General features: G+C 41.8%; 1 protein-coding gene across 2 annotated transcripts; it reads right to left on the bottom strand.

The window, feature by feature from the left end:
• Positions 1 to 26,955: 26,955 nt before the first annotated feature.
• On the bottom strand, positions 26,956 to 127,801 carry IGF1 (insulin like growth factor 1). 2 transcript variants are annotated; one of them, XM_075856679.1, is made up of 4 exons: positions 127,483 to 127,801; positions 123,383 to 123,539; positions 33,625 to 33,806; positions 26,956 to 32,608 (listed from the first exon to the last, which is right to left on the bottom strand). In XM_075856679.1, the coding sequence occupies exons 1-4, from the start codon at positions 127,543 to 127,545 to the stop codon at positions 32,549 to 32,551; spliced, it is 462 nt and encodes a 153-aa protein (XP_075712794.1). In that variant the 5' UTR covers positions 127,546 to 127,801; the 3' UTR covers positions 26,956 to 32,548. The 2 variants fall into 2 exon arrangements, with proteins under 2 accessions (XP_075712794.1, XP_075712795.1); XM_075856680.1 differs by lacking the exon at positions 127,483 to 127,801 and adding an exon at positions 125,167 to 125,255.
• Positions 127,802 to 144,179: the final 16,378 nt, after the last annotated feature.

The raw sequence follows: 144,179 nt of genomic DNA, 5'->3' as shown, positions 1-144,179 counted from the left end.
GGCTAAATAGGTTTAATTCTTTCAATCTTTCCTCATAACTTAAATTCTCCATGCCCCTTATTAGCTTCGTTGCTCTTCTTTGTATTTTTTCCAACTCCAGGGCATCCTTTCTATGAACTGGAGCCCAGAACTGAACTGCATATTCTAGATGAGGCCTCACTAATGCTTTGTAAAGTGGCATTATTACATCCCTGTCCCGCGAGTCCATGCCTCTTTTAATACACGACAATATCCTGCTGGCCTTTGAAGCAGCTGATTGACACTGCATGCTGTTATTGAGTTTATGATTTACAAGTACACCCAGATCCTTCTCAACAAGTGAATCCGCCAGTGTAGCGCCCCCTAGGACATATGATGCATGCAGGTTGTTGGTACCAAGATGCATAACTTTACATTTATCTACATTAAACTTCATTTGCCAAGTGGACGCCCAAACACTTAGTTTGTTTAAATCTGCCTGTAATTCATGAACATCTTCCATAGTCTGAACTATATTACATAGCTTGGTGTCATCTGCAAAAATAGAAATAGTGCTATTAATCCCTTCCTCTATATCATTAATAAATAAGTTGAATAATAGTGGTCCCAGCACTGAACCCTGGGGTACACCACTTATAACCGGGGACCATTCAGAGAAGGAATCATTGACCACAACCCTCTGGATACGGTCCTTGAGCCAATTCTCAATCCAATTACAAACTATATTTTCTAAACCTATAGTCCTTAATTTACCCATTAGGCGTCTATGGGGGACAGTGTCAAATGCCTTTGCAAAGTCCAAAAACACTAAATCCACAGCGGCCCCTCTGTCTAGACTTCTGCTCACCTCTTCATAAAAACAGATTAGGTTAGTTTGACAACTTCTGTCCTTAGTAAAACCGTGCTGGCTGTCACTTATAATGCTATTTATTGTCACATAATCCTGTATATAGTCCCTCAATAGCCCCTCAAACATTTTCCCCACGATGGATGTTAAGCTTACTGGTCTATAATTACCCGGGGAAGACCTAGAGCCCTTTTTGAAAATAGGCACCACATTTGCCCTGCGCCAGTCCCTCGGCACTATACCTGTCACTAGAGATTCTCTGAATATTATGAAAAGGGGGACAGAAATAACTGAACTAAGCTCTTTAAGAATTCTAGGGTGTAACCCATCTGGTCCCGGAGCCTTGTGCACATTTATTTTATTTAATTTAGCTTGGACCATCTCTACATTCATCCAATTCAGTATATCAACTGATATATTAACAGCACTGGCACCGGCTACATCAGCTGCTCTTTCTTCTGTTGTATATACAGAGCTAAAGAACCCATTTAGTAACTCTGCCTTCTCTTGATCCCCTGTGATCAACTCCCCATTACCATTATCTAGGGGTCCTACATGTTCAGACCTTGGCTTTTTTGCATTTATATGCTTGAAGAATTTTTTAGGATTTGTTTTACTATCCTTGGCCACCTGCCTTTCATTTTGTATTTTTGCTAATTTTATTACATTTTTACAGATTTTATTAAGCTCTTTATATTTTACAAAGGCTACAGCTGTACCCTCAGATTTGTATTTTTTAAATGCCCTTTTTTTGTCATGTATTGCCCCTTTCACAGAAGGTGTAAGCCATGTGGGGTTTAATTTGAGTCGTTTATACTTATTACCTGTAGGAATAAATTTTGCACTATAATAACTCAAAGTAGATTTGAAAATCTCCCATTTATCATTTGTTCCATTATTTGACATTAGTTCTTCCCAGTCTATATCCTGAATTGCAGCCCTCATCCTGGGGAAATTGGCTTTCTTAAAATTAAATGTTTTTGCCCTCCCAGCCTGCGTTTGTTTTTTACAGTATAGGTAAAATGTAACTATATTATGATCACTGTTACCGAGGTTTTCACGAACATTGACATTCCCAACAAGATCTGCATTATTAGAAATGACCAGATCCAACAGAGCTTCACCTCTAGTCGGGTCTTCCACAAACTGGCCCATAAAATTTTCCTGCAACAGGTTGAGGAAATGTCTCCCCTTTGCAGTTGAAGCCGAACCATGACACCAATTAATATCCCGGAAATTAAAATCTCCCATTATCACTACAGTACCCGCCTGTGCAGCCCGCTCCATCTGTTTATATATCTGACCTTCCATCTCCTCAGTTATATTGGGGGGTCTATAGATTACACCAAAAGTAATTTTTTCAGTGTTTACCTCCCTTTCTAGTTCCACCCACAAGGTTTCAACCTCCTCACAGTCTTCACCCACTATTGTCTCTTTCACACTCGCCTTCATATCACTTCTCACATACAGACATACACCACCACCTTTCCTATTTGTCCTGTCTTTACGAAAAAGTGTAAAACCCTGTAGATTTACAGCCCAGTCATGTGAAGAGTCCAGCCATGTTTCAGCAACACCAACTATATCTATATTTTCTTCCAGTATCAAGGCCTCCAGCTCCCCCATTTTGCTTGCTAGACTTCTGGCATTTGTGAACATACACTTTAACTTGCCTGTCAGTTTTTCACTTTTATTATCAGAAATGTGATTTGACATTAATCGGTCCTTTTTATTTACACTGATGTTTTGTAACGAAAGGATCTCCTTATCTTGTTGTCTAGTCCTCTCCCCACATTCTGTTTCTCCCCCCACCAATATAGTCTGACCCCTCTCTAACCTGGCTACCCCTTTTTTTTCTACATTGACCTCCCTCCTCAGCCCTAGTTTAAATACTCCGCCACCCCAGCTAGAATTCTCTCCCCCAGCACAGCGGACCCCCTTCCATTTAGGTGCAAATCATCTGCAGAATACAGTTTGTACCCCAATGAAAAGTCAGCCCAGTGCTCTAGGAACCCAAATCCTTCTCCTCTACACCAAGACTTCAGCCATGCATTTAACTCCCTAAGCTCCCGCTGTCTTTCCTGTGATGCGCATGGCACAGGCAGTATTCCTGAGAATACAACCTTGGAGGTCCTTCCCTTCAGCTTGTAGCCTAGTTCTTTAAAATTATTCTTAAGGCTCCTCCACCTACCATTTATTCTGTCGTTGGTACCGACATGGACCACGACAGCTGGATCATCACCAGCCCCTCCCAGCAATTTGTCCACCCGTTCCACCACATGCCGAACCCTGGCACCAGGGAGACAGCAAACCATTCGGTTGAGGCGGTCTTGGCGACAAATTATTCTATCCGTCTTCCTGATTATAGAATCCCCTACAACTATCAATTGTCTTGGCTTGCCTGCATTACCATCCCGCCGACTACTAGCTGGGCTGTTCTCCCGGCTGTTAGGGAGATCAGTATCCACTAGGGCTGCCTTTTCTGAGACTGACACCCTCGCATCATCACCCAACCTGGCAATTTTGCTTGGAATGCCAGAAACCGGATCGGCCTTCCTTGTCTTTGACCCCTTTCTACTGCCCCTAACTACATTAACCCAGCTACTTACCTGATCCTGCTCACCCATGTCTTCACCCTCCAGTTCTAACCCACTAACTGCATGCTCTGTGAGCAGCAAGCTCCGCTCAAAATTGTCTATCCTCCTCAGTGTTGCATTCTGCTCCTCCAGATCTCTAATACGAGCTTCCAGGTGAACAACATGCTCACATTCCTGTGCTTTAAACTGTTGGAGTCGTGTTATGCCACCTGTCACGTTTGCTAATATACACCACGTCTGGTGTCTGCAAGTTCATCTGTGTCGAGCCTCCATTACTGTCTGGACTATTAAAGGTACTCTTATACTAGGACTGTTGTTTGGCCAGCTGCTACTCCGCTATGGCGGTGCGGCCTAGTGGGTCCACATACCCACTGATCGTGACAGACTGCAGGTAACACTACTACATTATCTGTTCTCAGAGAGTTCACTGTGTCCTATCTGTGGTGTTACATAGGACTGCAGATAAAAATTACTACATTATCTGTAATCAGAGCGTTATTACCTTGTGTTATCTGTGGTGTTACATAGGGCTGCAGGTAACATCTACTGCATTATCTGTACTCAGAAAGTTATTACTGTGTTAGGCTACATTCACACGAGCGTGACAGATTTACGCTCATAAAAAACATGCGTAAATCTGTCCGTGTGCGCTTTTGCATCAGTGTATTTTGAGTGTGGCATGTATTTTTCACGCACTTGCAAGCTCTTCTTTTATTTTTTTCAATGTAATTGATGGGTGAAACACGGACAGAACACGAATGTGCGTCCGTGTGCTGCCTGTGGTTTTAATGCATCCATTGACTTCAATGGGTGACTCGGTGCATGAAAACGCACCAATATAGGACATTCAGTGAGCTTCACACAACGGACACTTGCTGCGTGAAATCTCACGCATGTCTGAATAGCCCCATTGAAAGCAATGGGTCCATGTGCTGTGCGTTGTAGATAATCACACTTGTCTGAATGAGCCCTTATCTGTGGTGTTACATAGGACTGCAGGTAACATTTACCACATTATCTGTAATCAGAGAGTTATCACTGTGTTATCTGTGGTATTACATAGGACTGCAGGTGACATCTACTACATTATCTGCACTGTCTATATATGGGTATGTTTGTGAATGTGTCTTTGTGCTTGTATATATGTGCCTTCTCTGTACTTGAATATGTTCCTGTCAGTGTATTTATGTGCATGTGTGTGTGTGTGTGTGTGCGTGTGTGTGTGTGCGTGTGTGTGCGTGTGTGTGCATGTGTGTGCGTGTGTGTGCGTGTGTGTGTGTGTGTGTGTGTGTGTGTGTGTGTCCGTATATACAGTATGTGTATGTATGTCTATATTTTACCTTTATGTATATATATTCCTGTATGTGTGTATGTATTTGCCTATTTGTCTAAATATGTCCCTCTATGTATGTACAGTATATATGTTCCAGTATGTGTGTGTTTATATATGTGTTTAATTTTTGGTTTGTGGAGGGCAGAAATAGAGAATCCCGCACAGGGCACAAACCAACCTAAGACCGGCCATGCCTGCAGTCCTATGTAATACCACAGAACACACACAGTGATAACTCTCTGAATACAGATCATGTAGAAGATGTTACCGACAGTCCTATGTAACACCACAGATAACACACAGTGATAACTCTCTGATTACATATCATGTAGTGGATGTTATCTGAAGTCCTATGTAACACCACAGATAACACACAGGGATACTCTCTGACTATAGATAATTTAGTAGATGTTACCTGCAGTCCTTTGTGATACTACAGATAAAACACAGTGATAACTCTCTGATTACATATAATGTAGTCAGTGTTATCTTCAGTCCTATGTAACACCACTGATAACACACAGTGATAACTCTCTGAGTACAGATAATGTAGTAGATGTTACCTGCAGGCCTATGTAACAGCACAGATAACACACAGTGATAGCACTCTGAGTACAGATAATGCAGTAGATGTCACTTGCTGTCCTATGTAGTACCACTTATACCACACAGTGGTAACTCTCTTAGTATAGATAATGTAGTAGATGTTACCTGTAGTCCTATGTAATACCACCATTAACACACAGTGATAACTTTCTGAGTACAGATAATGTAGTAGATGTTACCTGCACAGTGGCGGATTATCATAAGAGCTGTTCGGGCGGCCACCCGGGGTCCAAGGCTCCCAGGAGGCCCATGGTCGTTCCATAACATTTATGGGCCGGGCGGCACGGGCCCCCTTATGCCCTGTGGCATCATTAGCACCAGACGGGGCACCGGTGCTAGCGACAGGCACATTCACTTCTGAATACTATAGGCTGCAGACCACATTAGGTCTGCAGCCTATAAGGTACTAAGAAGATCCCCTGCACAGGCCGGCATGATAATGTCACTGCAACACGCTGGTCTGCGCAAGCATCCCACCCCCAAGGCTGTGCAGCGCTCCGTCTGTTGCGGGAACGGGGCATGATAAGTACAATATATTGTTTTGGGGGGGCCTATGTGGCAATATACAGGGGGGATTGTTGTGTAGCACTATATACAAGAGGGGGAGCTGTGTGGCACTATATACAAGAGAGTGTGGGCTGTGTGGTACTATATACAAGGAGAGGGATGTGTGGCACTATATACAAAGGGGGTTGTGTGGTACTATATGCAAGGGAGGCTGAATGGCACTATTTACAAGAGGGGGGGGGCTGTGAGGCACTATATACAAAGTGGGTCTGTGTGGCATTGTATACAAGGGGGGCTGTGTAACAGTATATACAAGGGGGGCTTTGTGGCACTACATACATGGAGGGCTTTGTGGCACTATATACAAGGGGACTGTGTGGCACTATTTACAAGAGGGGCTGTGTGGTGCTATCTACAGGGGGCTGTGTGTGGCACTATCTACAGGAGGCTGTGTGTGGCGCTGTTTACAGGGGGTCTGTGTGGCGCTATCTACAGGGGGTCATTGTGGTGCTATCCACAGGGGTCTGTGTGGCGCTATCTACAGAGGGTCTATGTGGCGGTCTCTACAGGAGGGGCTGTGTGGCACTATCTATAAGGTAGGGCTGTGTGTGATGCTGTCTACAGGGGTGGTGTATGTGGGGCTATCTATAGGGGGGTGTGTGATGCTATCTACAGGGGCTGTGTATGGTGCTATCTACAGGGGCTGTGTGACTCTATCTACAGGGACTGTGTGTGATGCTATCTACAGGGGTTGTGTGTAGCGCTATATACAGGGGGGCATTTGATCCTATCTACAGGGGTGTGTGTAAGATGCTATCTACAGGGGCTCTGTGTGTGTCGCTATTTGCAAGAGGGGCTGTGTGTGGCGCCATCTACACGGGGCTATGTGTGGCGCTATCTAAAAGGGGGGGCTGTGTGTGGCACTATTTACAAGAGGGGCTGTGTGTGGCGATATCTACAAGGGGGCTGTGTGTGGCACTATCTACAAGGGGGCTGTGTGTGGCACTATCTACAGGGGGTGTGTGTGTGGTGCTATCTACATGGGGGCTGTGTATGTAGCTATCTACAGGATCAAGAATAAATATTGGGATGCACTTCTCAATTTGTTGGTGTGGTGCTAGTAGGGTAGGGACGAGGATCCGACAATAATACAAAAGAGATCAAGATGCAAACTATATTTAAGTTTTATTGCAACAAAATGGTGGTATTGTAGTAGTAAGCGACTTGATAGGACGTTTCGGCCGATCCACGGCCTTTGTCACTGTCGCTGAAATAATGAAAAAGTAGGTACTTTTTACAAAGTGCCAATAAAATACATAAAAGTGGCATGAACAACTGTAAAATAACAATAAAATAAAATATATAGATGAACAATCTATATTTGTATCACAACAGTATGGGGGACTGTCATCTAAGGTATTCTCGACAGAACCATGTAAAGAAGAAGTATCTAGTCATGATAGAAAATGGTAGTAGACCATCAAAAGAAATATATATCACAAAATTACAAAAACAAAACAACAAAGTAACAAAGACATTTTTAGATATAATAGTTGTATGTGAAAATAAAAAAATTGGAGGCTGAGTGACTGGAACAGAAATAATGTGTCAAGAAAAATTACAACAATATTCAAATATACTTGACATGGAGCAATCACATAGTATCTGATGGTCATATTGGAAGCTGGATGGCTAGAGAAGCTGGATGGCTAGATTTGGAGTGACATTATATATTGGTAAGATGAAGAAAGGAAAGAGTCCTCACTGTAGACCATACCACAAAATACCGGTAAGAAATTAAGTGAAAGAAGCAAAGAGATGGAACAGAAAGAACAAACAATAGACTGAGAATAGAGAACAAAAGTAAGTAAGAGGGAGTACATAAATTGCTGTATCTGATTGTAGATGTCACTAGTATGGGATGTCCGCCGGATCTGCCCTGTGTGTCTATGATGTGTTGCTAACGTCTGTGTTTATATCTGACGCACCGGAAGTACTACGATGTCAAGGGGCGGAAGTGACATCAGCGGTGCAGCGATAACCGTCTGACAGCTGGTACAGAAGTAAAGTGAAGTAGATTAGGTAAGTATGATCTAAGTGTGTATGTATGTGTTAGTTATTACTTCTGAATGTTATAGGATACAAGTGAGAAAAAAATGAAAAAGATATAGGACTTGATAGGACGTTTCGGCTGACCCACGACAAGGTCCAAGGTAAGGAGAACCACCTGGTCGTCAACCTCTCCTCTCATTCCCTTACGCCAACAGAACTGTCAGTCTTACAGAAAGGCCTGTCTTTCTGCCCCACCGCCCCCTGTAATACGTTCATTCTCCAACAGGAATTGAACTATTTCTTTAGATCATTGCGACTCAAGACACATTTTGTGTTAACTGATCCATCTATTTCTCAACAACCTAGAGACGTGTGCTCAGAAATCTCTGTTTTAAATTTGGGTCTACGTATCAAAAGCAATTTTGCTCCCCCTAAAACCTACCATGCAACAGAATCGGTGATTGAACTCGTACAAAGAGACATTGATGTTGTCCTACACGACTATAACTTGGGCTACTATCCCCAACAAAAAAATGTGTCCACTATAGAAAGGACATTGTTAAAGGGGTTGTCCCAAGTTGATAAATGGAGCTATAAAGCTCCCCCATGTAAAAATAAGAAGAATTCTAATTACCTGTCCGTCGTCCAGCGATGTCGTTTTCATATCGTTGATTGAAGTTGCGGTCGGTCCCTCTTTGTATCCTGCTCGTTGCCTAGGTTCCCGGCCGCGCATGCGTAATTACATCCTCTGCGCCCTGAGCAGAGGATGTAATTTGCTCGTGAACGCGCATCTCGGCGCATGCGCAGAAGATGCAGTGGAAGGCACCCGTCGCAAGGAGAAGTCTGCGCTCCGCTAAAGGTAAGTGTGTATATGTTTGTGTGTATATATATGGGTGTTTGTGTATATGTGTGTGTTTGTGTATATGTGTGTGTTTGTGTATATGTGTTTGTGTATATGTGTGTGTTTGTGTATATATGTGTGTGTTTGTGTATGTGTGTTTGTGTATGTTTGTGTGTATATGTTTGTGTGTTTGTGTATATATGGGTGTTTGTGTACATGTGTTTGTGTGTGTTTGTGTATATGTTTGTGTGTGTGTGTGTGTGTGTTTGTAATATATGGGTGTGTGTTTATATGTGTTTGTGTATATGTTTGTGTGTGGTTGTTTGTGTGTGTGTGTGTAGGTGAGTATAAGTATCGGTATTGTTCACATTGATAACTTTTTTTTAATGTTTTTGCAGATTTTGATGTACCAATTGGACTACGTCTTCGATTCGTTGGACTACTGCGTAGATCTACGTTTTTTGAAAATTTTAATAAAATGGTTAACGAGGGTTTTGTTGGGGATTTCTTATTTCAATAAAAAAAAATTGTCTTTGTGTTTTTTTTTCAAACTTTATTAGTGCCTACATAATGGTAGTTGGCTGATTGACAGCGTCCATTATAAAGGCGGTACTTAGTGTTAGCCGGTGCAGAGGCTAACACTAACCACCCATTATTACCCCGGTACCCACCACCACCAGGGGTGCCGGGAAGAGCTTGGTACGATCCAGTACCCGACCATCTGTTGTGAAGGGCCAAAAACAGTGGACCTTCCAACCCTTGTAATGCTAGGCTGCTGCTGCTGTGTTGTATCGGGCTGGTTATAAAAATGTGGGGGACCCCCACGTCGTTTTTTTTTTAAATTTAACAATAGACGTTGGGTCCCCCACATTTTTAATAACCAGCCATATACAAGGCCGCAGCAGTCTGGCATTACACGGGTGGGAGGGGCCACTGGTTTAGTACATTCCCAGGCTAATAACACTGTGTTGTTTGTGGCTGGTTATGATAAATTGGGTGGAACACCATGTCTTTTTAATAAAAATAATAAATAAATAATAAAAAAAAATGACGTGGGGTCCCCCCCATTTTTATAACCAGCCAGATACAACACAGCAGCAGCAGCCTAGCATTACAAGGATCGGAAGGTCCACTGTTTTTGGCCCTTCCCAGCCTCATAATACCAGCCTGCGGCCGCCCCAGAGCCCGACCATCACAACAGATGGTCGGGTACTGGATCGTACCCAGCTCTTCCCGGCACCCCTGGTGGTGGTGGGTACCGGGGTAATAATGGTGTTTAGTGTTAGCCTCTGTACCGGCTAACACTAAGCCTCCCCTTAGTAATGGACCTTGTCACTCAGACAGCGGCCATTACTAAAGTGATAGTAATAAAACTTGAAAATAAAACACAAAGATATAGATAAAATATTTTATTGAAATAAAGCAACCCCAACACAACCCTCATTAACCATTTTATTGATGAAAAAAAAAGCGTCAGCTAAGTAGTCCTCGAAACCGACGTAGTCCAAACACCAAACCTGTAAAAAAATCAAAAATATAAAAAAAAAATGAAATAAAACATGTCGTAGGCTTAGTTTCACTTTCATGTGTGATACTGACTGAAATACCATGTATAGAAGCCTGCGGCAAAGTTGGCTTAGATACAGGGCGCCAGCAGACAGTATCATACATGGCCATACAGACATTTATACAAACACACATACATACATACATACATGCAAACATACATGCACATATACACATACAAACATGACAACATACATACATACAAGCATACATACATACAAGCATACATACATGCAAACATACATACATGCAAACATACATACATGCATACAAGCAAACATGCATACAAGCAAACATACATACAAGCAAACATACATACATGCAAACATACATACATACATACATACATGCAAACATACATACAAGCAAACATACATACAAACAAACATACATACATGCAAACATACATACATGCAAACATACATACATGCAAACATACATGCATACATACATGCAAACATACATACATGCAAACATACATACAAGCAAACATACAAGCAAACATACATACATGCAAACATACATACATGCAAACATAAATACATGCAAACATACATACATGCAAACATACATACATGCATACATACATGCAAACATACATACATGAAAACATACATACATGCAAACATACATACATGCAAACATACATGCACATATACACATACAAACATGACGACATACATACATAGATACATACATACAAGAAAACATACATACAAGCAAACATACATACATGCAAACATACATGCAAACATACATGCAAACATACATAAATGAAAACATACATGCATACATACATGAAAACATACATACATGCAAACATACATGCACATATACACATACATGCACATATACACATACAAACATGACAACATACATACAAGCAAACATACATACATACAAGCAAACATACATACAAGCAAACATACATACATACAAGCAAACATACATACATACATGCAAACATACATGCACATATACACATACAAACATGACAACATACATACAAGAAAACATACATACATACATACATGCACATATACACATACATGGCAACATACATACAAAAATAAACTCACCTAAGACGTTCCCACGAAGAGCTGAACGGTCCCGTCACTTTTCTTCTCCCATTCAGGGTATGTGCACACACACTAATTACGTCCGTAATTGACGGACGTATTTCGGCCGCAAGTACCGGACCGAACACAGTGGAGGGAGCCGGGCTCCTAGCATCATACTTATGTACGACGCTAGGAGTCCCTGCCTTGCTGCAGGACAACTGTCCCGTAGTATAATCATGTTTACAGTACGGGACAGTTGTCCTGCAGCGAGGCAGGGACTTCTAGCATCGTACATAAGTATGATGCTAGGAGCCCGGCTCCTTGCACTGTGTTCGGTCCGGGACTTGCGGCCGAAATACGTCCGTCAATTACGGACGTAATTAGCGTGTGTGCACATACCCTTAGGTGAGTTTATTTTTTTAATATATTTTTAGTTGTTCGCAGGGTGCTGATGCAGCACCGGTGCGGCGGATACAAACATTACATGTAGTGACAGGGGGGGGAGAAGTTGTTTGCCGAAACGGGGTGAATGTAGTGTAGTGTAGTGTAGTGTATCTACAATACACTACACTACACTACACTACACTACACTACACGGTAAGTTCGTCTCAATCGGGCTTACCATGCCCGCTTGAGACAAACATTCTCCCGATGTTGCTAGAACTACAGTATCTAGCAACATCGGGAGCGCGCAGACTGCAGAGCGGAGCGGCTTGATTGACATCAAGCCGCTCACGCCCATTTTTAGAAAAGATAACCAGCACTTGCTGAGTTATCAAGTGTAAAAAAAAGGCACTTAGGAAATGAATTTTTACACATTTTTAACAGCAAATGTTTTAAAATTCATTTCCTGCTTAGAATGTTTAAAAAAAAAATTTGAGTCAACTTGGGACAACCCCTTTAAGGGATTTACAACATGATCGTGAAATTATAATTAAACCAGTGGATAAGGGAGGGGCCATTGTAATACTTGACTATAATAACTATGTCTCTGAAGTCAATCGCCTGCTCTCTGATAGCAACACCTATCTTAAAATACCTAGAGACCCAATTTTAGATATACGTTCCAAAATAAACTCCATAATTGACCACTCATAACTCCTGTGTTTTATGTTTTACCGAAAATTCACAAATCCCTAATCAATCCTCCCGGTCGACCAATAGTAGCCTCCACTGATTCTATCTCATCTCCATTAGACATTTTTCTAGAAAAAATACTGACTCATTAAAAAAACCAAGTCATTTCTCTTAGACACTAGTCATTTTTTACAGGTTATCAAAAGTTTGCATCAGATTGAGCCCAACAGCCTCCTAATCACGTTGGATGTTAATAGCCTTTACACTTCCATTACACACCAAGATGGTCTAGCAGCCACAAGAAGTCTTCTCGACACAACCGACATGTCCACAAATTCCAAACTATTATGCCTGGAATTACTCGAATTAATCCTTAATGAGAACTATTTCTTATTCGGAGATGACTTCTATAAACAGATCAACGGCACTGCAATGGGTTCAAACATGGCTCCCCCATATGCCAATGCCTACATGGCAGCATTCGTATCCACTCACATTTATACCAATCCTAGATTTAGAGACAATGCAACATGCTGGTACCGTTACATAGTTGATATCATTTGCATATGGAAAGGAACCGAACAATCTGCAATAGATTTTGTTCATGAGATCAACACCGTACGTGAGGGTCTAAAATTCACATTGAATATGAATTCACAGGAGATCAGCTTTTTGGATACATTGGTTAAGAAAAGTAATATTGGTCATCTAGTGTTTGATTTATATACAAAACCTACAGACAGAAATGGCCTTCTTCATTTTCAGAGTAATCATCCATATAAAACTAAAACCTCACTTCCAAAATCTCAATATAAATGTATCTCTAGGATTGTAACAGATGAGACAACACGAAACATAAGACTACAAGAAATGACAGATAAACTTAAAGATAGAAGTTATCCCTTACGGATACTCCAACAGGAACTACATAATACGATACAAGAAGATCACATACCTCGTACTACTCGTAACAACACAAAACCAAATAGGATCCCGTTTATACATACGTACCACCCCTTGGTGCCAAAATTCCAACAAATCATCAAAAAACATTGGCACCACCTCAACATAGCTTGTCCAACTATTCAGGAATTTGCCTTGCCCATCATGATGTGTCTTAAACGCCCCACTATTTTTAGGGATAGATTGATTAGAGCTGACATTGGCAGCAACATAAAATTGCCAACACAAATTTTCTTACGACCTAGACGCAATGGAACTTTTCCATGCCTCCACTGCTCATGCTGCTCTAATGTCATCAAGGGTGATAGGTTTCAGCATCCCCATACAAACAAATCCTTTCCTATAAAAGGTTTTTATACATGTGGCACCAACTTCGTGGTATACCTTGTCAAATGCCCATGTGGATTAATATATGTGGGTGAGACCACACAACATATTAGGGATCGCATAACAAGCCACAAATCCACCATTCGTTGCAATAAAAACTGGTTTCCATTACCAGATAATTTCAGTAAGGCTAATCACAAACTTTCTCAATTTCAGTTCCAGATAATAGAACATGTTCCTAAACCACGTAGAGGTGGTAACAATATACATCTACTCAAGGAACGGGAATCCTACTGGATACACACAATCCAAACCCTAAGTCCTAGAGGACTCAATAGGGAATTTGATCTAATGAATTAATACGATAACCTATTATATCTTATGTAGTTCATATACTATACCAATGTCAGTTTTTTCATTTTGTCTGATTTACATATTCTAACTTTATATTTTATTTCCTGTTTTAGACACGCCAGAGAAAAAACACATCCACATGGACCAGGTAACAAGTACCATAAAACCGGCTGTTAAGTTTCATCTCTACTTACATTTCTATTTTTTCTTTTACTTCATCCTTTTATCTACTTCTTACTTTCTACTTACGATTTACGGCACTAATCGCCATGGCAACAGTTCAACATACATTCTTTTACACATACATATTCTCATTAGACACCTCCTGATCTTTTCACCTTTTACACACAACAATAGTTACACTGGCATTATTATCATTATTTCTCCCCCCCCCTTTTTTTCCTTCACTACATGAGTTCTGTTACCATGACCACCAATATTATTGCACAATTCCACGTCCAACAGCATCTCCATATCCACTTCAAGATCATCTTATAACGTATAGATATAATTCTTAACACATATATACATATCTAGATCATACGTATTTTATTAACTTCAGTACATTCCTATACCATCTGTCAAACAGCAACCCGCTGCGCCGCTTAGGTTATCTTCCCAATTCAACACTTTAGTATTAACTTAACATATATCCTTTTCACTTTATAATAGACATCCCATACATATTGGTTAATAACATCCAATATGCCATTAACATCGATTCTCATTTTCCATTACAGCAGTTCCGTTGCCATGACAACCTACACCGTTTCACTAGTCTCCATCAATATCTTTTTCATTTTTTTCTCACTTGTATCCTATAACATTCAGAAGTAATAACTAACACATACATACACACTTAGATCATACTTACCTAATCTACTTTACTTTAATTCTGTACCAGCTGTCAGACGGTTATCGCTGCACCGCTGACGTCACTTCCGCCCCTCAACATCGTAGTACTTCCGGTGCGTCAGATATAAACACAGACGTTAGCAACACATCATAGACACACAGGGCAGATCCGGCGGACATCCCATACTAGTGACATCTACAATCAGATACAGCAATTTATGTACTCCCTCTTACTTACTTTTGTTCTCTATTCTCTGTCTATTGTTTGTTCTTTCTGTTCCATCTCTTTGCTTCTTTCACTTAATTTCTTACCGGTATTTTGTGGTATGGTCTACAGTGAGGACTCTTTCCTCTCTTCACCTTACCAATATATAATGTCACTCCAAATCTAGCCATCCAGCTTACAATATGACCATCAGATACTATGTGATTGCTCCATGTCAAGTATATTTGAATATTGTTGTAATTTTTCTTGCCACATTATTTCTGTTCCAGTCACTCAGCCTCCAATTTTTTGATTTTCATATACAACTATTATATCTAAAAATTTATTTGTTACTTTGTTGTTTTGTTTTTGTAATTTTGTGATATATATTTCTTTTGATGGTCTACTACCATTTTCTATCATGATTAGATTATTCTTCTTTACATGGTTCTGTCGAGAATACCTTAGGTGACAGTCCCCCATACTGTTGTGATACAAATATAGATTGCACATCTATATATTTTACTTTCATATTATTTTATTTTATTGTTATTTTTCAGTTGTTCATGCCACTTTTATGTATTTTATTGCCACTTTGTAAAAGTACCTTCTTTTTCATTATTTCAGCGACAGTGACAAAGGCCGTGGGTCGACCGAAACGTCCTATCAAGTCGCTTACTACTACAATACCACCATTTTGTTGCAATAAAACTTAAATATAGTTTGCATCTTGATCTCTTTTGTATTTTTATGTGTGCTGGGGTTATATTTCTTTAGCTATCTACATGAGGCGCTGTGTGTAGCGCTATTTACAAGGTTGCTGTGTGTAGAGCTATCTCCAGGTGGCGCTGTGTGTGGTGCTATCAACAGGGGCTGTGTGTGGCGCTATCTATAGTGGGCTGTGTGTATGTAGTTCTTTACTTTACAGTGTTTGAAACAATTATATTCTGGGGCACAGTGTTTGGTACTATTTTATTCAGGGGCGCAGTGTATGGTGCTATTATATTTAGGGGCACAGTGTGTGGCACCATGATAGTTTTATCTTCGTTTATATGTGTGGAAATGTTGGAAAATGAGGAGCCAAAGACATCTGAGTGGCAAATTCTGCAGAAATGGGTGGGAGAAATTGTCATGATGTCTGGACCGGATGGAGAAGAAAGAGGAAATAAACTACTAGAATCTGAAAAGTCATCACCTGTGAGTCACTGGATTTATAGAGAATCTGTCACCTCTCCTGACAGGTTTATAGGAAATCCTTGTATTTCACAAAACGTCTTTGTGCAGTCCAGGACTGATAGACAAATGCTTGTTACCATTCCTCTTGTCAGGAGGATGTGTCCCTGCACAGTGTGATACTGTCAGCGATGGTTGGAGACTGTCAGTGTGTAGGGACACAGCCCTTTGACAAGGGGAATCGTAACACCCATTTGTTAATTCTTGCACAAAAATGTAGTGCAAACAATAGTTATGGCGCGGCAGGGCGGGGTGGAGAAGGGGGGCCCAAGTTTGGGTATCTGCCCAGGGCCTATGGTAATCCGCCACTGTTCCTGCAGTCCTATGTAACACCACAGATAACACACAGTGATAACTCTCTGATAACATATAATGTAGTGGGTATTTTCTGCAGTCCTATATAACACCACAGATAACACACAGTGATAACTCTCTGAGTACAGATAATGTAGTAGATGTTACCTGCAGTCCTATGTAACATCACAGATAACAAACAGTAATAACTCAATGAGTACAGATAATGTAGTAGATGTTACCTGCAGGCCTATGTAACAGCGTCCGTCACATGGATGCATGTATTTTAATTGGGTCCATTCACACGGCCGCTATTTCAACGGTCCGTGTGAAGTGTCTGTTGAAAAATAAAACATGTCCTATTTTCTTCCATATTCACGGATCCCTCCGTAGAATATGGGGATCCGTCAAAACGGGTCCCACACGGGTGAAACTTGGACGTGAAAAACATCAGCTTTTCACGTTTGAGTTTCCCCCCGTTCATGTGAATAAGCTCTTATACACATACAAACACAGAGACACACAGAGACATATATACACACACAGACAAATACACACACACACACACACACACACACACACACACACACACACACACACACACACACACACACACACACACACAGAGACAATATACATACACAGAGACATATAGAGGCACATACAGCAGACAGATTGAGCACTCACCATCTCCTTCCTTACAGGCTTCTTGCAGGACGAGCTATGGGCCGACCCTCCTCCTCTCCTCTTGCTTCTTCTGCTGTGTCTCCTCCGTGCAGGCCCTGAAGTCTGAGACACGTCAACTGTTCTTGGATTGGCTTCAGCTGCTCAATTGAGCAGTTATGTCCAATCCATGAACAGAGGGCATGTTTTAGAAGCTCTGGTGTGACCACCCCACCTGCCCCTGCACTGTGAGCGACCTGACTGCTGATCGTTCAGGTCACAAACGAAAATATTTTAGAAAAAAAAAACTATCCTGCAGCCGCCCCCCCGCTGGACGCCCTAGGCACTGCACCCCAGTAAGTAAAAAATCTACAAGAAGATTGTTGCAATAGTGGCAAATACGGGCCTGTTCACAGCTAGAACTGCAATCCTGGAGAACCGCTGTTCTAGGTGGTCCACAGCCCGTGATATGGGTGTTTTTAAGTGATCCCTCTTCCCTCCAGCCTCAGTCTCTCACGCTGTGTGAAGCAGCTTCATGCTTATAGGACAGCGTCAGAGGCTGTGAGGTAGCTCCACCTCAGGAGAATCGCTGGTGTTGACACCCATTTGTCAAGTATAGTATCATTTACATATTTAGAAATAAGCTCATAATTTTTCAAATAATAAACGTTTTGGGACACAATTTTCACTATCATTATCAATGTGACAGCACTAGATTAGCTAGGAGATAGGGCAGTACTAAACTAGTGATAGATCCTCTTTAAAGAGGCTCTGTCACCACATTATAAGTGGCCTATCTTGTACATAATATGATCGGCGCTGTAATGTAGATTACAGCAGTGTTACGTTTTAAATGATAGGTCACATCATAATCTCACGAGATTACGCTTGCCTTGCTGTAAATATCACACAGACGCTACAGAAGTGACAGGATTCTGAATAGACATCACGTCCTGGCTGGAGTTAATGCACAGGGTGGGCCATTTATATGGATACACCTAAATAAAATGGGAATGGTTGGTGATATTAACTTCCTGTTTGTGGCACATTAGTATATGGGAGGGGGGAAACTTTTCAAGCTGGGTGTTGACCATGGTGGTCATTTTGAAGTCGGCCATTTTGTATCCAACTTTAGTTTTTTCAATGGGAAGAGGGTCATGTGACACATCAAACTTATCGAGAATTTCACAAGAAAAACAATGGTGTGCTTGGTTTTAACGTTACTTTATTCTTTCATGAGTTATTTACAAGCTTCTCTTTGTTTACAGCCATTGACATGTCGCAGAGGTTAACACGTGAGGAGCGGATAGAAATTGTGTTGATGTCTGGTGAACGCAGTACCCGGGTCATTGCAGCAGATTTCAATGCAAGACACCCTACGAGACCACACATCTTCCATGCTACAGTTTGCAAACTGCTTGCCAAGTTTCGTGAAACTGGTTCAGTGTTGGATTTGCCCAAATGTGGACGCATTCAAACTGTCACTAATGAAGAAACATCAGTGGCTGTCCTAGCTTCATTTAGCAAGAGCCCACAGCGTAGCAGTCACCGCATGTCACTGTAGAATGGCATCCGTCGAACATCCCTTCGGCGGATATTAGCTACTCACAAATGGCACCCTTACAAACTCCAGCTGCTGCAGCATCTCAATGAGGATGACCCAGATCGGCGCACTGAATTTGCAGAATGGGCAAAACAAAAATTGGAACAGGACCCTCAGTTTACACTGATCATTTTGTTCAGTGATGAGGTAAACTTTTATGTGAATGGTGAAGTTAACAAACAAAACCACCGCTATTGGTCTGACATTAACCCACATTGGATAGATCCCTCCAAGACTGTTGGAACACAAAAATTGATGGTATGGTGTGGTATATGGGGTACAAAGATAGTGGGGCCATTCTTCATCAATGGAAACCTCAAGGCCACGGGATATCTGAAATTGCTACATGATGATGTGTTTCCCTCTTTATGCACTGAAGCTGGCACGTTCCCTGAGTTTTTCCAGCAAGATGGTGCACCACCACATTATGGGTGTCAGGTCCAAGCATTCCTAGATGAACAGTTTCCTGGAAAGTGGATTGGTCGTCGTGGGCCAGTTGAATGGCCCCCTAGGTCTCCCGATCTGACCCCCTTAGACTTTTATCTTTGGGGTCATCTGAAGGCAATTGTCTATGCTGTGAAGATACGAGATGTGCAGCAACTGAAACTACGGATACTGGAAGCATGTGCTAGCGTTTCTTCTGTGGTGTTGCTATCAGTGTGTAATGATGGGGGTAAGTAAACAGACAAGTGAGCCCTAATCTACCTGCCACTCAGTCCCTGCCTACTTGCAACGACCCGCCCTAGGCGACGGGGTACAACTGGGCGACGGTCCCTAAGCTCAATAAGTGCACGACAGACAAACAGACAAGGGTACACAGAAGCAAGGGAAAAGGGGCAGTTGCCCACGGCAACACCGTCAGCAACAAGAGTGGTGAACGAGCCGAGTCAAACCAGGAGTATACGAGGTACCAAACGCAGAGCAGGAGAGTAGTGAACAAGCCGAGTCAAACCAGGAGTGTACGAGGTACCAAACGCAGAGCAGGAGAGTAGTCAGTAAGCCAGGGTCAATATGAAGCAGGGTCAAATGGTACAAGAAGCTGCAGCAGGGCCAGGAAACAAAACGAGAAGAATCACAAGCAAGGAGGAACAGGAAAGGCAGGTATAAATAGACAGAGGGCGGGAGCTAGCTCCGTCTGGCCAGGCTGTGATAGGCTCTCCCACTCCTAAGCCTGCCATCCTAAGTGGTGGAAGATGGAGTCAGTCTCACAGACATAGAAGCAGGTGCAGACTGATTACCTATGGGCGTGGATACAGAAGCTGTGCCTGGCAGATCCTTAACACAGTGTGTGAAGAGTGGGAGAAGAGGGTTGCATTGACAATCCAACACAATGGGCAGCACTTTGAACACATTTTATAAGTGGTCAGAAATGTGTAAATAACTCATGAAAGAATAAAGTAACGTTAAAACCAAGCACACCATTGTTTTTCTTGTGAAATTCTCGATAAGTTTGATGTGTCACATGACCCTCTTCCCATTGAAAAAACGAAAGTTGGAGACAAAATGGCCCACTTCAAAATGGCCGCCATGGTCAACACCCAGCTTGAAAAGTTTCCCCCCTCCCATATACTAATGTGCCACAAACAGGAAGTTAATATCACCAACCATTCCCATTTTATTTAGGTGTATCCATATAAATGGCTCACCCTGTATATTCACTGTCAGGACACTTGCGTAACGTTATAGTGTGTTTATGTAGCTGCACATAGTGATGTAATAAGATCACTATATGCTGTGTAAATGAATGGGGAGAAGTGTATGACGCTGATAGGTCAGCGTCATACACTTCTCTCCACAACGCACACTTGGTCAAAAAGTAAAACACGCCCAGTTGTCCATTAAGAAACTCATTAGCATAAAGCTAAAATAGGTCATAACTCCGTCAAAAATGATCGCTTTTCTAAATAAAAAACACTGCTGTAATCTACATTACAGCACTGATCACATTATGTACAATATAGGGCACTTATAATGTGGTGACAGAGCCTCTTTAAATAACCAGATGTCCATTTAATCACCTCTCCAGGTTTGGTTCCAGCGCTGCCTGGTCTCTGGCTGTGACTATAAGGGTATGTGCACACACACTAATTACGTCCGTAATTGATGGACGTATTTCGGCCGCAAGTACCGGACCGAACACACTGCAGGGAGCCGGGCTCCTAGCATCATACTTATGTACGACGCTAGGAGTCCCTGCCTCGCTGCAGGACAACTGTCCCGTACTGTAATCATGTTTTCAGTATGGGACAGTTGTCCTGCAGTGAGGCAGGGACTTCTAGCATCGTACATAAGTATGATGCTAGGAGCCCGGCTCCCTGCACTGTGTTCGGTCCGGGACTTGCGGCCGAAATACGTCCGTCAATTACGGACGTAATTAGTGTGTGTGCACATACCCTAACCTGAATGCTATCAGCACATTTAGCATCATCTTTCTGTCTTGCAATGAGTAAAGAGATCAGTACAGGGCTGAAGTTAGAGGAAACTTTGCATGGTACTTTCAGTGATCAGGAAACTGGGAGAACCTGGGAGTCCAGATGATGTGGATTTTGGTTGACTGGATGAAGTGGGGGAGTGGGGTTAAAATCAAGTTGGCACATTGCTGTAGTTATATGTCTTCTCTGTACTTGGATAGAATCTGAAATGACTGAGATTTTATTTTCATATGCACTGCAGTTGAGTGCAGCCTATTACTGTATGTTTTTCTGTTATGTACCTCTGTAATATTTATGTAGAATTAGTAGCTGCAATATTTTCAGTGTAGTTTTTAGGGTACGAACACACACGGCGTAAACACTGCGGATTTTCCACAACAGATTAATTGGGTCAAATCTGCAGCGTATTACAGTAGCAGCAGTGTGCTGCTGCTACTCGTCCCCACACAGCCGAAAAAAGGAGATGAAAAAAAATGCAAATAAATTGACCTGCGGAGCGGTTTCTTCCGCCACAGCATTAACCTCAATTAATGCTGCGGAATCGCAGCTATTCTGTTGCGGGTTTTCCCCATTGAATTCAACAGGGTGCTTAAACCCGCAACAAAATAGTATGTGTTGCGACATTTGCGGCGGAATCATAGCGATTCCGCCGCAAAAATCGCAAGCAAGGAAAAAAAAAAAGTTATACTTACCCAGAAGTCCCCACTTCCTCTCCACTCTGGTCTCTTAGGATGACGTTTCACAGGCTGCAACGGTCACATGGCCTGCAACGTCATGCCAGGAGGCCAGGGGGTAAGTATGAACCCTGCGGTGTTCAGGGCAGATACGCTGCACAGCTTGATGCAACGTGTCCGCCCTGAACGCGCTGTGCGTGTTCGTACCCTTAAAGAGTAGTTGCAATATACACAATGATATACAATCCCCTAGAGAAAGCTTTCCTGTTAAAGAGGCTCTGTCACCAGATTTTGCAACCCCTATCTGCTATTGCAGCAGATAGGCGCTGCAATGTAGATTACAGTAACGTTTTTATTTTTAAAAAACGAGCATTTTTGGCCAAGTTATGACCATTTTTGTATTTATGCAAATGAGGCTTGCAAAAGTACAACTGGGTGTGTTGAAAAGTAAAAGTACAACTGGGCGTGTATTATGTGCCTACATCGGGGCGTGTTTACTACTTTTACTAGCTGAGCTTTCTGACGAGAAGTATCATCCACTTCTCTTCAGAACGCCCAGCTTCAGGCAGTGCAGACACAGCCGTGTTCTCGAGAGATCACGCTGTGACGTCACTTGCCCAGGTCCTGCATCGTGTCAGACGAGCGAGGACACATCGGCACCAGAGGCTACAGATGATTCTGCAGCAGCATCGGCGTTTGCAGGTAAATCGATGTAGCTACTTACCTGCAAACGCTGATGCTGCTGCAGAATCAACTGTAGCCTCTGGTGCCGATGTGGCCGACACGATGCAGGACCTGTGAGTGACGTCACAGATCTGCACTGCCAGAAGCTGGGCGTTCTGAAGAGAAGTGGATGATACTTCTCATCAGAACGCCCAGCTAGTAAAAGTAGTAAACACGCCCCGATGTACGCACATAATACACGCCCAGTTGTACTTTTACTTTTCAACATGCCCAGTTGTACTTTTGCAAGCCTCATTTGCATAAATACAAAAATGGCCATAACTTGGCCAAAAATGCTCGTTTTTTAAAAATAAAAACGTTACTGTAATCTACATTGCAGCGCCTATCTGCTGCAATAGCAGATAGGGGTTGCAAAATCTGGTGACTGAGCCTCTTTAAATAAGAATTAAAATGAAAACTGTTTCTTAATGTTACAACTTTAAAGAAGAGGCTGGACAGCAGCACGGAGGGCTTAAGGGGAAGCCTCCATGACTGCCATAGGAGGGAAGAGAACCAATAGGGGAAGAGGTAGTTGGGAGAGGGGAGGGGACGGAGGGAGTTATCTGTTCTTCCCGCTGTTTTCGGCATTGAGCCGGAAGCAGCGGGAGGAACAACAGGTAGCTAGCTGAGCTCAGAGAGAACGTGGTGAGAGAGCTTGCCGTTCATTTACCTCCCACTGCAGTAGTAGTATGTCTTCCCCGGCCGCATTGCTCGAGCAGCTGCAGGCTGCAGCAGTGTTCCATGATCCGGGCTGGCTGGAGGAAACAGTTGCAGCGCTAGCCCGGATCCCTCAGGCAGGCCCGTCGTGCTCTTTGTCGGCAGCCGGCAGAGAGGCGCCCCCTTCCCCCACCCTTTGCACGGACGTTAATGTCACCACAGCAGGGGGAGAGATAATCCCCGCGGCCCCTGCTACAATAAAGCAGGTGGCGCCGTCGGGAGCGGTGACTCAGGCCAGGTCACCACGCCGCTCCCGGCGGTCCCGTCCACCAGAGCGTCTGAGCCCAGACATGGCCCCGCGGGCTCAGCGTTGCAGGGGGAGCCCTTCTAAGGACGCTGCAGGCCAGGTTACTGGGATGGGCGCCTCTTCCCAGGGCCTGCGTCCTGGCAGGAATCCCCAGCCGCGACGGGGCTTGGCGGCTAACAGGGAGTCGCAGGCCGGGCTCCCGATCACACCCCCGCCTTCAACCGCAGTATGCAGTGTGCAATCCACGGCCGCCTCGCATGGTGACAGGCTTCCTCGAGATCGTCGGGGAGGACGACAAGATCAACGCCGACGTCGAGGCAACAAGTTCGGTCGGAGGTTTGGATCCCTACAGTCGGGCGGCAGGTGGCCGGCCCCTCGGTCAGCATGTCGGGGTCCCCATGTCGTAGATGTCGGTGTGAGAACCAGTCAGCACCAAGAGAAGATTTGGAAGATGGAGAGCTGGATGATACTAGAAATAATAGCAGCAGGCTGCAATGCGCCGAATTCTGCCAGTTCAATGGAAGTAGAAAAGCACAGTGCATTGCATGAAAAAATAATCCTAAAGGCGCCGATATACAATGAACAAAAAAAAAAATAAAATATTTATTTGTGCTCTGATTTTTGTTCATTACTTTAATCTAACATTGGACATATCCTACCTTCTTTAACTCTGTCGATTATACTGTACTACTATACAAATCCTTGCTTTACATTTAATGTATGGTCTTGGATGGAGGACTGAGGAAATTACTTCAGGCTTATTAACTACTGACATAGACACTGATACTCACATTATCCTTTTCCATGGGGTTGCGCGTGTTGCGTGAATGCTGGGTGTCCGTCTCTGTCTCCCTTCGTCTTGTCGCTGGCTCTGCGCCTGCGCTGTCTCCCTGGAGACGCGTCTTTGGAGGCGCGCAGGCGCGGTGCCTGTGTGACGACGGGGGATGGAGGTCCCGTGACATCGAGCACTTCCGCACATGCGCCGTAGACCTAGGAAGAGGACACACCGGATTACACTTACAAATAACAGTAAGGGCTACATATATGAGCGGGATACACAGTAAGTCACACCCCCTGAGGAAGCGACAAATGCGAAACGCGCGTTGGGGTGCCTCTATCACTAGGTGGATCATTTCACTTCCAAGTCCTCCATGGGTAAGCTCTCATTCAGTCACTCATTGGTTCTTGTCATGCGGATGTAGGCTCTCCTGCATATCGGGTCATTGCAGGTTATTTCATCTCCTGTCCGATATCTAGGATCCTGCACTAAGCAGGGTTAGACGCTACTCCACTGTGATCTTCTCATAGATGCTATCTTCTTCTATTTTTATATGCATGCATTTTTTGGTGGTAGGTTCATGCACAGGCTGTTGCAGTTACTCAGCATTGTCTGTATTGGCCAGCAGTGCGTTTTCCTCCCCTTACTCATCCACAGCTAATAGAACCTTTTTTCTACATAGTATTTCTAGCATACCCATGTTGAGGTGTTTTGGATCATTGATCCACTTGTTTACTCTCAGTTTTATTACCTCGTTGTGTTTTTATATATTTTGTATTTTGATGTATCAATAAAATCATATATTCTTTGTGTACTTTTGGCTCATGACTCCTTTTTCTCTTGTTTTCAATGATTCTGACCCATGTTGGGTCATGTGAATTAGAAGTGGAGTTATCCGAATGTTTCGGATTAAATTGCATTTAAATAATGTAAATAAATAAACGGCTGCTGTGGCCAATTTCATATCCAACCTCGGTTGTCACGTGTCGTTATTGGGAGATGGGCAGGAGAAAGGGGTGAACAGGTTCATTAGGTAAAACATGGCATGACTCTACTTAGGCCAGTCAAGAAGAGGCTGGACGGCAGCACGGAGGGCTTAAGGGGAAGCCTCCATGACTTCCATAGGAGGGAAGAGAACCAATAGGGGAAGAGGTAGTTGGGAGAGGGGAGGGGACGGAGGGAGTTATCTGTTCTTCCCGCTGTTTTCGGCATTGAGCCGGAAGCAGCGGGAGGAACAACAGGTAGCTAGCTGAGCTCCCACCCTCCCGCCCTTAAGTAGGGGTTGGCCTGGGGATCGGTGTGGTTATGATTTTGTTATTTGATTTATGTTGTATAATTTCATAACTTGTGTTTCTCATTTTCTTTTGAGCAGGTTCGGATGTCATGGCAGCTGGCGGGGGGAGTCCTTGAGGTTGGTCAGTACAAAATGGTGGGGGGGTCGCATCGGGGGTATGCGTCCCCAAAAACGGTAGATCATTTGAAGACTTCATAGGGTGTTACCCCTTTGAAGTGGTCTTCTGGTGGAAAGTATATCATTTGAAGACTTCATCGGGTGTTATCCCTTTGAAGTGGTCTTCTGGTGGTTGGAGCCATCTGCAGAGGTGAGCGGTGCTTCCGAGCTGGTTTACGGCTGGAGGTAAAGAGTTGGTGGTGGTTTGCAGATGGCTAATTTAAAGGAAAAAGATTCGGTTTTAAAATGGCTTCAAGGACTTCCCCTGCTCTGTTAAAGTATTAAAATATGTTTATGGTTAATTCTGATTCTGACCCATGTTGGGTCATGTGAATTAGAAGTGGAGTTATCCGAATGTTTCGGATTAAATTGCATTTAAATAATGTAAATAAATAAACGGCTGCTGTGGCCAATTTCATATCCAACCTCGGTTGTCACGTGTCGTTATTGGGAGATGGGCAGGAGAAAGGGGTGAACAGGTTCATTAGGTAAAACATGGCATGACTCTACTTAGGCCAGTCATGATCATTGTAGTGTAAGTATCACAGTAATGTTGATTGTTGAAATGTATCACTTATGTGCGTTATAAAATGTACGTTTTTGATCTCTGGTGGGTCTGACTGGCCCACCAGAGTACCAGAGGAGGCTTCTATTAGGCCTAGGTATGACACCATATTGGGCCCCAAATGTCCAGCAGAAGGAAACCCCATTTGTAGCCAGAGTCACAGATATCCTATTTGCCTTATTGATGTGTCCTGTGTCCATCGTGGCAGAGTTGGGACACCACCATACACATTAGATGGTCGGCCTGCCCGCTGAAATCAGAGGTTTCCGCCGACATTCACCTGATGTCTATAGCAAGCTTAAGTCTTGACCAGGCTGACATTTTTAAATAAACAAGATGAGGTTTGAACTTCTATAACATTATTCAGATTTGTAAGGACATTTGCAGCTATTAATGGTCGATGATATGAAGATGGTAAACCCCTTTATTGCCATCAAAACTTAAAACATTAACAATTTTCTTGGAAATCTCTTTTAATCCAGCCATAGCAATCACTATAGGATCACAATGTGTATTATACAAACTAAAATGCAGTAAAATTGTTGTCTAGTGGTCTGTCCAGACATTTAAGGGATTATACAAGACAACTGACAGAAGACTGATTGCATCTGTATTTTTCTCTTTACCAGTTTGCCACAAAATGACATAATATTCCAAAAATAGCTTTAAAGTGCAGGAAGATTGGTCAGCACTATATAAAAAAAATAAAAAATTACCAACAAAGGCAAAATGTCTGTTTGCACAGCTTTTGGTCTTATAATTAGACAATAAAGTCCACGTATCTGAAACATTCGGAACCTTGTAAAGCTTTGGCTCCAGCTGACACATTAGGATGACAATATTAAAATTTCAGATGGCACAAAATTCAAGATATATCGACATAAAAAAACCAATTCAATAAGTAATCTATTTACACAAAGATGATCAGTTCCTTTGTTTAAAAATATATATTTTATATGCTTTATTTTTATATTTTAGTCAAGTACTTCATTTTAAAAAAAACAATAGCACCACTTTACCACTCCTGGCCAAATAAGTAACTGGTAAAAGCAAATATGCTACATATCAGTGTATATTATGCATACATGTGCCATAAGAGATCATGTTATCTAGCATAAAATTGTATAAAAAGGTTTTTTTTCCCACGAGCCTTACCTGTGACTAACTTGTATGAAGCAGGACCTGTCACACAATGGTCTAATGTTTCCGAGAATGTGGAATGTCAATTAACCAGTTAAATTGACAACTTATGAATCTGATACTTTCGAGTATATTAGTGACATGTGGGTTCATCTTTTGCTGTCTTTATGTAGTTGACACCTCAACAAAGTATTAGGGCTTGTCCACATGTAACGGATTTGTTGCAGAAAATTTCTGCAGCAATTCCGCAGAAAGTAGCAGAAATTCCGCTGCAGAAAAACTGCACCATTTCCTGCGTTTTCGACTGCACAAAATGGTGCATATTTTGCGGCGTTCTTCTCAATGTTGGGAGATGGAGACGTCTCCTCTGAAAAACACAGCAATTCAGTCCACTTTCCGCAGCAGGAATTGACATGCTGCAGTCCGAAAAATACGCACCGCAGGTCAATTTCTGGTCGGAAATTTTACGCAGCATGTGGATGAGATTTGCTAAATCTCACCCACTTTGCTGCTACTGTATTCTGCTGCGTTTTTTCTGTCCTCAATTCTGGATGTAAATGACGCAGCAATTCGCTACGTATAGACAAGCCCTTAGGGTATATTCAGACGCAGTAGATTTGTTGCAGAAATTTCTGCAACTGAAAACCTGTTCCGTATATCTGAATAGGATTGTTACTGCAGCATGTGCATGGTTATCTGCAAACCCTATTCAGATGAATGGCACAGTTGCAGAGATCACTGTAACAAATCTGCCAGGTGTGAATTAACCCTTACATTAATCCATACGTTAAAAGGCACAAATCCCATTTTCCTAGTTACTAACACTTACAGAATCCATCATAAAAAAATCTCCTACTTATATGTCTAATAATGTGCATGCCTGCCGCAGTAACGATGAAAATAAAATTCCTAACTCCGTTCTTATTCTTTTCGCTAAAGGCCTATTTTTAATTTAGAAACTGGTTGTTTCCTAGACTTTAAATAATTTATGACCATTAAATGATGGTCATGTTTGAGTATCCTTCTAATCTCAAACAGTCGACACGAAAAGTAGCTACTGCTGCTGACGGATCTTCTTAGGCCAGGATCGCACACACAGTTTTGATGCAGTCTTTGGCTTGTTTTTTTTAGCCAAAGCCAGAAGTGGATCCACAAGGAAAGAAAGGTATAAAGAAAAGACTTATCTATCTCCTTTTTTGTGCTCATTCTTGCTAAAAAAAAAAAAACTGAGCCAAAATTTGCACCAAAAACGGCATCAAAACTGTGCGTGATCCTGACCTTATGGTTATGGCTCTATAATACTAGCTGCAGCTCATTAACACATTAACACCCAACAGGCATGATTAGCATATGACTATGGCTCTGTTTACATATGCGCTACAGTTTCCATGATTCTGTTCCTTTGATGGAACAGAATAACGGGAAAAACTGAAGCGCCAGATCCGTCACCCAACATAACTTATTGATTTGGGTTCCATTGGGTTTCCATCATTTTTTCCGTAATTTTGAAGGATAAAATAGCGCTGCATGCTGATCTATTTTGTCCACAAAAATTATGGAATCTGTGATGGAGAACCCTATTGGAATATGAAACTGTAGGAATATGGTACTGTAGAAACTGTATGCCGTCTTATAAACTTTGAACACACACGGCCTTGGCATGTGCATGAGGCCTAAGAATAACTGATCTATCAACAGCAGCTTATTAAAAATTTCCAATTAGCAACAGGAGATTTTTTGACAATGCACAGAGTAGAAATCAACTAAGAAAAACATGTAAATGCATAAAAAAATTGGCACAACAAATATATAGTATAAAACATATTACAAAGATCCTAGGTTTGCATTTGTTGACTCAAATCATGAGTTTATGGTGACTTTGACAAAACCAGTCCTTTCCTGCCAAATGTAAGTGGGGTGCAGAAATGTGCTCACTTTAAATTGTAATCATCAGAATGAAACAGGCAGACACTTTTTTTTTTTTACTAGCTTCAATTTTTTTTGCGAGTATGCGGATATGTAATAAAGTGGTCATACTAAAAAAGATTTTGTGGAAAACTGAAATTCAATTTTTGTTGGATTCACTTATTGGATTTACTAAATTATATTAAGATGATAAAATATTGCAAACATATTTATGGATGAAGCTTTTACATGGAATTTAGCCAAGTGTAATTGTATTAATCTCCCACATGCTCACATACTTTACTTAGCTCTTGTGTGGCAATCCCAGATATAAAGATGCTTTGAAAATAGAGAGGAATAAAATACCACGTATGGGCGTAGTGGTAGGGGGTAAAAAAGAAGCAGTGTTACCCATGCCCTCTGCCACATAAGAAGACACCAGTATTATAAATATCATATATGGGGTGCCCTGTTACAGACTTTACATTGGGGTCCAGAAGTTTTGAAGGGACTCCTCTGGACACTCAAAAAATTCACCCCTCCTTTTATTTATTACATACAAGGAATGGTATTTGTAGTGTTGGAATTGCTATTTCATACAGTGTTAGTTCAGTAATTCATAATTCTCATGTTCACTGAAAAGACTTGGAAAACACCCAATTGGTAGAGTCACCTGCTTAGGAATAGAAATTGAATATTCTATTCTACTGAACTACCTGTTACTGTAAAAAACAGACATATAGCTATCAATATACATGCACTTCTGTCCAAACAGAATAAATTAATGGGCATTTGAACATAGTGCTTCTCATATAAAATTACGGATGTAAACATTTTTTACATTACAAGGTTCCTTCTTGTAATTTCCATCATTGGGTCAACAGTAACTAGTGTGAGAAATGTCTTTTTTTTATGACTTGCCAGGATGTGTTTAAATGGTATGAATTTCATTTATGGTAGAATGATCAACTTTTAAAAATAGTTTTATACATGTAAGGAAAGCAGGCTTTTCCTTTCCCATAAATTGAATGAACCTCCTCCTCAAGTCACATATGGAATGAGGGTCATGATTTAATGAATTGACGTATATTGACTCAAGGGATCGGTCTTTCTTGACATCTGTTGTACAAATTAAACACAACAAAGCTGTTAAATGGTATACAGATTCTTTACTGGGAGATGACTGAAGCAATCATTTAAATCCTATGACAGGACCCTCTTGGAGAAGAACGCTTTCCATTTGGTATGAATTAGTGGCTATTAACACTTTTCATTTTGGATACTGAAAAATTACCTTTTAATCTGTGTATAGAATAGACAAGCATATTTTGTTACTGCAAGGAAAATGTTCCTATACATTGTGTGGTTTTGGAAGTACCACAGCCCTATAATCAAACTGTTCACATGGAAAAATCCTTTTCTATGAGAGGCTAAAAATATATAATAGACTTTTCAATAGATCAGCACAAAGGATCATTGTTTTCTAAATTAATCTGCGTAAACTGTTAAAATTAAAATATGTGTGCTACTCTCTTAGCAGTTGCCTGGAGATGACAAGGGTTAAACTAATATTTTGCCCCTAACTACCTTTTACTTTTTTAAAACACTTTAAAGGGAATATCTCATAGAGAGAATTATAATATTAGGATGTATGGATGTCATAGAGGAGGTCGCCTGCTGAGGACCTCCTTCTATTAGCTAGAGTGGATCTTCATTTATATGGCTAGCATTTACTGTAATACTATATTTTCCCCGCAGCAGCCACTGCAGAGGAAATGTAAGGTTGGCCACAGCTTCCCCTGGTGGTAACAGTTGATCCCCTGGGATTTTTTTTTTTTAACTCGGGGACATAACAAAAAGCTGATCATCAGGATGACTTTTTAAGGGACTGACTCACCAGCACAGCCTCATTAAGTAGGTAAAAAAAGGACTGCTGAAAGTGGGCAGTAGGTAGATAATTATTGAAGAAGAGGCATATTCAATAAAATGAGATTAAAGGACTCTTATATCTACTCACTCACCTCATAGTGATAAATAATTAGTATTTTTTTTTTCACATTTCTTTCTTTCAAGTTCAGTCTAAATAGAAGGTAAAACAGAATAATATTGTACTAACACTTAAATTAAGGCCCCGGTTTGTCCTCATGAGATGTGTTTGCTTTTACCAGTCAATATTTGTGGCCATTACACAACACTCACTACAACATACGGTAGCACCATTGTACTAATTTACATCTCTACATAGCAAATGATATATGTGCATTAGTGATAAACAGATATTGTATGGATTGAGCACAAATGTATACTGTTGGACAGTTAACTAGCTTGATACCTAGAGAGATCTGTGAGGTTTATGAGCCTGTTAAACTGTTGTATCATAACATATTCAGCAAAAGTGGATGAATCAAGCCATTGTGAAACGTAAAACCTGACCCACAATTAGCATATTTTGGGATGACGGTATTTGTGAACATAAGAATAGGGAGAAAAAACATTTACTGAAAAGCCAAACTGTGCAAATACAGAAGGGCAGGCAAACAATGTTATTGGACTCTGGATAATAAACAGCCCATAAAGAGAAGTGCAAATATAAGAAATAACTCTCTTAGACATGTCTGGGTCATTCTTCTAGCACCCATGGAACATTGGTTAAGTATAGTGCAATTGGATCCATCAGAAAGGCCATTTATTTCTGGACCTCTAGGGGACACAGGCTATGTGCAGGACATGTAAAACAGGTGAAAGATTACACAGTATTAGATTAGCTAAGTGAGTTGCCATGATTCTGTTTGGAAAATATAATATTGGAATGTGTATTTGCATTGTACAAAGGAAGAATGCCCATTGATTGAGAGAAGTGAAGTCTTTCCCTGTTTTATCTGATTTTGTTCCATTTCAGTGATGTATCCTGCAGATGGCACATTCATTCTTCAAGACTTTGAGTGACAATAGCATTATATCCTGAAGCTCCGACTCCCTGTGTTCCCTCTACTTGCGTTCTTCAGATGTACTTCCTGTTAACATATAGAAACACATTATTCATATGTATCACAAATAAGCTGCAAAAGCCATAAAACATTTAAATTCTAATTCTACTTAAAAGGGTATTCCCAACAAGGACATTTATGGCATATCCACAGGATATGCCATAAATGTCTAATAGATCGGGGTCCCAGCTCTGGTACCCGCACCTATATTAAGAGGTGGGGTTATCCGACCCCTATTTCGCCTGCTTTGACAGAAGCTTGCCACAGCTTCCAGACAGGGAATGGGGGGGGGGCTTCTCTCTTGCGTCTCTCTCCATTCTGTTCAACGGGAGTTGCAAAAACAGTCAAGCAAGAGTGGCCCTCTCTCTACTAGTCCTCGCCTCGAACCTGCGGCCAGCAGCCAACGCACCAGACAAAACGGGTGACCCCCGTTCTTGATATAGGTGCGGATCCCAGAGCGCTCCCCTGTGGATATGCCAAAAATATTTAAAGTTGGAAATGCCCCTTTAAAGGGTAAATCCAGTGAAACCGATCTTGTGATATGTCCTAGATACATGTGAGAGGATCACATTGGTGGTATCTGTCATCTTAGGTAACCATTGATTTCTAGAATGAGGGGGCTCTAAAAAACATAAAGCTTATTGGACACTAGTTAAAATGCTATAGTGGCATTATGTGGATTAAATCACCATTTACATCTATTTCCAAACAAATACACACATAACTATTACTATTGAAGCTAATTGAATATGAGTATTGATGTGCATGAGACAAGAATTGCTGAGCAGGACTGACTGTGTTAGGTGCACTATTCATACTTTCTTGAAGCCATGTTCTGAGAAGTGTGAATAGATAAGGAGGTATTTCACTATGCGTGCATTTACTAAAGGATAACTAAAGCAAAATACACAACAAGGGTAAGAAACCTGCTTAACCAGCCAGAATAACTCCAGATTAAGTATATAATTTCATTTAAAAACATTGATGCATGTCTTCTATTACGGCCCACTGCATCAAACAGACTTCTTGTAATGCTGGATTACCTTCTGGGCCTTTGGCATATCTGTGTGACGCTGGGCACGCACAGAACGCGCTGATTTCACAGGCTTGGCAGGTGCACAATACATCTCTAACCTCCTCAGATCACAGCTTTGGAAGCAGCACTCATCCACTATCCCTCTGTGATGTGAACGCCGACTGCTATAGCCATACCCTACTGGTTTACCTGAGGGGGAAATAAATGTAAAATTATAGAAGACATGACAATACTAGCTTCATTAATAAAATAATTTAGAGAGTTCATACATAAAAGGGCTGTCCACTTTGGACAATTAATTACAAAGAACAAAAAAAAAGTCTGATACTAAGCTGATTACAGGATCACAGGTACTCCAATGATTATCTTAGCTGTAACCTGTGGAGGAACCTGACAGCAAGTGTTCAGTTTGCCTACAGCACCACTACAGGGGAAATTAAGCATTGCACAGAGACACTATTTGTAGCGCTTCATGCTCTGGCTAATAAATGAGGTTTCTGAATGGGGGACCAATTTTTTGTTGTTAACTTTTAAAATGGGCTTCCTAAACCAGACAACACCTTTAAAATGTACACATTTTATTGGCTAACTTAATAGGTTGAAAGGTCAGGCTTTCGAAACACGTTCGATTTCTGTGTCAATAATGATATTAGAAATTGCACTGTATTCTGACATTTAATATTCCTGGCTGAATAGAATTGTAATAGAAATAAAATGAGGAAAAACTTATATGACCAACTTATCTTCAGTGGATCTGGAGTGGACAGTAAGGAGAAATAAAATTGCCCTTGCTTTTGCTCTGTTTCATGCGCTGGCAGTAATGCTTGGACTGTATTACACAGCCCCTGCAATTCTGTCTACTCTAGAACCAATGCAGAATTGGGACCCCACTATAAACCTATTCTATTAGTTGATAGAATTCCCCATGTTTGGCCAGCAGGCACTTCAACAGGATAAAGACTGCAGACATAGGGGAAGATTTATTAAGACTGTTGTTTTATACACTAGTCTTAATATAAAGAGCACTTAAATGGGTTTTCCACTTTCTGACAACTGATGACCTATCCACTGGATAGGTCATCAGTATATGATCGGTACGTGTCCGCTATCCGGACCCCGCACCAATCCGCCACTCCAGCTGCCTCCGGGCGCCAGACAATGTTGACTGAAACAGATCGCTCCTGTTAATGAATAGCGGCCGAGCTGAAGTGAGTAGTGAATAGGAGCAGAGCTCAGTTCTGCTGAACGGCCGCTATGCAGTGGTCGGAGCCATCTGCTTCCAGCTCCAACTACTGCATCCCGTTCCAAACATCCGGTGCACGGAGTCAGCCAGAGTTGTGGATCAGTGCGGGGTCCAGATGTCGGACACGTACCGATCATATACTGATGACCTATTCAGTGGATAGGTCATCAGTTTTCAGAAAGTGGACAACACTTTTAAGTAAAATGTTCCTTATTTATTAAGAGCTGCATCTCTGGCTGTCCACGTGCCAGAAAGTAAAATCCACACCAGCTATGAGCTAGATTTCTGGCATAAATTATAATGAGTTTGCTGGGCTGTGAGTGGCCACGCCCCTCCTGCTAAGCTTCACCCTCTTTTTTGAAAAGTGGTGGAGACGGTATAAAAATGCAAAAGTCGGTAACATTTTAGCACAAAAACTCAATTGTGACTTTTCTATGCCAAAAAACTGCCATAGAGTGCTTGATAAATTCCCCCCATAAACTTTACTAAAGCAATTCCATAATTCCATAATATAATGTTATTATTGTAATCAGTAGAGATTTCTAAATATACTAGAGGATAACTATTAATATGTTTCCTAAGAATAATCTTTGAAGCAATGGTAAACCTTCACCAGTAGTAAAGTCTTTCATTGGCTTATTTTAGCAGTAGTAATAATAGAAGTAGCAGAAGTAGCAGTACTAGTAAACATAATAATATATGTAAACCTTGAATAATACATGTTTAAATGTTGTATTTTTATTTGACATTTTTATCCTTATTACTTTCCATTTTATAAAGACCATCAGCTGTGGATTGTTCATGATAAATAATAAAACAAAACCTTTATGCTCCAGTTACTACAACATAAAGGGACATAACTATCAGCACTTCCGAGGACTTAAGTGACAAGACTAGCTGAATGTTTAATGTTTTTTCAACACTGCTAACTTTGCAGTACCATATAATATTTGTCACCTTTTTCTCTTTGCACTGTCTTATTAAAGCTTCACAAACAATGACACAGTCAGAGAAGCCATAGAGCTTTAGTGAGTAGACAGCATGTATGATAATTATTGATAGATTTACCACCCCACCCCCACTACTACATATCCCTTCAGAGGTCTAAATGAGAAATTAAAAATATATTGATTGAATTATGCAGAACGGTCCAAAGTTTCCAGGGTCCTGTATAATAACGGTGGAAAGTAGAATTAATTTAGAGTATGGGCAGAGAGGAGAAGACTGACAAAGACCTCAGTACGAGGTTGAAACAAAGCAGTCTTTTTTATTGTTTTTATACCATGTTGTCCAATAAATTGTTTTAAAATCCATCTGATGGGTCCGTGGTAATCACCGCACTAGCTACACAAGAGTGCCCGACACGAGGAGAATTTTTGTCCAGTTTTCCGAATTTGAATGACCACGCTGAAGAAACTCCAACATTGGAGCTATCTACCGTGGGTCTGCTCCAGAGGCTAGCACAGTTTACCGGAGACGAGCTATAAAGTTAAGTTGTGCTGACGATTCTGCACAACTAAACCAGGTGAATCTACCTTCACTCATCTGTATATCAAATATACCATCAGTACATACAGTATTACCTTAGAGCGCCGTCTCTATTTTTGTTTTTCTTCAAGCATTATTAGTAAAATAGGTTACTGTTTGAAAATCTGGGGTTTCGTAGGGTTTGTTTCTGAAAAGGTTACAAAAATTATTAAAACCTATCTCCTCAGGGTGCACCTGTTTGAAAATCTGGGGTTTCGTAGGGTTTGTTTCTGAAAAGGTTAGAAAAATTATTAAAACCTATCTCCTCAGGGTGCACATTTGGAGTAAGCTGAACAAACTTCGGGTTGCCATTACATGAAGGCTATTGCCCCCTGCAATGATCCTTTCTGTACCAGAATATGGGACCCTCTGCTCCAGTCTTCCATATTGCTGTTTCATCAGATCTCATCTCTTTTGCGCATGAGACGTTGACAATGGCCTGCAATCTGCCAATTGTGACTAATGCTTTTAACCCCATACATGGCTACATACATGACTAAGCGCCCCTTTCTTGACGTTGACTCCTAAGGCCCTGTTCAGATGGCAGGGGCGTAGCTAAAGGCTCATGGGCCCTGGTGCAAGAATTCAGCTTGGGCCCCCCTACCCCTCCCTACCACCACAAGAACCCTGCAGCGCCTATGCCCAGCCACCTTGCCCAACAGCCCCCACTGTATAATGCTCCCCATAGCTGCCCCCATACAGTATAATACCCCCGATAGCTGCCCCACACAGTATAATGCCCCCAATAGCTGCCCCACACAGTATAATGCCCGCATAGCAGACCCCATACAGTATAATGCCCCCATAAAGTATAATGCCCTCATAGCTGCCCAACACAGTATAATTCTTCTCCGGTCTGTGCTGTGAGTGACTCGGTGCAGGCAGGCGCGATGACGTCACTACATCGCACCTGCCTACTCTGAGCCGCTCATGGCTCACGGCACAGTGAATGATGGAGCAAGGAGCCGTCAGCTCCTTGCTCCAGCCCTGAATTAAACTGTATCTGAATCCTGACGAAGCAGATACAGTTGGAACAGGAACCTCGGTGGCTGCCCCCCCCGGAGGTCTTCACACGACTCCCCAGAGAGTCGCGACTCACAGTTTGTAATGAATTGTGCTCTCCTCTCAATACAATACAATACATCACATCGCATCACGGACCCCTTCTGCGACTCACCAGGTCTTGTTTCCTGAGGAGTCGGATGATCGGCTCCAACTTCCAGGGCATCCAGGCTCTATCTCACCATCCGCACTTCGTTGCGTTCTCTTCATGAATGGCCGGAACTAACTTCACGTGATGTCACATGGTACATTGAGTGTACCATGTGATCATGATGTCACGTGAGGGGCCCTCAGCCCAGCCAGTAAAGTATTAAAAAATCAATTGTACCGTTAGTGCCATGTGGCAACGGGGAGCCGCGACTGCTGCGACCCCTATAGCTACGCCACTGTCAGATGGAGTTTTTTGCAGGTAGAAAAAATCTGCCTCAAAATTCCTCCAGGAATTTTGAGGCAGATTTTGACCCTCCTATGTCTTTTTTACCTGAGGTTTTGCAGCATTTTCCTCCATTGATTACAATGGGAGGTTGGAGACGGAACATGCTGCTTTTTTTCCCCCGCGAGCACTAGAAGCCGCCCGGGAAAAAAAATGCCTCTGCATTCCATTGAAATCAATGGGGGGCAATTTCGGCCATTTTTAGAGTGGTCTCCAAGTCAAAATCAGTTAAAAAAAACTCTGTAAACAGGGCCTAAAGGGTTGTTTGCCGCTTTGCTGTTTCCAGCTGTCAGTTTGGAAAGTAGATACAACCGGAAAGAGCAGCATACAGCCACGACTACTCACACTTGTAAGTGACCCCAGTTAAAATCAATTCTTTGCTGACAATGCATGCAGCAGGAGTTTTTTTGTTGCTGCGTGGCACTACAGTATGTGATCACTACTATGGGTAATTGCTCCCTACCCAACTTTTAGTATGTTGCTATGAGGTATTCTAAAGCAGAATGTCTTCCATTGTGTCACTACAGAGTTGAGGGGGCCATCCTTCATGTAGGGACTACTGTGTTGACACACTGATATGTTACGAAAACCTGTGTGGGCAGAAATTGGTATGTGTCACCGCAGTGTGTGGTCTCCGAGAGCTGTCATCAACTGTGAGCTATCTGCTGGAGGCTCTGAATCAAGCTAGCCCTCTGACCTGCTAAGTGTTTAAAAAATGTATACAATCTGCATCAAGGAAACATTCTTCCAGTAGATGAACATAGTCCAGACAGATTCACAATCAGCATCTCCTCAAAATCCCAGACGAAACAGTAAGTTTATTACATCAGATCAGTAACAGGTCACGTTTAAAGGATATCCAAGCTAAAGATTACATGACTCACCAATTGGCCTGTTATTGTTTTTTGTTCAATGAACAGATGTTCAGCTAAAATACAGCTTTTAACCTAACAGTCACCTTCATAAAGAGCAGGGTATGGTCTATGTATTGAGCACTTTTTGATTAGTCATTATTTTACACCTATTTGTTTTTTGTCTACTCAAAAGAAGTTTACATCAGTTCTACTCTAAAGAGCCATGTCATTTGTATACTTATTCAAGCGCATCTCCAATTATCATACAGGTTTTACTAAAGTTAGCCAAATGCCTAAGTTATAATCACTGTTATCCAGTCCAGTGGTGCAATACCTTGCACAGCCATTACAAACATAATGTTGCGTGCAAGTACGAACGAGAAGGAGAACCAATGTACACCGCCGCAGCCCCTTCCAACAGCTGAACAGCGGGGGGTGCCCAGAGTCGGTCCCCCACCGATCTAATATTGAAGGCCTATACTAAGGATAGGCTTTCAATTTTAAAAATTCGGATAACCACTTTAAAATCACCTGCCTAATTTTGCGTAGATCCACCTCATGAAGCCAAAAAAGCTCTGACCCGTTCCAAAAAAAACTCTGATCCATTGAGGTATGGACTCCACAAGACCTCTAAAGGTGTCCTGCGGTATCTGGCACTAAGATGTTAGAAGCTAATCTCTGTTAGAGTGGCTTAAAGTTGTGCCCCATTGATGCTGAGTGGTGGAGAGCATGCAGCTGTCAATTAATTCATGAATTAGCATATAGGCAGACCAAACGAATGGGGCTGATTGTGTTGGGAAAGGAGGCATGTAGTGAAATAAAAAAAAGGATGCTGGAATCAGGGGGAAGGCAGGAATCCAGGTATGGCCACAATTTAAGACCTGTAAGTTGCGAGGTGGGTCTTCAATGGAACAGACTTGCTTTTCTAGCACATCCCACGGATGCTCGAGCAGATTGAGATCTGGGGAATTTGGAGGCCAAGGCAATAGTTCCTCGCACCCTTCCTGAACTATTCTTGCAGTGTAGCAGGGCTCATTATACTGTTGCAAGTGGCTACTTCCATTACGTAATAACACTGCCATGAAGAGGTGTACTGCAAAAATGTTTAGGTAGGTGGCATGTGTCAAAGTAACATCCACATCCACATGCATGCCAGGACCCAAGGATTCCAAGCAGATCATTGCCATGAGCATCACACTGCCTCTGCCGGCTTGCTTTCTTCCCATAGTGCATTCTGGAGCCATCTCTTCGCCAGGTAAGCAACGCACAAGCACCCAACTGTGTACATGTTGTGAACAAAATTATGATTCATCAGGCCACCTTTTTCCATTGCTCCATGACCCATTGTAGGCACTTTAAACAGTTTGCAGGGGTCAGCATAGGCACTCCCAATAGCAGCTGGCCCTGAAAGCAGTAAACTGGAATGCTCTGTGTTTTCTGATACCTTTCTATCATAGCCAGCAATAACTTTTTTTTAGCAATTTGTGCTACAGTAGCTCCTATGTGGGATCGGACAAGACGGGCTAGCCTTTGATCCTCACACTAATCATTGAGCCTCAGGTGTTGCCTATCCTATGTTTCATATTGTCCCCCTCCCTTGTGGGTGAGCCTCTTTTTCTCCTGGGAGCCTCTTGATGAGAAGAAGAACGAGTTTGTGAGTTTGAAGATCAGCATTTTGGCAGATCCCTGTATGTTACAGAGCTCCTCAAAAAGGTGGGGAGTGAGAGAGTTAATTGGCTTAACTAGGCTTTTGTGTTGCTGGGACTGCTGCTCCTTCGGTCATGGCTGCTGCAGCTGCTCCTGTTCAGGCTCCTAGGGTGCGTGGTGGCCATCCCTTCACTTAAGGCTGCCAGTTAGTTTAAGTCCTAGTCCAGTCGATGACTACATGAATGGGGCAGCAATACTTCCACAGTGTAGACAGCCCTTGAGGCCCCCTCCCCTGGTATAACAAGCGATCAGAGTAGCAGAAATGCTGTATCACAGCTTAGCTCTTCCCCCCTCTGCCTTGTCTGCCTCTAGGCTCATGTCCACACCCCTTCCCCCACAGTCAGACAATTGCTATGCAGGATTTTTTCCTTTCTGCACAGCCAGCTCATGTTATCTCCGCTAATAATGAGCCACCTACCATGCCTGATACTCATCCTAATTCACAGCAAGTTGTTCTCCCGCCAGTGCTTTCTATTGCCTCATAAGTGCCAAAGGTTGCCCCCCCCCGGTTTTTGATGCTCAAGACGTTCCCTCGGTCACATCCTTCAACAATGGCCACAGTTCCTATGGGTTTAATGGGCGGAGCTCAGGTCCTGTCACTATTCTTGTGTTTCCGAATGCTCGGGGAGATCCAGATAAATCCCTATCCTTGAGTGGATGATTGGTACTGCAGCTCCATGAGTCCTTTGTGAAGGGGGAGCCTCAGCGTTCGTTCAGGTCCCCAAGCAGATGTAGCGCTGGGTCGGTGAAAGTCACTCCTCCGGTGGTTCAAAAAGGTTCATCGCCTGTTGCTCCTGCTGTTTCTCCTTATGCTGGTGCATTGGGTTCGGGTGGGTCAGGGCAGGGTGAATTGTTAGGTGTTATTAAATTAGTTTTAGATATGTTGGGTCCTATAGTGACCCCATTCTCTGCTCCTCTTCCAGTTGCTGCGTGCTTCTATAAGGACACATTTTTTCTGAGGGGTTAGCCCTTTAAGGGTCCACTTAATTGAGAAAACCAAGCAAAAAAATTGGTATAATGCTTACACAGATATATGGTCCTTGGTATTGGTTAATCTGGCTTTAGTTGACAAGGAGAGGAGGGCTATTGGATCTGCCACAGCAGGTTCAGTGTTTGTCAAGCAACCAGGCCCCTCCTGGCAATTTTATGAAGTTCTAAGCACAAGTGCTTCATTTATGGTGGGGGGCATGCAGCATACCACTGCCCCTGTCACAGAAACCATCCCCAACAACGAGGGAACAATTGGAGATGAAAGATTAAGATGAACGTACTCGCAATGAAGCCGTGGCACGCCATGTATTCTAGGCTGGAAGATGCGGCAGTTATTAGATTTGGCTTTTATTTATTTTTTTCAAAAGGTTTACTTTGTGTTGTTCCCCGGTTTTTGCACATAACCTTAAGTCTGCTAGGCAAAACGCACAAGTGTTGAGCTACAAGATTGCTAAGGAGGTGGGTTTGAGGCAGATTGCAGGCCCTTTCTGTGACCGACTTTTGCCAATCTCCGTGTTTCAATGATGAGGTAGCTTTGAAGAAGGAGCCTGGAAAATTCGGACTCATTCATCATTTGTCCTATACTAAGGGCTTATCGGTGAATGACGACTTTCTAAGGATTAGGCTTCGGATTCTTGTTTCCTTCGGCTTTCAGATTATTGTCTGTTCATCCTGATTGCTTCCATCGGTTTAGTTGTGTTGTGGATTATTGCTGCTGTTACGACATGTGTCTGCCAGTAGGCTATTCCATTTCATGCCACTACTTTGAGATGATCAGCTCCTTCCTGGTGTGGGTAGTACATTATGAGACTGGCTCAGAAGCTGTGTTGCATTATTTAGATGATTTCCTGTTTGTTGGCCTGGTGGCTAGTGACCGCTGTCGTTTCCTGTTGGATAGGTTTTGTTTTATGATGCAGCATATTGAATTTCTCCTGTCTGAAGAAAAAACTAAAGGCTCCACCACTTCATTGTCCTTCCTAGACATTGATTTTGGATACTGTTGCTATGGTTTTTTGTTTGTCCCATGATAACTTGTCCTGGTTGGTGGACATGGTTGAAGGCTTTTGGAAAGGTGACGCTACAACAAATGGGGTGTAAAAAAATCTATGACAGCATCCACGTGGCTAAAAGTGTTTATAAATATAGTAACGCATACAGCGTTTCGACTCATGTAGAAGTCTTAGGCAAGCATACGTGTCATGCAGATTGTGCAAACATTTAAAAGACTCACATTTCGGGTTAACCAATTGATAAGTAAATTACTAACCTCTCCATTTTTGTGTCATTACTTTCAATAAATGAACTCACAAGATCCAATCTAACATAAAAAGTCAGTAGTAAAAAGCACATATATAGGAATTAAATATTTAATATTAAATCAGTGAAACGTACATCAAATGGAGTTGTACAGCGTCAGGGTGGAACCATAGGCCATTATTATTAACTGCGCATGCGTCGGCGTCTTAACACTACTACTGCTCCTGTGGCAGCACTTCAATTGATGAAACCTCACCCAAATATCAGATGAATACCCACGCACGCACCAACAATACATGTGGCACATGGAGTTAACGAGAACTAAGTTACCTCTGCGTAATCAAGTGGATGTTAGACACGTCTACCTAACAACACTCATGTCTTTATTCCAATTGGGGGGGGGGGATATATTCAAGGTAGATCGTAAGTATCAAAAGAGGTATACAACTATCCCCTCTCACCCTGAATGGCCATGTTGTGTAAATGATCAAAATACCACATCACATGTTTAAATGGCATGCTAGATCAATGAAGGAATACATATAGAGAGGGAAGGAGAAGGAAAAATCCTTTTAAAGAATAAGCATTCTTTAACCACGCACTAACCAGAAGGACATATGTTTATGGATGATTTCTCAAAAGGACTCCTATAAATTGCACTAGACTAATTGGGTAACAGTACAAAGCCTCTTTGTCAGACAATCTTATGATCTGGGTGTCTTACAGGTTCAGAGAAGTTACTGTGAACTGGGTTGCTATATAATCAACCCAATGTTCTCATTTCACCCGGCGCACCATGGGAAGAACCCTTATTTATAAAGGTCTCTTTTACATGTTTGCTTAGACACCTCCAAAATAGGCACCTCAATATGTGCAAAATAAAGTCTCTCCATTATAGCATACTCCTGCACCAAACTTTGGCATCCAACAGTTAAGTCCAAGCCAAAATATATTAAAAATACATACAGTAATACAACCCAAAAAGAGACAGTGCATATATTAATAAAGATTCATAGAGAATCATGTACATAATTTTGCAATTAGAGTACAGGTATTTTTATAACCAAAGCTTGGCAATACATACTGATCACAATATTAATAATCACACAAACAAGTTTATGTTAACATAGATTTAACTTCTTATGCCAGAGATAACTCGAATTCTCAAAATAACCCCAAATCATTTTAGTGATAGTTTCAAGGAATTTTCGATGTCTAGTCCAAGTAACCATGCAGTCGCTATCCATGTAACCCCTTCATATGTGTAATGTGTATCTAAAAGTACAGAAGAAAAATAAGTAAAACAATATCTAGGTCAATGTAATATTAATACACAATCTACTTATTATACACATAATCAGTACACCATTGAGAAATACTAGATAAAGGCATTTATACTGTATTTAACATTAAAACTGTAATTCTATTTTCTTTAATAAAATCTGCCTATCTCCACCCCTATGAAGATGGGGCTCTTGGTCAATCACTCTGAATAGCATTTGACTAATAGAGTGTTTAAAGGCAATAAATCCTATGGCTACCAGAAGTTCAATCACCCTTATACAAATTGTACTCTTATGTTTATTAATTTGTGTCTTGACTACTATAGTAGTCTCCCCAACACAGATCAACTCACAGGAATATGTATTATATACACTACATAACTGGAGGAACATGTAAACAAATATGGAATCAAACATTTCATTCCTGTATATGAATGTGTGAAATATGATACCTTAATCATATTTCCACACAGAACAACCTAGGCAAGGGAAGTTACCTTTTTTGGGGTATTAAGGTATGTCTGTAGAAGTCCATTAGAAGAACCAATGTAGTTTTTTACAAGATTATCATGCAAACTTTTACCTCATCTATTTGACATCATTGGCGGATTGATGAGAAAAGCAATTGTTCAGAAACCTTTTTTAATCAGTGACCTGTTCTTCCTAAGTTCTGGAGATTTGAAGAAAAAGGTTGCAGCTTCCGTGACACGGCGCCAGACCGGTAAGTAGTCAAATCGATGTATAGATTTTTCGATATCTTTATTGTTACTAATACACTACGCGTTTCAGGACTGGACAGGTCCCGCTCCTGAAACGCGTAGTGTATTAGTAACAATAAAGATATTAAAAAATCTATACATCGATTTGACTACTTACCGGTCTGGCGCCGTGTCCCGGAAGCTGCAACCTTTTTCTTCAAATCTCCAGTTCTCGTTTACCCCGGATATAGAGGCTTCTACCCGTGGGATAGCAGCGGGTGGCAGCCGACTCCACAAAAAGAGATCTTCTGCGTTATATATGCGAAGCAGTAGCGTTGTGCCTACAGGTGCACAACACAATTAGGTGAGTAAACCAACTTACCTTGCATTGCTTCAATTGTTTTCCATACAATATCACCTTAGAGGAGCGCCATTGTTTTCCTCCGACCCCTCTTTTTTCTCCTTCACATATCTTCCTGTTCTTCCTAAGGGCCTTCAAAATTCTAACACTTGGTGGTCCACAGATCAATACAAAAGGTATTCATGTGGTCCTCTTCAATTTATTCTTCCAGATCAATAGTTTCGCATTCCACAGTCTTGATATCATCTCCAGATTTATCCACTAAACTCACTGGGTAACCCCTTCTCTTAAATTTATCACACATAGTGTCATTTATTGCACAAAATAATTGTTGTTAAGGACGAACTCTAGCATCGTCAAGACAAACCATGTACGCCCTGGGGACATGTCCGCACTGGATAACATACACTCTGCTGCCACAATACCCCCGTTATCATCTTTTGACGTGTACAGAGATACGACATCAGAGGATGTCAAAATAATCTGTTCTAAAAAAATCCATGTCTGAGATTTTCACTAGAAAGTCAGAGGTATCTTAACATAACACCTAGAATTGATGGCATAAGTACCCGATTAAGAAAAATTGCTGCATTACCAAACAGAGAACCATGTCCAGATACTATTAGATGACTTGACGGGTCAATCATGCTTTTATGAATTTTCAGTCAAATATATAATATTGGTATGATAGGTACGGTCACTGTTAAGTAGTCAGCCAAATGTTTATCTATTTAGCCATCTATCCTAGCATCTTCCAACATTATCTTTGGTTATAAATTCAACCTATTAGTAGGACTGCCCTGTAATCTCTCATATACATCTGTATCAGTCAGCGGTCTCATAATTTCAGGAACGTATGTGTAAGCGTCTATCACAACAAGGGCAACCCCTTTGTTAGCGGACTTAATAGTAATGCCCTGGTTGTAGGACAATTCTGACAGTATACATCTTTCATCTATGGTCACGTTAGATTTAATGGTATATAGGGACTTCATTTTCTTTAACCCTTTAACTTCCTTTTGTGTGGGTACAATATAAGATTCAATGAAATGGTTATCATGTGTAGGTTGTAATTTACTCTTTCTATATAGCCCTGTACCCTTTATGGAGAAAGTTGTAGTTTCTACAGAATTAGATGCTCCCTGTATACCATTAAACTTTGTGGGCTCATCAGAAAAATAAGACTTGAGTCTCAACATGCAAACAAAGCATGTAAGTCGAATTCCATTTAAAACCATTCAGTATTGGTCACTGGGCAGAATGATAAAAAAATGTATCTGCATGTCAGTCAATATGCATAAATAAATGTTTACAACTAATTCCTCCTCTGAGGTTTCTTGTTTATATGTCTATATGTACTTTTGCCTGATGACGTTTATTTTGTCGGTATCGCCTATGTTTGCGGTCGTTCCTGGTTTTTCCATTTCTCATATGTTGTGCATCCCTCCTTTGTCTAAAAAAAGGTTTCCTAGAGGTACTTCTGATTCTGATGTGGTGAGTCTAAAAATATCACATGGTCTCCCCCTCAGTCGTTCACATGTCTGTTGTGGTCAATTTTTTCGTCCTGTTTCCATATTCATGTCCTGTTGAAAGACTCCACTGGTACTGCAATTAAAAACTCTCCCATGGTCCTTTAAATTCCTGAACCATTTAACGTGTTTTGTGTGCTCAATATCTTTACGAAAGGTCTCCAGATTTTGATCAGCTTTCTCTTTATATAGGACCCACTGTTCTGATTTTAGAGAAATAGTTAATTGGAGTTCCAAACCATTAATAACTTTGTTACAATTCACCATTTCCTGTTGTAAAAATTGTATATTATGCAGCATTATATCAAAAGAATATTTGTTGGAAATAGACCCACATTTTGTACAAAACAAATTATTATTGGGAAGTAGGTTCAGTCTGAGATGTGGTCTCAGCTGGGGACATGTCCGATGCTAGCTAAGATACATTGATGATGTATTTGTTGTGTAGCAGAGAACCCTTGAGGAATTGCAACTGTTTAAGGATAAACTTAATAGTAGATTCTCTGAATTACCATTTACACTAAGATGGTCCGATAGGCAGGTTCAAATTTTTGTTGCATTGATTTACCAAGAGGGTGAGATGTTAAAATCGAAATTATTTTTGAAGGAGATGTAAGACTTGACTCTATGTGTGATACATTTTAGAGAAGGGGTCACCCAGTTAGTTTAATGGATAAATATAGGGACAATATGAAGACTGTCGATCTCGACACTCTTTTGGTCGGGAAGAATAAATTAGGGAGGACCACGCAAATGCCTTTTGTATTGACCTATGGACCACTGGGTGGTAGGATTTTGCAGACCCTTCGGAAGAACTGGTCATAGATTAAAAATAGGTGGCTCAACAATACCTGATTTCATCAATCCGTCAATAATGTCAAACAGATGATGTAGATATTTGCGTGATAATCTTGTAAAGTCTGATATTGGTACATCTAAGGGACCTCTAACAGACATACCTTAATACCCCCAAAAAAGGTAACATATATTGCCTAGGTTGTTCCTGTTGTTGAAATATGATTACAGGTTCATTCTTCACACATCTGTATACAGGAAAGAAATGTTAGATTCTATATTTGTTTATGTGCTCCCCCTGTTATATAGTGTATATGATTACATGCTCCTGTTGGTTGATCTATGTAGGTAGGACTAGTATAGAAGTCAAGGCACAAATTGATAAACATAAGATTACAATTCGTAAAAAGGTGATTGAGTTTGCGGTAGTTAAAATTGTATTGACTTTAAATACTCTATTAGACAAATGCTTGTTAGGGAGATTGACAATGTGCCCCCTCTTCATAGGGTTGGAGATATGGAGACTTTATTAAAGAAAAAAGAATTACGGTGGATATTTTCACTTGACAGTCTTCAACCGAGTGGGTCTTAATATTGAATACAATATAAATGCCTTTATCTAGTATTTCTCAATGGTGTACTGATTTTGTGTATATTAGGTCAATAGTGTATTAATAATACATTGACCCAAATATTGTTTTTATTTATTTTTCTTTTGTTTTCTTAGATACACTTTTCACATATGCAGGTGTTACATGAATGCCTGGACCAGACAACGACCAGACAATAAAGGTGTTACATGAATGCCTGGACCAGACAATGAATATTCGTTGATACTATTGTGAAGGCTTCGTTCACATTTGTGCCAGGGTCCCGTTCCTACGTTCCGTCTGAGCTTTCCGTCGGAATGAGACCCTGACTGACACAAACGAAAACCAAAGATTTCCGTTTCCATCACTATTGATTTCAATGGTGACGGATCCGGTGCCAATGATTTTTGTCTGTCTCCGTTGTGCAAGGGTTCTGTAGTTTTGATGGAATCAATAGCGTAGTCGACATTGGTATTCATCCCGTCAAAACAACGGAAACCCTTGCACAACGGAGACAAACGGAAACCATTGGCACCGGATCCGTCACCATTGAAATCAATGGTGATGGAAACGGAAACCTGTGGTTTCCGTTTGTGTCTGTTAGGGCTCCGTTCCAACAGAAAGCTCCGACTGAATGGAGCCCTAGCACAGATGTGAACGAAGCCTAATATGATTTGGGTTTATTTTGAAAATTAGGGTTATCTCTAGCATAACAAATTATATAGTGCATCCTATGTTAAGATAAACTTCTTTGAGTGATGAGAAGGGGTAATGTATGATTATTAATATTGTGATCATACTGTACTGCCATGCTTTGGTTCTAAACATACGTACACTCTGATTGAAGAATTATATACATGATTCTCTATGACTATTAAGTAATATATGCACTGACTCTTTTTTGGGTTGTATTCTGAATAGTTTTTAGCTGGATTTAAACTGTGGGGGTGCCAAAGTTTGGTGCAATTTCCTTTTGTAATGGAGAGACTTTATTTCAGACATATTGAGGTGCTAATTTCTGAGGTGTCTAAGCGCACATTTGCGAGGCCTTTTCAAATAAGGGTTCTTCCCATTGTGCGCCAAAATAAGATGAATACATTGGGTTGTTTTTTTTAACGATGGGTGGAATCTCCTTTGTAAGACAACCAGATCGTAAGATTGTCCGACAAAGAGTCTATGTACTGTTACTCAATTAGTCTAATGCAATTTATAGGGGTCCTTTTGACAATCATCCCTAAATATATATCTTTGTGGTTATTGGATGTTTAGCCAATGCATATTGGTCTATAATTACTCAGTAAAGTTGAGTTCCCTTTATTTTAAATCTAATTCCCCCGTTTGGAATAAAGATATGAGTGGCATTGAAACTCGTCTAACGTCCCCTTGTTTACAAAGACGTAATATATATCCCGTTAACTCTAGTTGCTGATATGTAGACATATCAGCGCATGCACTACGTGCCATGTGTAAAGTTTGGTTGAGGAGGGATAATGCTAAGCGGTTGTTTTTCATGGGTTGGCCTAGGTTTCTTGGTTGCAGTGAAGGGAAATTTTAAAGGATATGGAAACCTTTGAATACTTTTTTTTTTTTTTACTTAAACAATGTATTATAGTGTTTAGTGAAACTTTGTAATTTAAGTGCAACTTTGTACTTTGTTTTTATTAACAATTTTTTTTACTTTTTGAGATGCATCTTCTATGTATCCTGGATGCATAGAAGCTGTATTTCCTCTGAAACCTGAATCCGTCAGGTCAGCGGGACTGACAGCTTCGGTGAAAGAGTTATGAACTTAGATGTGATCGACAGCAGCTTGAAAGTCACTTAGGGTTGTAGGTATTCATCTGACACTGGCATCAACCTCTCTGGTATCCTTAGATAATTACTCAAAGCAAAGTGAGCCGGACACTAAAGAGGTGTGTTTGGGAGGCTGATTATGAAGGTGTATAACTGGAGAGAAATTGTGTTCTAGAGGGCGAGAGCCTCGCAAGCACAGCATTATTTCCTAGACCAGGTCAGATTCCAGGGTAGAATGTGAGATCAACAGCCAAGAAATTTTCATTGGCAACAAAAATGCTTTGTATGACAAAATCACTTTTCTAGGAAACAGACTATATTTTTCAAGGTCTGAGATAAGATAATTAGATAGCAGTTTTGTTCTGCTTAGTTTGCATTTTATTTTCAAACTGTGAACAGGCTGTAGTGTCACTATATAGACTCAGCTCGTAATATAGAAGATATTATATTGGTAGGCATTTATTATCTTATACTTGTACAAATATATCACTTTTTTAAGCTTATCCACATACACACAATCATCCCCTTGTTGACAACTTAATCATATGCAGTATTTGGGTTTAAAAGTAGACAGAATCATTTTGAGAATGATTTATTGTATTAATGTCATAAAGACGTATCTTATGTGTCTTCTGTTGTCCAATCTGAACTTCGATGACTGAGATTGAAATTTGATATCCCAAAAAGAAGCAACTATGGACTAAAGGCCCTATTACATTGGCCAATTTTGGCCTGTGCAAAGAACGCGATCAACGAGACAGCTCGTTGATAGGCGCTCATTTGCTCCTGTCACACGGAGCTATGGATGTGGACGAGCGGTCGTTACTCCAATCGCTATTTACACAGGGAGATGTGCTGCCAACAACGATAATATTTCACTTTTTTTCATAAATGATACGATCAGCTGATCCCTGCCTAGTTTACACAGGGCAATTATTGGCAACGAGCATTCTATGAACGCTTGTCTGCCCGATAATTGCCCAGTGTAAAACCCCCTTTAGTCTATCCACTATTACATAAGTGGTAGAGATTGCCTGATACTATTAAATCCATGCTCGCTTTAGGATTACTATAATACTCATAATTTTACTATACACACTGAAGGCAAGAATATTAGGTCTACTGCTGTTCATTAAAGGTGTTCTCTGCTTTGGACAATCCCAACTTGAAAGAAGGGTTCCTCAACAATAAGTAGATCACAAAGTATCAACCTGCTGGGACCCCCCAGTGATCAGCTACAATCTGTGGGGAAATCTGGCAGTTAGTGTTCAATTTCCCTGCAGTGCCAACATAGGGGAAATGAATCATTAGACAGTGCTCAGTCAAATCAATGGATTGTCTGTTTAGTGCAGGGTAGGACAGGTCCTCCAGTACAAGAAATGCTCCTTGTAACCACTCTCCACTCTGGCCAAGAAATGAGGATCCAGAACATGGGACATCCCTCTATTAGCTCAAAATTCCCTAATAGGGTATATAAAAATGGATTCTGTAAAGTAGACAAGGTTGTTGTTCAGGTTGAAGCAGGATGCACCCAAAATTCACAGAAGTCTGACCCAGATTAACCAATAAGGCTGGGTTCACACGACCTATTTTCAGACGTAAACGAGGCGTATTATGCCTCGTTTTATGGCTGAAAATAGGGCTCCAATACGTCGGCAAACATCTGCCCATTCATTTGAATGGGTTTGCCGACGTACTGTGCCGACGACCTGTCATTTACGCGTCGTCGTTTGACAGCTGTCAAACGACGACGCGTAAATTGACTGCCTCGGCAAAGACGTGCAGGGCACGTCTTTGCAACGTAATTTGAGCCGTTCTTCATTGCATTCAATGAAGAGCAGCTCAAGATTACGGGCGTCAAAGACGCCTCGCATAATGCGAGGAGGAGCTTTTACGTCTGAAACGACGCAGCTGTTTTCTCCTGAATAGTCTGTCTTTTCAGACGTAAAAGACAGTTCTCGTGTGCACATACCCTAAGGCTACACACTGCGTCGTTTTTTGTTTTTTTTCAGGTGCTTCTTAAAGCCAAAAATGCTGTTCTGATTGCTGTAATAGGAAAATATGAATATCTTTACACACATATAATTTTGGTTTGTCGTGATTTTTTGTTTTGTTTCTGTGGTCAGTGTCATTTGTTTTAAATTGCAGCATGCTCTGGGTGTGGTGTTTTTCATGCCATTCTTTCCAAAGACTGCAATAGGATTTTCATAATAATCATTAAAAAAAACATAAAAATGTACAAAAGATATGAAAAAAAAAGCCATAAAAACACAATGTAATAAAACTGCTGCCATTTTGTAGGTGTTTTTTGATGTATGAACCCAGTCTAAGGCCGGATTCACACGAACCTGGGGAAACTCGGATTTGAACAATTGCCATTTTTCACGTCCGCGTTGCCCCGGTGCGGGTCCCGTTTTCACGGATCCCCATAGACTTGAGTCTATCGAGGGATCTTTGAAAACGGAACAAAATAGGACATATTACAGTTTTCAATAATTGAAAACTGAAAAAAAAATCTGTTGATCAAAAGTGTCTGTTATATCAACGAGAAGTGCTAGCTGTGTAACCTCTATATGGAAAACTGATAAATAAGGAGATGTGTGGTGAACTTGCTGATTGTGAGTTACTATAATATAAATGCTAGGTTCCTATATATAACTTCTATATAAAAAATTGAGAAAAAAGTTGGTGTTTTGTGACAAATCTGGTGATTGAAAGGGTCTCATATATCAACATTAATTATGTGATGAGCTTGCTACAAATAGTGACTGTGAGTTACTCTAACATAAAAGAAAAGCTCCCATTGTATAACTTCTATATGGAAAACTAAGAAAAAAACGGGAGCTTTATGGCAAACTTTCTATACCTGGTGATTGAAAGTATCCCTCATATTAATGAGAAGTGCTAGCTGGGTAACCCCTATATGGAAAACGGAGAAATAAGGAGATATGGGGTGAACTTGCTATAAACAGTGATTATGATTTAGTTGTTGTTTTATGAAGAATTAAGGGACACTTTATTAAAGTCTGTTCTATAAGTTATTAAAGCTGCGATCACAAAGGATCTGGAATAGATCTTAAAGTTTGTATTCCTGCTGCTAAAAGTTTATTAAGGTAACAGTATTGATTATTGTTGAGATCATAGTAATGCATAAAGGAAGAAGACGGAAGGATAGTGAATCATCTCCTGGGGTAAATAAAAAGTCAATAAGAGATTATTTAATTACTTGTGAAAAAGAAGAAACCACCAGAAAAGTAATATTATGATATGTAGAGTTCAAGAATATGTCTATGACCTCATGGGAATGATTTTAAATCTGTTTGCTGTAAGCTTTTATTAAGGATCAAACTTATACACAGAATTTTTGGTAAACGAAAAAATTCTGATCTTCTGAGAGATTTAATCATGAAGTTTTAGCTTGATGATGTCAAAGAAAGAGTGATGGTGGAAATAAGAGTTAGAAGGATCCTGCTGGATCCTTTTGGCTCAGTCAAATTATTTCAGAATATAGCGGCCTCTGCACTGGCAAAGAAACTAACATTTAGGCCAGTGACTGATACTCTGCAGAATGCGCAAATTCAATATAAATGGGGGTTGTGATTTACATTGATGGAAGAAAAATTATATTCAGCAAGTAGAGTGGAAGAAGCTGTACAGAGGGGATTCAAGTGGAGCAGTCGCCTAAAATGTCAAAACAATTGCATAAGATTTGGACAGTGAAGAAGTGAAATGGGGGTATGCCTGTTGGAATTATTTAAAAATATATCGTGTACATTTAGGTTTTCTGGCATAAAAGTAGAGTTGATAGTATAAGGGTAAACCTGGTGGAGGTGACCATGTAGCCAAATGATGCTTAAAGGGTACCTGTTGTTTCACCAAAAATCAAAAATAGCTTATAATATAATAGGTAGCATGTTACTTGTGTAATACAGGTGGTTTTTATCACTCCATGTTGTACTTTACACTGTCCCCGGCGCCCAATTTCTTTGTGCCGCTAAATGCAATTTGCTCAGAAACTGGGGTTGTGTCCAAAGTCAGGGAAGCTTGCCAGTAGTTTTCTAAATGGACTTACATTCCCTTACTACCCATAATGTATAGCACTTTCTCTGAAGCGTGCATTATGACTGTCCAATCGCAAGCTGTCTGGTCCAAAACTCCTCCTCTCTGTTATTACCTAGTGTTATTAGCAAGCTCTGTACTGTCCGGACTGTGCAGTGCAGAGTGTGAATGCTGGAGTTGGGGGCACGCATCAAGCTTGTTATTATACTTACCTTTCCTGTTTTCTTGCCCCAGCTTGTCTGTAACTAGAGACGGAAAGACCCCGACGAAGGGGAGTGGACTGCAAATAGCTCAGAAGTGAGACACCTAGTGGCAGTATGTTTAGAGTGATTTTTCACCTGGAAAACAACAGATTTTAAGAATATATTACACTTGTGATGGTGGCAACTGTGCCTATATAATTACCACAAGTTAGTTGAAACGACAGTGACCATTTATGTTTTATGAATTGTATCAGAAGAGAAGAAAAATTTGCATATAACTGAACTTAGGGGTTACATTTGGTTTTGTTGTTTGTTGTTATGTGAGTGTTTTCCCCCTATCTATCTCTACTACATCTCTTTCCCGCATTATGGGTTCTTACCACTTTCCAGGATTAGTGGGGTTAAGAAATTTTGTGAAAGGTTTTAACAGGAAATGTTAGAGAGTTTCAATTCTTCTTGTAAAAGAAAGAAAGCCTTTGTAAATTTGCTCCAAATGTATTATGTTTCCAAGACACACATTTCTCTAAGAATTGAATTCCTCAGTTTATGGATGGTACATATAAAATATTTTATTTCACCAGTGAGAGATGAGCGAATCGATTCTACATGAAACAAATTCATTATGCCATTTTACAGATCAAAAGAAGACAGAGTAGAAGAATCCCATGACCTCGGGCGGCGGCCCAGTGGGCATGACCATAATGCCTTGCAGGCAGCCCTCTAGCACGGCCAATCATGAAGTGTATAGGTGTGAGTCACCGATGGCTTAGTGGCTGACAGTCATATGAGTCACACCCACTATAAATAGTGCAACCAGAAAATGATTCTGCTTTGTAGGGAGAGAGAGGAGAGAGGGGACATCAGACAGACAGAGAATAGAGATAGTAGAACACATAATACAAATAAATATTGGTGGATTAGTGTCAGTGAGTGTGTTTCATAATGAGTATAAAAGATTAGTGAATACATAATTAGAATAGATTTACAATAATTTGATAGGGAGATAGGAGTCAGTCTGTATCAGTCCTTTAGTTAGGCAGGCACAGGCAGCCATTGCTGTGAGTGAGTGCCTCTAAAGCTAAACAATTCTTACATTCATTTGTGAATCACCAATCTTCATCACATGATTCACCAATCTTCTTCAATAATATTAATCCTGGTGATAATAGCGTGCCACTGCCTTATGACGTGACATCATTAAATGTTTTGCATTTATACAATGCCGTTATACATTAGTATGTGTCCAAGTGACAATTATTTTTCAAATAAATAGAGTAAAATGCCATGCCTTTTTCCCTTTCAGGGACAGTCAGGCACACTGTTACTTGAACAGGTAGTTGTGGCGGTGGAAGCGGTGGATAATACATGTATGTATATATATATATATATATATATATATATATATATATATATTTATTATTTTTTCTCTTAAAATAACACCAAACCTGTTGCTATTCCCAAATAAGGGATAATTTTTGGACCGCTTGTTAAAAAAGCCATTACTTCTTCCGATACCACCGTGCGTTTATAAGAACCGGCAGGCATCTGCCCCCAAAAAGGAAACATTTTTGGATCATTTTTAGATTTTAAAAGGAATAAAAAATGTGACAGTGTAGTGTGTTTTTTAAACAGGCAGTTTGTTACCCTCGGCTACTATCAGATATTCATCGGATAATACTATTACCCATAGCCATATATGTTGCTCTCATTTTGACATAACTAATACTGACTTGGCATTAAAGAGCTTGAAAAGGGTTGGATACAGTCCTATATGACCTCAGAATGTCATACACGACTTTCAGGGCAATCGGCTTACTTTCGAGTCACAACAAATTTATTAGCACGGAATCGAATCTGACGCCCAGTTTAATCAAATCGGACCCAAAATGAATTTTGGGAAATCCAGTCATCTCTACTGCCAGTGCATTGAGGATACATATGGGGTAATGACTCATTTAAAAATGTATTTTCTGATGCAAAAAATAACAAATTATACTGGGTAATATTTAATATTAGTAGGACAAATATGTGGGAGAGCTATACAGTATGTAGCGCTGGCTACAAAACCTATGGGCCTGCTCCAGCCACTGCCGGTCCCTGGCAGAATATCGCTATGGATTTTATTACAGATTTGCCTTCCTCTGATGGCTGCACCACTGTCTGGGTAGTTGTTGATCGTTACTCCAAAATGGCACATTTTATTCCTTTGACAGGCCTTCCCTCAGCTCCTCGCTTGGCAAGTCTTTTTATTTAACATGTGTTTCATCTGCACGGATTACCTCTCCACATTGTCTCTGACCGTGGTGTCCAGTTCACATCCAAATTCTGGAAAGCTCTGTGCAAACTCCTGGACATAAAACTGGACTTTTCGTCTGTGTATCGAAGACTATTTCCGCCATTTTGTATTGGCTCAACATGACGACTGGGAACATCTACTTCCGTGAGCCGAATTTTCATATAATTATCATACGAGTAAATCCACGGCTACTTCGCTTTTATTTATAGTTTACAGCCAACATCCTCGTGTGCCTCTCTCGGTGCCTGCTACCTCTGAAGTTCCTGCAGCTGCTTCCTATCAAAGTTTCCTTCAGATGTTGCAGAAAACCAAGCAAGCGATCTTGCAGGCGGTGGCTCGAATGAAGAAATGCGCTGATAGGAAGAGAAGGCGTCTACTCAATTCTCTCCTGGAGTTAAAGTCTGGTTATCCTCTATAAATATTCGTCTAAAAATTCATTCCTGCAAATTTGTTCCCAGGTTTCATGGTCCCTTTGAAATCTTACGACAAATCAACCCCGTGCATTACAAACTAAGTCTGCCTCCTACTCTCAAGATTTCCAACTACTTCCATGTTTCTCTCCTGAAAAATGTGGTCCTCAACCTGTAGAGTAAGTCCTCTAATGCTGCTTCTGCTCCCAGAGGTTCTTCAGATGTATTTGAAGTCAAGGAGATTCTGGACTACAAGATGGTTGGAGGGAAAACTTTCTACTTTGTGGACTGGAAGGGTTTTGGTCCTGAGGAGAGATCTTGGGAGCCTGAAGAGATCATTGATGCTCCTGCGCTCATCAAAAAATTCCTCTTACACTCTCGAACCTAACAAGAGGGGGCATAAGGTGAGGGGTACTATAGTATCGGCGGCCGCGGTCTCACTCCCCCCAGCACCCTCCAGCTTGTTTGTCTGCTTTGCCGTGTGTCTCCCTGCCCTGGGACGCCGACGCGCTCTGCGCTCTCCTCCACCCTCAGCCTATGCCCGTAGGGTGCGCGCTGGGTGTTTGTCCCAGCTCTTAAAGGGCTAGCGCACACACCAGTATTCTGCCCCCAGACTATCTGAGCACATTCTGGACATTTAAGGAACTTTGCCTACTTCCTCAGTGCCTGAGCAATGTTAGTTCTAACCCTATGTTAGGCTGCGAAGGTTCCGTATCTAGTTCCCTGAAACCTGTTTACGTGACTAACCAGTATCCATGTCCAGTACTGTATCCCGTGTCCAGGATCCATCTCAAGTCCAGTGTCCGTGACTACTCCAGTATCCATGTCCACTATCCGTCTCAAGTAAAGTGCCTGTGACGACTCCAATATCCATGTCCAGTGTCTGTGACAAGTCCGATAATCCAGCACAAGCCAGCTTCCAATTATTCAGCACAAGCCAGCATCCGATTATCCAGCACAAGCCAGCTTCCAATTATCCAGCACAAGCCAGCTTCCGATTATCCAGCACAAGCCAGCTTCCGGGTATCCAGCACAAGTCAGCTTCCGATTATCCAGCACAAGCCAGCTTCCAGCTATCCAGCAAAAGCCTACCTCCTGTAATCCAGCATCAGCCTACCATCCAGGTACCATCGACCAGTGACTGTCATAGACTTGTCTGGTCAGCAGCTACTCCGTTACACTTCCCCAGAGACGTTACACAGCACTGTCCAAAAGTTTTAGGCAGTTGTAGAAAAATGCTGCAAAGTAAGAATGTTTTAAAAAATAGAAGTGTTAATCATTTTTTTTTTATCAATTAACAAAATACAAAGTGAATAAACAGAAGAGAAATCTAAATTAAATCAATATTTGGTGTGACCACCCTTTGCCTTCAAAACAGCATCAATTCTTCTAGGTACACTTGCACAAAGGCATGAATTTTGTAGGATTATAGTCAGGTGTATGTTTAACCAATTATACCAAACAGGTGATAATGATCATCATTTTCATATGTAGGTTGAAACACATTCATTAACTTTAACAGAAACAGCTGTGTAGGAGGCTTAAAACTGGGTGAAGAACAGCCAAACTCTGCTACAAAGGTGGGTTGTGGAACACAGTTTGATGCTTACTTCCCTTCAAAATTGGAAGATGTCCATCATTGCCATCAACTCAGAACTGGCAGAAACCAGTGGGACCCAGGCAGGGGCGTAGCTAAAGGCTCATAGGCCCTGGTGCAAAAATTCAGCTTGGGCCCCCCCCCTTCCCCGCAACTTCTCTTTATGGCCGATGTCTGTGGCCCACCTGTAACTTACAGCTGCATCGCTGGGTTTCTTAAGTGAACCATTGATGCGGCATTAGCAGCCAGAGGCGTTGCAACGGTCAGAAAAGTTCATGGGCACCAAGTCAAAGACATATACTTTGTACCGCCCCCCATACCTCTAAATAATGCAGCTCCCAATAAGTGTCAAATACCAGTTCTACACAGTGAATAGTGAGCATAGTACAGTTACATCCAATGACTTACATGTGACGTCTTCTCTTTCCCTTCTCTTCTCGACTTCTTCCACGTTCCAGTCATGACTCGTTTTTGCGCACACACTTCCTATTCTGTTGCTACCCGCAGTGCTTCTACAGACTTAGGCTATGTTCACACTGGGCGGAAACACTGCGGCGCAGGGAATTCTGGACGAAAAACCGCACCAAATTGTGGTGCAGGTTTTCGGGCGGAAAGTCTGCTCCGGAAAATGAAATATAAAAAAAGTCATACTTTTACATAGCCATGGCGACGCGTCCCTCTGCTGTCCTGCATGCTGGCCGCCTGGGATAAAGTTTTATTCCATATGACCGGTGCAGCCTCTGATTGGCTGTAACGGTCACATGGGATGTCCCAGGAGGCCAGCCTGGATGAAGAAACACAGAATTCTGGATAAGTATGTTTGGTTTTTTTCGGAGTTGAATCGCTGCTTTTCCACCGCAAAAAAACTCCTGCTATTTGTTGCGGGTTTTACATCCCCATTAATTTCAATGGGGAAAACCCGTAAAAAAAAAATTCAATTGACATGCTGCGGATTAAAAATTGCACTGCAGGTCAATTTCTGAGCAGATTTTCCGCTCGTCATTTATGCAGCGTGTGGATGAGATGTGATTAAATCTCATCCACTTTGCTGCTACTGTATTATCCTGCGGATTTTTCAGTACAAAAGCGGCGATACCAAATAAGTATAGTTTCTTATGTTTCCCTACGTTTGCACAACAATAATAACTTTAAAAAAAAAAAAAAAAGATTTTGTTTTTGCATCGCCACATTCCAAAGGCCCTAACCTTTTTTATTTTTCCGCGTATCTAGCCATATGTGGTCTTGTTTTTTGCACGACAAAGTGTAGTTTGCATTGGTACTATTTTGCGGCACGTGGAACTTATTGATCAACTTTTATTCTATTGGGGGGAAATGGAAAGAAAAAGCAATTTTGCTGTTGTTTTTTTTAAGTGTTTTTGTATGACATTCACCTGGCGGTTTAATTAATGCGTTAACTTTATTGTTCGAGTTATGATCACAGCGATACCTTATATGTGTATTTTTTTTCACACTTTAAGGGGTTAAACTGCCGGAATTGTTCTCTACAATTTCGGCAGGAGCCAGGCTGTGTCTATTCTTGTAGGTACACTGGCAGTACCCACGAGATCCGAGAGACTAATATATCAGTCACAATGCGGGAACTAGCACCTACTTGTGACAGATATTGTTCATCGTTAAGGGGTTAAAGGGGTATTCTTATCTTAGGCATTTATGGAATATGCATAGGAGATATGCCATAAATGCCTAAAAAGTGCTGGTCTCACCTATGTGATCCTCACCTATCAGCATAACAGGGGTCCACTGCCGATATATTCTTCATACACTTCAATAGGGAGGTGGTTGCGCTTGCGTGCAGCCATATCTCCATTGAAGTATATGGAGATTACGGCGGGCAGGAATTGGCGGACAGGGGTCTGCTGATAGGTGAGGATCCCATAGCTGGTACTTATGGCATATACTGTAAATAGGAATACCTCTTTAAGTAAGTAATAAAATACTTGTTGAATACAATTGGTGAGGAGAACTACAACTCACAGCAGGTCCTGAAAGCCTACAGGTATCATGGCATGCTTGGAGTTATAGTTCCCCATGCAGCGGAAGGGCATAACATACAGTAGTTTCTTTGCAAAGTACTGGGGACACACTTTTTTCTCATAAGCCTGCTGCAGTGCTGCCTGGCTCTTACCTTTGAGTCTGACTATTTCTCTGCTCAGCTCTGTGAGCCGTGATACCGCCGGCACTCTGTCCCCCGAGGATGAATGTGGGTGGGTGGCTGGACATACCTACTTATGCAGAGCAGGTACAACAAGATATGATGGGATCGGGGGAGAGGGGGTTGAAAAGGTAAGTCCACCACGACTCATGAGGCACCTCCTGCTTCTATGACCAAAATAATCCCCCCTATGCAGTGCACAGTCTACATGCTGGCCGCTGTAGTACAGAGCCTAGTGCAGCCCAGCCAATCAGTATGACCCACACTAATTGGCTGGACTGCAGCAGGCTGCATAGTATAGCGTTCAGCAAGTGGGCTGTGCGCTGCTCAGGGAGGGGAAATGTGTCAGACTACAGGGCAGGGCCCGTCGCTGGGGATAAAGAGGTGGGCGGGCAGCAGCAGCCCACTACATACACCGGTATCCGGCATTTGCCAGATAGGCAGCCCGGCGCTGCAGTTAGTGTTAGTGTGGCAAGGGGGACTGCGGGCCCCCCTGACTTACGGGACAACTGCGACCGCTGCGACCCCTATAGCTATGCTACTGGACCCAGGTACGCCCATCTACCCTTTTGATAAAGTCTGGCCAGAAGTGGTCTTCATGGAAGAATTGCAGCAAAAAAGTGATACCTTTGAGGTGGAAACCATGCCTAGTGACTCAAATATGCATGAAAACATAGGAACTGGGGTGCAGAAAAATGGCAACAAGTGATCTGGACTGATGAGCCAAAATTTGAAATATTTGGCTTTAACAAAAGGCAGTTTTTTACAGAAGGGCTGTAAAGCGGTGCAAAAATTAGTGTCTGCAGGCAACAGTGAAGCATGGTGGAGGTTCCTTGATAGTTTGGGGCTGCATTTCAGCAAATGGAGTTGACCTGAAACATACAGGCAATTTCATTAAGAACTATCTTCAGCGTAAAGAAGAACAAGGAGCCCCCTTGAGCTCTGATCTCAACATCATCGAGACTGTCTGGGATTACATGAAGAAGGATTTTAAAAAGCCTAAATCCACAGAAGACCTGTGGTTAGTTCTCCAAGATGTTTGGAACAACATCCCTGCTGAACTCCTTTAAAAACTGTGTGCAAGTGTACCTAGAAGGATTGATGCGGTTTTGAAGGGTGGACGCACCAAATGTTGATTTGATTTAGATTTCTCTTATGTTCTTCACTTTGCATTTTGTTAATTGATAAAAAAAATACTATTACCACTCCAATTTTTGAAAGAATTCTTACTTTGCAGCATATTTCCACAACTGTCTAAAACGTTTGCACAGTACTGCATGTATAGTGAATACATATAATACTACATAAAAATGTTTTTATGTTTTCTTGAGAATATGTGATAAGTTGATGAAATTGAAACATGCATATCTAATATGGTGTAGTAATAAAAGCATACCGACACTTTGAGATGACTTTTGAGAATATGCTGTCATATATGTGTACATAAGGATTAACACTTCTGCCCGTTATATAACTTGTATTCTAACTCTATCTCTAATTCTCAGTTTTCTCTGAGCTAGTGGGTGAAGTCTAACTGCTATCATGTCTATTATACACAGCACACAGAGAAGAAGATAATCCTGCTCTCCTATCTCTGTCTATCACATATATATGGAAGCAGAAGCAGCATGGAGGAGATTGTACTGCAGTGGTGAACAGTGCAGCTGAGAATCCAGCACTGGTGTGACTTATAAATATTACTGTGAGCAGCTGCAGCACATCTGTCTTTGTGTTTCTCCTCTGTCTAACTCTTCTCCTGCTCTTGTCATCACACCTCCCCTCTCCACTGACTTCTTTGGGCATCTGTAACCTGATTCCTCATTGAGCTGAGCCCGTCTTGTCTAAGACAAGATGGAGAAAGCAGTAAATTCAGAGTGAGTGAACAGTTTAGGAGGCAGGGGGAGAGAGGAAAAGAGACTGATAAGTAGAAAAAGTGTCATTTTTCTCTAAGGCCCTGTTCACACTGAGTTTTTTTTGCAGGCAGGAAAAATCTACCAAGGAATTCCTTCAGGATTTTAGAGGCAGTTTTAAAACTGCCTGCGCTTTTTTCCGTGTTTTTCGCAGCGTTTTTCGCCCGCAATCATTGAAGCAAATGCAAGGATAGCGAGCAAAAAATGGCGCGAAAAATGTATGCCGCTGTTTTTTTCTGCTTTTGATTTCAATGGGATGTCAGAGTAGGAAACCACAGCAAAAAAGGGCATGCTGCTTTTTTTTCTGTAGAGCAGCTAAGAGCAGCCCGGGGAAAAAAAATACCTCTGCCTCCCATTGAAATCGATAATGGGCGTTTTTTGGCGATGATTTCGATGCTGTTTCCACTTCAAAATCAGCACTAAAAAACTTAGTGTGTATTGACACTTATAAATTAAAAATTAGCAATATTTGTTCAAAATGTAGTGCCTATTTAAGGTAGACTAATGCTAGATACTATAAATTTGTGAATAAATTAGACAGCTCTCTTGTAAGATTGATGAGAAAAAAAGAAAATCGGAATACGGTACATAAAATAAGCCCAGAGAATGTTAGAATATTCCCAAATCCTAAAAAAACACATAATATTTTTGTAGAATTTTATACAAAATTGTATAATAATATAAAATCTATTGATGGGGATGCGATTATGATTTTTTTTGGAATGATGTGTTATTGACTAGAATAAATAGTATAGAGAGATATTTGTTAGGAGAGGATATTAGTGAGGAAAAAGTGGAATGGACACTGAAAAGAATAAATACAGGCAAGGCACTAGGCCCGGATAGGTTGTCATTGGTTTGTTATTATAGATTTAAAGAAATATTTACTTCCTATTTGAGAAAACTGTACAATAATTTTTGGAGAGAAGAGAGCAATAGAAAATAAATTTTAGAACTATCTATTGTTGGGAAACCAGACTTTGTAAACATTGGTGAAGGGAGGCGGTGAGAATGTAATTATTGTATGGATTGGGGGTAAGGATTTCATGATGAGAGAGATGAGATACTTATTTTTATGTATAATGATTTTTTTTATTTCCTTTCTTTCCTGCTTTTTATTGTTGTTCTAAATGTATAATTTCAAAACAATAAATAAAGATTTGAGACAAAAATATTAGGTGGCAAATTGGGCAATTGCCCAAGGCCCCTGTTTCCTAGGGGGCCCCTGAGGACAGGGACCCTAGGAACATACCAAAACCTAGTATTATGTGGGCTGTATATGGCATTATTGCCTTGGCACTATATGGCGGTATAATGTCAGCTACAACTGCTTTGCTTGTTGTCCAGGTCAAAGAGGGATAAGTACATTTTGGCGTCTGAATAGAATTTTTAGAGTCTGGTCTAGGGTCTGAATTAAATTTCTGCGGTCTGACCTGTTGTCTGAATTCATTTTGGGGTCTCGTCTGGGGTCAACATTTTTTTTTGGGTCTGTTCTGAATTCATTTTGGGGTCTGGGGTCAAAATTCATTTTGAGGTCTTGTCTGAGGTCTGAATAATTTTTTAGGTCTGATTTGGGCTATGAAATAATTTAGGGGTGTAATCTGGGGTCTAAAATAATTTAGGGATTTGGTATGAAATTGTGGATTAATTTTAGGATCTCGTCTGGGGTATGGATTCATTTTAGGGTTGGTTCTGGGGTCTGGATTAATTTTGGAGTTTAGTCTGAGAGGTGAATTTTTTTTAGGGGTCTGATCTGGGATCTTGTCTGCACAGTATGTCAGGCCCATATGGCAACATAATATGTCTATGGGGCATATATAATGGCACAGTATGTATATGTATGGTGGCAAATGTGTGGAACAGTATATATCTGGAACGCAGTAGACTTATAATGATCAATTGTCAGGCCATGTTGGAGGTTGTACATTTTTTACTGAGATTTGGTCAGCAAGGATGCACTCATCTTAACTTTCGATTGCCCCCCACCATATAAAAGTTTGCTATGGGGCCCAGCAATTTCTAGTTATGCTCTGATTTGCAGCCTCATTTCTATCATTATGTGCTCTGGGAAAACAGTCTTAGGTTAATGAGAATACAGTGTATTATGGCTCTAATGTTTTAGTTGGATAAAGAACAGATTTCCTTTTGAAAACAAAGTTTATTCAATCTGAACAGTCAATGGCATTATTATAGATTGAAATTGTTAAATGCATTAAGTAAACCCAAAAGCATTCTAATGGAAATTGCAGAAGACTGCTTATTTTCACGATGGATTTTTGACAGCTCCTTCATTCTAATATAGTTATAATAAGATATTAACCACATGAGCATGTTACTTAAGCTGCTCCTACTGTCAAACAGGATTTGTGGAGGGTATTATAAAGAGCATTACTCTTCATAGACACAGTGATTAATGAAATTTTCCTTTACAGTTCCTGCAGTCATTAGTGAAATTTACTGCCAAAGAAGTCACACTGTGATTTCCTTTAACAAAGTTTGACAGATCGCTTTATCTATGAAAAGTAATGCCTACTTCATGTGGGAACTTCAGCAATGCTTGGCTCCTTGACTCATTATACACAAAAAATTTGGCCATGTCAAAAACATACTTCATAATCATATTTTCTGATTTAAAAGAAAATGTAACTTATTCCTCTATAGTAAAAAAATAACTACTTAGAATATCGAAAGTAAAACACGGTCCCAAAAAAGTACTAGCTCACAGTGTGACTTATGGATAGCTGGCATATACCCTGCCACTGTTTATTATTCTGTCGCATTCTCCTTCTGCCAGTATGTTGCTAATGGACAAAATTACTGTCTGAAAGAAGGTGTTAGCTTTAGCAAGAAAATGGTGTCAGATAAAAGCGGAATTTCTTTACTCTCAATAACTAGGTCCACGGGTGTAACAAGTACTCATGTCCAATTGTGTCTAATAGAAAAAAATAAATCAAACGGTGCCCACTTGGTTATGCCTACCCCTTTCCTCAGTGTCAGAGTGGCATGCCTTGGATGGGCCATTAGGGTGGCCCTATAGAGGAAAGAATTCTGAGGGCCTCCGTTTCTCTATAAAGAAGATGTATACATCCATTTTAATTACATCCTACATTTTCATGTGCACGCAGGACATATCATTAACAAATACTAATTAGTTATTTTAGAATCCACACATTTAAATTGTCCCTAGCTACAAGTTTTGCGCTCCAAACCAGCTCCAAATGAGGTTGTCTTATGCCTGATCTTTGGAGCCTATTATTGTTTCGGAACCTGAGTCCACAGGATGATCCTCTGGTACTCTACTGGGCCAGTGTGACCATGCCCACCCCCAGGAGATAGGGGTTCTTAGAAATGTTGCTATTATTATGTTATTAAACATGCATGTAAGGGCTTATTTAGACGAACATGATATACGTCCGTGCAATGAGCGTGATTTTCACGCGCCTCGCACGGACCTATGTTAGTCTATGGGGCCGTGCAGACTGTCCGTGAGTTTCACGCAGCGTCTGTCCGCTGCATAAAACTCACGACATGTCCTATATTTGTGCGTTGTTCGCGCACTTCCGTGTGACGAGCGTGATTCACGCAACAGCAGTTAAAAGTATGAATGAAAATAGAAAAGCACCACGTGCTTTTCTGTTTACAAACATACAAACAGAGTAGAAAAACAGGGAAACAAAGGTAGGATCCAGCGCTGAGAAGCGTTAAAATGGAAATCGATTTTCCAAGTTTAATGTTGTAGATTAAAAGGAAGTCCAGTGATATTTGGTCCTGGGTGTGTATGAAGTGGAGGGAAGGTGTCCTCTTAGGCCTACGCGTTTTGGACGACGCTGCGTCCTTAGACTTGCACTTCATACACACCCAGGACCAAATATCACTGGACTTCCTTTTAATCTACAACATTAAACTTGGAAAATCGATTTCCATTTTAACGCTTCTCAGCGCTGGATCCTACCTTTGTTTCCCTGTTCTCTACTTGCTATCCGTGTGCCGACACGAGGGTCCGGGCGCTATCAACGACACACCGGAGTGTGTCAGGTGAGCTGGAGGATCTCTCCACATGTTCCTTTTTTCATACAAACAGAGTGTCATAATGATGGCGGCTCCGCGAAAATCACGCAGCCACGCATCATACGGGGCTGACACACGGAGCTGTTAAGTACCTTTTCCGCGCGCAAAACGCACACGCTCGTGTAAATCCGGCCTAATAGTGAGTTTTTGTTTGTGGCAGCTTCTATTATCTATTGATTCTTGTATGTTTTTCTAATGCCCCATAGTTTTTCAATGCTCAACATACCTTTTACCTCCGCCTATCCTTTGCTTTTTCTGCATTCCCAGTATACTGTAGCAGTTACTCCATCATCCAGTAATTTTTTAGCATCCCCTAACAAATCCTTTGAGTGCGACAGTGGGCGCGACCGCGACCAGAGGGGTAAGAGGCCCACTGAGGCCCGTGCCATATCCCTCTTCAGGCTGCCACATCGGGTGCTCAGACTTTTGCCGATGCCTGATATGGCAGCCTGAGTTGGATTGGAGCAGGCCACCTACAGAGGAGAGAAGAAGGGTAAGTAAATAAGTATTTTTTTTATACAGTACTGTGCAAAAGTTTTAGGCAATTGTGAGAAAATATTGCACAGTAAGAATGCTTTAGTGTTAATAGTTTTTTTTTTTAATCAATTAGCAGAATGCAAACAGAAGAGAAATCTAGATCAAATCAGTATTTGGTGTGACCACCCTTTGCCTTCAAAACAGCATCAATCCTTCTATGTACTTGTACATAATTTTTGAAGGAACTTGGCAGGGAGGTTGTTCCAAACATCTTGGAGAACTAACCACAGATCTTCTGTGGATGTAGGCTTACTCAACTCCTTGTCTCTTCATGTAATCCCAGACAGACCCGATGATGTTGAGATTAGTGATTTTTGGGGCGAAATCATCACTTCCAGGGCTCTTTGTTCTTCTTTACACTGAAGATAGTTCTTAATGACATTGGCTGTATGTTTGGGATTGTTTTCCTGCTGCAGGATAAATTTTGAGCCAATCAAATGCCTCCCTGATAGTATTGCATGATGGATAAGTATCTGCCTGTATTTCTCAGGATTGAGGACACTATTAATCCTGACCAAATCCCCAACTCCATTTGCCGAAATGCAGCCCCAAGCTTGCAAGGAACCTCCACCATGCTTTACTGTTGACTGCAGACACTCATTATTGTACGGCTCTCCAGCCCTTCGACGAACAACTTGTCTTCTGTTACAGCCAAATGTTTCAAATTTTGACTCATTGTCCAGAGAACTTGCTGCCATTTTTCTGCACCCCAGTTACTATGTTTTTATGCATAGTTGAGTCGCTTGGCCTTGTTTCCGCATTGGAGATATAGCTTTTTGGCCGCAATTCTACAATTAAGATCACTTCTGACCAGACTTCCCCGAACAGTAGATGGGTGTACCTAGGTCCCACTGGTTTCAGTCAGTTTTCAGCTGATGGCACTGCTTGACATCTTTATATTTCGAAGAGAAGTAAGCATAAAGCGTCTTTGATATACTACACTAAGTTTCCTTGGCTGACCACTGCGTCTACGGTCCTCAACGTGCCCGTTTCTTTGTGCTTCTTTAAAAGAGCTTGAACAGCACATCTTGAAACCCCATTCTGCTTTGAAATCTTTGCCTGGGAGAAACCTAGCTGATGCAGTATAACTACCTTGTGTCTTGATGCTGTCATTAGTTTTGCCATGGTGGACCTGTGAAATAAAACTGTCTTCCACAACCTCACCTTTGTAGCAGAGTTTGGCTGTTCCTCACCCAGTTTTAAACCTCCTACACAGCTGTTTCTGTTAAAGTTAATGACTGTGTTTCAACCTACATATGACAATGATGATCATTATCACCTGTTTGGTATAATTGGTTTATCATACACCTGACTATAATCCTACAAAATCCATGACTTTGTGCAAGTGTAGCGCGAAGAATTGATGCTGTTTTGAAGATAAAGGGTGGTCACACCAAATATCGGTTTGATTTAGATTTCTCTGTTGTTCATTCACTTTGTATTTTCTTAATTGCTAAAAAAAACACTTCTATTTTTTAAAACATTCTTACTTTGCAGCATTTTTCCACAGCTGCCTAAAACTTTTGAACAGTACTGTATAACTCGCCCCCATATTTTACCTACTAATATAAAATATTGCCCAGTATAATATAAAACAATTCCCAGCATGCCCTGACAGCCCTTGACCAGAATAATAAGGCCTTTGGCTGTCAGTGCATGATGGGAAATGTAGTTTCACAACAACTGGAGTGCCAAAGGTTGCTGATCCCTGCTGTAGGGACTCTGCTCTTTTATAGTCAATGGCTGATGAACTCATATCATTAGAATGTAATATTTCCGACCCGTGTTAATCAATACACAAAATTTTGCTTTCCTAATAACACGTTATTGTAGAATACAAATAAAATAAAGTTACATTTTAGAAAATAACTTAAAAAAATCAGTTATATAAGGCTCTGTTCAAACTACGATCATGGCTTCCTTTTTGAATTGAGTCATGACTAGTATGACAAATCTGTTTTTAAATGGATCAAAACGAATCCTGATTAAAGGGGTTATCTGAGGTTTTTAAACTGGTAGATACTCACCGCCTGAAGTGACCCTGGCTCCCGCACTGAGGTCCTGTTCTCCACGGCTCTTGGCCTCAGCGGTGATGCTGCCATGAACGACACGTGACCGCTAAGGTCAGAAATTGGCTGCAGCGGCACATGACCGATGAACTGCATGTGACCACGGCAGGAGCTTCTGAGACTGGAGCTATGGAAAGTGGGGCTTAAGCGCTGGAGTGGTGGGCACTTCAGTGGGTGAGTATCTAACAGTTTATTATTTTATACCATCCCCTGAACTTTTAAATAGTCCTAGATAACTCCTGTCCATTGAAGTCAGTCAGGTTTCTGTTGAGGTTTCGGTGTTAAAAAATGGTGCTGCAGGCTATTATTAGAGGGAACACAGCGGTGGTGTAAATAGAGCCAAAGATTGAGAGACTATCACCTATTATCACCTATCCACAGGTTAAGTGATTAGTGTTTGTTCGCTGTGGGTCCCATCAATCAAGAGAACGGGGGTCCCCAAATCCCCTGAATTAACAGAGCGGCGGTCGAGCATGTGCGCTGCCGCTCCATTCATTCCCTCGGGATAGCCGAGTACAGTGCTAAAACCCAGTGATCAAACACTTATCACTTATCACCTATCCTGTGAATAGGTCATAAGTTGTTGTAGTGAGATAACTCCCTTAAGAATTGCCATAAATACTGAAAAGCAGCTTGATGATCACAGCCTTATATCAATAGAATTTTCTTCAGATAACATGTACCATGTGAGTGACAGATATGAATTCATATTTATTAACATTAACATATAAATTCACATTACTTTTCTATTAAGCAAAGCAAAAAAAAAAACATTTTGTCTATCACAGCAGAAAAAAAGATGAGTCACTACTGCCTGGAATCTGAGCCTCGACCCTTAGATTTTCTGCAGATGTTATGGACTGGTGCCAATGAACTATCTGTTGTGGAGAAGCTATACAATTTAATCATCGAGGATTATCTTAACAATTTATATTTCATTTTCAATATAAACTCAAAAGCTTTAGGAGGAATTGCCCTTTTGCATCTCTGGCAGCCATGTACCTTTAACTATAAACACAAGGTCATTTCTTCAACCCTCAAATTAGCTATCCTCCCAATTCTTGCTGTTGTCTGATATTCAAGTACATATTGGGAAGGGTCCAAAGAATGCACACTTGTAGATGTAAGCCCAGGCCCACAAAGCATGTGTGTTCTGTGAAGCCCTTTTAAAGTGCGTTTCCCTGCAATTAAATATTAGAGAACTTATCCCTGACTAAGACTGATCAGATTTTTTCCTTGTGTGGTTAAACTTTATTACTGGGATACGTCAAATGCTTGGCTCCTTTCACGTCGCTCAAATCCCTTCTATTTCTTATTATCTTTTGTTATTTTAAAAAGATCAAGTCTAAGCAACCCCTCCTAAGACCACTAATACAACAGGGAATACATGTTGGGGCTTCAGATCACTAACATATGATACAGCCAATCTGGTTTCCTTTTTACAAGATGCCAGCACCCAACACCACTTGTTTATGTAGACATGAAGAGCTTATTATCTAATGTATGCTGACAGCATGCAAATGTATTTGTTTTGTTATCAATCTCCATGACAAACATATTGGTATATTTTCCCTCTTGGCTGTGGAAGTCCTATATTAAACTGTAATTTACACAGATTTACTGTTATAAAGTAAGCTTCATATTTGACAGCTATATAAAAATGTGCATTGCTCAGCTATTGCTAAGCACCGATGGGAGTTGTGTTAGATCTCTAAGAAAGGTCAAACTTGTACACCAGGAGACAGAAAATTAGTAGTATTCGGGTACTAAAGGGTCACTCTGCCATTAGAAACGTATAAATATATTTGAACAACCAAAAAAACAAAAACGTGAGGAGTAATTTCTTTATTGAAAACTTTCAGGATTTCTGTGAGTTTTAATTTGTTGTTTTTTTTCTTGTTGCTAGGAAGATTGGTTTTCTATCCTGAATTATACTATAAGAGCAATACCACATCTGCCACCGGACACAAAGTCCAAGAGCAGAAATGGTCTTTATAAAACAAACGATGACATTTTATACAGAGGTGTAGTTAGGTTCTCCTGCACCTGGGGCAAAGATTCAGTTTAGCGCCCCCCAACTTCTTTCCTGACATCTCCTTCCAATGAGATGTAATTTTTTTTAATGTAACTCGAGCATAGAATCATTTATACATTTTACCAGAAATATAGTTATATAAGGTAGTTAACATAACAATAAAGTAAAAGAAAAAAATTAAAGAGGCCAGTGTGCCTGACTAAAACAGATTGTAGAACTGAGGCTAATGAGACTATATGGTGACATATTGAACAGCCTCATCTTGTACATACTGCCACACACCCTCTCTTGTAGATAGTACCACACAGCCCCTCTATATATTGCCACACGCCCCCTAGTAGATAGTGCCACACCCCCCTGTAGATATTGCCAAACACCTCCCTTGTAGATACTGGCACACAGTCCCCCCTTGTAGATAACGACACACAGCCCCCCTTGTAGATAGCAACACACAGCCCCCATACAAATAAAAAAAACTTGTGCTCAGCTAGCCCTGTTCCCACGACGAACAGAGCAGCTCCACAGCCTCCCCAGCAGCCTATGGGATGGGATCTTTGCATAGGCCGGGGTGATCCCTTGACGTCTTTGGTGCAGGCCTGTGCAGGGATCCTGTCTAAGCCTTAGTGAATGGCAGAGCAGGGAGTTGGCTCCTTGCTTCGCCAAAGTATTCATTTGTATCTGCATCTCAAGGACGCAGATACTATTGAATGTGGCAGTTGCTTGGGGCTGCAGATGCCCGGTTCAGGCAAAGCCACCAGGAATGATGGGGCCTGTGCCGCCTGGCCAAACACATGATGGGCCGTGTGGCATGGACACCCTCATGCCACGGGCACAGTATCAGCCGCTATGGCTGTTTAAGCGGTAGTTCTGCCACTTGGGCAGTTGTACCAGCGGCACCTGGTCAGTAGCGGCGCTGGGGCGCCCCCTTCCTTCCCTCCTAGTTGCACCCGGGGCACCCTGTTCCCCCCTAGATAAGCCCCGGTTTCTAAATCAATAATCCACTGTGGATATTCATAACTTTATTTCACATACACCATCACTATTGTAATATACTACAGTCTGGCTTTCCAATAACTTTAAATTCATTACTAATAATCAAAAGCTCTACGGCAAGTCTCATCTATTCCTCTCACCGAGCACCACCAGCCGCCCTTGTTAGACAGTCTTTTTATTGGTCTTACAAATTTTAACTATTAAGAATTACTTTTAAAACCGTTTCCATCTTTCATATTAATGGTCCCCCAGCGATTGGATGAGAATTCTGGGTACTAGGTCTACATGACTTTTCAGCCACTGACTTTTACCAATGAATGTTCCCCTTCACCCACAGCAAGGACAGCTCTTGAATATGGTGAGGAACTGACACACAAAGTACAGTTGTTTTATTATACAATGATTTAATGGCTTTCCCCATTTTCAACATTTTCATCAACAGAATATATCATAAAATGTCTCATAGGTGGCGGTAACACCTCTTAGACCAACACCTTTTGGGAAAATGAAGGTCCCCTGACCCTCCTTCTGCTAGGTGAGGTGACCGCCAGCCACCCCATCCAGAGAGAGAATGAATAGAGAGATAGCTGTGCGTGTGCTTTGTTAATTCAAACCTACGGGAGATACAGAATCAGCCAACTAATCACTCTCCTGATAGGTGGGAGTCTCAGAGGTGGGACCTCCACCTATCATCCATTTAAGGCATATCCTGAGGATGTCATAAATGTCTTGGATTGGACTGGAGAAGCCTCTTTGAATAGTATTACAAAAATACACACAATCCCTACTCATTAAAAAAAGAAAAGACAATAAATGAAGTAAGGCTGTGTTCACACGTCACGGTCAACTTGCCGTTTTTGCAAGATTTGCATGATTTTCAAAAAAATTGAGGCAAAAAACGTGATATGACCACAACGTGTAAACGTGGCCTAATTTTTCTCACGTATGAGACAACAAGCAACAGCTGCAGTATTGCAAACCAACTTTAAATTTTACACAAAGCCACCCATTCTTTTAGGCCACATTCAGTGTCCATGATTTGTGAATAATATCACATGCTCCTTATGTTTTTTTTGTGTGTGAAAACAACTGTTGTAATATTACTGGGTGTATTTTATACAATTGGCAATCCTTCATATCACATGGCTGATAGGACAAATTATTTCTACAGTAAAAATATTACAGTACATTGTATTGTAGCTGTCAGTCTGAGCTAATCGTATCTATAAAACAATGTTGGGCAATGTCTAGAAAGTATTATTTTCACGTGCACTGTGCCCATCTCTGGGCACAATTTGTCAGCAGTGGTTTGGCTAAGCTTGTCATGTCTATAGCATGTGTGGGGGTTTAGCATCAGGAGAGGTTGGTACAGCGGTTTCTTAGTAGCCAGAGACAGGGACACCGTGCATTAAAGTTCATAACAGGGCTTTGCCTGTGTTTTATTCTTGTCAAAGAAACAGCCTCTTGTACAACAAGGCAAAATACAAAATAAATCCTGCTCGTCTGAGCACTAACTAAACAAGATATTATCTAACTATACCAAATGCCTTCCTACCAGGCACTGGACACAAAGTAACACAGGTCTTTACTCACATAGAATACAGGCTACTCCAGACTTAGTAGTCTCCAGTCTGAGTCAGGGGTGAGACTCACACACACTGTCTGCACCTTTTTATATACAGGCTGCAGGTGCAGCTAATTGAGCAGCAGCCTTGTCCTACAAACAGAGATGGACTAGGGATTGGGGAACCCGCCCTGCTCTTCCCCAATCCAACTCCAGGCCCTTTTTCCGGCTTTTCCTTAAGCCGAGATTGGAAAGCTAGAGCTTTCTATTGCAAAAACTACTCATTCCCTGGAGCCTAGGATACATATGACAGGATTCTAGGGGAAATGTGCCTTCCCTCAATGACTTTACCTGTCACTGTCTCACATACCCTCTTCCTCTGTTTGAGCCCGTGGGATCGGACACATTTAGCTACAAGGCAGTGTGTCCTAGACAAAGCGTCAGCATTGCCCTGCAGTTTTCCTGCTCTGTGTTCCACAGTATTTTTGAAGTTCTGCAAAGTAAGAAACCACCGTGTAACTCTTGCATTTCTCTCTTTAGCTTGACACATCCACGTAAGAGGAGAGTGGTCTGTAACCAACCTAAACCGACGACCCAATAAATAATATCTCAGGGACTCAAGTGCCCACTTAATTGCCAAGCACTCCCGTTCAACTATGCTATAGTTTTCCTCAGCCGGGGTAAGCTGTCTGCTCAAATAGGTCACAGGATGTTCCTCACCACCCACCTCTTGTGACAGAACTGCTCCGAGCCCCACATCAGAAGCATCAGTTTGGACAACAAACTCCTTTTTGAAGTCAGGAGTGACTAAGACTGGTTGGTTACACAGGGCCAGTTTCAACTCTTGAAAGGCGCTTTCAGCCTTCGTGTCCCACTTGACCATGACAGACTTACTTCCCTTGGTAAGATCTGTCACGGGCGCTGCTGTGCTGGCAAAGTTTGGAATGAACCTGCGGTAATAACCTACAATTCCTAGAAAAGCTCTGACCTGCTTTTTGGTTTAGGGCTGGGGCCAGTTTTGGATAGCCTCAACTTTGTTGACCTGTGGCTTTATCACCCCTCTCCCAATTATGTACCCCAGATACCGTGCTTCCTCCAAGCCTAAGGAACATTTCTTTGGGTTTGCTGTTAACCCCGCGGCTCTGAGGGAGTTTAGTACTGCTTGTACTTTTGGTAAGTGGCTTTCCCAGTCATCACTAAATATTATAATGTCGTCCAGATATGCCGAAGCATACCGACGGGGTTTGAGGACTATGTCCATTAACCTTCGAAAGGTCGCTGGAGCCCCATGTAGCCCAAATGGTAAACAAGTATATTGAAACAGACCATCCGGGGTGATGAACGCAGTTTTCTCTTTAGCGCCCTCCGTGAGGGGTACTTGCCAATAGCCTTTGGTTAAATCAAGTGTTGAAAAATACCTTGAATGGCCCAGTCTCTCTATTAACTCGTCAACTCTTGGCATTGGTTATGCGTCAAACTTTGACATCTCATTTAACTTGCGGAAGTCGTTACAGAAACGTAATGACCCATCTGGTTTCGGAATCAATACAATGGGACTTGACCACTCACTTTTTGACTCTTCAATAATCCCAAGGTCTAGCATTTTCTTGACCTCCTCAGATATGGCTTGTCTACGAGCTTCAGGGACTCTGTAGGGTTTCAAGTGACCTGAGGCTCGGTCACAATGTTATGTTTTATTATACTAGTCTGTCCTGGCAGTTCTGAAAACACGTCTGTGTTTCTCTGCACAAACTCTTTTGTCTCCTGTTTCTGTGGCTTTGCGAGGGATTCTGACACATAGACATCTGGGTTAAGACTATAGGGGGTGCTTACTGCCACGAGGGTCTCTCTTTCTTTCCATGGCTTAATTAAGTTTACATGGTATAACTGCACTGTCTTCCTTTTACCTGGTTGGTAAACTTTATAATTTACATCCCCCACCTTTTCAATTATCTCATACGGCCCTTGCCATCTAGCAAGAAATTTGCTTTCTACGGTTGGCACTAAGACCAACACTCGATCACCAGAGTTAAAATTTCTAACTTTAGCAGTTCGATTATACACCCTGCTCTGAGCATCCTGAGCTTGCTCCAAGTGTTCCTTAACTATCAGCATGACCGCAGCGATTCAGTCTTGCATCAACGTGACATGCTCAATTACACTCCTATAAGGTGTGGACTCTTGCTCCCAGGTTTCCTTGGCTATGTCCAGGAGACCACGGGGTTGTCTGCCGTATACAAGTTCAAAAGGAGAAAACCCTGTGGATGATTGAGGAACTTCACGTACAGCGAACATCAAATAGGGCAGAAGACCCAATCCTTCCCATCCTTACTAACCACCTACCTCAACATGCCTTTTAATGTCTTATTGAATCTTTCGACAAGACCATCAGTTTGAGGGTGATATATAGAGGTACGCAGGTGTTTAATTTTCAGCAGTTTACATAATTCCTAGGTGATTTTGGACATAAAGGGAGTTCCCTGATCGGTAAGGATTTCCTTAGGTAAACCAGTACGGGAAAACATGTAAAACAACTCTCATGCAATGGCTTTTGAAGAGGAATTTCGCAAAGGGACTGCCTCAGGGTAGCGTGTGGCATAGTCCAACACCACTAGGATATATTGATGTCCTCTAGAGGATTTGACTAAAGGGCCGACCAGATCCATGGCAATTCTTTCAAAAGGGATCCCAATGATAGGCAAAGGCACCAGCGGACTCCTAAAATGTGGCATAGGAGCCGTTATCTGACACTCCGGGCAGGACTCGCAATACCTCTGAACTGCCGTTTATACCCCCGGCCAGAAGAATCGTTGTAAGATACGCTCTCTGGTCTTTTCGCAACCTAGATGTCCACTCAGCACGTGTTTATGAGCCAGGTCCAACACCGTTCTACGATACGGTTGGGGTATCACCAGCCGTTCAACAACCTCCCCACGTACGTTATCTATCCGATACAGCAAATCCTGGTTAACCGCCATGTGTGGAAACACCTTATCAGCCCCTGGATGTTGAGGCACTCCATTTAATACCTTAGTATTTTCCCTGGCTTTTACCAATGTGGGATCGCTAAGTTGAGCAGTCCCAAAATTGTTACGTGATACATTTAACTCTGGTATCTCAGAAATGTCCTCCTGCTCATCTGTTTCACCAGCAAAAACAGCCAGGGGAAATTTATCAGGCTCAGTGGTCAGGGGACAATTGGCAGCAATATGCCCAGGTCCATAACACCGCCAGCACTGTATGCGGCCCCGGTCCCCAACTTGAGACCCTGGTCTCGCCTTCAGTGTCTCTCTGGGATTTCTTCCCTCCGTCTGCTCCCCTTCTGAGCCACCTTCCTTAAAGACATTTCTCACCCCTCTAGTAAATGGAACAGTCTTACCAGGTGCTCCGCACGATTTGCTGTTCCTGGGGTTAGAACATCCTGGCGGTACTCCTTGGAGTAGATCCTGAGTAGCTCTGTACCTTTCAATCAGGTTCACCAGCTGTTCCGCATCTGTAGGATCTCCTTGACCAACCCAACGCTGAACTTTCGGTGGTAAGGAGCGGATGTATTTGTCAAGCACCACTCTCTCCACGATCTGCGCAGGGGTTGATTCCTCTGGCTGTAGCCATTTCCTTGCAAGATGGACAAGATCATACATTTGTGATCGGGCAGGTAGGTGTTCCACAAAAGTCCAGTTGTGCACCCGTCGAGCACGCACATTCATATTAACACCCAGACGGGCAAGGATCTCACCCTTCAGCTTGCAGTAATCCTTGGCATCCTGCTCATTGAGATCAAAGTACGCCTTTTGCGGCTCTCCGGTTAGAAAAGGTGCCACCACTGGTGCCCACTGATCTGAAGATAACTTCTCTCGTTCTGCCACTCGCTCAAACACCATGAGATAGGCCTCAACGTCGTCGGTGGGTGTCATCTTCTGCAGAGATGTCTGTACCGCTGCACGAGTGGTTTGGCGCAAACCATGAGGACCCACTGACCTCTCCACTGAGGCCTGAATTTGGTCTTGTAAATGGTGATTAATTTGCTGCTGTTCTTTTAAGGCCAGTCTGTGGGCTTCACCCAGCAGAATATGGGTTTCAGCCTGTGCACGCATGGCTTCCTCGTGCACCATTCGCTGAGTCGCGCTGGCTTCTTGCAAAGCTGTGCTTATCTTCCCCTGGTTGATATTAGCCTGAATCAGCTGTTTAAGTATTTCATCCATTTTAACAGTCTCTTTTTCTAGCCCTGTTGCCGCCTTCACCCAAGACATACACTTCCAAGCACTCTTGGGGAGAAAAAAAATTGTGTTGTTGCCCCTAGCTCAGCTTGGAGCAGCAAAAGTCCTTTTAAATAGGTGTATGTCTCTTTAAGACCGTGCCCGCATCGGCCACCATATGTGGGGGTTTAGCATCAGGAGAGGTTGGTACAGTGGTTTCTTAGTAGCCAGAGACAGGGACAGGGACACCGTGCATTAAAGTTCATAACAGGGCTTTACCTGTGTTTTATTCTTGTCAAAGAAACAGCCTCTTGTACAACAAGGCAAAATACAAAATAAATCCTGCTCGTCTGAGCACTAACTAAACAAGAGATTATCTAACTATACCAAGTGCCTTCCTACCAGGCACTGGAAACAAAGTAACACAGGTCTTTACTCACATAGAATACAGGCTACTCCAGACTTAGTAGTCTCCAGTCTGAGTCAGGGGTGAGACTCACACACACTGTGTCTGCACCTTTTTATATACAGGCTGCAGGTGCAGCTAATTGAGCAGCAGCCTTGTTCTACAAACAGAGATGGACTAGGGATTGGGGAACCCGCCCTGCTCTTCCCCAATCCAACTCCAGGCCCTTTTTCCGGCTTTTCCTTAAGCCGAGATTGGAAAGCTAGAGCTTTCTATTGCAAAAACTACTCATTCCCTGGAGCCTAGGATACATATGACAAGATTCTAGGGGAAATGTACCTTCACTCAATGACTTTACCTGTCACTGTCTCACACATGGTCTAATTTGATTTCAATGTATTATAAATATAATAAATCTGATACTGGGCTCAAACTTTATACTTGAATGCACTTCCTGCCATTGGGCCCTGTTAAACGTTTTATTTAAAAATTCCCTGATTCCAACATATCGCATGATTTGCAGAGAATCTGACATGTTAATCATATCAGCAAAACAAAATAATGTTTATTTATAAATCAGTATGACATTCCTCTTAGCTGGAACAGTCACTTTGGTTTAAAGGTCTGACTAATGGTAACAATTAGCTGCCACCTGCGCAACTCGCGATTGCCAATTGCATAGTTGGACAGAGGTTCCATCAATCACCTCCACTGGGATTCCAGCAGCACAGAAGAGTCTATGCGCAAAGACTTTGCAAGTAACATTCTGCATTATAATTGATCCAAAGTGACAATAGCCCGTGGGCTTGGCAAATTTTCCCTAAAAAGTTTTTAATTCTTGTGCTGTACCTATTGAATCACACAAAATAAAGGACCATTTAACCACAAAGCCCTGGTTCTCTGGCACTACTGTGTTGGTGGAATCCCAATAGAAGTAATGGGAGGAACCTTTGTGTAAGTTTGCATGCAGGGGCATAGCAATAGGGGGTGCATGCGTTGCATTGAATTGGGGCCCAGGAGCTTCAAATTACACCTCTGTTTGCATGGCCTCATGTTGTGCAGGGGATATCAAATTGTTACCATTATGGTATTAGTCAGAACTTTAAACCGAAGTGACTGTGACTTGGCAAATTTTCAAAAAGTTGCCTATTTGTGTGCTGCACTCTTTTGATAAATAAAAATAAATAATGGAGAATCTTTAGGTTGAGAAGCCCTCTGTGTTGTTGTTGTTGTTGTTGTTGTTGTTACATACTGCAGTTGTCATATTGGGTATTATCCACATAGTAATCATAAAATAGAATAAATAGAAATATTTTGGTTCATAACAAAATAGCGTTTTTTATTTGCCAAGTTTAGAATGTCATTATAAAATTAGACCAGCCATAATGTCGCTTGTATTCTCAAGCACAGCATCGGGCTGAAGTCCCTTGAGCCCACCAGAGGAAATGATTCTGAGGGCCCACCCACCATCTCTGCAGAATACGTGCACATCGACTTGTTGTTATCATTGTACACATAATAAGGTCTGATGGTTATTTGTTAATCACCCATAAGAAATAGACCCTAGGGGCAAGTGCTTGGCTCCCAACTTCGCTCCAAATGGAGTTGTCTTTTGCTAGACCTTTTGGGACTCATTATTTGGAGGATCCTCTGATACTCTGGTGGGCCAGTCTGTCCCTGCTCAAGCATCATAATTAGTAAAATGGACCTAGTACTGTCATGTAACATATCAAGGCTGTTAATTATTTTACTCTCTAGGTGTGCTGTGCACTTTAGGTCCTTAACACCACAGAAAATTACAAATTTCCTGCATGTTATTTGGCTGTACAGGAGAAGCTGCCAAAACCATGAGTGTATGGAGGAGGCATATTTTCCGATTCCACTAGACTTCTGCCATATACTAACATTTCAGACATCCTATTCGTCCACCTTGTTCTCAATGCCTGCCCCATTTATGCCCGCCCCATTTACTCTTTATTTCCGCCTCAATGCCTGTCCCATTTACCTATTGGTTAGCCTCAATGCCGCGAATGGACAGTGCCACGGATGATGGGGGTTAAAAACACGGATGATGAGGGTTATAGTGGCCGCAAATGATGGGGGTAATATACAGTGATGCTGGGGGGTTAAACAAACAGATAATGGGGGTTATACACAGGGTTGAGGGTAATATATGGGGATAATGGGGGTCCCTGTATATAACCCCCATCATCTCTGATTGGGGTTATATACAGGGATGATGGGGGTTATATACAGGGATGATTTCAGTTATATACAGGGATAATGGGGTTATACACACGGATAATGGGAGTAATATACAGGGATGATGTGGTAATATACAGGGATGATGGGGTAGTATACAGGGATGATGAGGGTAATGTACAGGGCTGATGATGGTTATATACAGGGATGATGGGGGTTATATATAGGGATGATTGGTGTAAAGGATCTGCCAGGCACTACGTCTGGGTATACTCCAAGGATTAATCAGTCGACACCTGAGGCCAGACCTCTGAGACTGACACCTGCTCCCACCAATCAGGGTGGCAGGCTCAGGAGTGGGAGAGCCTATCGCGGCCTGGTCAGTCAGAGTTAGCTCCGCCCCCTGTCCATTTATACCTGCCGTTTTCTCTTCCTCCTTGCTTGTTATTCTTCTTGGATTCCTGTCCCCACTGCTGCCTTGCTCCAGCCTGCTTCTGCCGTGCTTCTGCCTTGCTTCAGTTCCGTTTATCCTGCGTTGCTCTGCCCCAGGCTTGCTTCTGCTCCGTGCTCCCGTTTGTATACTCCACTACTTCCTGATCCTGACTGCCTCATTCACCGCTCCGTTTCCTCGCGGCGTTCCGTGGGCTACTGTATTCCCTTGCGTGTTCCCTGTTTGTCTCCCTTGCACTTAGACAGCGTAGGGACCGCCGCCAAGTTGTACCCCGTCGCCTAGGGTGGGTCGTTGCAAGTAGGCAGGGACAGGGCGGTGGGTAGATTAGGGCTCACTTGTTCCCTTCACCTCCTTCCTGCCATTACAATTGGGTTACATACAGGAATGATGAGGGTTATATACAGGGATGATTGATGGTATATACAGGGATGATGGGGGTTATATACACAAATGATCGGGTTATATACAGGGATGATGGGGGTATATACAGGGATGATCGGAGTTATATACAGGGCTGATGAGTGTTATATACAGGGATGATGGGGTAATATACAGGGATGATGGGAGTGATATACAGGGATGATGGGGTTATATATACAGAGATGATGGGGATGATTTACATAGATGATGGGGGTCATATAGAGTGATGATGGAGTTATATACAGGGATGATGGGGGTTATATACAGTAATGATAGGAGTTCTATACATGAATGATGGGGGTTATATATACACAGGGGTGATGGGAGTTATTTACAGGAATGATGGGGGTTATATACAGGGCTGAAGGGGTAATATACATGTATGGTGGTAGGTTATATACAGGAATGATGGGATTTATATACAGGGACCCCATCATCCCCGCATATTAACACCTCAACCCTGTATATAACCCCCATCATCCATGTATTTAACACCCCTGCAACGCTGTATATTACCCCAATCATCCGTTGGCACTATAACCCCCATCATCTGTGTAGTTAACACCCCAGCATACCTGTATATTACCCCCAATATCCATGGGCACTGTCCGTTTTCCGTGGCGTGCGGGCATTGAGACTAAACAAGAGCTAAATGGGGCGGGTATTGAGGCGGAAACAATGAGTAAATTGGGCGGGCATTGAGCATGATGTGGACCAATAGGATGCCTGAAACGCAGGTATATGGCAGAAGTCCAGCGAAATCTGAAAATATGGATGGAGGAGACGGGCAAAGCAGGAAGTCTGCAAAGTTAAGTTTCAGCCAATAGCTGCAGAGCACTGAGTGATTCAGAAAAGTAAAATTTGTCTTACTATATTCAGCTCCACTAAGTCATTTAAGTTTGTTCCTTTAATCCTATGCAATATTTATTATTGAGGAAAACTAGGTATAATTTTGGGGGACAATCAGATATAAGACTGTAAATACAGATGATGTGTAATGTCGGGGTAGGGAGACAGACAAGTGAGCCATAATCTACCCGCCACTCAGTCCCTGCCTACTTGCAACGACCCACCCTAGGCGACGGGGTACAACTGAGCGATGGTCCCTACACTCAATAGGTGCACGAAAGACAAACAGACAAGGGTACAAAGAAGCCAGGGAAATGGGGAAGTTGCCCACGGGGACACCGTGAGCAACAAGCGAAGTGAACGAGCCGAGTCAAACCAGGAGATGAGCGAGGTACAAAAACACAGAGCAGAAGAGTGGTCAGTAAAGCCAAGGTCAATCACAAGCAGAGGATCAGTAGTTCAAGAAGCTGCAGCAGGGCCAGGAAACCAGCAGAGAAGAATCACAAGCAAAGGAGGAACAGGAAAGGCAGGCATAAATAAACAGAGGGCGGGAGCTAGCTCCGTCTGGCCAGGCTGTGATAGGCTCTCCCACTCCTAAGCCTGCCATCCTGGGTAGTGGAAGATGGAGTCAGTCTCACAGACATAGAAGCAGGTGCAGACTGATTACCTATGGGCGTCGACACAGAAGTTGTGTCTGGCAGATCCTTTACAGTACCCCCCTTTTATGAGGGGCCACCGGACCCTTTCTAGGTGGACCTGGTTTATTGGGGAAACGAAGGTGGAACCTCCTGAGCTATACCCCAGCGTGAACATCCCGGGCGGGTACCCAAGTCCTCTCAGGCCCGTATCCCCTCCAATGGACCAGGTACTGGAGGGAGCCTTGGACCATCCTGCTGTCCACAATCTTGGCCACCTCGAATTCTACCCCCTCAGGGGTGAGAACAGGGACCGGAGGTTTCCTCGAGGGAGCCAAGGACGGGGAGCAGCGTTTAAGGAGGGAGGCATGAAACACGTCGTGTACTCAAAAAAACGGGGGCAACTCCAGTCGGAAGGAGACAGGGTTAAGGACTTCAATGACCTTGTATGGCCCTATAAACCGGGGAGCAAACTTCATGGACGGGACTTTAAGGCGCAAATTTTTTGACGATAGCCACACCAAATCCCCGACCACAAACAAGGGGTTAGCAGAACGTCTTCTATCTGCCTGAGTCTTTTGTATGCTCTGGGACGCCTCTAGGTTCTTCTGAACCTGAGCCCAGACTGTGCACAGTTCCCGATGAACGACATCTACCTCGGGATTGTTGGAAATACCAGGTGAAACGGAGGAGAACCATTGATTAAACCCAAAATTACAGAAAAAGGGGGAGACCCCATACGAGTTACTGACCCGGTTATTAAGGGAAAATTTGGCGAGGGGAATGAATGAGACCCAATCATATTGACAGTCAGAGATAAAACACCTTAAATATTGTTCTAGAGACTGATTAGTCCTCTCAGTTTGGCCATTAGTTTCAGGACGGAAGGCAGAGGAGAAGGACAGATCAATCTCCAACTTTTTCCTGAAGGCTCTCCAAAACAATGAAACAAATTGTACCCCTCTGTCAGAAACAATATTGACAGGGACCCCATGGAGACGCAGGATGTGTTTGACAAACAAGGTAGCTAACATCTTAGCATTGGGTAGTTTCTTGAGGGGCACAAAGTGGCACATCTTACTGAAGCGGTCTACTACAACTCACACCACCGACTTGCCTTGAGATGGAGGCAAATCGGTGATGAAATCCATGGAGATATGGGTCCAAGGTCTCTGGGGAACGGGCAAAGAACATAGTAAGCCCGCTGGTCGGGACCTGGGAGTCTTGGACCTAGCACAAACTTCACAAGCGGTGACGTAGGCCTTAACATCTTTGAGCAACTCAGGCCACCAATAGTTTCTGGCAATGAGGTGCTTGGTACCCAGGATGCCTGGATGGCCAGATAGTGCAGAGTCATGATTTTCCCTAAGTACTCTTAGCCGGAATTGCAGGGGAACAAACAGCTTGTTCTCAGGAAGGTTCCCGGGTGCTGAACCTTGATCAGCCGCAATTTCAGAGACTAAATCAGAATCAATAGAGGAAATGATTATACCTGGAGGCAAAACACAAGCAGGATCTTCCTATGAAGGAGGGCTAGCCATGAAGCTACGCGACAGTGCATCAGCCTTAATATTTTTAGACCCAGCCCTATAGGTGACCAAAAAGTTGAATCTGGTAAAAAATAACGCCCATCGAGCTTGTCTCGGGTTAAGCCTCCGGGCAGATTCTAGGAAAACCAGATTCTTGTGGTCGGTAAGGACCGTTACCTGGTGCCTAGCCCCCTCCAGGAAGTGGCGCCACTCTTCAAATGCCCATTTAATGGCTAAGAGTTCGCGGTTGCCAATATCATAGTTACTCTCAGTGGGTGAAAACTTCCTGGAGAAGTAGGCACAGGGGCGGAGATGGGTGAGGGACCTGGTACCCTGGGACAAGACAGCCCCCACTCCCACATCGGACGCGTCAACCTCCACGATAAATGGCTCCATTTGGTTGGCCTGAACCAGCACTGGGGCTGAGATAAAGCACTTCTTAAAGAGGCTCTGTCACCAGATTTTGCAGCCCCTATCTGCTACTGCAGCAGATAGGCGCTGCAATGTAGATTACAGTAACGTTTTTATTTTTAAAAAACGAGCATTTTTGGCCAAGTTATGACCATTTTCGTATTTATGCAAATGAGGCTTGCAAAAGTACAACTGGGCGTGTTGAAAAGTAAAAGTACAACTGGGCGTGTATTATGTACATCGGGGCGTGTTTACTACTATTACTAGCTGGGCGTTGTGTATAGAAGTGTCATCCACTTCTCTTCACAACGCCCAGATTCTGGCAGTGCAGCACTGTGACGTCACTCACAGGTCCTGCATCGTGTTGGCACCAGAGGCTACACTTGATTCTGCAGCAGCATCAGCATTTGCAGGTAAGTAGCTACATCGACTTACCTGCAAACGCCGATGATCCTGCAGAATCATCTGTAGCCTCTGGTGCCGACACGATGCAGGACCTGTGAGTGACGTCACAGTGCTGCACTGCCAGAAGCTGGGCGTTGTGAAGAGAAGTGGATGATACTTCTCACCAGAACGCCCAGCTAGTAAAAGTAGTAAACACGCCCCGATGTACGCACATAATACACGCCCACTTGTACTTTTACTTTTCAACACGCCCAGTTGTACTTTTGCAAGCCTCATTTGCATAAATGCGAAAATGGTCATAACTTGGCCAAAAATGCTCGTTTTTTAAAAATAAAAACGTTACTGTAATCTACATTGCAGCGCCTATCTGCTGCAATAGCAGATAGGGGTTGCAAAATCTGGTGACAGAGCCTCTTTAAGGACCTAAAAAGCCTGGACAGCCTCAGGAGGCCAGTGGAGGAGATCAGCACCTTTGCGAGTGAGATCCGTAAGAGGCTTAGTGATGACCGAGAAGTTAGCAATAAATCTCCTGTAATAATTAGCGAACCTCAGGAAGCACTGTAACGCCTTCAGGGAGGCAGGTTGGACCCATTCCGCCACAGCCTGGACCTTGGCGGGGTCCATGCGGAATTCATGAGGAGTGAGGATTTGACCCAAAAATGCTATCTCCTGCACCCCAAACACACATTTTTCGGTCTTAGCAAACAGTTTGTTTTCCTGAAGGGCCTGGAGCACCTTCCTGACATGCTCAATGTGGGAGGACCAGTCCTTGGAAAACACAAGTATGTCATCAAGGTACACTACAAGAAATACACCCAGGTAGTCTCTTAAAACCTCATTTATGAAATTCTGGAAGACCGCGGGAGCATTACACAACCCAAAGGGCATGACGAGGTATTCGAAATGACCTTCGGGCGTTTTAAACGCAGTCTTCCACTCATCCCCCTCTTTGATGCGGATAAGGTTATAAGCCCCCCGTAGATCAAACTTAGAGAACCATTGGGCCCCCTGAACCTGATTGAAGAGATCAGGAATCAAAGGAAGGGGATACTGGTTCCTTACAGTGACCTTATTCAAGTTTCGGTAGTCAATGCATGGCCTAAGACCACCATCCTTCTTCCCTACGAAGAAGAAGCCAGCACCTACCGGAGAAGTAGAGGGGCGAATGTAACCCTTGGCCAGGCATTCCTGGATATACTCTCTCATTGCTTCACGTTCGGGACAAGAGAGATTAAATATCCTACCCTTAGGGAGCTTAGCTCCTGGTACCAAATCAATTGCGCAATCGTATTCTCTATGAGGTGGTAACACTTCGGATGCCTCTTTAGAGAAAACATCAGTGAAGTCCTGTACAAACTCAGGTAGAGTGTTCACCTCCTCAGGGAGAGAAATAGAATTAACAGAAAAACATGACGTCATGCATTCATTACCCCATTTGGTAAGATACCCAGTATTCCAGTCAAACGTGGGATTATGCAACTGCAACCAGGGAAGGCCTAAAACCAAATTGGAAAGCTGCAGCAGGGCCAGGAAACCAGCAGAGAAGAATCACAAGCAAGGAGGAACAGGAAAGGCAGGTATAAATTGACAGAGGGCGGGAGCTAGCTCCGTCTGGCCAGGCTGTGATGGGCTCTCCCACTCCTAAGCCTGCCATCCTGGGTGGTGGAAGATGGAGTCAGTCTCACAGACATAGAAGCAGGTGCAGACTGATTACCTATGGGCGTCGACACAGAAGTTGTGTCTGGCAGATCCTTTACATGATGAGTGATTAGACAGCTTCAATTGTAAATATACTTCTAGGCAGCTCCCTTTGTTGGTTTTCCCTTTGGCAGTCATGTCCGCTCTATTGTTGGATGGTGCCCTGTGCAGTACCTTTTTTTTTATGCTTCCCTATGATGTACCATTTGTTTCATTAATACAATGCACAAATAACATTGCCATAAGGGGCAAAAATAACAATGCTAGAGAGTTTCCTACATGTACAAAACAATGTACAATCACTAAACTAGAGATCTTAGCTAAATCTCGTGCAACTGCCTTTAAATAGGTTCAGGGACCAAGTTTGGGATTTGGGCTACAAGCTCCGAGTGCCAAGGCCATGAGGACCAGCATCGACAGGTGAAGTTCCCCGGTGGCAATCAATAAATGACACTCCTGTATGGCAAATTTGTTTGCTGTCACCACTCTAATATCACTTTAAAACAACACAAATTTGCCACTCAAGAATCTAGCACAGCCGACGGACAAATCGTGTGGGAGCTAGAGGAGGGGAAATGTTTTAAAAAAGCTCTGCTTAAAGAGGCTCTGTCACCAGATTTTGCAACCCCTATCTGCTATTGCAGCAGATAGGCGCTGCAATGTAGATTACAGTAACGTTTTTATTTTTAAAAAAACGAGCATTTTTGGCCAAGTTATGACCATTTTTGTATTTATGCAAATGAGGCTTGCAAAAGTACAACTGGGCGTGTTGAAAAGTAAAAGTACAACTGGGCGTGTATTATGTGCGTACATCGGGGCGTGTTTACTTCTTTTACTAGCTGGGCGTTCTGATGAGAAGTATCATCCACTTCTCTTCAGAACGCCCAGCTTCTGGCAGTGCAGATCTGTGACGTCACTCACAGGTCCTGCATCGTGTCGGCCACATCGGCACCAGAGGCTACAGTTGATTCTGCAGCAGCATCAGCGTTTGCAGGTAAGTCGATGTAGCTACTTACCTGCAAACGCTGATGCTGCTGCAGAATCAACTGTAGCCTCTGGTGCCGATGTGGCCGACACGATGCAGGACCTGTGAGTGACGTCACAGATCTGCACTGCCAGAAGCTGGGTGTTGTGAAGAGAAGTGGATGATACTTCTATACACAACGCCCAGCTAGTAAAAGTAGTAAACACGCCCCGATGTACGCACATAATACACGCCCAGTTGTACTTTTACTTTTCAACACACCCAGTTGTACTTTTGCAAGCCTCATTTGCATAAATACAAAAATGGTCATAACTTGGCCAAAAATGCTCGTTTTTAAAAAATAAAAACGTTACTGTTCTCTACATTGCAGCGCCTATCTGCTGCAATAGCAGATAGGGGTTGCAAAATCTGGTGACAGAGCCTCTTTAAGGTAGGGTTGTACTTAAAATCCATCAAAAGCAGTTCACTGAAGGAAACAATTGGATATTCTTTAGAAATCTTTGCATATCTATGACTACATTAATATTTCTAAGCTATTAAAGACCACAGAGTTATGATTTAAGGTTTATGTATTATTTTTTGTATAATATTACTGGAGTGTCAGCATTGCTTTGCCTATATGATGGGGGTGAAATACATATCTGCTTATAGATGATTTGATTTATGGATGGATTAATGGGACATTTTGCTTGACTGTTGAAAACCATTAAGGTTTGAAATATATAATGTAAATACCCCAAATTAGATTTTATGGGCAATGAAATATTAAGAAAGTTACGCAATTCTCAGAAGAAATAAACAGTAACTGTAGCTTACTTGACCTCTGTAGAAAAAATGTGCATTCTTCATAGTCCACGCTTGGCTAGTTTTATGATTTGTTTTCCAACCATGAAAATGTTTTATAATGAAATATGAATTTATAGTCATAAAGCTGACAAGGTTAATAATATTTGTAATACTTAACTGGTGCAAGGATAAAGAAGTGTGAGGAAACTATTGTGTCAAAATCTCAACAGGCAAAATTAAATCAACAGCTGAAAAACTACAACCAGTGCAATGATGTCAATTACCAAAGAACTTTTATTTAACCAGTAAATCCGTTGTATCTCTAGTATAAAGGAAAACTTTCTAAAAAGCCTATTTTCTCAAATTCCATGTGATATTGACCCACCTCTATGAGAAACTGTCTTCCTTTCTGACATTTCATTGCTGGTAGTTTTGATGACATATGTATGGCATAAGTACTGTGTAAAGCCATATACGCATGGGTATATTTGGAACTCCAAAAACAGCTATGGGGCTATCCTGTACCTCAGTGTTCCTCTAATTTTACATGGAGGAGCATATGTTTATTTTCTTATAAAATTATAAGGATTTGGCACATGATTTATTCTTTCCAAGAACTGTACAAAGGACCAGGGGACATTCTTTACATGTGGAGGAAAGTCGACTCAGACATCAATATAGAAAAAGGGTTCTTTACAGTTAGAGTATGGAATGTCCTACCACAAGAGGTAGTGATGGCAGATAATATGTCAGCATTTATATAAAGGCTAAATGTTTATTTACTGACAAATAGAATTGAGGTTTATAAATAATCTAGCAATGAATGATGTGTAATTTATCTTATAAAGGTTGAACTTTTTCAATCTATGTAACTCTGCTCCAAAGTGTGCCATTTAACTAAAGCACCACGCGGCAGCACACAGAATTGGTGCATATGTGGCCAAGGGGCACATTCACTCCAGAGTCTTTTAAGACTGTATGTTTTTAATATGTGGAAGACATTAGTTAAATTATTTGTATCAGTGGTCCAAGCTATTCTGCATTGACTGCAATGTGAAATAAATGTAGAGAAAACGTATGTCCCTAAAAAAAAAAAATTTTTCCTCCATCAGTTTTGTAAGTCGGTACTGCACATAAAAACATACTGGGCAGATTTATGAAAACTAGTGCAAAGGAAAAGTGCAGTAGTTGCCTATGGAAACCCATCAGGTTGCTGCTTTCACTATCCAAAGGGCCTTTGAAAGATGTAATCTGATTGGTTGCTAAGGACAAAATCAACTAGTGTGAATTTGCCCTAATTAGGCTTTGCTGACTCAAGTGTTACCTTACTAAAATTTTGTGAGCTTCATGTGGAAATCCAGCTTAATTGAATAAAGTAATATTCATTTTATTGTTGATTATAAATATTGGGCTTCATTGCTCAATATTTATCAATCAATATTGTCCGTAGCAACCAATCACAATGCAGCTTTCACTTCTTAAACTGCTTGAAAAAAATGAAAGCTGCAGTGATTGGTTGCTATGGGCAACAAGGCCTATTCTTCTGTTAGGCACTTTTAATCATTGTTTCTAGATTGCCATTGACTTTGCTGATCATTCCGCTGAGTTCACTCAATTTTTAAAGGATATCAAATGGGTTAGAAATAGTCTGAATTGGAGTGATTTTGCCTTCCAGTGTTCTGTGTCCTATTTTTGACAACTTGATGCAATTCATATGTGCTCACCAACAGATAAAAAAAAGTAAATGCATCCTAAATGCATGAGGTCCCTGTCATTTGAATGTCAGAACTTCTATGATCAGCAAATAGCATTAAATGTCCCCAAATCCCCCGGCAATCTTGCCACATCCACTAAGAATCCAAAGAAAAAAAAGCTCAATGTACAGAAGCATAGACACAGTAATAGTAGAGCCTCAAAATGAAGCAACTCTTTATAGAATAACATTACATTTCTTCCTATGTCGTGTTGCCTATCCATTTTTCAGTATTAAAATTCGAAGAAACATGCAAACGGAGATGGAAAAACACCAGTGTAGCTACTTGAAAGTCTTAATGTCGCATTCCATCTACAGCGTTACCGATGGAAAATATGGAGAATGACACAATAGAAATTTCCTGTCTCCCCATAAGAATGGAAACACAGCACAGACAGGAATGATGATGAAAACGATAGATGGATTTTAAACACCTAGAAAAAATGACAGCACCCAAAAGTGTCACCTGCAGAGTGCACATTGTAACATTTTTAGAAACCCGGAATGCTGCAGAATGTGAACACCAGCTGATAGTACTCAACGTTTCAGAAGGGAGAAGTGGTTTAATGTCAATATCATGTTTCACTGTATACTCTCAAGGGAATAAAGTCCATTTTCAGTAGCTTTCCGCTGAATCTCTTCATGCTGTGAGTCACTAATTCCCCTATGCCAAGCAAAATATATCTCTTGGAAAAAAAGAATGGATATAAAAATAAGCCACAAATATACGGATCAAAATAACTTGCTCATGAAGTAGCTGTTGATTAAGAATTCAACAGATGCAACTAAATTGTTCTAAAATCTATCACTAAACCATGTCTCTACAAATTGTATATATTCTGTAGAGACATCAGCTTTCTGCTGTCTATTTATGGTTTGTATCGCTGCTAAAGCCTATATCAAGGTTGTTATTGGCATATCAAATTTGATGCCCCTGGTCCTATTGCTGGGGCTCAACATCTAAGCAGCCATGATGTCATGATGATAGATGATGATGTCACAATGTATAGGATTAGCTTACACTATTTAAAGTTTTAAAAGGGCTGTTTAGTCAGCCCCATAAACACTATATTAAAAAGCATGCTCGACCATTAAAGCTCCTCTTCACTCCTGGAGGGTGCGGGGGGGGGTCTGGGGGTGTGCAATGAGGAGGAATGTAGGGTTTGGGATAGTCCCATCAGTGGACCCACCAGAGGACTGGAGGGTCATACGGTGGACCAGGGTCTGAAATGATATTGCACCCCACTAATAGCAGTAAGTTTACCATTTTTGGGGTGCAACTGTACAAATAACAATTAATCCTTATTGCTGTTAGCCTGTGTGCACTGATAACAAAATTGCATACAATACTGTTAAAGTACGACATGAACTTGTTCTCGTTCTTCATAGCCGAATGGTGGGCCATCAGAATAAGGGGCCTATTACCTACCTTAGACTTCATCATGTGTTATTGTGTAACAAAATAGAATTACAATGCATTTTATAGTCACAATGGTATTTTCAAGCAAAATGGCATTTGCAGTAGGCGGTGCTCATGGTCCTCAACCCATCAGGCAAATCCAATAAAACAGTAAACTTGACTTATAGAGCACCATTTATTGTAAATGCCTTTTTGCTTTAAAATATAATTGTGGAACAGAGCACGGACTAATTTCGACTCTGGCATCACTGTGGTTTGACGTTGAGATGTTCCTGCGACAGTTAAATAAGACCGAGAAGCACTTTATAGAGTTGGGCTTAATAAACAGTTAACTGTATCTTACTGCTGAACATTATTCTTATTTAATTCATGACAATACTGCCTTAAAGTCCCCCCTTTTTTTTCCTATTCCGCTATAATAAATGTAATAAGGCGTTTTAGCCCTTGTTAACAGAAAAAGACAAATCTGTATTAACTGATCTACAATAATTACAAGTATTAAACACAAAACAATTGATTTATAACTATTTCTTCATGACTACAATACCCTTTAATCCTCACTCAAACTGCCGTGACATATTTAGTCAAGTAGAAGTGTATTGTATGTCCACCTGTACTGTATTGTAGGTCTAACTGTTGATGAATGGCAAAAACAGTAGCATGAAGAAAGATAACTCTTAAAAAAAACTCCATGACAAGGATATTGAAAAGTACCAGTCAGGGGATGGAAACCATTTTGTTCTTAATAGGGCATATGGAAAGAGACAGTCCCTTTAAGAAATGGAAAAGATATACTGTAGCTAATTCTACTAAATACTAATAATGAATACTCTTAAAATTACATTTGTGTTTAATAATTGTAGATTTGTGTTCACTTTGACATTTAGGCATTGTTTTCTGTTGATCAATGTCAAAAAAGCGTAATTTGATCTACATTGATTTAATGTTGTTACATTGTGGGGGTTGGGAAGTGGGTAGAATACTTTTTATAGGCACCTTCCAGTAGAGGCATTGCATTATGATCACTTCCACCTACATGCACATTGCAGTGATGATAAATGAAGAATTAGTTTCTTGCAAATAAAAAATCTGTATTCAGTCATCAAGGAAACACAACTTAACTAACACTATGGCCGCAGTTGTAGCAAGTAGTAGGCTTATAAAATCTGGGAACAAATTCAAGGCTCAAAATGGTTCCTGGATGCACTTTCTGATTTCCCTATGACCCTCTTGTTTAAGTCTGTTTTTACTAAAGTCTTCAGTGAAGTTTTACTTTTACTGAAGGCTTTGAAACCAGACAGAAAAGAGTAAATATATGCTGTGCTTGCTTATAAAAGTTGTCCTTAGACAATTTTATTGACATATCCATTCCCCCAATAATAATGTGCTACGTTCACAATACTATATTGGTCATAATACATTTCATAAACAATGTTGTAAGGCACACCCATTATGATTTTGATTATGAATATGTATATTGGGCTTTTGTCATAAAGGAACAAAATATTTACAACTTAACATTGGGTTACATGTTTAACAGGAGACTGGTTGCATCAATGTAACTATGATATATCTAAGCAACTATCTAAGTATTATCTAAGTAATATCTAAGTAATATCTAAGTAACTATGACTGTGGAAGGATCATAGGTGAAACAGGGAAGAGTGATGAAGGTGTTGCCATTAAACCCTGACATCTAATGGACTGTGTAAATGTGATACAGGGGTCAGCAACCTTCGGTACTTCAGCTGTTGTGAAACTACAATTCCCAGCATGCCCTGACAGCCTTTGGCTGGATTAATAAGACCCTTAGCTGTCATTGCATGCTGGGAGTTGTAGATTCACAAGAGCTGGAGTGCCAAAGGTTGCTGACCCTTGGTATACAGTATGTAGGCAGAGGCTTAACTAGAAGCTCCTAGGCCCCAATCCAAAATCTGTAACAAGACCCTCATCTAACGTGTCATTATTAATACTGGTGTTTTCTTACGTGGCAATTAGGCCCTTGGGCCTCCTCAGACACCAGGGCACAGGTGTTTACTACATTTGAATTCCCTATAGATACGTCCCCATTTTTAGGTGACTATTTGTAAATAATAGCTAAAAACAAGTCAAACATTTTCTTCAAATGGGCAATGACTAGAGGTTAGGCACTCGGATCTTGGTAACTTTTTACCAAATTATTGTGCAGTGTGGAATTGTGTTTTATGAGTCTGCATATGAGCTTCTGGTTTCTGAAAAAGTATTCAATAAGAAACTACGTCGGATCTGGCTTATGTAAACCTTTTGGTCCTGAGAACGGCTGCTTTTAGTCTTAACTATCAGAAGAGAAGTAGGCTTCATGAAAATCTCAATGTTCTCTCACCTGGCCGCTTCCTACACACATATACATATCAATAAACAGTGACTCTCAATACATAGTTACTATCTATTGATGGATGGAATCAGCAGAAGGGATCCCAATAATCAATCTTCTATGACATATCATTGATGTATTACAAAAGTCATTTTTGGGACAACCAGTAAGCAAGTAAATAACAAATTAATAATTTAACTAAAGAACCAAATCTACTTGTTACAATGCTACTTACTAAATAGCAGATAATTCTGAAGTTCGGTCTCTATTGCTCAACATCATTTTTACGATTCGAACATGACTACCCTGAAGACAAATGTGTTATAGTCCCAAATGTTGATTTTAAATGGTCCTGAATGTTTAAATCATGTCTGCGAATCTTGCTCAGCGGGATTAAGAAACTCAGTCATGAATTGCCAAGTAAATATCTATTCCCCCGGTGTTCCAAAAACATAGGTCCTGATGTTTTATCAGTTCCAGATTAAATAGATCTATAAAACTCTCACTTTGTTTGCCAAGCAAATTAGAACAGGTTTGCAATGTACTTTTTGACACAGCTGAGAATTCTGCTCATAAATTTCGAGAGTGATTTGTATCGGTTTAGTCTTCAATCTTGTGCTGAGCTGTGACTCCACATTGAATAGATAAATAATGTCTTTGTCATTATTATGAACTCTATATTCTCTAGAGCTGCCGACTTCTCCCTGGAGTGTGCAGTTTGACGTAATAGAAAAAGGTTATATCTATAACTTTTTAAAGATGTTCAAACTCCAATGCACATTATTACTCTCTGTAAATGGACTAATTTATGGCTGGAGAGGTACATCCCGGAAAGTCTAGTAGGAACCTTTCTTAACGGAAAGTGCTTCGCATGTTGAATTCTTTTAAAGGGAATCTGTCACCAGGTTTATGCTGCGCAATCTGAGGGCAAAATAAAGTAGTGGCAGACAAACTGATTCCTACAATACACAAATCAGTATTTCTCATGCAGCTCATATTTAAGAGCCGTGGCTAGCCCCGTCCACAAGCCATTACTTGGCAGATTTCTCCCTATGCACAGTATGGGGAAAAAGCTGTCAATCCGTGGCCGGTTGGCTATCTGCAGCTCATGAATATAAGCTGAATAAGAAACACAGATTTTTACAAAAACTACCTATCGCTGACAAGAAAGTAATACAGTGTTGGAATCGATGTCAGCATTATTTTATGCTGCCCTTAGATAGAACAGCATTAACCAGGTAACGGATTCCCCTTTAAAAGTCATACAGAGATACAGTCCTGCAATACAATATAACTTTAGAGTTTTGAAAGTTTTGAAAACTAAACTGGTCCCAGTGGGACAAGGCATTATTGTGGTGACCTGTGATTACTACCATGCTCTTGTGACATGTTGTCTCTATGGACAACACCCAGTAAACGGAAGGTGCGACATGAGACTTGGACAACTGCAGCAGAGAAACAGAGTGTAATAATCAAGGTTAGTATATGGCAAAGTTTCTTATTTTATTATTTTGCCAGCGTAGCACCAATTTCTCGGGTTAAAGGGCAACTAAACCTTCAAAAAACTTTTGACATGTCATAGTGACATGTCAGAAGTTTTGATTGGTGGGGGTCCGAGCACTGAGACCCCCATGATTATTAAAACAAAGCGGCAGATCCGCTCGGGTGAGCGCTGTGCCACTTAATTTCTGATCGACTTTCTTTGGAAAGTCACACACACACACACACACACACACAGTTTTTTGTTTAAAAATGCCATCGTTTTTGTGGCAGTTTTTCATGCAGTTTTAAACCAAAGCCAGAAGTGAATTCAAAAGGAAAGGCACTCGGTTGTTTCCGTTACCCAAATAGACTTTGAATGGAGCAACACCGCGCATGCACAGCCTCCGCTTCATGTACACTCTTCCTAGCCGCCATCCTGCGACTGGGGGGAAAGGGGCACCGGGGTCCCGCTTTCTGGTGATCAGTGGGGGTCCCATCAGTCAGACCCCTACCAATCTAGCATTTTTAGCTATCCAGTGGTTCGATGAAAAATGTTGGAGGCTGGAATACCCCTTTAACAGCAGTCCCAGTCATTCCTTGTTCCTGCCAGCTGCTAAACTACACCTGCGCTGTGCGCTACTCCTTCTCTGGCTGCCACTGATATCTGTTCCCGCTACGCTGTGCTACTCTGAGCTTCTCTGCTTCCCCATCTTCACTACGGTGGCTGGGGATCGGCATCAGAATACCCTCTTGAGCTTATAGTCTAATACGTAGCGTTACATACTAAGAAATGTCTTGCATGTATACAAAAAATAAATTTTTCCAGCTATGGATCAGAGCCTGTCTATAAATACATCCAATCTGAATTTTCAATCAGCGGTATGGCATTAGGGAGTTCTGCGCTGTAAATATCTTCACAAAGCCTGTTAAATCATTTGCTAAAGATGCACTGATACGTTTTCAGCCCTTCGCTAAATTTTCCCACAATATAATCTCTAATACAGAGATTCTGAGCTAATGAAAGTGTCCACATGTATCATAATACCAGACTGGGTGTGTCAAAGTGAACTTGTAATTTTTGCCGCACCTTCAGTCAAATTTAGTTTCTCCTAAAAATAATATATTTGAAATCTGTTTTGATGAAAAAGTTTCACATTGGTTTAAAATTGGGATTTCAAGTTATCTACCTGACAATATTCATCAACACATACCTTATTTATCACTGAAGTTTTGTCTACTTGACCACACATTTAAAGCTTACATACCATATACCTGTATTGAACCACTTCTTCACCCAATCTAGCAATAGACTACTTTCAGGTCAGCTCTCCTTTTGGCAAGTACCATAGTTCACTGCCTATGTCATGGAAATAAATATGCTTAAAGAGGCTCTGTCACCAGACTTTGCAACCCCTATCTCCTATTGCAGCAGATCGGCGCTGCAATGTAGATAAGAGTAACGTTTTTTTTTTTTCAAAAACGAGCATTTTTGGCCAAGTTATGACCATTTTTATATTTATGCAAATGAGGCTTTCTTAAGTACAACTCGGCGTGTTTAAAGTTATGTACAAGTGGGCGTGTATTGTGTATGTACATCTGGGCGTTTTTACTTCTTTTACTAGCTGGGCGTTGTGAATAGAAGTGTATGATGCTGACGAATCAGCATCATCCACTTCTCTTCGTTAACACCCAGATTCTGGCAGTGCACAGACACACAGCGTGTTCTCGAGAGATCACGCTGTGACGTCACTTCCTGCCCCAGGTCCTGCATCATGTCGGACGAGCGAGGACACATCGCCACCAGGCGACAGAGGCTACATCGACTTACCTGCAAACGCCGATGCTGATGCAAAATGAACTGTAGCCTATGTCGCCTGGTGCCGATGTGTCCTCGCTCGTCCGACACGATGCAGGACCTGGGGCAGGAAGTGACGTCACAGCGTGATCTCTCGAGAACACGCTGTGTGTCTGTGCACTGCCAGAAGCTGGGTGTTAACGAAGAGAAGTGGATGATACTGATTCGTCAGCATCATACACTTCTATTCACAACGCCCAGCTAGTAAAAGAAGTAAAAACGCCCAGATGTACATACACAATACACGCCCACTTGTACATAACTTTAAACATGCCCAGTTGTACATAAGAAAGCCTCATTTGCATAAATATAAAAATGGTCATAACTTGGCTAAAAATGCTCGTTTTTGAAAAAAAACAAAACGTTACTCTTATCTACATTGCAGCGCCGATCTGCTGCAATAGGAGATAGGGGTTGCAAAATCTGGTGACGGAGCCTCTTTAATGAAAGTCTAGACACCATTTTTCCAGTCTTAACATATCATGTTGCACTGCTTGTCTAAAAGAAGGTCGTCCAGTCTAGTAGTTGTAAGGGAATTAGGTAGCGGGACAGTCGTCTCCTGGGGTAGACGGGCACTCGGTATCAAACACGCCAGTAAATTTCAGTCCGCACAGCAAAGATGTGGTACTACTGGCCACCGGCCAGTTTTATTTACAGGTTGTACATAAAAAGAAAACAAATAAAAGAAAACTCTATGCCTATCCGGCACTAACTATACAGTCAGGTATCCTAACTAACACAGTGCAGGCCTAATGTCTGGCACCATAAACCATGCAGACCATACAACCTGTTATGAATGCAGTTGGTTTTGCTCTCACAAGCTCCTCTCCCCAGGCTGAGAGAGAGTGTGACTGAACGGCAGCCTTTTTAAAGGGCTATCACACCTGACCCCTGATTAATAGCTAGACAACCCAAGACCAGGACTGTGTGGATGGAGTGGGGACCCACCCATCTCTCCCCACTCCAACAACCAGGCCCTTTTCCAGGTTTTAGACAAAACCTATTGCAGAGGGAGAACCACATTCTCTGCTGAATTTATTCCCTGTTTGTTTTCAGATAGTAGAAGACAGAAATCTTGGGGAAATATAGACCACATCCACAACCTGTCCACATGGTCTGTCACACAGTGGAAAGTTATTGCACTGGAGCACTGCATTATGAGATATTGTCTAATATAAAGTTATTGTTGTGATCGCTCCAATTTACAATCAGGTGTCTACCGACAAAGGCAACTGCATGACGCTATTTGCTCAGAATGGGCCTTCATTTTGAATGTTTCCAAAACCTTATTAAATTGATGCCACTAAGGTCTCATGCACACGAACGTATTTTTGTCCTCCCGTAAATACTGGTGTAAATATGGGTCCTTGGTCACATGTATTGGACCTGTATTGCAATAGTATTTACGGACCCGTGCCCGTAAATACGGGTCCGGTGTCACCAGTATTCCACCTGTATTTAGGGGGAAGGTTTTCGCTGCAAAATTGCACTGCACTAATCGGCAGCCCTTCTCTCTATGAGTGCAGGATAGAGAGAAGGGGCAGCCCTATCCGCAGTAAAAGTAAAAGAAATTCATTCTTACCCGTCCGTTGTCTTGGTGATGTGTCCCTCTCTTGACATACAGTCCGACCTCCCTGGATGATGCGGCTGTCCATGTGACCGCTGCAGCCAGTGATTGGCCTGTGATTGGCTGCAGCGGTCACATGGGATGAAACGTCATCCCGGGAGGCCGGACTGGAGGAAGAAGAAGAAGAAGAAGAAGAAGAAGAAGAAGAGTTCTGAGTAAGTTAACTTTTAATACTATTAACTCCAGCAGTAGTCACTGTCCCGGATGCTGAGAGTTACTGCCGATCAGTTAACTCTTTCAGCACCCTGGACAGTGACTTTCCCATGACGTCGCCTAGCAACGCTCCCGTAATTACGGGTGCACACACGTAGCCACCCGTAATTACGGGAGCCCCATAGACTTCTATGGACCTGCCCGTGCCGTTATTACGGCCTGAAATAGGACATGTTCTATATTTTTCAACTGCACGGGCACCTTCCCGTAAGCATACGGGAAGGTACCCGTGGCCAATAGAAGTGTATGGGCCCGTAATTACGGGCGTTTTTACGTTTGTGTGCATGAGGCCTAAGAATTCAAGTTGTTTTGAGGACAAATGGGTGGGTTTTATCCAGTACTACTAGTGTATATCTAGGGGCTTGTTATTGTTTGCAGCTTACATCTTTGAAGACAGTGGCGAGTAAGTTAAACAACAGTAGAGGCAAGTGTTTCTTTCCTGCATTAAACTTCAACCTTAAAACTCTGGTACATTGTAACAGCTACAACAGCTGTGTGAGCAGGACCCATGGCAAGTTTTTAAAACCCAAATTTGTATATAACATTATGCAATGAAAAAACTTAATTAACACAAGTCTTTACAACCCTCTTAATACTCCTGGTCCATTCACTATAAATCCAGCAATTAGCAGCTCCAGTTTAATATTCTTTTGTTGGCAAAAAATATATACGATGTGTACTAACTACTGTAAAAAATAAAAAATAAAAAATAATAAAGCACAATTCAGATAAGGTAAAAAAATAATGTTTTCTTGTACATGCAGTGAATCATAAAATGCAATCTTTTCCTTTATCTTGGCACCAGTGTAAGGTACAATTTTATAGGGAATGGGACCAAAATGTTAAGCCAAAAATAATTAATTTATCTCAAAACTACGTCAATTTCTAAAATAAAGAAATTGGATATAAGAAGTATTTCTTCACTGCCAACTAGTTTTCCAACCTTATTGCAAGTAGTTTTATAATTGCTATATTGGGTTTCTGAGCAATTCCTAAAAACCTTTATGGAACTTAAAAAAAGATATAAAAATAACTCATTCAGTATGTGTCAAGGAATATTCATATGGCCTGTGCTACTAATTCACATTTATCTGGTTCACTCCTGTGGTGTAATTGAATAACATGGATCAAATAAAAGTGCAGTTCTTTTTGTAAATAGTGCTAAACCATTTATATTTTTAACTGGAATTTCCAATAGTTGAAATGTCAACGTTTTGGGACCCTAACATGTACAGCCATAAATGATTTCTAATGATTTTGGGACCCTGAATACCAAGTTGAAGCTGTTGTTTCTTCCATTGTAAAAACATTACTTTTTGACCTTACAGAGCCTCTAATTTGCAAGTCATGGAAAGAAAATCAAACCTAAATCAATAAAAATGATCTACAGAAAATCATCCCACTACTCCTGTGAGTACAATTTTAGATTAAATGTGTGTTTTACTAGGAGTACCAGACCCTGCTCGTAGACAAGAGTGACATTGGATCATTTTTACAATCTCATATAACCCCCTTAATTGTCAGGCTGTATTTTCACATGCAATTTTTCGTGCAGTTATTTAGCCAAAGCCAGGAGTGGATCAAAAAGTAGGGAACAGTATAATTTAAAGGGGTTGTTCCACAAAACAAATGTATCCCCTATCCTCAGCTCTGGGGTGTCTGCATGGGCTATGAAAATGGTTAGCCCGGGTGTGGGGACTAGTGGACGGGTGAGCGGTACTGTGCTTAAACCCAGGGGAGGTTGCAGTGGGGCGTAGGGAGGGGAGTTAAAGAATGCCTGTAGTGTTGTGCCTGTGACGAAGCTACAGTGAGGGCTGGTTGCCCTGTAAGGCTGAGATGTGGCCTAATAATTGCAGTCCTGGGAAAGTCTAGACTGCTGGAGTAGTCAGTTGGGAGGTAGCTTTTGAGAGTTAGGGCCTTAGAAAAGAGGCTGCCTTCATCCCTTGTAGACTATGAGTATAGGAGGAGACATGAGGTAAAATGTAAAGATCTTCCGGTGAATGTGCCTGTAAGGCATGACTGACAGAGGAACGTTAGAAGTCAGTGCCTTTAAATTACTTAACTGTTGAGAGTCAGGGAGCGAGACACAGAGCAGTTGCAATAGGCAAAACCCTTAAGATTCAGGGATCTGGGCATTAGTAACTATCCCTTGTAGCCAGAAACCATTGAGACACACAGGCAGTGCCAGTGGGAGAATTGGGCCCAAAAGGACAGACTCAAGAAGTTAAGAGAGAGAGACTTAAGAAAAGAAGCCGGAAGAAAGACAGCTGACTATCTAAAAGGCGAGAAATCTGTGTGAGAGAGGCAGGAGACTGTGTGAAGAAACATAGTCTGGGTGTGGTTTCTGGGAGACAATTAGAGACCTGTACAAGGAGATATTCCTAGTTGGTTAAGTATTTAATCTATAAGGCATTTTGTAACATTTAAAGTAGTATTCCCAGAAATTAAAAGTGATTGCTGGGGTCCCCACTGCTGGAACCACCACCAATCAGTAGAATGAGGGTCCAGAACCCCCCAATCCCCCTTACTTTACCACCCGCAGTGGGGAACTCAAATGGAGCGAAGAACGAGCATGCACCCTGCCGCTCCATTTAATTTCTATGGGACTGACCGAAATAGCTGATTCCTATACTTATAACCTAGAAAAAAGGATGCTGAGAAACAGAACATTTATGAAAAAAAGAAAAATACTTTATTACCATACATAATACAGGACAGTAGACAATGCATAAAAACAAAAAAAATCCATAGACCAACAGTTAAAAAAGGACACTGAGCTGTGTATCTACCAAATAATTATAAATGACAGATTTGTATCCATGATTGACCTTCAGAGAAAATATAGGAAGAGACCATATGTGAATGTATCAATATGTTGCGTAACCACAAAATGTGTATGGAAGATACCGATAAGTCATATATGGGTCATATAAATTTGCAAATGCAAATATAACCCATAACGTAGTGAAAAATGTATCTAATGACCACATACAAATATAGCACAAAGCTACATACGCACAATCCGTGTGTGCAAAGTACTAATAAACCACATGAGCACCGGGCAATATAAATAAACCATTCTTGACCACCTGTATGTTTATTGTACTTGTGATGCATACTATTACACTTATTAATTCATTACGCACTGACCATATATATGGTTTATTTATATTTCCCGGTGCTCATGTGGTTTACTAGGATCAGCCCGTGTAACTTGCATAGACTTCTTCTCGTTATACTTCTTACATTAAGTGGGCCATATTGATCCATGCTGTATTTTCGGTTTGATTACTATACTTGTCTGTCTCCGTCAGTCTCATGGACTTTGAATAGAGTGACACCACGCATGTTTGTTTGCAATTCAAAGTTCTCCACACTACGGTGCAGTGAGAAGGAACTGGGAGTTCCCGTTCTAGTGATCGGTGGGAGTACCGGCAGTTGGGCTTCCAGCAATTAGACCCATCATCTATCTTCTAAATAGATGATAATTGTAATTTCCGGGAACACCCTTTTAAGAGTCTTTGCTACTTGATGTATTGTAGCTATTAAGCTAACTGTGCCTCAAAAAAAGTACCGTAACCATATGCTTTTGTACCATTGTAATATCAGTCCTGTCCAGTAAAATCTATCTGTTTAACGTTCATTTGGTCTGCAACTGTGTTTTTTTTTAAAGGGGAACCAGTCTAGGAAGCCCAAGTTACACAATAAACTTGTCATCGGAACAAATTTGATGATCTATAGAAACTATAATGCAGAGGGATATTTGGTTGTTCCTATCAGATTACCTTGCAGTACATGGTGTAAAGTTGACACTTGTTAGAATTCAAATCCTTAAAGAAAGCTCTGTGCAGCTTCAGCAACGAATGTTGGAGATTTTTATGTCTATAGCCTAAAGAATTTGTGTCCGCATCTCTAGACTATAAAACAGGTTGTAACTCAGTATTTATTACAAGATAAGTAATACTATGTATATACAACGTTATCCAACTTATTATGCAGTCTAACTCTATATCAAAACTGTAAATAATGTCTTTAAAAATTGAGAGCAGATGGTTTAACCAGTTCAGGACCGTGCTATTTTGAGGCTTCAGGACTAGACACCATTTAGCCATTTTTAGCACGCGTTAGTTAAATGGACATGACTTTTTTATTTGTTCGGCTAGCGACGTGATTTTTGCGATTCTTTTTTCGTAGACAATGCAGGTTTTTTTTTTTTTTTATCATTTTTACACACATCCTCTTTGCTATTTTAGAATTTTTAGGCTTAAAGTTTGAAAATAATAGTAAAAAAAATAAGCTTTTTTACCCTAAAATAGACCTTTTATTTGTGATCGTCATTGTCTACTGGAAATTTTAATATGTTACATGTCTATATTAGGATAATTGGCTAGCGTTACGACAATGATTGGCGGGGTGAAACGTTTTTTTTGGGGTGGGTATTTTATGTGTATTTATTATAATTTTTTTTTGCACTTTACTTTACTTTTATTTTTTTATTACTATGGTCTGTCCCTCAAAGGTGAGAAAAGGCCATTGGGGGACCTTATATATATTTTTTCTTTCTTTTACACCATCTTTTTCCACTGTAACTGGGGCTGCACAGCAGGAGAAATCAGCCCTCTCATAGTGACTATTGTCACTAATAGGGCTGTGCTGGGTCTAGTAAGACCCAGCAGCAGCAGTCTGCCACTAACGGCACCTGGCGATCATGTGACCAGTCACATGATCACCGGGACCAATAGAGACAGTGGCGCGGCCGCTGCCTCTATTCCTATACACAGCGCGCATTGAGCGCTGTGTAAAAGAGATCGGAGAAGACAGAAGCAGCGAAAGCTGCTTCTATCTTCTCCTCAGGATCCCCGGCAGTCACTGACAGCCGGAGACCCGACATTCAGCTGCCCGATCGCTCGGGCAACAAGTTAAAACCCGCTCCGTAAATATTCTATGGCACGGGTTATAAGGACCCTGACCGCTGGCCGTAAATACACAGCCAGCAGTCGGGAACCAGTTAACTGCACTAAGATTAAACACTTACTAATTTACTGTCTGTAGCTGAAATGTCTCTGTAAGCCAGTCTCATGTGCAGTCACATGACCATGCTCCTAGTGTTTATCTTCTACTTGAACACATGGTTATCTCTCCCCCACCCCTGTAAGACGGGTCTTCACACATCATATGCCTCTTATCTCCACTGCTCCCTGCCCGGCCACATCCCTCCCTGTCTCTGTAGGGATAGTGTTTCAAATGCTAGGTAGCAGATAGTACAGATATAGCAGAAGATAGTGCAGAGCTGTGTCTCAGTAGCAGACAGTGAATAATTACAGTACTACCTTACGCCATATAATACAGGGGCATTCAGGCAGCTGTAAATATAGACAATATCTGTGAGAGGGGAGAAGAATCAAGGGAACTGTAGTCTTTACATGGCAATCCTGCCCACAGCAGGTCATAGCAAAATGAAAACAATAGTGCGGCACAGAGCTGGGTAACATACTATAAATGAAAAATAACTACTTCTAAATTATGGTGTCATTGACTGGTCACCATTTACAAACTTAAAGGTATTTTTATGTGTTTTTTCATGAGCTCTAAAAATCCATTTAAATTTGGATAGTTTTCCTGTGCCCCCCGTGGGTTTTATTATCACCCTGATGTTCCTCTTTCGGCTTCAGAAGTGAGCAGGTGGGCAAACGCTGGAGAGTAACATCAACAGCTGTGCCCATCACCGCATTCTCTGACACTGTACTGGTATTTAATTAAAGGCGACATCATAGTGTAGGGAGCAGGTTAGACTACCACTTCCTACCACTGCCCCCAGTCATTGTGGGGAAGTAGTCCGAAGTTATGGTAACATTAGTCGTTATGATTTTTCTCTAGATTGCTGTAGTGACTTTTAGAAAAGTATGTCATGGCCGAATATATAGTGGCTATTATATGCAAAATGACTGTCACACTAGACAGCTGCTTTAATATAAAGATACCATCCAGTACCACTTTAATTGATAACTCAATTCTTAATTTCGCAACTCATGAGCAATCCTCCAAGACTGCTGTACTCCATACCAATTCTCACATTCGAGTAAAGGATTGACAACATGAAAAATGATTTCAAATGTTCCCTGAACAGTACTTAAGAGGAACTTAATTCTTGTTGCCTCAGTCTCTTTGATATATGGTTCTGTGTGTCAAGAATTACAGCAGAATTACAGCATGTACAAAGGGAATTGTAACACTATGCTCACTTTATTCACGTTCGCTTCCAACATGTGGAATATTGAACCCTTTCCACCAGAACACTCACTATGTAGGTCACTTGCTTATATGTATGATCACAGCGGCAAATGATTTTAATTAAACCACTGTGTGGTCTCTGACAACTGTTTAACTTGGCCCAGTGATTAAAACGGCTAATCAAAAATCGCACAGCAATTAATTATGTCAGGCCAGTGTATAAGACCATATGCAAAACTGTCTGTCCAATTGCTCAACGTCATTTGCCAGAAGTCAAGTAATTCAAGTAATTTTTGTATCTTAGGTCTAGAGAAAAGTAAAAGTAGTCCATGAGCCAAGAATTATTTCCAAGCTTGCCAAGTGCTTCTTTAGATGAGTTTTGCCTATGAGAGACCAAACAATGCATTAAATCTGAATAAAACTGACAGTAGCTTAAATTACAATGTCAAGTTATCACTCTGTGCAGTATTTTTCACACAATTTACTATCACATTAGAAGTGATTTCAACTGATATATCAGTCCAGTTTTCTATAGAAAAACTGCTCAAAGTATATCCCTTTAAAAAAACATGTCTCCAACACCAGCGCTATGTATTTTGGTGGTCTACCTTTTTTAGAACACAGTCAGTAACTTAATGTTGATCCCAATATCTTTTCTTTCTACAATGGACGTTAATGGCCAAAAGATCTAAATGTATAAGTATATGTTTGGGTAAATCTAAAGAAGAAAAAAAGAAATAAAAAACTTTCCCCAAGGTACTTAACGCAAGAACCATCTGTTTACAACTATATTCTAACTCTATATATTCTTTTTAAGGATCTGTCAAAAAAAATAAAAAATCCAGTTGGTATACAGAAGTATAGTTTTTTATTTGCAGTATATTTTGTTATTTAACTCTTTTTCACATCAAGTTCAAAAACCCGGTGTGCACTATTAGTGCTTCCAGGGAATGTGGAATGTTATCTATCTGGTAATTGCAACTGAGCATCCAAAACGTGGCATTGACATTCAAAATTTCTTTACATAGAGGAGATTCTTTTTTGAGCAATTTTCAGGTGTTCTGAATGTCAAAAATATCGAACAGACAGAAGTTAAATGAAAATAACTGATATATTTGTGTGGCATATGCAAAACAACTCCACTACTTCCATGAATAACTACACTACTTGTTATTTGCTTAAATAGCTCCTTATACATACAACTGGGCATCTGGTGCTATGTGCTACCCGTGATGGAAATCTTGCAGTGGTATGCCCTGACAACAGTGGTTTAGCCTATAGTATGGGATATACTGTAATAACCAGTTACAGGATGAAAGGCTTTCTTTAGTGCATCTACAGAAAAATCTTAAGATAAAAACTAGATACATTGCCAAGCTATTAAGTTATACAGCCATGTGTTATTTGGAAATGTAGTCCTGAAAAGGATAAACCACTGTTTCTGATATCTAAAGGTTCCTTTGCAACTCGGTCTAAACCACATTATTGTTCGCAAGCAATCTTAAATGTGTTTTCTAAATTGCATGTCAACAGGATCTGCCTTAAATATTTGAACAGAGTGAGTCCGACAACTGGAACCCCTCCGATCCTGCAAATGAAAATTCTGTGTCCCCCCCCCCCACTTTTGCACAGGTGAGGAGGTTATGCCTGTGCTACATTTTCCATTATACTTTATGTAGATACAGAAACAGTCAATAATTCTGTTGAAATGCCATAGATATTTGTGGTGATTTGCAAGTTATATCTTTAAGGTTTTTATATTTATTATTTTAAAGATACTTTCCAGGAGTAAGGGGAAATTTTAAAAAAAGCCTGATATTGAGATAGAAAGTATAATTGTTATAGAACATATTTAGAGTTTCAGGTTTTCGTCCCACAAGGCCTTGTCTATTTCTTTTTGATGGAATGGAGAAAAATATTTTCATATTTAGCGTGCAGCTATAAGGGGGTCAAGATAGCAGTTGCACCCGGGCCTTGAGCCACATTAAAAGACACCTGTATTATAAATAACACATGACATATGTGTTACAGATTTTGCATTGGGGCTTGTGAGCTTCAAGCTACATCTATGCTTATGCGTAACAATAAACAATACAAGAGACCTAACATAGTAGAGTATAATATTCATTAAATTTGCAGAGGGAGAAATTATATTTGTACAAATCTGCTTCTTTTATATTAAATGGGAAACTTAAAGGGGTTAGCTACTTTCTAAATATAAATGGCATATGCCCTAACATTAAAAGTTATATGCCAATTATATTTAGAAAGTGGCCAACCCCTTAAAAACCGTGACGGAAACAGATTAAAAAATTCTAGTGAACTGGGGACTAAATATTTGGAGCTTGTAACATAAAAACTAAGTTCTGCATCCAGATGGTCTTAGCTATTTGCTTCTTCCGTTTGGACCAGCTGGAAAATACCTAATTACCAATATAACAACTAACCAGTAAATTAACTTCAACATTAAGAATAAAAACACTGGAGTCCTTCATGGGGTGACACTGGGGCTGGCCATAGCATTTATTAAAAACGTCTTTTTTGGATGTCCTTAAACAGCACAGAAACATAAATGACTTTGATTTTATTAAATCAACAAATCTCTTATCAAAATGCTATTACAACCCTATAACGGTGAGCATATGTGAAGCTTAACAACAAAGCATACAAAAAATGGAGGGAGGACACGAGTAGCCTGCAACAGAAAGTGTAACGTCTATGGCTGGGGGCCGTCGTTCAGACTTACCCTCTGACGGCCCCTGCCATGGACATCTGTCTTCGCGGCGTCAGCTCCCTCCAGCTAGACGCCGGCACTCACTTCCGGGTCCTTGGACTGTTTCCCGCAGGGCGCGCACACCTGCGCGTGCACGGCCTTAAAGGGCCAGTACGCGTCCAGCTGTCACACATCAATTTTAGCCCAAATGGCTGCTGGACTATAATAAGGGGCTCTGCCCACTTGTTCCTTGCCTGAGAGTTTTTGTTTACCTAAGTTTGTCTTGCAAATGTTCTCACAGTGTTTCCTAGTTCCCAGTGTTACCTGTTCCTGCTGCCTGTACCCTGTAAACCCAGTGCTATCGTACCTGCTGATTAAGTCAAGTCGTGTCTTCCGCTGCATCCACGGTGCCACCCGCTGTGAAAGTCAAGTCGTGCTTCCGCTACTGACTACATTTCCTCAGGTACCCGTTCTGAACTATAGACATTGTTTTGTACCTTGTTGGCCAGCTGCTACCCCGCTACGCGGTACGGCCCAGTGGGTCCAAACCCCGTGCCATGACAGTACGCTCAGGCCATGGACCCCGCTGGCCAAGTCAAGGGCCTGTGATCCTCCCAAGCCATGCAGGCGGACCTGTAGTATCTGCAAGCACGACAGGATCAACTCTTTGTGGCAGTAGATTCCATGGCACAGCAGCTAGGGTCGTTAGCTACTTCCTTCACCGCTCCTATTCAAGATCCTCAGATTGACCCTCCTGTTACACCTCCTGGCAGTCCCAGTTCAGACCCTTGGTTCTTGCTGCCATTGCCACCTCCGTTCCATGAATACGCAAGTTCGTTCAGGGGGTTTCTGAATCAATGCCAAATCCACTTCACTCTGCACGCCCGAGCATTCCCTTCGGCCGGAGCCAGGATCGCCTTCATTATATGTCTACTTGCTGGCAAGGCCCTGGCATGGGCGAATCCAATCTGGGAACGACAGGGACCTGAGACCCAAGACTTCTAGGGGTTCGTGCGGTTGTTCCGTTCCATATTTGAGGAGCCTGGACGAGTCTCGACGGCAGCCACTGCAATCTTTAACCTGCATCAGGAGGACGCCTCCGTGGGCGAATACACCATCCAGTTCCGGACTCTGGCAGGAGAATTGTCCTGGAACAATGAGGCCTTGGTAGCATCCTTCTGGCATGGCCTATCGCCCGAGATCAAGGATGAACTTGCTGCTCAAGATCTCTCAGCTGCCTTGGACGACCTGATTCTACTGGCTACCTGTGTGGACATAAGGCTCAGGGAGAGATCTCAAGAGATTCTACAGGGAAGACGGCTTCCTAGACTTGCGCCCAACTTCGAGCTACCCCTCTTGCCTTGTCCTTCTGCTGCACCTGAGGTTCCGATGAAGGTGGATCGGCTTAAACTGTCCGTTCAAGAAAAACAGCGCAGGCGCACCTCTGGACTCTGTCTATATTGCGGCCTCGCTGGCCATGTCATGCGTATGTGTTCCCAGAGGCCAAAGATCCCCCAACGCCTGGGATTGGTTGGAGAGATAACCCTGGGTGCTATGGCTTTTAATAGAGATCTCTCCTCCAAACTGTTTATTCCTGTGACCATCGTCGCTGGCGAGAGACCTCATCCAGTCTCTGCCTACCTGGACTCTGGCTCCGCAGCCAATTTCATCTGCCAAGACCTTGTGGATCTTCTTCAATTGCCCACTGTTTTTCTGGAGAGTCCGTTGATCGTTGCCTCGGTAGATGGACTGCCTTTTCCTGACCCAGTATTGTCTGTGACCAAGCCATTAAGACTTCAAGTGGGAGCTCTTCATTCTGAGCTCATCTCCCTGTATGTCCTGTCCAAGGCCGTCAACCCCGTGCTGCTGGGTTCGCCTTGGCTCCGTCTACACGCCCCAGTCCTGGATTGGAACTCCGGAGAGGTTCTCCAGTGGGGTTCCAAGTGTCTTGACCGCTGTCTGGTGCATGTCCATCCGCCCCAGCCTTCTCCGGATCAGTCATTGGCAGGGTTGCCCCCTTGTTACTCACAGTTCGCTGATGTCTTCAACAAAAAGGAAGCAGAGACATTGCCACCACATTGAGCATACGATTGTCCTATCGACCTGGTTCCTGATTCGTCCCCTCCTCGCGGTAGAGTATACCCTCTCTCCTTGCCAGAGACCCAGTCTATGTTGGCCTACATTAAGGAGACTCTGGAGAGGGGCTTCATACAAAAGTCTTCATCCCTGGCCGGAGCCGGGTTTTCTTTGTCAAAAAGAAAGATAGATCCCTTTGACCCTGCATTGACTACCGAGGCCTCAACCAGATCATGGTGAAGAACAGGTACCCATTGCTGCTGATTTCGGAACTCTTTGATCGCATACGGGGGGTGAAATTTTTTTCCAAGCTAGACCTGCGGGGGGCTTACAATCTAATCCAGATCCTTCAGGGTGACAAGTGGAAGACTGCATTTAACACACGTGACGGACACTACGAATATTTGATTATGCCCTTCGCTGTATTTCAAGAATTTGTCAATTACATTTTTCATGATCTCCTTTATGTTTGTGTTGTGGTGTATCTCGATGATATCTTGATTTTTTTCCCCAGATCTTGTGACTCATCAGGGCCATGTCCGCCAGGTGTTGCTTCGATTAAGCGAGAATCATCTTTACGCCAAGTTGGAGAAGTGCGTGTTCCAAGAGAAGTCTCTACCCTTCCTGGGCTATATCATCTCTGATCAGGGTCTCAACATGGACCCTGAGAAGGTCAAGGCTGTCCTGGAGCGGCCTCGTCCCCAAGGCTTAAAGGCTATACAACGCGTCCTGGGATTCGCCAACTATTACAGACAGTTCATTCCCAACTTCTCTTCTTTGACAGCCCCCATCCCCACCCTCACCAAAAAAGGTATGAATGCCAAGGTATGGACTTTGTCTCCTCCTGTACGGTGTGTGCAGCAAACAACGTTGCCCACTCTAGACCAGCCGGTCTGCTCCAACCACTTCCTGTACCCGATGCCCCCTGGTGGCATATTGCAATGGACTTTGTCACGGACCTTCTCCTCTCTGCAGGTTGCAGTGTGATCTTGGTGGTTGTGGATCGATTCTCTAAAATGGCTAATTTTGTTCCCCTGACTGGCCTGCCTTCTGCTGCTCGACTGGCTGACCTCTTCATACAACACATCTCCCGTCTGCACGGCTTGCCCCTGCATATTGTCTCGGATCGAGGGGTCCAGTTCACCTCAAAGTTCTGGAGAGCACTCTGCGGCCTACTCGGTTTAAAATTTGACTTCTCCTCAGCTTACCATCCTCAGTCCAATAGACAAGTCGAAAGGGTTAACCAAATTATGGAGAACTATCTGTGGCACTTTGTCTCCAGACGACATGATGACTGGGTGTGGCTGCTCCCGTGGGCGGAGTTCTCTTATAATAACCATACCAGTGAGTCCACCACCTACAGTCCGTTCTTCATAGTCTACGGCCAACATCCTCAAATACCCCTGCCCGGCTCTACTAATTCCCAGGTGCCTGCAGCTGACTCTACCTTCAGGGACTTTCTGCAGATATGGCAGCAGACAAGATCTTCTATTCTGCTGGCAGTGGACCGCATGAAGAGAAAGGCAGACACTAGAAGACGAGAACCTCCCCAGTTTCTTCCAGGTACAAAGGTCTGGCTGTCTTCCAGGAATATCCGGCTGAGGGTGCCATCTTGCAAGTTTGCCCCCAGGTTCCTTGGACCCTTCGAGATTCTGCTACAGATCAATCCTGTGTCGTACAAGCTTCGACTGCCTCCTACCCTCAACATCCCTAATTCCTTCCATGTCTCCTTGCTGAAACCCGTGGTCCTGAACCGCTACTCCAGGACTCCTAGTTCCTCAGTGGTTCCTGGCGGTTCATCCGGAACTTTCGAAGTTAGGGTGATCCTGGCCACCAACAAAGTGAGAGGAAGGTTGTTTTATTTGGTGGATTGGAGGGGATTTGGTCCAGAGGAGAGGTCTTGGGAGCCAGAGAAGAACATCGATGCCCCTGTCCTCTCGAAGAAATTTCTTTCCTGCTCTGGTCCTATGGGGAGGGGGCATAATAGGGGGGATCCTGTAACATCTATCGCCGGAGGCCATCGTTCAGACTTACCCTCTGACGGCCCTGGCCATGGACATCTGTCTGCGCGGCGTCAGCTCCTTTCAGGGAGACACCGGCACTCACTTACGGGTTCTCGACTGTTTCCAGCAGGGCGCGCGCGCGCCCTCGCGTGCACGGCCTTAAAGGGCCAGTACGCGTCCAGCTGTTACACATCAATATTAGCCCAAATGGCTGCTGGACTATAATAAGGGGCTCTGCCCACTTGTTCCTCGTCTGAGAGTTTTTGTTTACCTAAGTTTGTCTTGCAAATGGTCTCCCAGTGTTTCCTAGTTCCCAGTGTTACCTGTTCCTGCTGCCTGTACCCTGTATCCCATGCTATCGTAACTGCTGATTAAGTCAAGTCGTGTCTTCTGCTGCATCCACTGTGCCACCCGCTGTGAAAGTCAAGTCGTGCTTCCGCTACTGTCTACACTGCCTCAGGTACCTGTTCTGAACTATAGACATTGTTTTGTACCTTGTTGGCCAGCTGCTACCCCGCTATGCAGTACGGCCCCGCGCCGTGACAGAAATAGTGTAGAAGGATGTAGAAAAATAGGAATACTTCTCGAGTGCTGTCTCTTTGCATAGAAGGTACATGTACAGTGTATATAGCAATTAGTCCATAGGAGGCCGGAGATAAAAATACTATATGTTTTAATCAGAATAAGCTACGCGTTACGCGGTCGGACCGACATCTTCATCAGGCAAATAAAACTCACAGCCAGGTCCAGGTCTTCGCAATACTCATTTGAGAAGCGTTTCCGTCTGCAAGGCAGTGCTGACTTAATAACTGCAGAGTTCCAAACCTCCGCCTGCAGTAACATCTGGACAAAAACTGTGTGCCTTGAGCTTCATGGCATGGGTTTCCATGGCCAAGCAGCTGCATGCAAGCCTTACTTCACCGAGCATAATTCCAAGCATTAGATGGAGTGGTGTAAAGTATGCCGCCTCTAGACTCTGGAGTAGTGGAAACGTGCTCTGTGGAGTGATGAATCACACTTCTTTATCTGGCAGTCTGGTGGATGAGTCTGTGTTTGGTGAATGCCAGGAGATCGTTACATGTCTCACTGCATTGTGCCACCAAAAGTTTGGTGGAGGAGGGAATAATGCTTTGGGGATTTTTTTCAGGGGTTGGCCTAAGCCCCTTAGTTCCAGTAAAGGGAAATCTTAATGCTTCAAAATGTCAAGATATTTTGGAAAATTTTATTTTTTCAACTTTGTGGGAACAGTTTGGGGAAGGCCCTTTTCTGTTCCAGCATGACTGTGCCACAATGAACAAAGCAAGGTCCATAAAGACATGGTTGGGTGAGTTTGTTGTGGTAAAACATGCCTGACCCGTACAGAGAAATGACCTTAACCCAATCAAACACTTTTGGGATGAACTAGAACGGAAATTGCAAGCCAGACCCTCTAATCCAACATCAATATCTGACCTCACAAATGCTCTTCTAGATGAATGGGCCAAAATTCCCACAGACCCACTCCAAAATCTTTAGAGGTTTAGAGCCCAAGGTAAAACTGGATGTACTATACAGAATGGGTAAAGAAAACTATTGCAATCAATCCATTGTGGGTTTTTCTCATACAAAGATCACAGAGGATCACATGGAAAGCACGTTTCAGTATGATTATATGGCCTAGCAGCAGGCCATACCATTTTAGGCTAGTCCTAACTATACAGGCAAAATTACTGACTGGACTGAAACACTTGACTAACATGTGTTTCATCATTTTCATACATCTGCTCCTGGCGTCACAGTTTTGGCAGACCTAAGTTAATATATCCCATTAAATTACATAATTCTTTAAAAGGAATTTAGTTATTAAGAAATATTATTTGGCACATGATTAATGTTTTCTCTCCTAAATTACCCTAGTTGGCAGTCATGTTTTTGTTTTAGCATTGGAAATGTTAGCAATATGACCTGTTTCATGTGTAACGCTAGACTTTTATTCTTGCATTTACGCCATAGAACTTTTTGTTACCTTATATTCAACTTTTCACATATCTTTGTGATAAGCATATCCTGATTTGTAATGCAGTATGTAATTTGTACATCCTGTAGACCTCTGAGAAAAGTATTCATGTATATAACACCTCATGAATCATGTAATTTGATGTATAGATGTATACTTCATGCTTGATAATATATCAATGATCCCTGCAAACCATTTTCTTTGACAGACAAATCCAATAATATGTACTCAGTGGCGTTCATAAAAGAGAGGGGGCCCCATACTAATTAGCAAAATGGGACCCACTATTATGGTACCAGATTTTACCAAAAGAACAGAATGGCTTAGTGTTTATTTCCACATCCTTTCTATGACCCTTGGCCCAGTTCCCAACCACTTGTTTACTAACAATGCTGTTCCTCTGGAGAGGGGAGTCCTGCACAGGTTCTTGGCACCGAGTAGAAGAGGTGATAAGGCTATTCAGGGCTGTGCCCCCTCTCTCCAAAAGTACCTATTAAACCACTTTTTATTACTTAAAGAGGCTCTGTCACCAGATTTTGCAACCCCTATCTGCTATTGCAGCAGATAGGCGCTGCAATGTAGATTACAGTAACGTTTTTATTTTTAAAAAACGAGCATTTTTGGCCAAGTTATGACCATTTTTGTAGTTATGCAAATAAGGCTTGCAAAAGTCCAAGTGGGTGTGTTTAAAAGTAAAAGTCCAAGTGGGCGTGTATTATGTGCGTACATCGGGGCGTTTTTAATACTTTTACTAGCTGGGCGTTCTGATGAGAAGTATCATCCACTTCTCTTCAGAACGCCCAGCTTCTGGCAGATCACGCTGTGACGTCACTCACAGGTCCTGCATCGTGTCAGACGAGCGAGGACACATCGGCACCAGAGGCTTCAGTTGATTCTGCAGCAGCATCGGCGTTAGCAGGTAAGTCGATGTAGAACAGTTTAAGACTGTTCTAAAATAGTCTTAAACTTTTGTTCTTGTGTAACTTTTGTAGATTTCATATACGCCCCTGACCAGTACATAAACATAGCCAATACAATGTAATACAGTAGCTAATTTAGTAAACACTAATGCCCCATTCTGCTTTTAATTAATGGGGCATATTTATTAATTCAACTGTGCCAATTTTCTGGCACAATTGTAATGAAAAAAATGCAGTCGGGCTACATGCCATATTTATACAGCCCTGAACCCATCTTTACGAGACTTGCATAGTGTCATAAAAGAGAGAGCCTGGTTTTACAGTTGCTTTCAGTGTGACTTATTTAAAAACAATATTGCCATTTTTTCTGCTAGGTGTTACCACAGGTGAGAAGCTTTTTGGAACAGGAAAACCTGTCGTAGCTCAGTAGCCGTACTGTATTCGTCAACACATGTGCACCGTCTTGAGCAATCGGGCACGTGGGCACAACAAATGACATAATAGCCTACTGCTTGATTGTATATCAGTATTAATTCCTTAACACTCTATAATGTACTATTATGTCATGGGAACTAAGAAGTTGATGTAATAGTACGTTATGGAGATGTGTGGGCATAGGAGCTGTGCATATGCCATCACTTATTATACGGCCAAAACCATGGTCTTATGGCCGGGATCGGAGATAACTCCAATCCCAGCCGTTTAATCCTTTAGATGCCGTGGTCAATAGCATCCGCAGCATCTAAGTTGTTATAGAGGGAGGGGGCTGCCCCTGTCAGTCTACCGCATTCCTACAACATGATTGTGGGGTGCCGATGGGTTGCTCTGGCAGCCGGGGCCTAACACACGGGGCATGTTTTTTTGTACATTTTTCTACTCTCCCAATTTTTTTAATAAAAGTTATACTTTACATTGTATCTACAAAAAGTTGTGGTTCTTGGAATGCAACAATGGAAAAGTTAAAAAAAATCCCAGCATCCTGAAGGGCAACACCGGCCGCATCCTTAAAAGTAATCTTTAGGGGCTTCCTCCATATAACTTGCAATCATAACGCTGAGGACATTAAAACGTAAGTTTATCAGTCATGCAACCTGCATGACTGACACTACAGGTTTAGGTTATGCTGCTTTCCCCCTCCAGTATATAGCGCTGTCAGCAGTTTTGAGGGCTCAAAACTGCTGATGATTCTCTTTAACGGTTTAATAGGTATGCCCAAAATCATTCCCTAGTATCCAGCCGGAAATCACTAAATATTAGCATGTTATGATTAAATTCTAAAATGTATTAAACTTATTTGGATGAAAAAGAAACACAGTTCACCTGGGTAGTGCTGACAGATGGATACATCCACCCTGTAAGTATTAAAGTGCAAAAAGATTCCAGTATCCGATTCCATTTGTACTGCTAAGATTAAGTCACTATGGCTTTAAACATGCTGAGTTCCCTGCTTGATCATTTGAACTTCATGTGAAAATTCATTGAACATTAAAAAATGAGATACTGGAATCTTTTTGCACTTTAATTCAGGTTACTTGGCTGGCACATCTTAAGAAAGATTTACCTACTCAACAAGAAACCGTAGTGGAATAATAATAGCCGTCCCTTTTAAAGAAAACCAAGGCATGAAGGTCCCAACTGCCTTCCTCCTCCTGATAACAGACATTTTGGGAATGTCTTCCACATGACCTCATTCTGTATAATTCAAAATCAGACATGTCATCTGCGCTGTCAGATTTTTGAAGTGCTAATGCAGAAAAAATAAATCCATAATCCACAGTCACAAAAAAAAAATCAATGCGATGAAATATTTTTTCCATAAAACAGATGTGTAAAATTCCCAGAAACCACAAGTATAGTTTAGAACAAGCTGCATGGATACATTTGTTTCTGCTGTGAACATTTTTTGTGTATAGCCCTTCTAGGGGTATATATATATATATATATATATATATATATATATATAAAAACAACAAAATGCAATGGGAATCTGGATGGAAAAAACGCTAGTGTTCCTTGTGGGCCATACCGTATGTAGAAATAACTGTTTTAAAATGTGGTGTTGCTCGATTGGTTTATGGAAGAGGCATATTCAAAGGGGGCATTATAAAAAGACAAATTTGTTTTTGTTGTGTGCAACACATAACCCATGCCTTAACAAATAGTGAATAAAGGAATGGAACATTTTTGGCAAAGTCAAAGTCTATAATATAATATCCTGCCCATAGTTGCCAAATGTACAACATATTTCTCAATGTACAAAATAACTTCTACTCGTTGGTCTACTCCACAGGTTTTCTGTGGTATTGCAGCTCAGCCCCATTCACTTCAATAGAGCTGAGCTGCAATACCAGACACAATCCATGGTCATGTGTTTGAAAGACAGCACCCAAGTTTTTTTTTCTTTTATTAATCCTGGACAACTTCTTTAAGTTTCAGAAAGTAAAAGCCTTTTATGAAATCAGCTACTGAATTAAGTAAAACACAACCTAAGAAAGTCCCATTCTGGATTCTCACACCTTAATCATCTTCTTCTGGATGTTTCCGAATAATGTACAAAGATTTATTATAATGTAATGTCCTTTCCCATGCAGCCAAATGTACAATATATTTTTAAGTGCAAATTAACTTTTATTCCCTGGAGGCTGAATATGATTAAATGTGTTTAGTCTATAGTGGAATGATATATTTTCTTCTGAAGCAAAAAAAGTGTATAGAAATCCCTACTCTGCATATATGCTGACAGTTACACCCTCTCCTTGTATCTGTATGCTCCTATGAACTATCACCTCCTACAAGATGTTTATAAATTCTGTATATAGCAGTGACTTCATATTTATTGGCTATGTTACAACCTGCTTCACCTGACAGGATTGTTCCTCCATATCATTAAAATTGCCATTATATAAAGTCAAATACTGCAAAGTTAGCAAAAAAGAATTCTGCGACATGTCACCAATGCATTATGATAAAATATGGAAACAAAGGCCCACCTTTATAAAAAGTGGTGTCATTTTAGCCAAGGTCCAAATTAAAGCTAGACTACTTTATTGAAATATGTTGCAAAGTATAGTAAAAAATACCTACTATACTTTTTTGACACAAAAGTATTTAACATTATATATGTTGCAACAAATTTAAGTCTGCATCTGCGCCCTTTGATATATCTGTCATCACTGCCATTAACTTTCACATAACTCCCAACCGTCCCAGATTCCGGGTGGTGTCCCGCTATCCCAGACAGCCGGTGGTATGTCCCGCTGCCAACTGTATCTGCATCCTCAGGACGCAGATACAGCTGAACCCAATGCTGAAGCAGGTAACTGTCAGCTCCCTGCTTCAGCAATAGTTCAGGGTGGAGGAACAGAGAGAGCTCCTTCGCTCGCCGAGGACTCCCCGGGCACAGCGCTACTTTAAGCACTGTGGCTGGGGAAGCACTTGACGTCCTGTGTCTGGGGAAGCCGATATATGGACAGTGACGTCATATATGGACAGTGACGTTCGGGGCTCCTGGAGAGAAATCTCCAGCCAGAGAGTCGGCAACGCTCTGGCAGGGGATTCTGCTAAAGGAGGAGCCCCTGATGTCACTGTCCATATAAGGACAGTGATGTCAGCGTTTCCCCCTAGTAGTGGAATCCCCAGTGCCGACACCCTGGCCGGGGTTCCGCTCCTAGAGGGAACCCCTGATGTTACTCTCCATATATGGACAGTGACATCAGAAGCTCCTCCTGGAGTGAAATTCCTGGCCAGAGCGTCGGCAACACTCTGGCAGGGGATTCTGCTAAAGGAGGAGCCCTTGACGTCACTGTCCATTTAAGGACAGTGATGACTGTCCATTTAAGGACAATGATGTCAGGGGATCCCTATAGGAGCGGAATCCACGGCCAGAGCGTCGGCAACGGGGATTCTACTCCAGGTGGAGCCCCTGACGTCACTGCCCATATATGGACCGTGACATCAGGGATACCCTCGAGGAGCGGAATCCCCAACCTATGCTCTGACTGGGCATTCTGTTTCTAGAGAAAGTCCCAATGGTGCTATATACAGGGGGAAGGGGTAGCGCTATCTACAGGGGGGGTGGCGTTATCTTCAAGGAGGGTCTGGCACTATCTACATGGACACTGTGGAACTATATAGGGGCACTATATACAGGAGAAACTGTGGCGCTATCTACATGGGCACTGTGTGTGGCACTATCTATATGGGCACTGTGGCACTATCTGCATGGGCACTGGCACTTTATATGTGGGCACTGGAACTAGGGGCAGCTAAGGTGGCATTATACTGTATGGGGGAAGCTATGGGGCATTATACTGTATGGGGCAGCTATAGGGCAATATACTGTATGGTAGAAGCTATAGGGGCATTATACTGTATAAGGGCAGCTATGGGGCATTATACTGTATGGGGCAGCTATGGGGGCATTATGCTATATGGGGCAGCTATGGGGCTATGAAGATGTATGGGGCAGCTATGGGGGTATTATACTGTATGGGGGCATCCGTGTGGGCATTATACTGTATGGGGGCATCCGTGTGGGCATTATACTGTATGGGGGAATTATACTGTATGGGGGCAGCTATGGGGGCATTATGCTGTATGGGGGAAGCCATCGGGCATTATACTGTATGGAGGAATTTGTTTGAGGATTATACTGCCTGGGGGCATCTTTGTGGGCATTATACTGTATGGGGGCATCTGTGTGGACATTATACTGCATGGAAGCATCTGTGTGAGTATTATACTACATGGAAGGATCTGTGTTGGCTTTATACGGTGTGGGTGCATCTATGGGGGCATTATACTGTATGGTGGCAGCTATGGGGGCATTATATTGTATGGTGGCAGCTATTTGGCATTATATGGTGTGGGGGCAGCGATTTGACATTTGCGACTTTGTCACTTTTTAAAAAAGTCGCATTTCAGAAATGTGTCTAAATCTTGACCAATCAGAAAACCATCACTCCACTTATACTGACGTGCATGGCACTAATGGCTCTAAATTCTGGCACAAATGGTTAATGAAAATGTCACATAGGAGATTAGAAAATGTAGGCCAAAGGCTATAGTTTAGCATCATATCACAGCATTGTTTTTTTCACGTAGCTGCTTTGCTGCTATGTAGAGGGCATTGTAGTCAATCCTACGTAATAAATATAAAGGTATTTAAAGGCATACATGAACAGGTAGCCAGCCATGTGTGTACGTACCATAGAGGCAGCAGCTGCAAATGCTATTCAGGCACAACTTAGGTTGGCTCCAAACACATTTCCAATGAGTGATATGAACCTGATTAGATCTTTTTAACTCCAGTTATTCATATGGGGGGAATCATAGATATTGGCACTGTACAATACTGTTATTTGGACACTGATTTGGCCATTGAATGGCATGAGTAATGACTAGGATTAGCAGGAGTTATTTTATCCTAACACCTTAGCAATTGCCCACTGCACTTTTTTGGCAGGGATTTATAGTAAAGTGGCATGACTTTACAGCGCATAAGGATTCCAGCTACAGTATTATTTCATGCGGGAGTGCTGATCCTTTGTCATTGACAGAACAGAAGGGATTTTAGATGTTCCCTCGGCATGCAGTACAGAACAAATTATGTCATCCCAGCAGGGGCGGATGCAGACAGCAGAGAGCCCCGCTGCAAGAAATGTATATGGGCCACTTTCACACAACAGAATTTTAGTCAGTGTTTTGCATCAGTATTTGTAAGCCAAAACCACAAGTGGGTCCTAAATATGGCAGAGGCACAAATCTTTACATTAAGCTTTTTCTCTGTTTAGGTTCCACTCCTGGTTTTGGCTTGCATATTGATGCAAAATACTGACTTAGGTACCTCAGTGTAAATGATGCCTTAGTGCTCATGATAGAGCACCCCCTTATGTTTCCCTAGAAATCCACCAGTAATTGTGAACTATAGACAGCATGAAGCTGCTAGCTGATTAAATAGTGGCAGTGGACCCCCTTACATACTGGGCCCCTGCACAGGTTGCACCAATTGAATGTCTGCCCCTGGATCACAGGGTTCCTTTATGTGTTCAAAGCTGGGTCTAATAAGATCAATTCTAATTTGCCATTAATCTAAATCAATTAGCAAGCAAAATTAACAGAGTTTTCCCACCACAATGGTTTTTGACCTATCAGTTTTCGCTCCAGAATAGTTTTTGAGTATCAGTGTTTTCTTAATTGGTTGCTATAGACTTATTGATGCATAATGCAATAAATATGAACAACTTACTTAAAAGGTTTAGCTATAGGTCCAGGATGAGATGGTGGGCAGGGGGACAACTGATGTCCAATGTATTCATGCAAATTTATGATGTGCTACCTGGACCATTAAACACTAACTAATGCAAAATATCAATCAATCTTAATTTTATTCAATTGAGGAATTATTTCAAAACACAATAACTACTCCAAATCACTGTCATGCCTACTTGGCACCTCCCTCACCCACAGTTTAATAAAAAATTCAAACTTGAGTTTAAAAAGTGTAACTGTCATTTCAGTGACCTTTCAAAACTACCGGCTATGATATTTCCCATACACAGGACATACAGAGATAAGACAAGAATCCTGCTACCCTATATCTCTCAAACACACATACACACACATGCAGCAGCAGCATCAGCGACATGGAGGATATTATATGCAGTACTGAGCAGTGTAGCTGAGAATCCAGCACTGGGGTAAGACAGTAAAACACTTACTAGTAGCTGCAGCAGTTTCTGTCTGCGTCTCTCTCCCTGTCTCTCTCTCTCTCTCTCTGTAGCTGCCCCTCAACCTCCTCCCCTCTCCATAGATTTCTATGGGCAGCAGATGTAACCTGAACCCTCAGTGAACTGATATTCTGTCTTTATCTCTGCCTCACTAGAGACAGATTTTACCAGAGAAATCAGAGTGAATAATCAGTAGGCAAGGGGAAGTAGTCTGATAAGTGGAGAAAGAGGCATTTTTCTGTTATAAGATTTATTACAAAGTTTATTAACACTGCTTGTACTGTTGAAATATGGGGGGAAAAATTTAAATGTAAGATACACTTTAAAAGCTGAGACAGCCTGGTAACTAGGCAAACCCATGTGAAAGCTTGTAACTGTTAGGCACCATATCCCCAGCAATCAGTCTGTCATAAATGACTTGACTGTTCAGCTCAAAGCTGCATTAACAATGTGCTGACAACATGAATGGAAAAAATCAGCTTGGTAGCAATCGTGCCAATCCCCATCTTAGAATATATTTTGAATTCCACATTTCAGAATGTGCTTTTAATCTGGTTCTCTTGAAATTTAAAGAGAACCTGTCATGTTAAAAGTGCAGTCTGTAGACAGAATGTTATAGAGTAGGAGGAGCTGAGCAGATTGATATAAAGGTTTGTGCACAAAGATTCAGGATAACCTGTAATTTATTTATTTATTTTAATTCCTGCTCACTGTGGGCGAAAGATTCTAGCGGGCGGTCTCAACCATTGATTGACATCCTTCCCTGTATGAGTGTGCTTGCAGAATTAGCTGCCAATCACTGTGTAGGACCACCCACTGGACTTTTAAGCCAAGAGTGAGCAGGGATTAAAATTAATAAATTACAAGTTATACTGAATCATTTCCCACAAAGCTATATATCAATCTGCTCAGTTCCTCCTGATCTATAGTATGCTGCCTACAGATCAGACGGCATGCTTGACATGACAGGTTCCCTTTAAAGGTGTTGTCTGGTTAGAAAACCCATTTTCAAACAACTCATTAGGGAAACAATAGATAAGGGTCGCACGTGCAGGACCCTATTCCATTAGCCATAGTGGAGAACAACTACAAAGAGCATTTCTCACATGAAGGGCATAGTTCATCAGTGCACTACATGGGCAACTTATTGATTTCAATGGGTACTGTGTAATGCTTCATTTAACCTGCAGTGGCATTGTAGGTAGATGGTAGGGGTCATGGCAGCAAGTGTTCAGATTAAAGCTGATCGCTGCTGTCAGGGGACTCTTCTTTACAAAAAGTGATTGTCCAAAGTAGACAACCTCTTTATTTTTGAAGGAGACCTTATACAATCTTTAACTGATATGATAAATCAAATATACATAAACATCAACAGAAAAACTTACTGAAAAAGAAGCCCCTCTCTCCACACACAAACTGAAGAGCATCCACTAACTCAGCACCGCAAAGTGTCTCTTGGCCAGCAGATGCTGAGTGGGTTAAAGTTAGTAGACATATACCCAGGTAAAATAGATAAAGGTAGGACATTGTGTGCATCTTGACCTGTGAAATAGAAATAGACAAAACATTACTTAATAAAGTGCACTCAAGTCTGAGTAGTACGATTGTGAGATATTTGTACATTTCTTATACTTTATTCTCCAATAATTACTCCAATATTACAGTTGCAACAGTTGAACTAAACTTTATACTAATATTACCCCAATATATCCGGATAAAAAGTGAAATATAACCTAGGCCTATATATTTTCTAGCAGTCTACCACTCAATTAGACATCCACCGTCTATCTATAGTTATTCCAGCAGTCCCAGACTATGATAATATATATCAGCCATGTTGCTTAACAGGATTCCCCAAAAGTCTCATTTTTTTTATAAGATGGGTAATGGTGGAAGAAGGGGATAGTCTATGGTGCAGCCACAATCTTGGTAGTTGTTACACGCAGGAACATCCATCAATCCACCCATTGTCTATGTAAAACGTTTCCAGCACCCAAATTTTGGTGGAAAAAGCATATATTCTAGTTTTTTACAGTACTTACACTTAAATTGGGAAACTACACTTCTGCTGTCATGTTTGTGCAGTCTATATGACAGTCTGAGTGCATTGTCAACAGCCCAAACCAACAGCAGATCGTTAAGTTTTTCCTTAAAACTTCTTTCGTTTAGAGTAGACCATGGTTTAGACCATTTCTTGCCAACCTGACAGGCAAGCCTCACATTTTCCCGCAAGACCTCCAAAATCCACTTAATACTATTGTTTTTACACCAGGATTCTGGGCTGAGTTGCACCTCTTTTTTTGGCACAAATCAATGTAAACAAATCTATTATTTTTCAATTACACATTTAAGAAGTGTCTAGAAAAGGGGGTGCGACTTAGTGAAAAGAGATGAAACTCAAAATGTGCCGACGTGCAGGAAAATTTTTGCCTAAAAAACCTGGTGTAAACTAAGCCAACCAAGAGGTTGGTATATGAAGAGAAAAGTGTCTACCATGCTAGCAAGATACGTCAAGATCCTAATACCCTTTCTGTATATTATTACACAAGAAAGCAGCATTACAACATCTCTATAACTAGCAGTATAATTATTACACTTTTCTAGAAGGATTGACCTAGAAAGTGTTGGTGTTACTAGCTAATACCATAGCAGTAGGCCTTTGTAAAAGTTTTAAAGGGCCTTGTAGACTGGAGGCATTAAGATGTACAATACACATCTATTTGAAACTTTTTGAAATTGCTAACATATGACTACTACATTTTATAATACAATTTTACCGAGGCCTGATATTTATTACACTATTTTGGCTTCACTATTGCCCCACCACAGCCTACCATCATGTGAGTAAGTCTTTCCTGTAAATTCACTTCTTGAATATTGTAGAGCTTTCTAAAGGCAACTTCAAAAGGGAAAAAATTTATATTAGAAAAATAGAAGAAAATGTACGAAAGTATTTAAATTTACTGGAGGAATTGTAATAATTGAATTGAATTTCTTACTGTGATTCTTCTTTATATTACGGATTGGTTTAAGACCATATATGCCAACATTAAACATTTAGACAAGGGACAGTATTTTGCCTCTTCTACAAATGAATTCCCCAATTGTTATTACTTTATAAATGACTTTGAAGACCTTTTTGAATATTTTAAGCACATTATGCCCTTACCTTTTTATTCCCAAACCTGTAACCTAATGATTTTAAGACATTCCAGTATTGCGGTCAATCCTTCTCCTTAACTTACAGCCTTGAGCTTGTGGTCTAAAAGGTCGAGGGGCGGTACCCAATGATTAACGAAATATGAGTGGGTAAAATTAAAATTTAAATAAAAGCCTTAAAGCGATCCCCAACCTTTTATACCTTGTGAGCCACATTCAATATTGAGTGATGGTCGGGAGCCACATTTAAGTGAAATATGTTATATTCATATTTAATATAATCATATTGAACATAGAGAAACATAAAATCACAACATTTAAATTTGCAGGTAAATATTTCAGTTTTAAATTTAACACGCTGGTATTCCACTGGCCATATTGGCACTTTTCTGGGGATAGGATATGTCTGCAAAAGAAAAAACTAGGAATCCTCCAGCTCACCACTTGCTGTGTCTGTTTAGACTACGCTCGGATCCTCGTATGGCTAACGGCAAAGATCACAGGATGTGATAGGATATGTCTGTAATATTGTTAATGTAGATCTCATATTGTAGCAAGAGCATATGGATATAACTGAGGGTTCCTATAGCGAGCCACACAGCAGGGGGATGCGAGCCACATGTGGCTCCCGAGCCACTAGTTGGGGGACCAGTGCTTTAGAGCATGATGTTAATTTAACCAGGTTTTCAAGGACAAAAACATATTTTTATAAAAGTCATTCTTATGTACAGGTTAAAATGAAAAATTTTAGAGTACTAATAATGCCTCTAATGCCTCCAGTGGTGGAGCGCATTTTGGGACATGATTCTTTTACTAATAGTTTGTCCACCAAAGAGTACCTCAATTTCTCTAAAGCCAATTGTAAGACTAATAGGACTCACATTATTTGGCCTATTCTAAACCAGTGAAACCTAATGCCCAATAGTCCTGAGCTGCTTATAATACAAACGTATTGTCAAATATCTTCATTCTAAATCTACATGACATATTTCCCCCTGTATGGTGCACATAGTTTATGCGCCATGTAATAACAACATATTTAATGTAAAATCACAATTCCAAAAGCCCATTCATTTCACAGCTAAGCTACACATTGACATTTCTCTACATTTTAAGCCATACAAATGAACACATTAAACCAACCTTTAAGCATAGAAGAGGATTTTTGAGAGACTATCACATTAACATTTTGAACTCACATTCTAGCCAAGATCATTTCAACCCCAATTCCCATGAATAAACAGAACAATACAGAAATCAAGCAGCCAACAGAGATTATCATATTGATTGTTACAATGTGTTTGTCACTTTTTTCTGCCTAAAACAAATAAATTACAAATGGGCAGCATGTTTTATGGATTGGGCCTAAAGTAAACGCTTGCAGCGGCTGATCCAATGGCATGAGCTCATTCCAAGTTATATATAAAAAAAACAATCCTAAGAAACATTTTATGCTGAGAAAGGAAACTTGATGACTGGCCAGCAACAGCAAGAAAGGTCAGTAAAACCAGCCTGACCATATAAGCCAGAATGTTTCAAACACAAAAGATATCAATGGTGTTGAGTAAATCCTGAGAACATTATTATCTCGTATACTAATTCATCAAGCATTCAATATCCGAAAATTACATTCCAACCCTCTGTCAGCAATGAAATAGAATATAAGATATAGAAAAATATCTATTGTAGGAAATTATTATAAGGCAATGTTAAATCACACATCTAATACCTAAAATAAAGTCACTGTACTTCTACTACCTGAATATTCTCTACTCACAGTTAAAGCAGGTGCACTAATGCTATTAAAGCATGACATCATTTAGGATTATAATAGCAGAAAACCAATACAACTACCTTATAAGTAACCCACTATCATGAAGAAGCAAATCTACCGTTTTCTGCAAAAAAGTTAATCAATTGATAAAAAATACTTTTCTCACCTGACAATAAACTGTATGCTTCAGGTCTCTGACATTACATCATATCAGTCATGCAGCATTATTTAAATACATACAAGTCATTCAATTTCCAGATAAGCACATGCTACACATAACAAGGTGAAAATACTAAAAAGTCCAAAAAGCATAATATAACAAATTCAATTCATGAGCATATATGCAGTATATATTACCATTGATTCACAGCTAGTAGATAGCAGAATAGTCCACATACACAAAAATGCATATTCAGCATTTTCAAAATTGCAGATTCACTGCTCTATGACAGATGGGGAAATAGCTAAGCATTCTATGAAAGAAAATAAAAGAGACACAGCACAAAATAAGAATAGAAATATAAAAGGAGATGAAATAAGAAATGGATTTACCTTTAAGATATCACAAAAGTAGCACTTTAATAATTGTGATGAGAATGAGTTGTTTTTTTCCATAGCTTCTTTAAGTACAGGGTCTGCAAATGAGATTGCTAGCTGATAACAAAAAGAAAAAAAAAATCCAGAGAAATATTCAAAGCTATGTCACATTTGAATATTAGGACTTTACTCCATTGCGTAGGATCTGCTCTGATTTTAGCAGTGACAGTCAGATTTAGCAAACAGAAGAAGGATTTACAGAAAATCCTCACATTTATCTACATTTACACACTGTAGACAGGAAACAGCTGGGAGAACAGTTGTGTTTTCTCTCTCTCTCTCCCTCTTCTGGCAAGTTTTTTGAGCAAGGACTTTTTTTGGGCTGCCTGACAAATAACATCATCATACCTTAGCATTGCAGGACTGGATCACAAAGCATATTTATTTTTACTTAAAGGAATTCACTTTGGTGACATAGTGAAAAAAAAATCATCACAGGAGGGAGTCTCACATCTTTTTCCTATGAAGCCCGCATGATGTAGGTAGAATTCTGCAAGCAATCAGTGCAGGCAGTTTGACGTACACAGTGATAAAAGTTCAGCAGGAAAATATGATGACTTATTTTTATTGCAATATGCAATATGATACGGTAGGCCTTTTATAGAAATGACAGATGTTATTTTTTTCTCAATTTTTTTTTTTAAACAACCCTAATAGGTTACCATATGAAATCGCATAACTTGCCATGGGAAATGTATAATGTATTCCAAGAAGTAGTAAATGTTTGACAAACATTGAACTTGAACTGTATATAAAACAACAAATACGGCATCATTTAAATAATAGCAGCTGGTTGTCAGTATGTGAGCTATGACGTCATGCAAATATGAAGGCTCAAGTCAGCTGTTTTTTTTCTTTCTATTTCTAGTATAGCGCTTAGCTGTATTCAATGGTTAACCTTTAGGTTATATAATTTTATAGCTGCATGCTGTGACTTTTTACCATTGTCATCATAGTTTCTAGTTAAGGGCATGGGTAACCTTTGGTTTCAGAGCAGAAAATTAACCCCATGTACTTAGAAAGCGCAACTGAACATCACAATGTGCATCAAAGTTATTTTCTGATCAGTGGTGATATCATGCGGGTTCTATTTACAGAACTAATACTGCTGATGAAGCTGCACATGTCAAATATCAAAAAGATTTGTGTTAGTCACAGTAACAATAAAGACAATGACATATAAATAAATGTTTAGTATGCAAAAAATCTCTATACACATTCTTTTTTTTATTAACTATGCCAATCGTTCTTATATTAGTAACCACATCCATGTATAGACTTACGTTTGCAAAAGTAAAGGAAAAACAAAGCCATTAGAAAAAAGGTTATGCAATTTATTTCTATTGATGATTCCTAATGGTTTGGATAACTCTGTAATTTAACCATAGCTGCATTTTTTTCAGATATTTTATTTTTAATTCCCTATGGGATTAAGAAACTGTTTAGCTTTAGTATTGATCTGTAAACCAGAAGCAGCTCTGTCCCATTAAGCAGCCCTGTATATGTATAACACTTAGGCTGGGTTCACACATTGCATCGGAATAAGCATTAAAAGTAAACTACAGTGCAAGTAAATGGGGTTGTAACAAACCACAATCATATACAGTATAAGAAATGAGCACTGGATACTGGACATGTCATATCTGTTGCAGATTTTTGTTGCCGGTTTTGTTGTAGAATATTGTGCAATGTTTAAGCCTAGTTCTGCAGTGTGTAAGGCCCCATGCACACGACCATAATTTTGGTCCACAATTACAGATGGTAATCCATACGGTTCCATTAATTTCTATGGCCCACGGACACTTTCCCGCATATTTACGGGAAGGTGTCTGGGCCGTAGAAAGCTTCTGTAAAAAATAGGAAATATCCTATTTTTTTTATTTTACGGACCGTGCTCACGTACTTTATAATGGGAGCACGGCCTGCAAATGTGGATGACTGTCTGCGGCCATAGCTGTAATCACGGGCCGTGTGCAGGGGGGCCTAATACTGTATATATTATGTGTGAACTCCTTAGGCATCATTAAGGTTCAGTACAAGCTCTGAGTTGTACAAATTCATAATATGGCACCCATATACGTACGTCTATGGGCAAATAATGTATGAAATCAGAGGTATATGGAGGTTTTCTCTATTGGATTCATATGGAATGTGACAGAAAAATAATAATGGCACGTTCCCTTGGATGCAGTATCACAGAGAAGAACTTCTCCAAGGGGAATATACCTCCTAAATAAGATGCTGCATGAAATATTATAGGGCAGCACGCAGAGCGCCCACAATTTCGTAGTACAAAGTTGTAGAGACTCTGTGATGCCTAAAGACTCTGAGAATGTCACTACTTTTATTTGTCACTACTAAGTTTCTTGTGAAATTTCTATCTTTTAAAAATAGAAAAAGAAAAAATGGAAATGAGATGGATAAAACTATATGCATATATCCTATATTATGATATATTAAAAATCTATCTGTATAGAATAGCCAAATTCCCATTCTTCCCTTTCTCTTTTTTTGTACTGAAAAGCATCACAACAATATTAATAATTTTAATAATCTTTATTCATATAGCAGCAACATATTTTGCAGTGCGATACAATTGGGAAAGTACAGATGTAGTAAACTTGACTTAACGCGTTAAATACACTGTGGCAAGAAACTTTAGGGGATGTTCACACGGAGTATTTTGCCGAGTTTTTTGACGCGGAAACCGCGTCGCAAAACTCGGCAAAAACGGCCCGAGAACGCCTCCCATTGATTTCAATAGGAGGCGTCGGCGTCTTTTTCCCGCGAGCAGTAAAACTGCCTCGCGGGAAAAAGAAGCGACATGCCCTATTTTCGGGCGCTTCCGCCTCTGACCTCCCATTGACTTCAATGGGAGGCAGAGAGAGCGTATTTCGCACTGTTTTATGTCCCTGCTCCGCTCAATGGCCGCGGGCGAAAAACGGCGCGAAAATCGGCGTGCAGGGAGAGGAAAATCTGCCTCAAAGTTCCAAACGGAATTTTGAGGCAGATATTCCTCCCCCAAAATACTCCGTGTGAACATAGCCTTAACTTGAGTTGTTCAGTGGCTTTTCAATGTAACAAACAAGAAAAATGACAAGGAATCAAAACAAATAAACAATGAGACAAAAGAAGGTCGGTTCCTGTCCAGAACAACTTACCATCTAAACTTTATATTGTGCAAATTATATGTTGTCATATATAGTGCCTAGTGTAATATTAGATGACTTATCTGACTCTACAATGCAGATTATTGTTTTACTAAAGCTAGTGAAAGATCTAATATAAATTTCAATCCAACATCAATGCCAGGATTAGACTGTGACTTCAGTTTCATGAGTCAGCCAGAGGTCGGTAATGAGACATGAACTGCATGATCCAACTTTTGCGCCCCTTGAGTCATGCTACTGTTCCCAAGACGCTGGAAGTGGTCAGAAATCACTCAGTAGGACACACAGGGTCTGCCCTTCCAGAGACAAGCGCTGGCACAACCCGATCCTCTCCACAGACCTCCTTCAGTTCTCTGTCACACTGTGAGTCCCATGCATTAGTTCACTCAAACATGTATAATCTCCAATCATACTGGACACTCTGAATATGAGGCGCCCTAAAATACCTTCCTTATTGTCTGGCTCCACCTTTGCACGGAGACGGTGCGGCACCACGCTACTGTGTCTGCACACATAACCAGAGAGCTCGCCAGCCGGCCTGTAAACAGAGTAAACATCATAACATATCGTAAAAGCACAATACCTGTAAACAAAAACATGTCAGAACATGGCACAGCGCTGCATAACAGCCCAGTTAACTACACTCTGACACCACCAGTACTCATGCACGGTAACAGGAGAACAGTGCAAGTGTATTACTGTGTAAAGAGTATGGGACAATGTCTAAGTTAAATTTTGCGGCAGCTCCCCCTTAGGGCATGACCACACGTGGCAGATTTCCTCCGCAACTGTCCGCATCAATGCCGCACAGAATCTGCGTTGCAGATTCTGCTGCGGATCTGCACAAAATGTGCAGAAAATTGATGCGGACTGGCCGCTGCGGACTGCAGGAAAAGTGCTTCCCTTCTCCCTATTCAGTGCAGGATAGAGAGAAGGGACAGCACTTTCCCTAGTGAAAGTCAAAGAAATTCATACTTACCGCCCGTTGTCTTGGTGACGCGTCCCTCTTTCGGCATCCAGCCCGACCTCCCTGGATGACGCTCCAGTCCATGTGACCGCTGCAGCCTGTGCTTGGCCTGTGATTGGCTGCAGCCGTCACTTAGACTGAAACGTCATCCTGGGAGGCCGGACTGGAGACAGACGCAGGGAGTTCTCGGTAAGTATGAACTTATATTTTTTTTTACAGATACATGTATATTGAGATCGGTAGTCACTGTCCCGGGTGCAGAAACAGTTACTGCCGATCGCGTAACTCTTTCAGCACCCTGGACAGTGACTATTTACAGACGTCTCCTAGCAACGCTCCCGTCATTACGGGAGCCCCATTGACTTCCTCAGTCTGGCTGTAGACCTAGAAATACATAGGTCCAGCCAGAATGAAGAAATGTCATGGTAGTAAAAACAATACGCTCCGCAGCACACATAAGATCTGCGGACTTCATTGCGGAATTTTGACTCTCCATTGAAGTCAATGGAGAAATTCCGCCATGAGTCCGCAACCAGTCCGCCACTGCTCCGCAACAGACAGAGCATGCTGCGGACACCAAATTCCGCTCCGCAGCCTATGCTCCGCAGCGGAATTTTCAGCCTCGTCTAAACGAACACTGTTAAAGTGTAAGTCAATGGACAAACGGCTCCGCTGCGGATTAACGCTGCGGAGTGTCCGCAGCGGAATTTCAGTGAAATTCCGCCACGTGTGGTCATGCCCTTACACGCTCCCATACCTTGCCTCAGCAACAAGTTTCTAAAAATCTGTAGCATGCCCCGGAAGCCGCACAGACTTTGTTTGCTACATGTAGATGGATTTTTGAAACCCCATTCACTTGTTTTGTACTGTAGGGAACCCACACACAAAAAAAAAACACGGTAAATCCGCCACAGTTAAATGTAACCTTAAGGTTAACTACAAAAAGTGCTAGGCCTAAAACAGTGGGTCCGTTTTACATTTTATAATGCGCCAGAATTCTTGCTCAACTTCAGCCCAAAAACTGGCACGCATGGCATGTGCCACATTTCTAACGTTTTTTTGTCACTTTTTGGCCACTAGACAAAATGTCTAAGAATGGGGTCATGGATTAATAAAACCCCAGAATTTAGGCACAAATTAGTGGTATAAAGTAAACAACCCAGGAGGTGGCGTAAAGAAGAGCAAAAGAAGAGAAAAGATTCTGACGCGCCAAGATACACCAAATTTAACACTTAGCGTGCACCACTATGTTAAGTGTTTCACATCTGCAGACAAACTCGTCTAGTTTTATGCTGTCTCAGTTTCAGACAGTATTAATAAATCTGACCCAATAGTTCCTACATAGTCCCATGTATTTAGTCACTGATGCTGATGCTTTATTAGCAAACCCATGTATCTATCTCCATATGATTAAATTGCAAGCTCTAGTTTCAGCCCTGACTTTATTTCCTGAAGTTTTACATTACATCAGCAGGAAACAGGCACAAAAAAGCAAGCGATGATTAATCAAATTTATCCTATTTGCTACTCGGATTTGCAATTAGCTTTGCTTGAGCTCTACCCATGCTATTACATATTACATTTCCAGAGTTCAAAGTTATGTTTTAGCCATTTGGAAGTGAATTTTAAATAAGTGATTCAACCCGAATAATGCACTTCAGCTCCTCTGGGATGCAAAAAACATAAGTGGTTCGCCAGTGGCAATGCTAAAGTTGAACATGCCAGTATGTGTTGATTAAGAATTCACGACCTAGATCCCTAATGATTGAGATGTGAGAAATCTTTACAGTTAGTCTAAAAGCCAGCATGTTTTTAATCTATCTGAAGTGTGTTATGAGTCAATAGTCAGCAGGGGCGCCAGACTATGGAATCAATCCAACATTCTTCCAGTAGACATACCATATGTCCGGTCTGCACAGCACGCTTGCTTGGTCAATGAATTCTACTATATTAGTTAGTTCCTTCCTTGTGATACAGTTTTATATCATTAAGGAATATAGTAAAGCAAAATTACAATTTTAAGGAATCTGATGGGAAATTCCATTAGGAATAAAAATATTTTTCAGCCAAGGTCCACCTGGCAGAAAAGTGCATTTCATTGAAGGTATAGCCAAGGATCAGTTTTAATCACCTCCAAGGAGTTGTAGAAGTTGTTCTAAGGGAAAAAGACTAGATTGTTAACATCTGTCTTGCCTTTAGAGTTTGTCCACACAAACATAAACATTGCAGAATTTATGACTTGAAAAATCAGCAGAAAACAATTGCGGAAAATGACCTGCAGTGCGGATTCTGAATCGGCAGCACGTCAATTTCTCTTGTGAAAACGCTAGAGAATTACCACACTGAAAATCTGGTCGGAAATTCCCCAAAATGTATCATCAGAAAATGACATATTTAAATCAGGTTTTAATTATAAACGTACACTACCGTTCAAAAGTTTGGGGTCACCCAGACAATTTTGTGTTTTCCATGAAAACTCACACTTATATTTATCAAATGAGTTGCAAAATGACTAGAAAATATAGTCAAGACATTGACAAGGTTAGAAATAATGATTTTTATTTCAAATAATAATTTTCTCCTTCAAACCTTGCTTTCGTCAAAGAATGCTCCATTTGCAGCAATTACAGCATTGCAGACCTTTGGCATTCTAGCTGTTAATTTGCTGAGGTAATCGGGAGAAATTTCCCCCCATGCTTCCAGAAGGCCCTCCCACAAGTTGGATTGGCTTGATGGGCACTTCTTGCGTACCATACGGTCAAGCTGCTCCCACAACAGCTGTTAGGGATCTGCCAGGTACTTCATCTAGGTATACTCCTGGGATTAATCAATCCACACCTGAGGCCAGACCTGTTCGACTGACACCATCTCCCACCAACCAGGGTGGCAGGCTCAGGAGTGGGAGAGCCTATCGCGGCCTGGTCTGTCGGAGTTAGCTCCGCCCCCTGTCCTTTATTACCTGCCCTGTTCTCTCCCTCAGTGCTTGTAATTCTTTTGGATTACTGGCCCCACTGCTGCTTGCTCCAGCCTGCTTCTGCCGTGCTTCTGCCTTGCTGCAGTTCTGCTTGACCTGCTTTGCTTTGCCCCTGGCTTGCTTCTGTCTCCTTGCCCGCTTGGGTGTACTCACTTCGTCCTGGTCCTGACTGTCCGTTCGCCGCTCCGTTTCCTCGTGGCGTTCCGTGGCTACTGCCCCTTCCCTTGCATGTTCCCTGTTTGTTTTCCTGTGCACTTAGACAGCGTAGGGACCGCCGCCCAGTTGTACCTCGTCGCCTAGGGCGGGTCGTTGCAAGTAGGCAGGGACAGGGCGGTGGGTAGATTAGGGCTCACTTTCCCTTCACCTCCTTCCTGCCATTACAACAGCTCTATGGGGTTGAGATCTGGTGACTGCGCTGGCCACTCCATTACAGATAGAACACCAGCTGCCTGCTTCTTCCCTAAATAGTTCTTGCATAATTTGGAGGTGTGCTTTGGGTCATTGTCCTGTTGTAGGATGAAATTGGCTCCAATCAAGCGTTGTCCACAGGGTATGGCATGGCGTTGCAAAATGGAGGGATAGCCTTCCTTATTCAAAATCCCTTTTACCTTGTACAAATCTCCCACTTTACCAGCACCAAAGCAACCCCAGACCATCACATTACCTCCACCATGCTTGACAGATGGCGTCAGGCACTCCTCCAGCATCTTTTCAGTTGTTCTGCGTCTCACAATTGTTCTTCTGTGTGATCCAAACACCTCAAACTTCGATTCGTCTGTCCATAACACTTTTTTCCAATCTTCCCCTGTCCAATGTCTGTGTGATTTTGCCCATATTAATCTTTTCCTTTTATTAGCCAGTCTCAGATATGGCTTTTTCTTTGCTACTCTGCCCTGAAGGCCAGCATCCCGGAGTCGCCTCTTCACTGTAGACATTGACACTGGCGTTTTGCGGGTACTATTTAATGAAGCTGCCAGTTGAGGACCTGTGACGCGTCTATTTCTCAAACTAGAGACTCTAAGGTACTTGTCTTGTTGCTCAGTTGTGCAGCGGGGCCTCCCACTTCTCTTTCTACTCTGCTTAGAGCCTGTTTGTGCTGTCCTCTGAAGGGAGTAGTACACACCGTTGTAGGAAATCCTCCGTATCTTGGCAATTTCTCGCATGGAATATCCTTCATTTCTAAGAACAAGAATAGACTGTCAAGTTTCACATGAAAGCTCTCTTTTTCTAGCGATTTTGAGAGTTTAATCGAACCCACAAATGTAATGCTCCAGATTCTCAACTAGCTCAAAGGAAGATCAGTTTTATAGCTCCTCTAAACAGCAAAACTGTTTACAGCGGTGCTAACATAATTGCACAAGGGTTTTCAAGTGTTTTCTAATCACCCATTAACCTGTCAAGCCTCTAAATTACCGAAGAACATTTGGCTGAACCCAACAGCTGGTAATGCCCAGTGGTAGGACTGAAACAAGACTTTGGAATTGTGTAACAACTACTTAGAATTTTGCTGCTAATGTCTGATTTAAAAGAAATCTCTCTCTCTGCTGCTGTTACACTTTGCTCATTGTCCAGTTCCTGCTCATCCTGTCTGTTGTGCCATCCAGTCTCAGCCCTATCTATTGTCGTCCCTTGCCCTGATCTGTCCATCTATTGCTGATATGAGCAGTAGATCTGTTCCTGCAAGCTCGTCATCGCCAAGATATTAATCAGCCAGCAGGGCAGGCGGTAAGGCAACTGCTGTACAGCTGATTCATTAGTGCAGGTCAGATGACCATACTGATGTGAGCCACTAAGACTCGTTTGGAGAGAGCAGTCTAAATGGTCTGCCTTTCCTTAACCCTTTCAGGACCCAGCCTGTTTTGGCCTTCAGGACCCAGCCGATTTTTTCAAATCTGACATGTGTTACTTTATGTCGTAATAACGTTGGAATGCTTTTACCAATCCAAGCGATTCTGAGATTGTTTTCTCATGACATGTTGTACTTTATGTTAGTAAAAAAATTTTGTCGATAATTTTGGTATTTATTTCTGAAAAACACCACAATTTAGAAAAAAATAGCAAAAATTAGCATTTTTCTAAATTTAAACGTATCTGCTTGTAAAACAAATAGTAATACCACACAATATAGTTACTATTTAACATTTCCCATATGTCTACTTTATGTTTGCATCATTTTTTGAACGTCCTTTTATTTTTCTAGGACGTTACAAGGCTTAGAACTTTGGCAGCAATTTCTCTTATTTTAAAGAAAATTTCAAAAGGCTATTTTTTCAGGGACCAGTTCAGTCTGAGGTGGCTTTAAGGGCCTTATATATTAGAAAATCCCCAGAAGTCGCCCCATTTTGAAAACTGCACCCCTCAAGGTATTCGAATCAGTAGTCACAAAGTGTTTTAACCCTTTAGGCGTTTCACAGGAATTAAAGCAAAGTAGACATGAAATTTACAAATTTTATTTTTTTTGCAGAAATTAATTTCTAATACATTTTTTTTTTGTAACACAGAAGGTTTTACCAGAGAAATGCAACTCAATATTTATTACCCAGATTCTGCAGTTTTTAGAAATATCCAACATGTGGCCCTAGTGCGGTAATGGACTGAAGCACCGGCCTCCGAAGCAAAAGAGCACCTAGTGGATTTTGGGCCTCCTTTTTTTTAGAATATATTTTAGGCACATTGTCAGATTTGAAGAGGTCTTGTGGTGCCAAAACAGTGGAAAGACCCCAAAAGTTACCCCATTTTGGAAACTACACCCCTCAAGGAATTTATCTAGGTGTATAGTTAGCATTTTGACCGCACAGGTTTTTCGCTAAATTTATTAGAATTAGTCTGTAAAAATGAAAATCTACTTTTTTCTGAAAAAACATAGAAATTTTTAATATTTACAAGAAATAATAAAGAAAATGCACCCCAACATATGTAAAGCAATGTCTCCCAATTACGGTAATATCCCATATGTGGTAATAAACTACTGATTGGACCCACAGCAAGGCCCCAGCTGTTACCCGTGCCCTGTTACCGTTCCTGTATTCCGTATTGTTCCTGTGCCTACCCGCGTTCAAGTGTCTTCTGCCACGTCAAGTGCCATCTGCCACGTCAAGTGTCTTCTGCCACGCCAAGTGCCATCTGCCACGTCAAGTGCCATCTGCCACGTCAAGTGTCATCTGCCACGTCAAGTGTCTACCGCTCATCGGATACTGCCCGCCACGTCTGGCGCCACTTGCCGCACCTGCCTCCACCCGTGCTGAAGCCACAGCCACCGCCCGGACTAATTCAGGTACCCAAGAATTACTGTCTGCCATTTTACGTTCGCATAGACTGTGACCTGGTCAGCTGCCTCCCCACTACGGCGGAGCGGCCTAGTGGGTCCACAAACCCAGTGTCCGTGACAATTGGTTTTCGGTGCCATGTCGCGTTTGCAACGCCATGGAGAGACCAAAACAGGGGAAACCCCCCAAAAGTGACCCCATTTTGGAAATGACACCTCTCAAGGAATTTATCTAGGGGTATAGTTAGCATTTTGACCACACAGGTTTTTTGCAGAATTTAGTGGAATTAGGCAGTGAAAATGAAAATCAACTTTATTTCTGAAAAAGCATAGAAATTTTTACAAGGAATAAAGGAAAAAAAGAACCACAACATTTGTAAAGTATTTTCTCCTGATTACGGCAATACCCCCATATGTGGTAATAAACTGCTGATTGGACCCATGGCACCGCTCAGAAGGGAAGTAGCGCCATTTGGATTTTGGAGCACGGATTTTTTGCATTGTTTTTCGGTGCCATGCCGCCTTTGCAACGCCCTGGAGAGACCAAAACAATGGAAGCCCCCCAAGTTTCCCCATTTTGGAAACCCCCCTCAAGGAATTTTTCTAGGGGTATAGTGAGCATTTAGACTCCACGGGTCTTTGGCAGAATTTATTATAATTAGGCGGAGAAAATTAATATCACAATTTTTTTCCACTAAAATGTTGCATTTTCTCATTTTCACAAGGGATAAAGGAGAAATAAACAACCAATTTTTATAAAGCAATTTCTCCTGGGTACGAAAATACCCCACATGGGGTCATACATTTTTTTCATTAGAAATGAATTAACCCTTTCAGAACTGATCCATGTTTTGCTTTCTTATTTTCGTTTTTCACTACCCGCCTTCCAAGAGCCATAACTTTTTTCTTTTTCCGTCAGTAGAGTGATGTGAGGGCTTATTTCTTGCGGGAGGAATTGTAGTTTCTATTGATACCATTTAAAGAGCAATAAAAAGTACTGGGAAACTGAAAAAAAATAGGAAAATATAGTAATATAGGAAAAAAATCTGATTCCATTTTTTGAGGTTTTAGTTTTTACAGCTTTCGCCGTGCGGTAAAAACGAAAACTACACCGATTTTGGCGGTTTAAATTATTTAAGTTTTTTACGGTGTTCACCGTGCGAGTTAAATAATGGTATATTGTAATAGTTCGGCCTTTTACGGACGTAGCAATATCAATTCTGTTTATTTTTTTACATTACTTTTGAAGAAAAATGGGAAAAGGTTTTTTATTTAACTTTTTTTTTCTTTCTCACTACTAATAACTTTAATTCTTCTACACATTTTATTAGTCCCCTTAGTGGACTTGTACCAGCGATCATTGGATCGCGGGTACAATATGCTGCAATTATATTATATGCAGTATATTGTTATTCTTACAGGCTTCTGTAACCGTACGATCGCTGTTCCTGTCCGTTAGTCCCGGGTGTCAGCTGTAATACACAACTGACACCCGCAGCATATGGAGCGGGCTCAGCACGTGAGCCTGCTCCATACATCACCCCCGCACCATGACGTGCTATTAAGTCATAGTGCTCAAAGGGGTTAATGCACAGCGGATGGTGTGAATATTGCAATTTTGCACTGATGTGTCATTTTAGTGCATAATATGTTGTGCCCAGTTTGTGCCACTGAAGACAAATACCTCATAAAACGTTAAGCGGGTTCTCCCGGGTATGGCGATGCCATATATGTGGGCGCAAACTGCTGTTTGGGGACGCTGCAAGGCTCAGAAGGGAGGGAGCGCCATTTTGCTTTTGGAGCGCAGATTTTGCTTGGTAGTTTTTCTGTTTTGGGTTTCGCTGGTATTTCAGTTTATAATGTGGGGGGCATGTGTAATCTGTGCGGAGAACATCAGGGCATAATAAGAGGGTATAATAATGCGGTAAATAAATAATAATTCATAGATGTGTGGCCGGCGTCGCACTGATAAATGGTGTCGGATGTTATCCGCTTTTAGAAAACCCTGCACATTTTGCATCGCCATATTCCTGGGAGCCAGAACTTCTTTATTTTTTCACCACCGGAGCTGCGTGAGGGCTTATTTGTTGCGGGACAATCTGTACTTTTCATTGGTACTATTTTGGGATACATGCGATTTTTTTTGATCACTTTTTATTAAAGTTTTTTGCAAGACGGGTGACCAAAAACAAGCAATTCTGACAATGTTTTTTAGTTTATTTTTTTGCGGCGTTCACCGTGCACTATAAATGACCATTATATTTTATTCTGCAGGTCGGTACGATTACGGCGATACCATATGTATATAGGTTTTTTTTATGTTTTGCAGCGTTTGCACAATAAAATCTCTTTTTTATAAAATAATTTATTTTCTGTCACCATATTCTGAGAGCCGTAACTTTTTTATTTTTCAGTTAAAAAAGCGGTGTAAGGGCTTGTTTTTTGCGGGACGGGTTGTAGTTTTTATCGGTATTATTTTAGGGTACATGCGACTTTTTGATCACTTTTTATTCTCTATTTTGGGAGGGGTGGTGACCAAACAATAGCGATTCTGGTGTCGTTTTTTATTGATTTTTTTTGGGGTGTTCATCGTGCGGGAAAAATAACATTATAGTTTTATAGTTGGGGTCGTTACGAACGCGGTGATACCAGATATGTGTACTTTTTTTAACGTGTTCATTTTTTTCCTATAATGAAAGACTTATTATAGGAAAAAAATGAAGTGTTTGTTTATATAACTTATAACTTTTATTTTTACACTTTTTTAAAACATTTTTATTATCTTTTTTTTACTTTTTTCACTTGTCCCACTAGGGGACACTTAGACTTGCAGTTTTGATCGCTGCTAGAGTACATTACACTACACACGTAGTGTAATGCACTCCAACTGTCATTGTGACGTGACAGTCACACTGACAGGAAGTCTCGGAGGAGCTGCAGGAGGCTGCTCCTCCGAGGCTTCCGTACATGGCAACCCGGAGGTCATTGTCTGACCTCCGATTGCCACGACAAGCATCGGTAGCCCCCATGATCACTTCGTGGGGGCTGCCGATGTGCTTCAAACCACTTAAATGCGGCGACGGCAATCCTGGAGTGTCAGCTGTCAGGGACAGCTGACCTCCCGGTTCTCGGACACTGTCTGTTAGGACAGTGTGCGCCGGGAACTACTCCGCAATAGTACGTCTGGATGCGGGAACTAACCCCTCTGCAGGACGTACTATTGCGGAGCAGCGCGGGAAGAGGTTAAGAATCTCTAGATCGAGCAGTATGCTATGTGTATACACAATATTGAGAAAGGTAAATGCTTGGCACTACCAAAGGTAGTGCCAACCATTTACCTTTCTCAATATTGTGTATTTCTATGGAACTTTTTCTTCTATATGGTTAGAGCTAGAGATGAGCGAACTTATGAAAAGTTCGGTTCAGCTAGTTCGCCGAATTTCATGAAAAAGTTTGATTCGGACCAAATTAGTTCTGACCGAACCTGTAATACAAGAAAGCCCCTAAAAATCGTGTATAACACTGTTTAAAAGCCCTAAAAGCCCTGTATAACACTCTTAGGTCACCCATGAGTGTATCCAAGTACTTTTGAGCTGTCTTTAAGGCAAAGTTAGTGTCAAAGTTACGCCAACATGTATGGCTATAGGAAAACGGATGGGACACGGTGATAACTAACAGAAATCACTGCACTTGTGCATGTTGTATGCTTAATGCATTGTTAAAAAAGGTACAAAAATTAACCATTTTTGGCGGCAGATGCCTTCCAGGGTTCATACATATAAGGTGGTAAAAGAAGAAGCAATGGCTTTTGACAAGCCCTCAAAAAATGTACCCATTTTATTGGCAGATGCCTGCCGGGGTTCATCCATACATGGATGTAAAAGCAACAAGAAATGGCTTTTGACAAGCCCTCCAAAAATGTACCCTTTTTATTGGCAGATGCCTGCCGGGGTTCATCCATACATGGATGTAAAAGCAACAAGCAATGGCTTTTCACAAGCCCTCCAAAAATTTACCCTTTTTATTGGCAGATGCCTGCCGGGGTTCATCCATACATGGATGTAAAAGCAACATGCAATGGCTTTTCACAAGCCCTCCAAGCCTGCTTATAGCAGACGGCAGTGGAGGTGTATTGGTGGTAGTAGAGGTAGCAAGGGTGGTGGTAGTAGTAGTAGCAGCACATTAAAAGACACTGGACAGTCACAGGACAAAGCCCTGTGGTGGGGCAGGCCTCAGGCCTGCTTGTAGCAGACGGCAGTGGAGGTGTATTGGTGGTAGTAGAGGTAGCCAACAGACAGCACGGGTGGTGGTAGTAGTAGTAGTAGTAGTAGTAGCAGCACATTAAAAGAGACTGGACAGTCACAGGACAAAGCCCTGTGGTGGGGCAGGCCTGCTTGTAGCAGACGGCAGTGGAGGTGTATTGGTGGTAGTAGAGGTAGCCAACAGACAGCAAGGGTGGTAGTAGTAGTAGCAGCACATTAAAAGAGACTGGACAGTCACAGGACAAAGCCCTGTGGTGGGGCAGGCCTGCTTGTAGCAGACGGCAGTGGAGGTGTATTGGTTGTAGTAGAGGTAGCCAACAGACAGCACGGGTGGTGGTAGTAGTAGTAGTAGCAGCACATTAAAAGAGACTGGACTGTCACAGGACAAAGCCCTGTGGTGGGGCAGGCCTGCTTGTAGCAGACGGCAGTGGTGGTGTATTGGTGGTAGTAGAGGTAGCCAACAGACAGCACGGGTGGTGGTAGTAGTAGTAGTAGCAGCACATTAAAAGAGACTGGACAGTCACAGGACAAAGCCCTGTGGTGGGGCAGGCCTGCTTGTAGCAGACGGCAGTGGAGGTGTATTGGTGGTAGTAGAGGTAGCCAACAGACAGCACGGGTGGTGGTAGTAGTAGTAGTAGTAGCAGCACATTAAAAGAGACTGGACAGTCACAGGACAAAGCCCTGTGGTGGGGCAGGCCTGCTTGTAGCAGACGGCAGTGGAGGTGTATTGGTGGTAGTAGAGGTAGCCAACAGACAGCACGGGTGGTGGTAGTAGTAGCAGCAGCACATTAAAAGAGACTGGACAGTCACAGGACAAAGCCCTGTGGTGGGGCAGGCCTGCTTGTAGCAGATGGCAGTGGAGGTGTATTGGTGGTAGTAGAGGTAGCCAACAGACAGCAAGGGTGGTAGTAGTAGTAGCAGCACATTAAAAGAGACTGGACAGTCACAGGACAAAGCCCTGTGGTGGGGCAGGCCTCAGGCTTGCTTGTAGCAGACGGCAGTGGAGGTGTGTTGGTGGTAGTAGAAGTAGCCAACAGACAGCAAGGGTGGTAGTAGTAGTAGCAGCAGCACATTAAAAGACACTGGACAGTCACAGGACAAAGCCCTGTGGTGGGGCAGGCCTGAGGCCTGCTTGTAGCAGACGGCAGTGGAGGTGTATTGGTGGTAGTAGAGGTAGCCAACAGACAGCAAGGGTGGTAGTAGTAGTAGCAGCACATTAAAAGAGACTGGACTGTCACAGGACAAAGCCCTGTGGTGGGGCAGGCCTGCTTGTAGCAGACGGCAGTGGAGGTGTATTGGTGGTAGTAGAGGTAGCCAACAGACAGCACGGGTGGTGGTAGTAGTAGTAGTAGCAGCACATTAAAAGAGACTGGACAGTCACAGGACAAAGCCCTGTGGTGGGGCAGGCCTGCTTGTAGCAGACGGCAGTGGAGGTGTATTGGTTGTAGTAGAGGTAGCCAACAGACAGCACGGGTGGTGGTAGTAGTAGTAGTAGTAGTAGCAGCACATTAAAAGAGACTGGACAGTCACAGGACAAAGCCCTGTGGTGGGGCAGGCCTGCTTGTAGCAGACGGCAGTGGAGGTGTATTGGTGGTAGTAGAGGTAGCCAACAGACAGCACGGGTGGTGGTAGTAGTAGCAGCAGCACATTAAAAGAGACTGGACAGTCACAGGACAAAGCCCTGTGGTGGGGCAGGCCTGCTTGTAGCAGATGGCAGTGGAGGTGTATTGGTGGTAGTAGAGGTAGCCAACAGACAGCAAGGGTGGTAGTAGTAGTAGCAGCACATTAAAAGAGACTGGACAGTCACAGGACAAAGCCCTGTGGTGGGGCAGGCCTCAGGCTTGCTTGTAGCAGACGGCAGTGGAGGTGTGTTGGTGGTAGTAGAAGTAGCCAACAGACAGCAAGGGTGGTAGTAGTAGTAGCAGCAGCACATTAAAAGACACTGGACAGTCACAGGACAAAGCCCTGTGGTGGGGCAGGCCTGAGGCCTGCTTGTAGCAGACGGCAGTGGAGG

Source organism: Rhinoderma darwinii, chromosome 3 (assembly GCF_050947455.1).
Source record: "Rhinoderma darwinii isolate aRhiDar2 chromosome 3, aRhiDar2.hap1, whole genome shotgun sequence".
NCBI classification, from domain to species: domain Eukaryota; kingdom Metazoa; phylum Chordata; class Amphibia; order Anura; family Rhinodermatidae; genus Rhinoderma; species Rhinoderma darwinii.
This window is presented reverse-complemented; position numbering and strand designations above follow the sequence as displayed.

What these genes read in the sequence shown, in the direction of transcription:
- IGF1 (XM_075856679.1), bottom strand. Translation starts at nt 127,545, where the DNA reads ATGGAAAAAAACAACTCATTCTCATCACAATTATTAAAGTGCTACTTT. An exon ending in ACTTTTGTGATATCTTAAAG is followed by an intron (nt 123,540 to 127,482) that starts GTAAATCCATTT and finishes TCTATTTCACAG; the next exon opens with GTCAAGATGCACACAATGTC. An exon ending in ATATGCCAAAGGCCCAGAAG is followed by an intron (nt 32,609 to 33,624) that starts GTAATCCAGCAT and finishes ATATGTTAACAG; the next exon opens with GAAGTACATCTGAAGAACGC.